We start from the raw sequence: 144,179 nt of genomic DNA, 5'->3' as shown, positions 1-144,179 counted from the left end.
CTATGAGGGCAGGGCAGTGCTCCTAAATTCTTGGGAAAATGTGTCTGGATTTCTTACCAGAAAATCCGGACATATTTCCAGACCCATAGGCTTACATTACATTAGTGAAGGGTGTCTGTTCCGGAAAATAGGTCAGGATTTTTTGGATCCTGTCCTATCTTTGTCCGGAATTCCGGCACGGATGCCCCCGTAGATATCTATTGGAGCTCCAGAAAACCGGACATCAGGAAAGAGTCCGGAACTCTGGATTGCCTGGAAGACCTGGTGGAGCGCACTCCCCGCAGCCTGTACCCCTCTCCCCCCCGGCAACACCCTCCCCCAAACAGTGCTGATCGGCCCCCTGGAACCCATATATCCCCCCTCCCCAGGGTGTAGTGCAGTGGTGATCAGACACCTGGCACCCCTATCTCCTCCCCCCCATCACCATACATATGGCCCCCAAAACACCTCTCCAGCAGCAATAATCGCGGGCAGCAAGACAGGATCAAAAGAGGTCAGAGAACCTAGACAGGTGAGATTACCCCCCTCCAGAACTACACCCCCCCCCCACCATGTTCTGCTAACAGTTAATGGTGGGACATAGTTTGGCAGCCTTTGGACATCCAGAGTGCAGAACTACAATTCCCATCATATCCCCTTTACAGTTCATAATGGGAGTTGTAGTTCTGCAACAGATTAGAGGATGACATAGTATAGGAGGTCGGAGGCAGTGGCACAGTAGAACTACATCTCCCAGCATGGTGTATGTGGTAATATGCCGGACTACATCACGTAATAGAAACAGATCACTGATCTGGCACACCACGGGCCATGCGCAATAGGGGGCTACCAGCAGGTTAGATTCATCTAACCATCTGATAATTCCGCTTTAAAAGGGGCCACTTTATAGTAAAATTATTCAGTGTACAGTATAATTGTGCTCACTGCACTGACAGCAGCTCCCTGTGTACCTCATAGAGCTAAAATCAGACTCCCCTCCTCCAGGCTGTGCCGCTTTGTACTGCAGTGATTCTGCCTATAAGATGGCTGACATGCAGGAGAATGTGACCATGCCCCCCCCCCAGTGTCCTCCACTGAGCCTGTATACTCCTATGGAGGACACTGGTGGTGGGGCATGGTCACATGCTCCTCCATGTCAGCCATCTTATGGACAGACTCACCACAGAGCAGGACAGCACACCCTGGAGGAGGTGAGTCTGGTTTTAGCTCTATGAAGTACACAGGGAGCTACTGTTAGTAAGTGCAGTGAGTACAGTTACTAATACTGTACACTGAACAATTCTATTGTAAAGTGGCCAACCCCTTTAAGGCTAGGTTTACACTGCGTTTTTGCAGTTTGTTTAACATATTCTTTTTTAAATGGTTACTTTTATCGTACACAAAAACACAGTCAGCAACGTTTGGTGTACGCTAAAAAAACACATCCATTTTTATCTGCTTTTTCTTTTCTTTCTTTTTTTTATAATGGAAGTCAAAGGAAAAATTAATCCAAACAGACTGCACACATTTGTAAGCGTTTTCTTTTCTTCCATACAATGTATATGTTAAACTAACTGCAAAAACGCAGTGTGAACCCAGCCTAAGTAACAATTTAGTGAACCACAGCAAAAATAATTTCTCCTTGGCCAGGACCAGTTACATTTTCCTTAATGTCCAATTTTGGAGTAATCTCTGTCAGGATTGTGTCCTAATGCCTTCTTAAGTGAAGGTTGTTTATAATCCTTTCACCTAAACTGACTTTAGCCAAGAATTTAAAGTTTGTCAAAAAGCACCTATTTTCCTTTATGCACCTGCAGTTACCGAAACATGTATGGGGTAACACTGTATATTGTATGAAGCTGCCAGAGGCCTTACAGGGGTTAGGTAGGTAACAAAAACAATATTCTAAACAATCCTCCTTTCCAACACCACCCTATGGCTAATGTACAACCTATCTTGCACCTTTTCCCTGTTTTTTTTCTGATTCTTATCCGTCCATTCTTTGAGCGGAGAGCAGACCCGCAAGAGAAATGCCATTAAAGCAATAGGACAGGCAGAATGACAACCAGAATCCGCTGCGCGGACTCCGCTCGTAAATTCTGCCTCTTTTGCTCAGTGGGCCCTATCTGAGTGTTTCTTTCAGACATGAACTGCCTACAGAGGACTGATCTGCAATCAGAGACACTGACTGACAGCTGAAAAAGCAGAAAGCTGGGCAGCCTTGATTATTCATGAAGAAGAGGGAGGAGGAAAGAGTGGCGAGGCGTGCCAGAGTGTGGCACAAACAACTCCTGTTTGACTCTTCATCACAGTAGGAGACTCCAGATTGTGCACAATCCACTACACAAATTACCAAAAGGTACCAGCTCACAACGGGACTGCCAGCTACAGCACACTGTCAGTCTATTCTGCACACGATGATCCAAAATGTTCTATTTTTATTTCTCCTCCCAGTTTTCCCAGGACTGTATCCATCTTTTCCAGGCACCCGGGAGGAGTGGCATAGAGTTCAAAGGCAGCCAGCTGATAAGGCGCTGGCTGAGCTAACAAAGTTTTTTTGCCAGTACTATAAATTCGCTCATCCCTAGCTATGAGCAGCGACCCCACTCTTAACCGCCGCGATCCCGGGTGACCAATCATCAGCTAGAGGAAGTGTTTGTTTGACACGAAACGTGCGTCGCTGAGACCTGCTTGCCATGCTCCCTCTCCCTGCGTTTTTATGACTTTTCTATAATCAATAAAGAAGAAAACTGACACATTGATGGGTGAGTGCCTGATCTTTTTTCTCATTTCATATACAATCAGATACATCGCTTTGGGTATTATATATTAACGGACTGGCGCTGGGATGCCGATGTCGCGGTTCTTTTTTTAAACACGGCCCCTGGTTCCCATGCACGGTCTTTTCGGGAGCAATGTCCCGCGCTGGAGCACTGGGGGCAGGCCTGCCAGCACTCAGTGTGACGATCTTCCCTTCCCTTCTGACCCATTTAAATCATAGATGGGATGGGGTTTAGTCACACCAGGGGCACCACTGGCATTCCTGCACCCATCCAATAAGGTATAATAACCCAAAGCGATGTGCCTCATGGCACATTCACTTTAAGCACCTAGCCCCTGCTTACACATATTACTGTGATGAAGAAGAGCTTAGCAAGTTGTAATATGCCAGACAGGGGAGAACAGTACACATAGGTTGGCACCATAAAAGCCTCAGTGGGCCCCTCAAGCCCTTTGTCTTTTCCTGTAGGTAGCACAAGAATGAAAATGGATCTTACAGCCACTCACTGAGAGGGGTAAGGCTCCGTTCACATGAAGCAAAACTGGCAGAATTCCACAGCGGAGAATCCCGCCAGCCTCCCATGTTCATTCTTCAGCGCAGAGAGAGGAGGGGCACAAGCCTCCCTGATGGTGCGTTTACACAGACAGATTTATCTGACAGATCTTTGAAGCCAAAACCAGGAACAGACTATAAACAGGGATCAGGTCATAAAGGAAAGACTGGGATCTATCCTCTTTTCAAATCCATTCCTGGCTTTGGCTTCCAAAATCTGTCAGATAAATCTGTGTAAATGCACCCTTAGACTCCCATTATGACACGGAGGCTGGAGAATTCCACCAGTTTTACTCTTGGTAAACGGAACCTAAAGCGGATCTTGGCCTTCTTTGACTTGGCTTAGTAGTTCAGGCACACACTATGAAACAGTGCAGTGTACAGGGGAAGACAACGGGTGAGAGGATAAAAGAGAGTGTTATGGAGCAGAATCAACAGCTAGGACCATGAGCCCTGAGTAGCACACTAAAAACTAACAACTACTCTGCTATATTGAAGAAACTCCTTTTGGTAAAAACAGATTGTTTAGAATTTCTGCAGATCGTACCTCTGCAATTGCCGTACCAGCAAGCTCATTATGTTGTGGATTTGTAGATGTTTTATGATCTAACAGACATTATAAAAAACGCTAAAAAAAATTGTATTAATTTCAATGTTTTAGACTTCACTGCTGACTTTCAGTTACCAACTCCACTAAGAAAAACTCGCAAAGTAAAAATTAAACTAAAAACAGCATTTTCCAAAGAAAGTGTTTCCAACCACCCTAAATTTTACTGGGTCTGGGAACAATGCAAAGTTATACATTTTCTGTACCACTACTGTGCATACCATGTCAAAGCTGTAGAAAGATCGTAAAAAAATAACCAGACGCACATCTGTATGTATTCTGCAGGCAGTAAAAACTCTGAGATTTTCAAAAGGTATGAGAACATAAAAAAATTGCTGGACTATAATATGAATGGAAATAGGCTTATGTTAACATATTTCTAACAGTAAACTTTTCATCATACCACCTGTTAACGTAAAATTATTATTTCGTATCAGTCATTTAGTCATAAGTCCTGTGTACATGACAGAGCTGTGAGCCACAATATCATGGTGAAATTCTCTCCTGAGATAATGTTTAGAGTGGAGAATATATAGTTCTTCTGTTGGATTCCCTTGGGGGGCCAGTAGGGCTACACATGTTCTCAGATGCCATATTACAGTTCTTAGGTTTTACAGAACTGCATTATCAACATTTGAGAGGAACAAACATATCTGCTTTTATTATTGGCTATGCAGCCTGGACCTTTAAAAGGAATCTTATAGATCCCGACAGATGTCTTGGGTCATACTTACATTATGCTCACCTGATTTATTTCTTTTTATCACTGTGTTCATCTTCCATATTTGTATGTCACATGGATTCTTCAGGGTGAGGTCTATGGGAGGCCAAACAATACTTAGTGGTTTGTGATGGACACTCGAGTGGCTGTCTAGGTGGAAGCCAGAAATTTCATCACACTTGACACCTATCTCCACCAACATCATTTATCATTTAAGTCTCAGGAGAGCCCCATACACTTTGGTTGCATTCACACATCCCATGTTCTGTCTGTGAAACATGGACATTAAAAACAAATCCTGGACTGTTTCCCCGGACGGCATGGTGCATCAACATCACGCCTGCAGCGGGGAAACTCTTTGAATCGCCGTGGCTCGGTCATTACAGTGCCGTGACAATTCAAAGAGTTTCCCCACTGCCGGCATATGTTGATACATCATGCCATCCGTGGAAACACACCAGGATTTGCATTCAACATTCTTGTTTCACGGACAGAACACTGGGTGTGTGAACTCACCATGAGTGGCAGATTTGGCCATCAGTATAAAGTGTATTGGGCTCTGTAGGTGGAGTTTGGGGTCAGGCATGATAGAATTTCACTACCCGACCTCTTTGTTCTCAGAAAGATAAGAGTCTGCCAGAGGAAAAATAAATTTTGTCCAACAATTATTGACGGTGTGTGGCCACCTTAATTTTCCTGTTAATCAGTTAATACATTAGAAAGAGAAAATTGAGTGATCTAACCAACCTTAAATGAGGCACAGTAACAGCCAACCCAGGGTACTGTATATTCTAATATTATACAGTACACCGGGCACGGGGTGCCTGCTCTGCATCTTGATCAAAAAAGGGGTCTGGGAACTACTGGCCTACGTCACCCCTTACTGCTTGTTAGATATGCATCGCTACTTAACTCTTGATAGCAAACAATCTGTATAAGCTTAACATAAATGCAATGTGGGAACACAGCTTAACACTCACCATTCCCTGCTCCTGACTGTATTGCTAATTCATCTGCACTGTAGCCTCTACTGATTATTTAAATATCATCACTAGAGCCTGCATTCTCTGCAGATATGCTCAAATTTGTGATCTTTGGTTCCAACCACCGTGTCTTTGTGACGCAGAAAAGGTGAACGGATGGACTCTACATGCCTGGTTGCCACTGTGAAGCATGGAGGAGGAGGTGTGATGGTGTGGGGGTGCATTGCTATTGACATTGTTGGGGATTTATTCAAAATTGACGGCATACTGAACCAGCAAGACTACCACAGCATCTTGCAGCAGCATGCTATTCCATCTGGTTTGCGTTTAGTTGGACCATCATTTATTTTTCAACAGGACAATGACCCCAAACACACCTCCAGGCTGTGTAAGGGCTATTTGACCTAGGAGGAGAGTGATGGGGCGCTACGAGATGGTTTGGGGTGAGCTGGACCGCAGAGTGAAGGCAAAAGAGCCAACAAGTGCTAAGCATCTCTGGGAACTCCTTCAGGACTGTTGGAAGACCATTTCAGGTGACTACTGCTTGAAACTCATCAAGAGAATGCCAAGAGTGCAAAGCAGTAATCAAAGCAAAAAGGTGGCTACTTTGAAGAACCTAAAATGGAAGACATATTTTCAGTTGTTTTACACTTTTTTGTTAAGTATATAATTCCTCGTGTTAATTCATAGTTTTGATGCCTTCAGTTTGAATCTACAATTTCCATAGTCATGGAAATACAGAAAACTCTTTGAATGAGAAGGTGTGTCCAAACTTTTGGTCAGTACTGTACCTCTAGCTATACAGCTCAGCATTCCATTAGCTTACCCTACTAATTAGCTGAATTGGTGACTTATTTTAAAGGGGTACACTGGCACTTAAGAATTTTTGATTTTGTGCTGCTGCTCTTATGCTTACCTTTCCACATTCACTGATGTCCTCCTGTGGCGTCTCTAGGTCCCCTGCTGACCACAGGTGATGCTACTTTCGAGACTCTTCACAGTGTAAGACCACTCAGCCAATCACTGATTGAGTTTGTCTCGGAAGTGCCAGCAGCAAGCAGGGGAGCCAGAGATGTAGCAGGAAGACACCAGGGGAGCGTGGAAAGCTAAGAATATGTTTATTATGTCTTAAAGGCAACACAATATCAAAGATAAGGGGCTAAAATATCCCTTTAAGACTGTCAAAAATTACTATCCCTAAATCCTTCTTCTGAAGTCTTTGCTAACACAGAACTGCTGATATGATACTTGAATAGTGCATTATTTTACATTTGAAAACATTGAACTGCAGTTTCCATTGTTTTGACCACCTATCTAGTAACGCTAGTGGTGTGTTTACACAGATTTATCTGACAGATTTTTTAAAGCCAAAGCCAGGAATGAATTTGAGGGGGAATCTCAGTCTTTCCTTTATGACATGTTCTTTGTTCATAGTCTGTTACTGGCTTTGGCTTCAAAAATCTGTCAGTTAAGTCTCTGTGTAAACGCACCAAAAATCATTTTCCATATTACTGACACCTCCAGGATTATCAGCCCTATTGCACACTTTTGTGTCATTAGCAGACAAACTAAACCAACAAAACCTTCTATTTCACTTACAAACATATTAATAAGAATAGGGTCTAGAACAGACCCTTGTAGTAAACCACTAACAAGTCTCTGCTCAGAATGCACACCTCAGCTAACAACAAATCTACTGAACTATCCAGGGATTAAATCCAATTTTCACTAACTTCCTGATCAGCTCTTTATGGAAAACTGTATAAAAAATATTGGTGAAGTCCACATAAGTGATATCCATGACAGCATCTTCATCCAGCCTTTTTGTGACAAAGAAACTTATGAGATTAGTCTGACAAGATCTGCCCGCAGTAAAGCAATGCTGGATTGGAAGCAATCACATTGTTGATTCTTAGGTCATCCGTTACATTTTTTTCCATTTTTACTACTACATATGTCAAGTTAACAGGCCTGTAGTTACTGGGCTCTTCTCTACTCCCCTTCTTGTGGATGGATATAACATTGGCTGTTCTCCAATCATCAGGGACATATCCTGTTAGGAGGGCTTGGTTATGCAGTTCTGCCAACAGTCACAGATCAGAGTTCCTTAAAAAATTGGTCCACCATCTGGACCCATTAGGAAAGTTCCTATGAAACATCAGCCTCTAAAAACTGAAAGAGTTCTTAAAGCAGTTCAGGCAAGGGGTGTAGGGGGCTTCATTACACCCCTTCCTGGCCATTTTGGCAGTGATTGGTTCCCTTTACCTAGGCCCCTGTGGGTAACGTGACTTGGCTATTGATACAGCAGGCTGTACAAACAAAGCCCCAATCTGAAAAACAAAACCTCAATATGGTACATACAGTATGTAATGAAGAATGACTGCTCAGTGCACACAATACACAATATCTCATATCTCAAAGAATTAAAATTAATTAGAAGTCTCACTAAGGCTGGGTTCATACTACATTTTTTCCATCCATTTTTTTTTCTTGCAAAAAACGGATGCGTTTGTGTGCATCAGTTTTGATCATTGGATGTTTTTCCATTGACTTCCATTACAAAAAAAACCAAAAACAAAACAGATCTTTTTTTTAACAGACAAAAATGAGGTTGACAAGTTTTGTGTACGTAAAAAAAAAATAATAAAAAAAATAAAGGATTGGTTTTGATATTTATAACGGAAGTCATAACGGAAAACACAATTGCATCCGTTTTTTTCATCCTTTTTTGCAAAAAAAAAAGGATTGCAAAAACGTAGTGTGCACCCAGCCTTAGCGGGCACAGCACAGTATAGCTCACTATGGGCGAACAGTACATTGTCTTATTAATGTGGCAAAGTGCATTCTAAAAATAAGATGAGGAGGGTATAGCATATAATTCATTTCTACAGTGGGTATTATAATGAATTACTGGCCCAGTGTATATTTAGGGGTACAGTATATATATATTTTTTATTCATATTCAGAGGAAGCATTGTGCTGCAATATAATTACTGTGTGACAGTAATACTTACTGGGCCCTCTGAATATATAACACTGATACACTTACTGTGCCCACTAAGTATACCAATGCCACATGCATGCATTGTGTGGCAGTATTATAATCAGTACAGATTATACAGAGTACAGAATGTGGCAGTGGTCTATTCAGAGGTTGCTATCAGGTCTTATTAAATAGCCCGTTCAATCATGTAAAAGAGTGCGATCTGCTAGATCGGCACTAGTTTACTGAGCTTATTACACAGCTCGATGATTTAGCAAGGGCTGCACGGACATCATCAGCAACATTGCCACAGCAGTCCCAGACAGTGATTGGCTGAGCGGCTGGTCATCTCTTAAGCTGCAGTCATGGCGCCGGGAGTGAAAGTAGAGGGCAGGAGAAGACCAGGAGCGTGGAGAGGTAATGTATAACAGTTTATTCAATTGTTACCCATTGACTGCGCATCGATATTACACGCGGCAATCCACGATCGGCACCCGATGATTTTAGGTCTGGACTAAAAGACACAATTAGCCAATGATCGTTATTGGCTGATCATTGTCTCCATTATACAGAGTGAGGGCCCCTTATCTTCTCCTGAAACCTGCTATGGGGGACAGTTAGGGGGCTGTATCAGTAAAGTCCGATGAAAACTTCCAGCTCTTCTGGGGGGGAGCTGTGAATCCAGTGTACAGCTTCACGCTCCATAACCTCGGTGGATTACGAAGCGTGAGAATAAACCCTTAACATCCAATATCAAACTCTCGCACTTGAAACTATAAACACACACACTTTATTTCATCTCTTCATCCATGATCATCTTTACACAACTTAACATAGCCCCCAGGGGAAGAGAAAAAATAGGAATAGTCCTTACCGGTATGCCGGTTTCTTCGAACCTTCACGATGGCACCATAGGAGGATGGGTTGTACCCTAGGGACAGGAAAAAGCACAAGAGGTTAAAAGCTCCTCCCCTTCCCTCCAGCACTAGTGCCTTTGTAACAGTACCTTAGCAACACGTGAGTATCATACATCATATATAATACTAGGGAGGGTTACTGGTGCCGTCGTGAAGGTTCGAAGAAACCGGCTTACCGGTAAGGACTAATCCTATTTTCTCTCCTCACCTTCACGACGGCACCATAGGAGTAATACCAACATTTACCTTAGGGAGAGACTACAGCCTGAAGAACTTTACGTCCAAAAGACAAGTCTTCATTGTTTTGAAGTTGCAGCCGGTAGTGTTGCATAAATGTGTGAGAAGATGACCATGTTGCTGTTCTGCAGATCTGTTCTATGGAAGCAGAAGCTCTTTCAGCCCAGGTGGTTGAGACTGATCTCGTGGAATGGGCTCGTACATTAATTGGAAATGGAAAATTTTGAGATTAATATGCCTGTGTGAAGGCGTTTCTAATCCATCTTGCAGTAGTACTCTTTGATGAATTTTTACCTTTATTTTTTCCTCGAATTTGTAGGAAAAGGTTTTCGTCTACCCACCATGGGGCGGTTGTCTCAATATATTTAAGAACTATCCTACGAACATCTAAGGTCTGAAACTTTCTAGTTGATTTTTGGGGTTTGGAAAAAAAGAGGGACGTATAACATCTTGAGTCTTGTGGAAGTTGGAAACCACTTTGGGTAAAAAAGAGGGATTCGTCTTCAAAACTATACGATCTTCTGAAATTGTACAGTAAGGTTTCCATATGGTTAGGGCCGGTATTTCTCCTATTCTTCCGGCGGAGCAAATAGCCACTAAAAAACAGTTTTATAGGAGAGAAACTTTAGGCTTGCCTCATCAATGGGTTCGAAGGGAGCTCCCGTCAATCCTTCCAATACAACATTTAAATCCCAGGATAGATGTATGTTTTGAACTGTAGGATTTATTCTTGAAGCAGCACGAATGAATCTTTTAATCCATTGGTGATTTGCTAAATCTGTATCATAAATGGCCGAGAGCGCAGAAACTTGAACTTTTAGTGTAGCTGGTTTGAGTCCCTTAGATAACCCTGCTTGAAGGAAATCTAGGATCAGGGCTATGTTTGGTTCTGCCGGAAACGGAGGAGGAGTCTTAAACCAGGAGGAAAAAAACTTTCCACACTTTAAGGTATATGGATGCAGTTACCTTTTTTCTGCTTTTCATGAATGTAGAGATCACCGATTCTGATAAGCATCGACTCCTCAGGATCCAGGCAGATAGATGGAAATTCTGAGGCTCCGGATGTACTATTGGGCCCTGAAATAGCAGATCTGATGTCTGTGGAAGGATAATCGGTTCTTCCAGAGCTAAGGATTTAAGAAGACCGAACCAACCTCTTCTGGGCCAATATGGGACAATAAGGATTAGTTTCAAACTCTCTTCCCGGATCTTTTGAAGCACTTTGGGGATTAAGGGGATCGGTGGAAAACCATATGCCATCTTGAAGTGCCATCTCTGTGTCAGAGCATCCACTTCGGTAGGGTGATCTGCGGGATTTAGAGAGAACATTTTTTTTACCTTCCGATTCTGTCTGGTGGCAAACAGATCTATCTGGGGTTGGCCCCATCGTTCCACTAGTTGAAGGAATAGATGGTTCTTCAAACACTATTCGCCCGGGTGTATCTTGTTTCTGCTGAGGAAGTCTGCCTGGATGTTTTCTGTTCCTCTTAGGTGTGTCGCTGAGACAACAAATGGGTTTCTGCCCAGGAGAATATTTGTTGAGATATTTTCCATAGCAGATTGTTTTTCACACTCCCTTGATGTCTTAGGTGTGCTACAGTTGTAATATTGTCTGATAAGACTGTTTCAGAGTTTCCTGATCCCAGGTACCCTGAAAAATTTGTGTTCCTACTTCGGCACCCCAACCCGTCTGACTTGCGTCTGTCTTCATCACGCATTTTGGTTGAGGGTTCCAAGCTGTTCCCTTTTCCAGATTCTGTCTTGTAAGCCACCAGCGAAGAGAAGACCTGACTTGAGGAGTGAGGAAATTTTTTTTTTCGAGGCTCGTTGGTCTCTTGTTCCATACCTTCAGTATCTCTGCTTGTAATGTCCTGGAGTGAGCCTGACTCCAAGGCACCACAGGGATGCAGGCTGTCATTGATCCTAAGGGTCCTATTCCACGGACCGATGGGGGCCCGATCAACGACGTAAACGAGCGCCGATCTGCTAGATTGGCACTCATTTACTGGGCCTATTCCACGGCCCCGATGATCGTGAAACAAGGGCTGCAGGGACATCATTAACGATGTCCTTGCAGCCCTTGCTTCATACATTACCTGTCCGGGTGCAGGTCTTCTTCTCCCGGTCTCGCGAGTCGCAGCAGCTTCAGAGCGGGGCGGTCTGAACTGACAGACCGCTCAGCCAATCACTGGCCGCAGCGGTCTGTCAGTTCAGACAGCCCCGCTCCGAAGCCGATGCTGCCACGCGGGACTGGGAGAAAAAGACCCGCTCCCGGACAGGTAATGTATGGTTCTGCTAAAATAGTCGGTCACCGCCGCGCACCTCTATTCAACTGTAGCGATGGGCTGGTGGCGAATGACAATTTTAGGTCTGAACCTAAATGAACGATCAGCCGATGACACGATCATCGGCTGATCGTTCTCTCTATTCCACGGAGCGATAATCGGCCGAATCGGGCTGAATGGGGCCGATTTGGCCGATTATCGCTTCTGTGGAATAGGCCCCTAAAACAGACATTGCTTCCCGGACTGAAGGAAGTAGTTTCCTTTTGAACTTCTGAATTTTTTCCATTAAGTTCCCTATTTTTTCTTCTGGGAGAAACGACATCTGGAGATCTGAATCCAGAAGAATCCCTAGAAAAATCTTTCTGGGAGACGGAACCAAGTCCGATTTTTTGTCATTTATAATCCACCCCCAGTGAATGGAGTAGACTGCGTGTGGTTTTTAAGTCCCGCTGTATCTTTTCCTGGGACTCTGCTACTATCAGTAGATCGACCAGGTATGCCACTATATTTATGCCCTGTATGTGGAGGAAGGATATTACCTCTGACATGATGTTGCTGAAAATTCTGGGCGCCAACGATATCCCGAAGGAAAGGGCCCTGAATTAAAAATGGCATAATTTTTTGTTTATCATTACTGCAAATATTAGGAATTTCTGTGATTGGGAATGAATTGGCACGTGATAGTACACATCCTGGAGATCCAATGAGATCATCCAGGCGTTCTTGGCTATCAATGGAGTGGTGGATTTTATCAACTCCATTTTGAACTTCAGGTATTTCAAATGTATTATTAATCGGTATGTTCCGTTTGGTTTCCTCACTAGGAAGAGACTTGAATAATGCCCTGACCCCCTCTCTTCCCAAGGGACAGGGGAAATGACATCCATGTGGTGGAGTTTTAGTACACTTGCCACATCTCTGATTGTAGGGGACCTGGAGACTGTCGGGAGATGACGAATCTTTTTGGGGGAGGGGGAGTAAATTCTATTTGGTAGCCTTCTCTGATGATATTTAGGACCCAGTTGTTCTCTGTGATAATGCTCCAGGCTTTTGAAAATTCCGACAGTCTCCCCCCTACTGGACAAGTGTCATTGCTTTTCCTGAGAGGGCTTGGGACTGTAAAAAATATTTTTCCCTTTGCCCCCCTTTGGATAGCTCCTGTGGCCTCCTTTCCCTTTACCCCGATAAGTTTCCTGGTATCTGGGCTTCTTAAATTGCTCTTTCTTCTGAGGAGTTTTATTTTCTGGAAGAGCATTCTTTTTGTCTGCACCCTTTTTTATGATTTTGTCAAGGACGGAGTCAAATACATATTTTCCCTTAAAGGTTTGCTTTTTGAAGTGGGATCCCCAGTCCAGTTTTTTAACCAGAGGGCCCTACGTTTTGCGTTCGTCTGAGACCCATCTTTTGCAGCAAATCTAACCGATTCTGCTGAGGCGTCTGATAGGAAAGCTGTTGTGTCCTTTAATAAAGGAAGGGAATTAATAATTCTCTCTCTGGAATAATGGCTTATTAGGTGTTCCTCTAGTTGTCCTATCCACAAATGTAAGGCTCTTGCAACACAGGTGGATGCAATATTGTTCTTTATTGAATATGACATTGTCTCCCATGATCTCCTGAGTAGGCTTTCTGCCTTACGATCCATAGGATCCTTTAATTGGGAAGAGTCCTCAAATGCCAAAAGGGTCTTTTTTGTTACTTTGGCAACCTGAGCAACAATTAAAGGGATTTCTCCCCAGTTAGCCGTATCTTCTTCACTAAAGGGGAGATGTCTCTTAATCTCGCCTGAGACCTGTAATTTCCTTTCAGGATCAGACCACTCATCTGAAATTAGAGACTGAAGTGTCTTGTGTACAGGAAAGACCATTTTTTTTCTTAGGTTTAAGGCCCTAAAACATCTGGAGGAAAACATACATTTTTTAGTTTCTTCCTTATATTCGGTTTCGTCCGGCATCAGATCTAAAGATTCAGAGATCTGGCCAGATTCATAAGATGAGTTTGACGAATGTCTTTTACGTTTGAAGAAGAAGCTATAGACAGAACCATGTCTGAATCAATAGAAGCTGGCGCCAAAGGGCCAGTATCTATGATCTGAGGGATAATTGGAGCAGCATCCCTAGTAGTAGGGGTAGCTGGAGGCGGTGATGTAGGAGGGACAGCTGGAGGAGGCATAGCCTGGGAAGGAGCAGCTGGCACTTTAGCCATAGAAGCTGAGATTTCATCCTTCATCATCTTCCTGATGTCTTTGAGAAAGGAAGATATATCTCTTTTAATAATGTCCCCTATGCATCCTGCACAGATATTCTTTTTATAATAAGATGGGATCTTGCTATTACAGGATACACATTTCTTTACAGGCGTTTTAGATTTCTCTTTTTTGCCTGCAGAAGCGGATGCAGCAGTAGATTCTTTAGTCTCCTAGAATAGATATGAGAGCCAAGAATCTATGAGTGTGAGTATATAGCAAAACTCACACCCCCATACGTACTTACATATACACATACATATATATATATGTGTGCACATCACTACTGGTGACCCCTGTAGTTGGACATAGAGTGAACCAGATATAGTGTATAAAAAAAAACGAGGAGACCCTGATGCAGAGTTGGCATAGGAAGCACACTGAGCATGCAGAGATCGGCACACGGAAGCGTAACTGAAGGGTGTTTACTCACGGATACCGCCAAGCTAGTATTTTCTGAAGCAGAGGGATCCATCTCCACCAAAGACTATTCGTCCCACTTGCGCCATCCTTTGAATGATGGTGCTGGGCCAGAAGTGCAGCGACACAACTTCTGGTGTGCGCACGGTGCGTGGTCCGACGCTCCAGCGTGACATACTTCCGTCAGCCAGGCCGAGACTGTGGCCTACCTCCAAAAGCCGCCGGACCATCGTAGCAGTAGGAGGGAACCCCGCCGGCCACCTCACACTGCCGCATCTTCTCCTGCCAGGAGGCCGTCCATCGCGAGAGTCCAGGATATGGAGCGAGGTCTCCAGAAGACAACGGACCACTCCTGGTAATGGACGGAAGAGGAAGGAGACATAGGCCCCGACCCCCGCTTCTTTAGTATGTTTTCTGGGGGATCTCTCCTCATCTTCATACGAATCCCCCCCTCTCATATCTGCCCTAGCAGGACAGGAAAAAGCAATGGTGCTGGAGGGAAAGGGGAGGGGCTTTTAACCTCTCGTGCTTTTTCCTGTCCCTAGGGTACAACTCATCCTCCTATGGTGCCATCGTGAAGGTGAGGAGAAAAAAATTAAATCACATTTATGAAAATATGAAGGTGAAGATAAGGAAAAAGTGTTGAAAAATGGATTCAATCTATCAGTGCTTTTGAATCAGATTATATTGTGTGTACCTGTGCCTTTAAAGGGGTTGTCCGGTAAAAATCTTTTTCTTTCAAATCAACTGGTGTCGGAAAGTTATATAGATTTGCAATTTACTTTAATTCCGCATTCCGCCAAAAGAAGTGACATGTCAATTCTTTCGGCAGAATCAGCCGGCCCATAGAATGGTGTCTATGAAGCTAGCGGAAAAGCGCATGTATTGCCGGCGGAATTCCGTGGAGTTTATCCGCGAGAATTCCTCAGTGTGAACCCACCCTAACACAGTGCTCTCTGCTGACATCTCTGGCTGAGACAGGAACTGTCCAGAGCAGGAGAGGTTTTCTATGGGGATGCATATAAAAGCGAGATGGAATTTCTGTCTCGGCCAGAGATGTCAGCAGAGAGCACTGTGTCAGACTGAAAATAAAACATTTCCTGCAGGACATACAGCAGCTGATAAGTATTGGAAGACTTAAGATTTTTTAATAGAAGTAAATTACAAATCTATATAACTTTCTGATATCAGTTAATTTGAAAGAAAAAGATTTTCGCTGGACAACCCCTTTAACCCCTTAAGGACCGGGCCTGAAATGGCCTTAAGGACCGGAGCAAATTTTATGAATTTGACCAGTGTCACTTTATTCATTAATAACTTCGGGATGCTTTTACCTATCCGGCTGATTCTGAGATTGTTTTCTCGTGACATATTGTACTTCACATTTCTTGTAAATTGGAGTCGATACTTATAACGAATCTTTATGAAAAAACCCAAAATAGCGTGAAAAATTGTGAAAAAATGCATTTTTCCAACTTTAAAACTTTTCTGCTTATACAGAAAGTGGTTATACCACATAAATTATATATTAAATAGCATTAGCAACATGTCTACTTTATGTTGGCGGCATTTATTAAACTATATTTCATTTTTTTTAGACAATAGGAAGCTTAAAACATTAGCAGCAAATTTCCAAATTTTCTGTAAAATTTCAAAATCAGATATTTTTAGGGAACTGTTCAGGTTTAAAGTGTATTTGAGGGGACTGTGTGTTAGAAAGCCCCACGAAGCACCCCATTTCAGAAACTGCACCCCCTAAACTCTGCAAAAGCACATCCAGAAAGTTTTTTAACCCTTTAGGGGAGTCACAGAAATAAAAGCTAAGTGTGTAAGAAATTTGAAAATTTTAATTTTCTGTGCAGAGATTTTATTGTAATCCAATATTTTTCATAATTATAAACCTATTAGCAGAGAAATGCACCCCAATATTGATTGCCCCGTTTCTGCAGTTTATAGAAATACCCCATATGTGGCCCTATTGCGCTATTTGACGCAACCACAAGCCTCAGATATAAGGGAGCGCCTAGTGAATTTCAATGGCTCCGTTATTTTTGGTCATTTTTGACTGTACCACTTCAGGTTGGCAGAGGCTCTGGGGTGCCAAAACCTAAAAAACACCCCTAAAGGGACACCATTTAGAAAACTACACCCCTCAAGGAATGTAACAAGGGGTGCGGTGAGCATCTGGACCCCACAGGTGCTTCACAGATTTTCCAAACAATATGGCTTGAAAAAAGACTAAAGTATTTTTTACACTAAAATGTTGTTCTAGCCTTCAATTTTTCATTTTCACAAAGGGATAAAAGGAAAAAAAAAACACAAAACATGTAGCGCAGTTTCTCCCGAGTACGGAAATACCCCACATGTGGACATAAAGTGCCAAGCGGGCGCAGGACGAGCCTCCAAAGGGAAGGAGCGCCAATTGGCTTTTGGAAGCTGGATTTCACTGGAATGGATTTCAAGGGCCATGTCGCATTTACAGAGCCCTTGTGCTGCCAAGACACTGGAAACCCCCCACAAGTGACCCCATTCTGGAAACTACATCCCTCAAGGAATCTAACAAGGGGTGCAGTGAGCATATGGACCCCACTGGTGACGGGCACAAATGTGGAAAAATGTGACGTGAAAGTGAAAATTTTCATTTTTTCACTTTCATGGCACAAATGTGCCCGTCACCCAGGGGTCCATATCCTCACTGCACCCCTTGTTAGATTCCTTGAGGGGTGTAGTTTCCAGAATGGGGTCACTTGTGGGGGGTTTACAGTGTTTGGCAGCACGAGGGCTCTGTAAATGCGACATGGCGTTCATCATCCATTCTAGCCAAATCCAACCTCTAAAATCCAAATGGCGCTCCTTCCCTTCAGAGGCTTTCCCTGCGCCCACATGGCGCTTTATGTCCACATGTGGGGTATTTACGGACTCGGGGGAAATTGCTCTACACATTTTGTGTTTTTTTTTCTCTTTTAACCCCTTGTGAAAATGATAAATTCAAGGCTAGACCAACATTATAGTGTAAAAAATTTAATATTTCATTTTCACGCCACATTGTTCCACATTTGTGCCCGTCACCAGTGGGGTCCATATGCTGACTACACCCCTTGTTACATTCCTTGAGGGGTGTAGTTTCCATAATAGGGTCACTTGTGGGGGGTTTAACTGTCTTGGCAACACAGGGGCCTTTTGAATGCAACATGGCCCCTCGAAATCCATTCCATCCAAATCCAGCCTTCAAAAACCAAATGGCGCTCCGTCCCTTTGGAGGCTTACCCTGCACTCGCATGGCGCTTTATGTCCACATGTGGGGTATTTCCGTACTCAGGGGAAATTGCTCTACACATTGTGTTTTTTTTTATCTTTTAACCCCTTGTGAAAATGAAAAAATCAAGACAAGATCAATGATTTAGAGTAAAAATAAAAAAAAAATTACACTAAATGTTGGTCTAGCCTTGATTTTTTTCCATTTCCACAAGGGGTTAAAAAAGAAAATGAACACAAAACGTGTAGGGTAGTTTCCCCTGAGTACGAAAATACCCCACATGTGGACATAATTTGCCATATGGGCACAGGGCAAGTCACCAAAAGGACAGAGCGCCATTTAGAGGCTGGAATGGGGGATAGAGGCCATGTCGCAATTACAAAGCTCCTGTGCTGCCAGAACAGTAGAAACCCCCCACAAGTGACCCAATTCTGGAAACTACACCCCATAAGGAATCTAACAAGGGGTGCAGTGAGCATATGGACCCCACTAGTGATGGGCACATGTGTAGAACATGTGCCGTGAAAATAAAAAATACCATTTTTTTCATTTTCACGTCCCAAATGTGGCCGTCACCAGGGGGCCATATTCCTGCTGCCCCCCTTGTTAGATTCCTTATCGGGTGTAGTTTCCAGAATGGGGTCACTTGTGGGAGGTTTCTACTGTCCTGGCCGCACAGAGGCTTTGTAATTGCATCATGGCATCCTCTAATGGGAATGGCGGCCATACCTACTTAGCTGGGGAAAAGGGACAATTCTAATTTATTTGGGGGTATTAGGCCAATTATTAGTTTATAAGGTTGAAAATGACAGGTGTCCATCAAACTCAACCTGTGTTGATCCAGAGGAAGGCAAAAAACCCTCGTGAGGCAGACGACAGTAGCCTCATCACAGGGGAAAAATTCCTTCCCGACTCCATAATGGCGATCAGAATAATCCCCGGATCAACGTGACCCCTGAAATAGGAATAAGGGACAGAATTTAGATAATGTAAAACTCCAATGACGTGTGGTGCGCCTTGGAGCGATCCAGTATGCAGAGGCCGGGGGGATCAGGACAGGTGTCACACTGGAAAATGGCGTCCTTCCTGATCCCCCTGTTACCCCACACTCTGCACTTCTTCTGGGGTCTCCCTTTCTCCAGTGTGGGGGACGTCACCTGGAAAATGTTGTCCTGGTGCGATACGGGGTCCTTCATATCCAGAAGCGCTGGGTCCGCTCCATGGCTGCTAAATATTAGGGCTCTATTACTACTTCTGATATGTTCGGATCGTGCCGCAAGCTACAGTAGCTCAGGCAGCGAGGGACCGGAAGAGGGGGTGCTGGTATAAAAGTTATCCCGTACAGGTGGTGACCTTTATCCAGCAGTGGGAAGATCAGTTCCCGGACGATGTCCCCACTAACTCCGAGGATGGGGGGGGGGGGGAGGGGGCATATGGGGGCTGGATTCGAGTGTCCCTTCCTTCATACACTCTAAGGGAACGTGCACACTGCGTAATCGCGAAGGATAACCCTTTGTGCATTCCGCAGTTGGCACCCGCCGGCGGACTGATGCAGGCGCGCGTCTCTGTCCGTGTCGTAGACTCCATTCTATGCACGGGCGGATTCCGCTCTGCGTCCAACGTGTTGATGGAATGACGGATGATGGAATCCGCCCATGCATAGGATAGAGTCTATGACACGGGCGGAGACGCGCCCCTGCATCAGTCCGCCGGCGGGTGCCAGCTGCAGAATGCACGAAGGGTTATCCTTCGCCATTCCGCAGTGTGCACGTACCCTAAATCTGTAAGTGTACCCTAAGGTACGCTCACACAGTTTGTAGAATTTCACACCATACCGTGATCTCTTATTGGGACGGTACTGGCAGAAAAGACGTGTCTGGGGGGCAGCGTACGCTACGCTACTCCCAGACACGTCACTGGATGATGAGGAGGATGAGGATGAATGGAGGAACAAAGGACCCCCCATTCATCCTCACTGGCTGTTTCGGTGTCGGAGGCAATAATAACGTATGCGTCCGATACCGAAAACACCCTGGGGGCCATCTTTATATGGGGATTGGTATATAGGGTATGTAGTGGTGTAGTGTAAAACTTTATTCAATGTAGTGTGGTGTAATGTAGTGTTTTTTTACGTGTTTTTTACAGTAAGTATACAAAAAAAACCTACGCCAAAAATGGTGTTGCTGATAAATGCCGCACTTATGTTCGGCACTTATCAGCAGACCGTGGCAGTAGAATATAGAAAAAAAACACCCTACGCCAAAAAGGAGGAGTTGCTGATTAGCAGTGCACTTTCGTGCGATGCTGATCAACACTCAGCGGCGATAGGGTGCGGAAAATAGAAAAAAAAAAAATTGGGAAAAAAATTTTTTTTTTTACTACATTCTGAACATCCCTGTAGTGGCTGATACGTGTATTACACTTATCAGCCGCTAGGGGGCAGCAGAGCGCAAGATCCGAAAATAGACGACGCTGGAGCCGGAAAAATACGAAAAAAGACGACGCTGGAGACGGAAAAAGCCGATCGGGACTCACGGAAGAAGCCGAAGTCCCGACAAGATGAAGAGGACGCCGGGAACCCGGAAGACGCCGATCAGGACCCCGGGACAGGTGAGTAATGTACAAATACCTGCTCTGGACCCCTCAGCTACCTAGCTGAGGGGTCCGGAGCAGGTATTTATTACTTGTGGGGACTTTGATCACGGCGATCGGGACGGTGGTACCGTGACCACCATTACTTTTTACAGTAATGGCGGTCGGTGCCGTCCTCGGACAGCACCGACCGCCATTTTTTTCCGGGTCATCGGGCCACCGATGACCCGGAAAGGTTCTGATCGCCGCTATGGGCTTATCAGCCAATAGCGGCGATCGTCGGCATGGGGGGGGTTAACAACCCTCCATGCCGACAGGGAGAGATGGCCTGCTATGTATTATAGCAGGCTATCTCCCCCGATCGGGACCCGGCCGGCCGCGGCGCCCGTTTAAAGGGCGGACGTACCGGTACGTCATGGGTCCTTAAGTGACAGTGATCCATGACGTGCCGGTACGTCATGGGTCCTTAAGAGGTTAAAGGGGTAGTGCGGCGGTAAAGAATTATTCACAGAATAACACACATTACAAAGTTATACAACTTTGTAATGTATGTTATGTCTGTGAATGGCCCCCTTCCCCGTGTCCCCCGTGTACCCGGAAGTGTGGTGCGCTATACATACCTGTCACGTGCCGTACTAATCTATACCACAATCCCTACAAAACCCCTACCTATGCTCCCATAGGTAGGGGTTTTGTAGGGATTGTGGTATAGACTAGTACGGGGCAGGGGCCGCCCTTTCTAGGGCGATAACTCCGACAGTCCCTGAGCGAGCAGGGGTAGTTGTGGTGCACCCAATAGGGACCTATAGGGTCAGGTGCTCCCAAGGATACCAGTGGAATTGTTTACCTGCTCGATGATAAGGTACACACTGTAGACCTACTGTTATTGTTTACAAGCGGTGTGTATTCTGATCTATTTGCATGCAATGATATTTGAGGCTATATATGCCTGATTTTAGATGGTGGAGGTGTTTTGGTACACAAGGTTTTTGTTTCAGTTTTAGTATATTGATTAAAAGTTAAGTTTTATGAATTAGTAGGGACCTATCTGTGCTTATTTTTGATTATTACTTGGTCTATTGATTTTGGTCTGGTTATCGAGACTATACTGTGCTTAGGGGTATAATGAGCATTTTGACCCTACAGGGGCTTGAGGAAAGTCTTCACAATTAGGCCGTAAAAAAAACGTAAATTTAATTTTTCCAAAAATATATATGTTTAGATTAAAGTTTCTCATTTTCAAAAGGAACATGAGAAAAAAAAGCATGCCAAAATTTGTAACGCAGGTTCTCCTGAGTACAACGGTACCCCATATGTGGGCGTAAACCACTGTATAGGCACACAACGGGGCTCAGAAGGGAAGGAGCGCCAACTAGCTTTTTTAATGCAGATTTTGCTGAAGAAGTTTCTGAGCACCAGGTGCATTTGCAGAGCCCCTGTAGTGTCAGCAGAATAGAATCCCCCCAAAAGTCACCCCATTTTCGAAAGTACACCTCTCAAAGAATTCATCTTTGGGTAGGATGAGCATTTTGACCCCACATGGATTAGAGGAAAGTATTCAAAATTAGACAGTAAAAATGAAAAACCCGAATTTTTCCAACAATATGTTCGTTTAGTTTGAAATTTCTCAATTTCTTGAGGAACAAGAAAAAAAAAGTACCCCTAATTTTTCCAATGATATATACGTTTAGATTAAAGTTTCTCATTTTCAAAAGGAACATGAGAATAAAAAGCATGCCAAAATCTTTAACGCAGGTTCTCCTGAGTACAACGGTACCCCATATGTGCCATATGTCCCATATGCAATGCCCCTGTAAAGTCCGCAGAAGAGAACCCCCCCATAAGTCACCCCATTTTGGAAAGTACACCCCTCAAAGAATTCATCTTGGGGTATGGTGACCATTTTGACCCCACAGGTATTAGAGGAAAGTATTTAAAATTAGACAGTAAAAATGAAAAATTAAAAATTTTCCAATAATATGTTTGTTTGGTTTGAAATTTCTCAATTTCACTAGGAAAAGGGGAGAAGTTGCATGCCAAAATATGTAATGCAGGTTCTCCTGAATAGAACGGTACCCCATATGTGGGCATAAACCACTGTATGGGCATAGAGCCGGGCTCAGAAGTGAAAGCGCCAATTAGCATTTTCAGTGCAAATTTTTCCAAAGAAGTTTCTAAGCGCCAGGTGCGTTTGCAGTGCCTCTGTAATATCTGCAGAATAGAACCCCCCTAAAAGTCACCCCATTTAGGAAAGTGCACCCCTCAAAGAATTCATCATGGGGTGCGGTGAGCGGTTCGACCCCACAGGTATTAGAGGAAAGTATTCAAAATAAGACAGTAAAAATGAAAAACTCTAATAAAAACAATAATATGTTCATTTAGTTTAAAATTTCTCAATTTCACAAGGAATGGGAGAGAAAAAGTACCCCAAAATCTGTAACGCAGCTTCTTCTGAGTAAAACGGTACCCCATATGTGGGCATAAACCACTGTATGGGCACACAGCAGGGCTCAGAAGGGAAGGAGTGCCAATTTGCTGGAGCAAAACCGCAGCTAGTAATAGTTATTAGAATAGCACAGTTACTAAAAAACAATAAAAAAATGAGATTACAGGTAATCTGGTGGTGGATACGGGCAACCTACGGTGGTTATGGGCAACCTGCGGTGGTTACGGGCAACCTGCAGTGGTTACGGACAATGTGGGGAGGTTACGGGCAACGTGGGGTAGTAAGGACGTGGGGTGGTTACGGATAAACTGAAGTGCTTATAGGTAATCTGGGATGGGTACATGTAATTTGGGGTGGTTACAGCAATCTGGCGTGGTTACGGCCAATCTGGAGAGGGTCACTGGCAATTTGGGGTGGTTACAGGCAATGAGCGGTCGTTAGAGGCAACGTGCGGTGGTCAGAGGCAATGTGCGGTAGTTACGTGCAATCTGGTGGGTTACGGACAATCTGGAGGGGGTCACGGTCATGTGTTGGTTATGGTAAACGTGCGGTGGTTACGTGCAATCTGGGGCGGATACGGGCAACCTGCGGTGGTTACGGGTAATCTGGGAGTAAACCGCAATTATTACTATAATAAAAAGTGTGTTTTATTTTATTTGTATGTTTTTCACATTTACACTTTTTCACTTGTGCTTTTACACATTCATTTTCACTATATTACTATGATTACTGTGATATTTTATATCACAGTATGCATAGTTTAGTGACAGAGACCAAATTGGTCTCTGTCACTTTAAATCTTCAGAGCTGACTGCTTCTGACGCGCATGCGCACTTCAGAACCAGCCAGGACGTTAAGAAGGAAGGACCTCCCTGGATCAGGTAACGTATATGGGGAGGGGGGGGGGGGGTGACTTGGGGGGAAACACAGACTTTTTATCCCCTGTCACCAATCATTTATGGTGGCAGGGGATAAAAAGTGCATCTCTGCACTGGGAACAGGCGATCAGAGGTATATAGTATATACCGCCGATCGCCTGTTCCGGGACCCCACAGGGGGGTCCCAGATCACTGCCCCATGCTCTCCGCTACCTCCGGTGGCGGAGAGAATCGGGCTTTGATCATTTTTTTTATTTCCATCGCTGTGAACAGACATAGTCTGTTCACAGCAATGGGGGCGGCCATCTTGGATGTGATGGCCGCCCGGGGAGGGGGGTTAGTAATCGGCCACTAGGGGGGGGGCTGATCTGGGGTCTGATTAACACTTATTTCATCTCCCCCCTCCGTGGATACACAGTGGGGGGGGGGAGATGAAATGCAGCGCCGGTAATGGCCGATACCAGCGGATCGCCGCTATAACGGTAACCGGAGGGGGGTACGGAACGGCCAGGGGGAGGATCTGCAGTGGCAGCAACATGCCATCGCCCGATCGCCACAAATATCCCCCTAGACGCTGCGATCGCATCGTCCGTCTATGGGGTTAACTGCCCTGTGGGAGCGCGGCTCCCCTCCGGGCAGAGGCAGCAGGAGTGTGACACAGCCTCCTCCTGCTGCCCGATATTCTATAGGAACAGAGGGGGGAGGCAGGGAAACCATGACATTTGGGAAACGTCATGTTGCAGGAACTACCTGCTTTACATGACGTTTCCCAAACGTCATTTTGCGGCAAGGGGTTAATATACATGAAGATGTTACTTAGTTGGCTAAATTGCAGTTAAAGTTATGGGAGACTTGCCTTATAGAGCAATTCAAGCTGTTTCCGGTGATGAAAAATAACTATTGCAGAGTAGGCACATTATAACTGTTCTAAGAATTTTAACATCCATGACACCCATCCATGTTTTACTGTGATGAAAGAAATGATGGAATTCAACTCTTTAGAGACTTCTTAGCATGAAAGAAACTAAAGTAGAGCTATCAAAGACTGAGATTTCTAGAAAACATTCAGGTTTCAAATAACCAAAAAATAAAACACAAGTGTCAAAGTCCGTGGGTACATGCAAAGTCACACGCACCTTGAGGCTGGGTTCACACTATGTATATTTCAGGCAGTATTTGGTCCTCATGTCAGGTCCTCATAGCAACCAAAACCAGGAGTGGATTGAAAACCCAGAAAGGATCTGTTCACACAATGTTGAAATTGAGTGGATGGCCACCATATAACAGTAAATAACGGCCATTATTTCAATATAACAGCCGTTGTTTTAAAAAAACAGCAAATATTTGCCATTAAATGGCGGCCATCCACTCAATTACAACATTATGTGAACAGATCCTTTCTGTGTTTTCAATCCACTCCTGGTTTTGGTTGCTATACAGCCTCAAATATACGTAGTGTGAACCCAGCCTAAAGGGAACCTGTCACCCCCTTGCCGGGGTCACAGTCTCCCGACCTCCGCTACAGCCCCCTATACTCACCTGATCCCGCCGGGTCCCGCTTCTGGATCCGGTCGGGTCACGGAGATATCAGCTGCTTCAGCCCGGCGCACACGCTGAGAGATAAGTCCAACGCTCACAGAGAATGACGGAAGCGGGACCAGGTGAGTATAGGGGGCTGTAGCGGGGGGTCGGGAGCCTGTCGCCCCGGCACGGGGGGTGACAGGTTCTCTTTAAGTGCAGATTGTAGGTGAAAGGGTTTTTAAACCCTTCCACAAATGAATGTACCTCAATCACAATTCAAGGTGTTCTCATTACAGTAGGACCTAACAGTAGGTCCCATGGATGGCACAGCTAACATCCTGGTGCAATGGTTAGGATCAGTTCTCTGATCCAGCCAGTTTAAAGTGTACCAGTCATGGAAACAAGACTTTTGACACGTCAAAAGATTTTTATTGGTCAGTGTCTGTGCTTTGTTTCTGGTCAGTCATTGCCTTTCCATCACTACTGTTAAGGTTAAATTTAGATGTTGACCCCTCTCTATGGAGAAAAAGTCAAATACCCAGGATAAAGGATGGTTATCAATTGATAGCTAGAGCTGTAACCTGCAGTATTACCAACTCGTTACTTATAAATCACGGACACAGATAAGACATTGTATCATGATTATAAGCCTGGATAAAATGGCCCAAGTTTTATTATGGTAATCACATTTTATAGACAGAATATGGGGCGGTACTACTCATTCATATGAAATATGTAACATCCAATACAGGTGGGGTTCCAAGTCACAAGACACATACATGTCAAACTCTGGTAGGCCAGTCCATAAATGGTCAGTAGCATCCTGTACTGCGGTCAAGGTAACACAATGTTTTATTATTAAAAAATTGTTTATAGATTACTGGCTCTCTTCTCTTTGGGTATTGTGACTATAAATAATAACTTTCCAGGAGCTGTTCTCATTGACGTGCTTCCAGCATTCCTTATTGTCTCCATGTATCAGAAGTCTCAAGGATAGAGGAATTTCCCAGACATTAGAAATTATAAAATTAACCCTATTAGGAACTCTATACTTTTATGTGCTGATGCTTCTAATTCAAAGGCCTGTATATATATATATATATATATATGTGTAGTCATATAGGTACGGTGCAGGTAGGTAAAATCGCATCACCTGGCCTTATCAACTACTAAACACTAAGCTGCTAGATAGGGAAATAAACCTGAGAGCCAGTATGGGACCAGGGAAACAAGTTGTAAATTTTCCTGTCTTGTGCAGACCTCCTTCAGGTACTCCCGATTATACACACACACACACACACTCTCTCTCATATATATATATATATATATATATATATATATATATATATATATATATATAAAAAAAAAAAAACCACAAAAAACAGAAATAGTGGATTTCAATTCTCCAACCTTTTTGTTCTCAGCAATAAGCTTCCCCGAGAGATATCTGGCAGCCATTTATCCCTCCTCTCCCCCGAGAACATAACTGCTCAGCTGTGCTAAGGTTGCGACCAAAGTAAACTATATTTCAGTAATTTCAACAAATATATGTATAATGCAAGGCCAGCTTTAATTGTGGTTTGGACCATTTTCTTACAAATCCCCTGCATAAAACATTCAAGGGGTATCATGCAAAACAAGTGTTCCTTGAACCAAGATTTAATGCACTGAACAGTGTAGACAAGAACACGGTCATTCTAGAAAATTGCATCACAACCTGGAAACAAAGGCTGGACCACAGGATGGGGCTTAGAATAGCCAGATATTTCTAAGCGGTTATTTGAAAGTGCACCCGTCAGCACGGCCACTGTTGAATCAGCAGCAAATTCCTCCCTTCATCCACAAGTTTGGTCACCCCTGGCTATATACCACGCTATATACCTGGCGACCACCATTCTGAAGTCTGGAGAGCAAGGGAGATTTTCCATGGGGACTTGCTGCTCTGGACAGTTCCTGAAATGGACAGAGGTGACAGCAGAGAGCATTGTGTCAGACTGGAGAGAATACACCACTTCCTGCAGGACATTCATCAGCTGATAAGTACTGGAAGACTGGAGATTTTTATAGAAGTAAATTAAAAATCCTTGACACCTTCTGACATCAGTTAATTTGAAAGATTTTTTTCCTATCAAGTACCTTTTTTAAAGCGACTCTGTACCCACAATCTGACCCCCCCCCCCCCCCCCCCCCCAACCACTTGGAACTTCAGATAGCCGCTTTTAATACAAGATCTGTCCTTGGGTCCGTTCAGCAGGTGATGGTTATTTTCCTAAAAAACAACTGTTAAACTGGCAGCCCCGTGCCCAACGGGCGTGGCTTAGAAATTCCGTGCCCTAACTTTGCACCACCCCTCTGTCCCTCCTTCCCACCCTCTTCATCATAAGGAATGCCACTGGAACATTTTCTCCATGCTGAACATTTGCACAGGTGCCTTAACGATCCAGCCAATGTGCCGTCCTTACACAGGTCATGAATAGGAGACAACCTGCCTGGAGCATTCCTAATGAAGAGGGTGGGGAGGAGGGACAGAGGTTGTGCCAGCCTAATGCATACACAATCCAAGTCCCGGCCATTGGACACAGGGCTGCCAGTTTAAAAGTTGTTTTTTAGGACAATAACTGCATCACCTGCCAAATGGACCCCAGGACAGATCTTGGATTAAAAGCAGCTACCCGAAGGTACAAGCGGCTTGGGGGGGGGGGGGGGGGATTAACCCCTTAGTGACTGCAGATTCAGCTTTTTACATTGGTCACTAATGGGCCTTATTCTGATTCCACCAAAAAAGACTAATGGGCCAAGATTATGGTGATGCTGTGCTTGCATGGCGGGGGTTAGCTGACAGTATAACAGCTGATATCCTGCTATAACTACCCGAAGCAGGTAGTTTAACCCATTACCTGCTGCTGTCAAATCATGACCACGACATAACGGGTTCCAGTACTCCGATGTGCCATTTGCGCCTAACCAGAAGTCAATGAGGTCTGGCTTCCGATCAGTATCCAAAGCAACCCTGGGGGCCTTTTGAAGGTCCCTGGGCCTGCTATGTATATGCGGTGTAGATTGCCTGCTGACATATGAAATACACTGCACCATAGTAGTATTGTAACAGTGATCAAAAGGTCACTGGTTAAAGGGGTTGTCCAGTGGTACAAAAACATGGCCACTGGCTTCCAGAGACAACACGACTCTTGGCTCCAGTTCAGGTGCAGTTTGCAATCAAGCTCCATTCACTTCAATGGAACTAATTGGCAAATCCCACCCAAACTGGAGGCAGGAGTTGGGCTGTCTCTGGAAGAAAGTGGCCATGTTTTTGTAGGGATGGATAAACCCTTTAATGTACACTAGGGATAAAGATAAAGGGGTATTCTCCCCCCCCCCAAAAAAAATGTTTTTGCATTAATACATTTCCCACCCATAGCTTTGCATCTTTCCAATATCAATTTACTACGGATTCCGCACAGTTTTGCTCTTAATTTAGATGCAATCACCCCCAATAGATGCATAGAATCAAATCTCAGTCCACTCCGAGACGCTCCCTGCTTCTGGCCCCTACCCTCCGTGTCAGGATCATGTGTCAAGCTGGCTTAGCGCTTCTAACCCAGCCCACTAAATTGAAGGAAGACAGTGACAGCTGCCACTGATGATCACCACTGTATGGCACCATCTCCCTCTGACTGTAACCCCCTCCCCCCCACCATCTTGGATTTATAAAAACGCGTAACTCAGGAATGGTAGCAGCTAGAAAGAAAGGAGGTGATTCAAAACACTTGGGGGGGGGGTGTTAGGAGCATTTTACTTTTTTGAGCTCTTGGGGGAATACCCCTTTAAAGCTCTCACTACTGTACTGACACAGCCACCTCAGTTCAGCAGCAAAGAACTTCAGCTGTTTAGGAGCTCACTGCATCATCAATTATGATGCAAGGAATCTCATAAGAGTTCAGTCCATGATATAGGGTCAGCTTAGGGACCGCATATCATAGACGTATAAATGCAGCCTGTCTAAGTCTGCTCATCTCTACTTATGGTGAGTTTTAGACACTATCACCAAGACACCACTCCCACTGGCCCCAGGCAGCCCACCCCTTTCTAATGATCATGAATGAAGCAGGCCAGATGGGTCTAACTGCGCTGAGGAAAAAGGTAAGAGACATATCTTCCCCCTCTGCAATAGGCACATATCAGCAGGTTAGATTCATCTGAGGGTGCATTCACACGTTCTCTGCTAACCGTCTGTTATACAGACAGTGTCCTGTGGAGTGAATCTCCGAGACCCCCACATCACGATTATGTAGGGAGCACCACACCAGCACAAACCTTCAAATAGTATTGCAGCTCTCATCATAATTAATCATTATGTGTGAAGCTTAGAGATCCACTCCGCAGGACAACGGCCATACTACGGACAGTTAGCGGATAATGTGAATACACCCCAACCTGCTGATAGCTCCCCTCTGAATAAGGTATTCCATCTTTTTCCCCCCAGAAATATAACAGGACCCCCCCACCCGGCTCAGCCATTACTCAGCACGTCAGACATACTAAATAACAGAAATAATGGAGCACCCGGTGCCTAACCACAGCTTCTTCTAATGGAAACAGCTGGGCCCCAACCTGCAGGATGGCAGACACGGAGCGGTCTCCGCCAGCGGGAACGCACACCGCACACCAGTCCTATAACCTCCGCGGCAGCGGGATATAGTAGACGTGTCGGAGCCCCGCACACCGGTCCTATAACCCCCGCGGCAGCGGGATATAGTAGACGTGTCGGAGCCCCGCGCCCCCGCACACCGGTCCTATAACCGCAGCGGGATATAGTAGACGTGTCGGAGCCCCGCGCCCCCGCACACCGGTCCTATAACCGCAGCGGGATATAGTAGACGTGTCGGAGCCCCGCGCCCCCGCACACCCCACAGCTCAGGAGCGGCGGACCGGAGAGGCGGCACGGCTCGCATTACTCTCCCAAGCTCCCCCGCGGGATCCCGCACTCCGTCCACAGCGACCGAGGCTGACAGAGACGAACTCTTCGCGACTACCAGTCAGGGCGGTAGACCGCGGCCTCATGAATGGAAGCTGCGAGGACATCGGGGTGGGATCCCGGGCGCAGTGAGGAGAGGCTGGGATAGTGGGAACAGGAGGGCCCGCGGCTGCCGTTTTTTGGTCCTGGCTTCTCTGAGCTCCCTCGCCCGCTGAAAGGCAACCGACAAAACAACGAGCGACACCCGGGAGCCGTGAATCTAGCAGGTTAGGGTTAGTCTACGTGAATCCCTCCTATCCCCACTGTACGCTACACCGACCGGCTCTGGATTTTATACGGACTGTGACGTCACCGCTCGCCTTTGAATTGGTCGCCGTACTATTCAGGGACAGGGTGGCGGGAAACTTACAACCTATAGGGGAGGCGCTGCCTGGTCACGTGACAGATGCAGACCTGCACAGGTGACAGCAGCGCGGCTTGTTTACACTGTGTGCAGCGCCAGGAGCAGGAACCACGTGCTGTCTCCATAGATGAGTCCATACAGTGTACAGTGTGTAGTAAGGGCTCCAGAGGTATGTGCCCAGAGCCAGACCACCTACCTGTTATCAGCTGTGACACTGACCCATGTGACTGTGCTTGCACTGTGACCTGCAGGTGACTATAAGTCAGTAGGAATCCAGACCTCCTGGGTTTATGTGCAACCACATAGATTAGTATTAAGTTACAACATTGCAGCTTAATGTCACATTGCCTCAAGCCATCAGGTAGATCTGGGATATAGAAACGTGCTCCGGGTCACTGAAACAGAGGGGGTTATTCACTGATCACCAGATTGCTCAGAGTCAGAGATATGGGAGTAGCCAGACTGATGTAACTGTGTTTTATTATACAGTGATGAAAGGAGGAGTCCAAAATGTCAAGTTCTCCCAGTCCACAGGAGCGGATTATTGGGGTCTGGTCCTGGAAACACCAGTGATCACAAGAACCAAGGACAGTTGTCCTGGAGTGAATGCATGGGCTGCATTTCACAGGCCGGACAAAGTCCCTGTAAATGGGACTCACAAAGGACTCTTAAAAGATACCTACCACTTTGCGTCATCCCTGTTTAAAACTCCCACGGCTCCCACAATGCAGCCAATGGAGCTTCCAGCAGGTCAGTACTTTGCACACTTTAGGACGGAGTGCAGAGCCATGGGAGTTTTTTTTTTACAGGGATCCTGTGACATGCATTAAAGGGGTTGTCCGGCGCTAAAAAACTATTCACAGAATAACACACATTACAAAGTTATACAACTTTGTAATGTATGTTATGTCTGTGAATGGCCCCCTTCCCCGTGTCCCACCACCCCCACCCGTGTACCCTGAAGTGTGGTGCGCTATACATACCTGTCACGTGCCGACCACGGTCTCCGATCCTCAGCAGTGACGTCTTCTTCGGGCGGCCGGCGGATCTTCCCGAGTGCCGGCCGCCCTCTGCAGCGTCATCCGAAGCTCAGCCGCGATTGGCTGAGCATAACTGTGCTCAGCCAATCGCGGCTGATGACGCGGTCACGTCATTTTCAACATGTTATCAAATCGTCGTTCGCAAAAAATTTGCCGATCGTTCCGTGTAAACAGTCGTCGCGCGATAGTCCGGCCGCCCGCCCGCCCCCCCCCCCCCCCCCCCCCCCCCCGCTCATCCGCAGCCCCCTTCGCCGGCTCGATCACCACCCCCGCCGCCGCTCTGATCGCCACCACCCCCGCCGCTCCGCGTTGGCTGAAGAGGAGCCGTTTAAAATTCCCGGCTCCCCTCTTTAACCAATCAGTGCTGCCTTGCATTGATTGGCTGAAGAGGGGAGCCGGGAATTTCAAACAGCTCCTCTTCAGCCAATCAGTGCTGAAGAGGAGCACTGATTGGCTGAAGAGAAGCCGTTTGAAATTCCCGGCTCACCTCTTCAGCCAATCAGTGCACTGAAGAGCGGAGTCGGGGATGTCGAAGACCTGCTACGCAGAGCAGGTAACGTATGCTCGCGGTCGCGATCAGAGCGGCGGGGGGGGGGGGGTTGCGATCAGAGCGGCGGCGGGGGGGGGGGGCGATCGGAGCGGCGGGGGGGGTGCTATCAGACCGGCGGGGGGTGGCGATCGGAGCGGCGTGGGTGGCGATCAGAGCGGCGGCAGAGGTGGCGATCGGGGCGGCGCAGGGGGTTGCGGATGAGCGGGGGGCCGGGCTGCGGGCGCGAGATCGCAAAACGATTTTTCCGTACGATATATCGTACCATCTAAACGCTTATCGTTATGAAAAAAAATCGTTACTCCGACATCGTTAATCGTACGATCATCGTACAATCGAATTATCGCTTTGTGTAAACGCAGCATAATAGGACCCTAATGGTCTTTACACAGACAGAAGACATTGATAGTAGAGGAAACTACCACCAGTAGGTGTCACTATAGAGCAAGTTCTTTCCTTCTGGAAATCAGCCACTGTAGGGCAAAAAAGAACTTAAATAACAGTGAAAAATTCACAGACAAGAAAAGGATTTAACAGGTGTGGAAAACATAAAGGATCCTGCTGCATCCACTTCTGGCTTTGACTTAATATTGCAGTGTAGCCTAAAGCCCCCATTAGGGCGCGTTCAGACTACGGAATCCACTGCTTGCATCTCCACCCGTGCAATAGACTCCATTCACGCGTGCTTCCACTTGCATTCACTCTGCCCCAAAAAATTGACATGACAGAATTGATTTTTCAGCAGGTTGAAAGACAACGATCAGCTAGTGATCGTTTCTCCGGCTGATCGTTCTTTTTATTACACTGATTGGGTGGGTTCACACTGAGGATTCTCGCGGATAAATTCCCCAGAATTCCGTCGGCTGCCCGCGTGCATGGCCGCGCACCTTTCCACCGGCTCCATAGACACCATTCTATGGGCCGGCATCAATTCTTTTGGTGGAATGCGGAATCAGCCAGAATGGTGTCTATGGAGCCGGCAGAAAGGGGCACGGCCGTGCGTGCGTACAGCCAACGGAATATTGCAGAATTTATCCTTCAAGAATTTCTCAGTGTGAACCCACCCATAGGCTGTATTCCCACGTTCCGTGTTCCTCAGGGAACACGGACGTGAAGTGCCTGTAACGGACTTCTCCCTTCCGCCCGGGCAGCATCTGTAATTAGATGCTGGGAGTGGGGGAACTGAACAGATATGTGCCGCGCTGTAATGGCAGAGCCATGTGGCTGCTTCACTACAGCGCGGCACATACTTGTACAGTTCCCCGCTCCCAGCATCTAATTACAGATGCTGCCCGGGCGGAAGGGAGAAGTCCGTTACAGGCATTTCACGTCCGTAACACGGAACATGGTAATGCAGCCATAGTCTGTCAAATGGGTCTGATTGGGCAAATCATTGCTCCGTGTTATAGAGCCTGAAATGAAAAAGGGGAAGAGCGAGCATATTTTGAGGAGGAAAGTGACCAGCAGCATTTTTTAGTTATGAGGTTTTTTAGTGTTCGCTGTGCGGGATAAATAAGATGATATTTCATTAGCTTAGAACACATGCAAGTTCTCTATATCCATTTTTTATATATGATTAATGGATACAGATTTTGTTTTACTTGTGATGTAAGACTTATATGAGAGCATTGTAGAGGCCAGTAATAGCAGAGCTGTAATAGCCGCTGTGCCTGCTAATCCCTAGTACTCTCTGACTGCAGACCTGCTCTTGTGTGAGTTTCCGTAGTGTAGTGGTTATCACGTTCGCCTAACACGCGAAAGGTCACCGGTTCGAAACCGGGCGGAAACACTTTTATTTATTATTTATTCTACTTAATTTGTTTCCCGTTTCCTTTTGCACCGTGTACAGCGGCGATATATTACCGTCTGCGTCACTGAGCACCGCTACTACTATGGCGGTCTGTGTACATGCATCTCCTCCTTTGTATCCCTGCCCCCAGGTCTCTCTCAGCCACATACTACAGATTACCACCAGGGACCGCGCTCCTAGCACCGCTAAGCCGGTATCCTCCCGCTCCCGGGGACTAAAGCGTTAACTATCTCCGGAGACGTCATCCGGTCGGTCGCTTACGACGTTCCGGCTACAACAATGGCTGCTTAGAGAAGAGAGCGGCGCCGCTGCCTCATCCCTGCTGGACGGGGGAGCTCTATGTACGGGGAGCAGCGTGCCGGTACCGGGCCGATCCTCATTCCCGTCTGCGCTCGGCTTACTATGACCGCTGCGGGGCTCAGCACCGGGAGGTAGGTGAGGCGGTCAGACGGGTAGTGGGAAGCCGTGTGCGCCGGTGACAAATACTCTCACGAACGTTGTTTCCTGTGGCGGTTATACCGTCCCCTATAGGCCGTGGCGGGTGTCCTGATACCACAGCGCTCTCTGCCTGCGTCCCCTAGAGCTCCATAACTATAACGCCCAGCATGCCCTGACAGCTCTGCAGCCGCTGGAGAAGTACCGATCCAGAGAAGCGGGAATATGACCGGTAACCGGAAGCTGACTGCTGCACATTCACATGGGGGACAGTTGCCCCCAATTCGAGTGGCAGCTATTAGCCCTCCACTTATTAGATAGTGACCCCATGTCCTGAGGATAGGGAATGGCTTTTTATATTAAGATAATCCCCTATGCATAGATTGGTAGTAGAATAGCCGCCATGTAATTTCCCTTGTAAATGACAACAGCTTGATGGGAAATAGAAAAACCTGTCAGAGAGTAGCAGACCCCCATCTCTGTGACCGAGGAAGCTGGATGCAGCCCAAGGGAGTCCTGGAAATGATGGCTACAGCTTACAGGCCAGCCAGAAGGTCCACCACATTACCCAGGGGTGACTGGAGCCTAAGTTGGTAAATCTGGGCCCAGGTGTGGAGCCACCAGTGTCTTGGCGCTCACACCCAGGTGGTGACTGCAAGGTCCAGCTTCTGGGACCATGTCTCCCATTAAATTCAGTGGCAGATTCTTCTGAAACTTGGGCAGCTCTGTTCTCCACCACTAAAGCTGTTGGAACTAGAGATGAGCGAACCAGGTTCGGGTTCGAGTTAATCCGAATCCGATCGTTCGGCATTTGATTAGCGGTGGCTGCAGAACTTGGATAAAGCTCTAAGGTTGTCTGGAAAACATGGATACAGCCAATGACCATATCCATGTTTTCCACATAGCCTTAGGGCTTTATCCAACTTCAGCAGCCACCGCTAATCAAATGCCGAAAGTTCGGGTTCGGATGGACTCAAGCACGCTCCAGGTTCGCTCATCTCTTAATTGTAATACATTTGCAAGGCAGGTCTTTGACTTCTGGCAACTCTGCAAACCACTGGATCTGGCGTTTGAGAAAAGAGTTGCCACAGTTTGAAGATGGAATCCTGCCACAGCGCTAAAAACAGTTCTCCTTTACATTATGTTGTTTTTGTTTTTTCAGAGTCCATGTTGTTTTTTGTTGTGAACTAGTCCACAATGGCTTTATCACACTCTATCTGGTATCTGTTGTCCCTGGAGGGAAGAATAGCATAAATTTTTATGTCTATTGTGATCATATGTGACATGGATCCTTGTAAAATTGATGTTTATGATAGTCGCTAATAGAGAGCTTTACCCAATTGCAGTCAATAAAATACATTGTAAGGTACTTGCTTCAGTAACCTGTGCATGTTCTCAGTGTGATCTCTGGAATTTTCTTTTAGGTAAGAAGTTCCCGGCCTGGCTATCATGGCCCATGCTGAACACTGTCAGCAACTGCTAGACAAGTTACAGAAACAGCGAGAAGCAGGCTTCCTGTGTGACTGCACTATTGTCGTTGGTGATTACCAGTACAAAGCTCATAGGAATGTATTGGCTTCTTTCAGTGAATACTTCCGAGCCCTTTTTAAGGAGACCTTGGACTGTACTATACTCCTGGACCAGAAGCAGGTGACCCCAGCTGCTTTCCAGACAATGCTGGATTTTATTTATAGTGGCGACTTACATTGTGACAGGTGAGCTGATTCTTTTATGTTACATATAATGCATACAATACAATGGAAATGATCAATACTATTGATTCATTTTTATGTCACAGGATTTCCACTAATATGACTTCTGTGAGACTTCTAATAACAGTGAAACACACGCATGCATATTATGTCCCTATATGTTGCAGATTGTTTTGCAGGCTCAGACTGGTTTCACACGTGGCTTTTTTTTCTACACAAACTGCTGTTCGTAATGCATTTTTTTGACCATTTAACCACTTAATTTTTTATTTTTTTTTTTATAGCCAAAGCTGGGTTCAACAGAAATAGGAAATATAAAGAAAGGACTTAAATTTCTCTTTCCCACTGGTTATGGCAAAAAAACTGCAGTGCTGATGGCTTTGGGTATGTTCACACTGAGTGGAATTCCGCGGCAGAACTTTCTGCTGGCTCAGGCTATGGCACAGTAAGACAGGCAGGATTCCGCAGCAGAAAGTTCTGCCTCTGAATTCCGCCTCAGTGTGAAAATACCCTTTCAGTGTAAAATTATACTGAATATAGACATAATGGGATGACTGGTCAGTTGTCTGACAGCACTTAAATAACTTTATGTACAGGCAAGTCTCTAGGTGTAAGTGTGCTTTGCCAAGCACAGTGACCCATTTTAGGGATGAGAGGTGGGTCCAAGAGGTCGATTATATAAATAGTGTGTCTCCAATGCAAAAGGTAGATACAGAAACCCCCCCTCACAAACAATGCAAGTAGCTACTATATACATGCCAAACATCCAGTATCAAAACCCATGCACTGCCTTATGACAGCTCCCTTTAAATCAGGGGCTGGGAACCTTTTTCCTGTTTAGGGCCATTTAGGCATTTGTAAATTCGTTTGAGAGCCACACACTACATGGCTGCTGCACTTGCCCCTAGTTTATACCAAATAAAAAAACATCCCTTTCTCCTACAATCTGTATCGGAGCAACACTGGCCTTCTCCTATGTTCGGTGCGTGAGTAAATGAGGTCAGCGAGCACTGCCCTCAGGAGAAAGCATAAGATGTGCGCCGCTCAGGCTCTCGGAAGCATAGCCTGCGCAGCTCCTTGCTGTGTATGGCAGGTCGCCGCCCTCAATGTTATAATGTGCGCAGCGCCTGCTGGACACAGGAGGGTGATGTGCGCAGCAAACACGTTCACAAGCCACATGAAATGATCTCAGGCCATAGGTTTCCCACCCCTGCCTGGGTCACCTCCAACTGTCAGATCTTCCATGCAGATCAGCTCACATGAGGAAGCACACATGGCACACTTACAACACTCCGCTTTTTATGTAAGGATAAAGCAGGAGCAGGTAAGTCTGTCAGCCTCTGAGGACACTGTGTTTTTTGTTGTAATAGTCTTTGCTTGCAATATAATGGAGAAAACTTAAGGGTACCTGTTCTATTTTTTTTTTTTTCTTTAAGTGATTGTACCCATTTGAACTATTACATCTACATTGGTGTAGCTGTGAAAGAAATTATGTTTTGCGAATGGGACAGCAAGTTTAGCAAGTAATAGAGGAAAATTTTACCTGAAGAATAGACTGTAGAGATAAGCGCAACTTCAGCATGCTCGAGTCAGATCGTTTGGGATTTAAATACCGGCGGCTGAAGAAGTTGTATGCAGCCCTTGGGAGTCTGGAAAAACATAGATTCAGTCAAATGCCAATGGTCGGACTTAAGCATGCTCAAGTTGCGCTTTGTCTCTAGTAGAGGGCAATGGTCTGAAACCACAGTATTATGAAATAACTTACAAAAAGCTAAAGCCACTCATCTTGTTGCATTTCTTATAGATGTCTAGAAGAAATCCTTGCTGGGGCAGAATACTTGAGGATTGAAGAAGTAATTTTAACATGTAGAACTAAATTGGACTGTGCTTTGATGGAGGAAGCCTGCAGTGCAGAGCTGCCTGCTGCAGAGGATTGTTCTGACCCAGAAAAGCATACAGAAAGAGCAGAGAAAAGAGACCATTTATGTCTATCTAAGAAGATTACAAACAGAAAAACTGCTAGGAGCAAAAAATGGAAGAAGAAGAAATTATCGACCCAAAAAACTCCCAAAAACGTGGCAGAGCAACAGAAATCTGCATCAGGGTCCTGCCTGCCTGTAGATAAAACACAAGAATCTTCAGGGGAGCAGCCCACTGCTGTGAATGAGAGCTGCTTACCGCCACTTACTACAGTACTGAACTGTGAAAGCTTTTTACCTGAAGCGATTGTTACACAGCCTGCACCAGTGAGGCAAAAACAGTCCAAATCTCCCCAAAATGGAGCTCTAAAGGAACACTGTATGGCTAATATTACAAGTGCATCTAATGTGTGCAGGATGGAGGGCTTGGTAAAAGACATCGATCAGAAATACTTCAAGAATAAACCTACGTGCAATACTTGTGGAAAGATTTTCTCAGAAGCAAGCAGTCTTCGGCGGCACATGCGGATCCACAAAGGTGTTAAACCTTATGTGTGCCATTTATGTGGAAAAGCTTTCACTCAGTGCAACCAGCTAAAAACGCACGTGAGGACCCATACAGGTAGGACTCACTTAACCTATCGATGGTGTTTTATGCGTTTTTTTTTGTTGTTTGTTTTGTTTAGAGTTTTTAGCTAAATTCAGTGGATTTTGTGCAAGAAAATGAAAAATAAAAACCTCTGAAAATCCTTTTTAGGGTGGGTTCACATATACCGTATCCACAGCGGTTTGCAGTGAAATCCACTGGAGATACCTTCCCTGTCATTTTCAATGACATTATAGGGCTGGGCGATTAATCGAATTAATTCGATTAATTCGCCCAGAAGGTTAGAATCGATTTGATTTTTTGTGAAAATCGTAAATTCGATTTTCACAAAAAATCATTGCGGGCAGAGAAGCGCGGAGAGTCAGTCGGGCGGGCGGACGGGAGGTGCAGGTGCCGGGCGGGAGATGGAGGGCGGGCAGCACTGCGTGGAGGTGCCGGCCGGGCATGAGGTGCAGGTTACGGCCGGCGGGAAGTGAGAGGGCGGCGCTGCGTGGAGGTGCCGGGCGGGCGGGAAGTGCGGCGAGGTGCAGGTCGGTCGGCAGTCCCCCAGAGCCGCGACCGACCTTCCCCAGCTGTACACATAGCGTTCCGTTCCCCTACCGGCCACACATGCAGGTCCCGGTCTCTGCAGGAGGCTGCAGGGACTGTAGTGGTGATAGCGTCGCTGCCATTACTGGAGCTGTACAGCGGGATCTTCACCCCTGATCCCGCTGTACAGCTCCAGTAATGGCAGCGACGCTATCACCACTACAGTCCCTGCAGCCTCCTGCAGAGACCGGGACCTGCATGTGTGGCCGGGGTGAGGGGAGGAGGGCTATGTGTACTCCTTTCCCAATCATTCCCAGCTTCCCCAGCCCCCCTCCATCTCCCCCAGTCCCCCTCCATCACCCCCAGTCCCCCTTCAGTCACCCCCAGTCCCCCTTCAGTCACCCCCAGTCCCCCTTCAGTCACCCCCAGTCCCCCTTCAGTCACCCCCAGTCGCCCTCCATCACCCCCAGTCGCCCTCCATCACCCCCAGTCGCCCTCCATCACCCCCAGTCGCCCTCCATCACCCCCAGTCGCCCTCCATCACCCCCAGTCCCCCTTCAGTCACCCCCAGTCGCCCTCCATCACCCCCACTCCTCCTTCAGTCGCCCTCCATCACCCCCACTCCTCCTTCAGTCGCCCTCCATCACCCCCACTCCTCCTTCAGTCGCCCTCCATCACCCCCACTCCTCCTTCAGTCGCCCCCAGTCACCCTCCATCACCCCCACTCCTCCTTCAGTCGCCCTCCGTCACCCCCAGTCGCCCTTCGTCACCCCCAGTCGCCCTCCATCCCCCCCTAGCTGCCCATCTATACCTGTACTACTACAGCCCTCATCTATACCTTTACTACCACACCCCTCATCTATACCTGTACTACTACTACACCCCTCATCTATACCTGTACTACTACTACACCCCTCATCTATACCTGTACTACTACTACACCCCTCATCTATACCTGTACTACTACTACACCCCTCATCTATACCTGTACTACTACTACTACACCCCTCATCTATACCTGTACTACTACTACTACACCCCTTATCCACTATACCTCCACTATTAAACACACAAAGAAGATCTCCTATACTATATGGGGGCCCAGAATGGCACACAGGGGGCTTGTCTACTACAGGGGAGCACTGTTACAGTGAGAAGCAATACAGTTGTCTCAAATGTCATTAAAATAGTATCTGATGCTGCAAGGACAAAACTATTCTGTTTATTTAGCAAAAAGGAAAAAAAATCGAGATTTAAATCGAGAATCGTCCAAAATTTTTTAAAAATCGAGATTTTATTTTTTGGCCATATCGCCCAGCTCTATGACATTACATACTCGCAGAGGGATTGTCATCCCGCTGCGAGTATGTAAATGCCGGCCCCCTTAACCTGCAGCTGCCCAGAGAATACTTTACCTGGTCCATGCTCCGGCTGCATCTGACGCTCCCGGAGGTCCCGCTCAGCCAGTTAGTGACTGCAGCGGGGCCCTGTACTGATTGGCTGAGGAAAACCTATGGGGACAGGGAGCTTCAGATGCAGCCAGATCGTGGACCAGGTAAAGTATTCTGCGAGTGGCAGCGGGTTGGGGGGGGGGCAGCATTTACATACTTGCAATCCTGCTGCAAGTATGTAATCTCATTGATGTGACAGGGACGGTATCCGCCGCGAAGTTGCAGCGTGAAATCCGCTGTGGGTACAGTACGTGTGATCTCACCCTAGTAAAAAGTATTTTGGGTCTTGATGATCAGATTTATTTACTGAGGCTGCTGGTTAAGCAACTAATAGTTCATATGTTACAGTACTGTGTTGCACAGTAAAATTGCCAACGCACCTGGAAAATTAGCATTTTAAATATAGACTTCCCACTCTCCCCATAAGAATTGATGGCAGTCTAAGACTTCACTCATCCGTTCAGTGATTTTTCAGGTCCGCAAAATGGTCTGTAATTGCATCCGTAGTGCATCCATTAAAATTGCACAGTTCTAATTAATAACGTTTAAAGGGAACCAATCACCGGAAAAACGCATATAGAGCTTTTGAAATGTGCTGTTAGAGCACACAGCACACTTGCCACACGTGTTTCCATAGCCTCCGTGCCTTCCCCGTGTAAGCCGCAAAGTAACTTTATAAAACTGGCGCCCTGTATGCTAATTACCTGAGGTAGTCACCTGGGCGGTGTTCGGCTAGCAGGTAGTCACGGTCCCCTGGGCGTTCTTTCGCTGTAATCACGCCCCTCTGGGCGTGATTCAAATGGCCGAGTAGCTGTGACATTCTGATGCCGGACACCGCCGCACATGCGCAGTGCAGCCGCTTCCATTCCGGCGGTACTGCGCCTGTGCAGAATAGCCTCGAATAGCCTGTTAGCCGGAGTTCGAGGCTATTCTGCACAGGCGCAGTCCAACCGGAATGGAAGCGGCTGCACTGCGCATGTGCGGCGGCGTCCAGCATCAGTACGTAAGCGCGCCGACGTTGGGCACGGCGTGCTCCCGAGTGACGCCACAGCCACTCTGACATTTGAATCACGCCCAGAGGGCCGTGTTTACAGCGAAAGAACGCCCAGGGGACCGTGACTACCTGCTAGCCGAACACCGCCCAGGTGACTACCTCAGGTAATTAGCATACAGGGCGCCAGTTTTATAAAGTTACTTTGCGGCTTACACGGGGAAGGCACGGAGGCTATGGAAACACGTGTGGCAAGTGTGATGTGTGCTCTAACAGCACATTTCAAAAGCTCTATATGCGTTTTTCCAGTGATTGGTTCCCTTTAACTAGTAAAAGAAAAAAATTTAACTAGCTTGCATATTTGATCCACGTTTTTCACGGACGTCACAGATGCTGGATTTTGGCCACCCAACCCCTTCTGTTCTAATGCCAGAGTCTGGCTGTTTTCGGCTGTGCTGAACTTCTATATCTGAAGTCAGTAGAGATAACGGTCGGCCAACAGTGATTGAAAGTATATGGCTAGCTTTAGGGGAACAGAAGGATTACAGTGTAACAGTCATTTCAAAAGATATTAACAGTGAATACAAGCGAATATAAGGAACTCTGTAATATCTCTTATTAGGCAAAAGAGCTTCCTTCTGTACAAGGCTGCTTTTCTCCAACATTTAACCCCCCCCCCCCCCAACCTCTTCTTAGCCATTATCACTAAGGGACAGCTGTCAACAGCAGAGGGACATTGTTCTCTCACTGCCCATATAATTTTCTGGAAATTTTCAAATCCACAGAAAATATTTTTTGCAGCATTACCAAATTTATTAACAGGGATTTATTAGCATTAACCCTGTCCCAGTCACTACTTTTCACCAGTCTCTCAATACAAATAAAGATAGAGGGACAGCATTGAGTGCCATTTCTGCTATTATCAGAGGTGTTTATTAGCTAGCAAGTTCCCTCTACAAACCCAGACAGCTGTATAGATAAGACATTAAAATATAGGCCCTGTCGCACACAGCCAGACCATCTGTCCAGTTGCATCATTGGGGCTTCCCCACTACTGATGCTCCAGGGAAGTCACGTGTGACTTATGTAACTATCTAATGGGGACTACAAGTCCCAGCATGACCTGCACTGATCCTGATGAAAACATCCTGTAAGGACAGTGCACCTCAGACCTCTATGTGAGCCCAGCACCTACCTTGGATATAATGACAGCAGCTGTCTGCTGAGAGTATGCAGGGACATTACAGTGAGCCATGGCACCCATAACCCCATTGTACAGTGGCATATGGGCCATCTAGTCACTTATTTCACAATTTCCTATTAATAAAGTATGGCAAAAACACAGTGTGAATGCAGCTGAATGATCGGCTTTAGAAAAGCACTGCTAGGAAATATTATTGGGGCATTTCTTTAGAAAACTACTTTGTGGTGCTGCAAATACAGTGTTTATGCACGCAGCTGTAAAAGTGGAAGGAATAAGACATGCCCTAAAAGCAGTATGGAGATTTGTGAGTTCTCTACATTGGATTTTGTGTACCTTTTTGTCTGCTTGAAAAACATTGCAATTTTTTTGTGTGAAAATACCCCTACATCATAACAAAACACAGGTAAATGAGCAGTTACAAGTTGCTGTAAGTACTACATATATGATGCATTCAACACCCTTTACTTGGAGAAAATGACCTATGGATATTGTAATTGCAGTCCAGGTAAAAATGTTTATGTTCTGATATTTCAGGAGAAAAGCCATATCAGTGCAAGCTCTGTGACAAGGGGTTTGCCCAGAAATGCCAATTGGTCTTTCATAGCCGGATGCATCATGGAGAGGAGAAACCCTATAAATGCGACATGTGCAATCTACAGTTTGCAACTTCCAGCAATTTGAAGATTCATGTCAGGTCAGTCACATTAGTAATGTGATTAGTCACAAAGCTGACAAGAATTAAAAAAAAGCGATCCACATGCGTCCATGAAATTCATCCTACAACCCTGTTTATCCTGAGGAAGGCAAAAATCATTTTTTAACCCTGAATATAACAACCTAAATAAATCCCTAGATCTGCATCCTATCCAGATAAATAAATAAATAAAGTAGGTAGAAAAGACACTTTTTTTTTTTTTTTTTCCTTAGTTTTTCCAAAGCCAGACACAGTGATTGTTAGTGAGGCGTCTGCATGGCATTCTGCAACAGTAGCATTGCCAGTATGGTGATGGCTTAGTTCACTTTTATGCTTGTATTCCCCATTAAACCTCTGGAAGACTTTAGCACACTGGAGGTCAAGTGTAGCAGAAAACCCGGGACATTAAGGCCCTGGACAGCTAAAGGGAAGTTGCTGCATCAAGGATAATGGGGAGAGTTGTTAACATAAAACAAACTCTATTGTGGATTCCGTGTTTCGAGGAAGCACTCTTCATCAGATCCACTTCATGTACAATAGCCCTCCAGCGTGCTAAATTCCTCCAGTTTTTACCCATCAGGGTCATCCCCGCATCCATGGATTGGCTGCCGATGGCTACTTTTGGCTCCTCTGTGATAGGGCCTGTTCACACTACGGAAAATAGGTAGTAGGTGGGATTCCAAGCGGAGTCCACGGGCATGGGTTGCACTTGGAATTTACGCCTGTTTTCTGTAGTGTGAACAGGCCCATAAACTGCTGGCGGTGTTGGGCTCGGAGCACGACCGTCTTAGGTGAGCAGGCATCATTGCCTTATATCTAATCTATGTTGCAGTTTCACACTGTGCTCCCTGGGCTTCATGTATCTCCACAGTACATTAACACTCTGATAATTAGAATATCTAACCTTTTGCTTTTATACTAAGATTTTACTTTTATCTTGTTAGAAAACACAGTGGAGAAAAGCCATATGTCTGTGATAGGTGTGGTCAGCGATTTGCACAGGCGAGCACCCTTACCTACCATGTCCGGCGACACACGGGAGAGAAACCGTATGTCTGTGACACCTGTGGAAAAGCATTTGCTGTCTCCAGTTCTCTAATCACTCATGCAAGGAAGCATACAGGTAACCAGAATAGGCTTAATCCGCACATACAAAATCCTACAGTAGTGCATAAAAGTGTACATGAGAGATGTAATTGTAAAAGCATTTACACGTTTTAGTATCCTTTTAAAATGATTAGTCTTTCTCGGTACGTTAACGGCTGTGTGGCTCCACAGGTAGACTACAACTGCTTTGCAGTATGTCTATCTTTTTGCTCATATCACATGTTTTTAGATTTACCCAGAATAGAATATATGTACTGGACAGTACGATTGTAAAGTAAGGTTGGGTTCATGGGTTGTATTCATAGCCAAAACCCAACACAGAAGGAAAACTATAGTGGAAATTTGCTTTTATGAACCCACTTCTGGTTTTGGCAAAAGTACTGACCAAATAATACATGTGAACCTAGCCTAGAAGGTAAAATCTGGTCTATTATATTAGGTACCTGTAGACTATTTTCACACTTTTGTGGTGAATATTAGAGACGAGTGAACCTTGAACACACTCCGGTTCGTCCAAACCCGAACTCTCTGCATTTGATTACCAATAGCTGGAAAAGTTGGATGTGGCTCTAAGACTGCCTGGAAAACATGGAGGCTGTTTCCATGTTTTCCAGGACTCCCTAAGGCATCCAACTTCTTCAGATGCCGAGAGTTTAGGTTTGGATGAACCCAAGTGTACTTGAGGTTTGCTAATCTCTAGTCAATATTTGTTATATGCTGTGGGATATTTCCCAGCATTTACAGTAGGCTAAAAGGGTAACATCTTAGGATATGTTCAGATGGTTTCTAGCTATTTTCTGGATGGAATAAGCAGACTTCTAGACCATGTTTAAGTTAAAACAGGTATACTATGTGCTCCATGTGTTCAGCATTTTTCTAATATAAATCAATATACAAATCATAATGTACATTTACTTTCATCTGTATGCAATTTCTAGGGGAGAAACCTTACATCTGTGGAGTTTGTGGAAAGAGTTTCATTTCTTCTGGAGAACTTAACAAACACTTTCGGTCACACACAGGTAGGTAACTGCTAAAAAAAAAAGCTTTTTTTATATTAACACTTTAGTACAAACCTCTATATACCATCCCCTTCCCCCTTTCCAGTGCGAAAGTAATATATGAATAAATATATTATTATTAATTTTTTTTCCGGGGGGGGGGGGAGGCAGGCAATTTTAGGGCCAGTTAACACTGAGGAAACACTGCACAATTTCGTGGCGGACCTCTCCACCACAGAATCCCGCCGCGCTCAGTGTCCTGCTTTGAGTGAATAGGAAAGCGTGTGCGCGCCTGTCCGCTGCTGCCGCTCTCTGCTCAAAGAACTAACATGTTTATTCTTTGAGAGGAGAGGGAGCGGACGAGCGCGCGCTCTTCCATTCACTCAAAGCAGGACACTGAGCGCGACTGGGCTCTCCGCCGTGTTTCCTCAGTGTGAACTGGCCCTAAATGTGGCTGCCATAAGTGTTAATCATTGCAGCAGCACCCATTAACCGTCTCCTTTAAAAAAATGATCCATATACTAGAAGTCAAATTGAACATACCCTAGCACCCCAAAATGTTTATTTTTGTAACTTTTTTTATATTAAATCAAATGGACTATGGGTTTTTATGTATGGAACATTACATTATACATAATATTCTGAATATAGGAGAAAGGCCCTTTGTCTGTGAAGTGTGTGGCAACTCATATACTGATGTGAAAAACTTGAAGAAGCACAGGCTGAAAATGCACAGTGGTGAGTTTAGATGTTACCTACTGTATATGTACATGTTGATAATACATGCTGATTGTGAGGTATATGTATTCAGAATTCTGATGCATTTTATTAATTCTCATCTATCAGTACAGCTTCACTTCAGGACTTCACTTTTTCTTCTTTTCCCTTGTTCTGACACATAATAGGCGCTCTCTTCTTTACACAGATACACAGCCAATGCGATTCACCCGCTTCCTCTGTGTGATCCGACCTGTAAACTTAGATACTTTTCTTCCTATGCACACTCTGAACAGCTTTGTACAACCTCTTGGCCCTCCCTGCTATCTTAAAGCGACTCTGTACCCACAATCTGCCCCCCACAAACCGCTTGTATCTTCGGATAGCTGCTTTTAATCCAAGATCTGTCTTGGGGGTCCGTTTGTCAGGTGATGCAGTTATTGTCCTAAAAAACAACTTTTAAACTTGCAACGCTGTGTCAAATTGGCGTGGCCTAGAGTGTCTGTGATGCCTCTCCTTTCTTCCTCCCTGCCTTCCTTAACTTTATCATTAGGAACACTTCCAGCCAGGATTTCTCTGATTCATCACTTGTCTAAACACTGCACACGTACGTGCCTTAACGATCCAACACGTGCAGTGTTCAGACAAGTGATGAATAGGAGAAATGGAGGAGTAGAGAAAATGGACACAGCCAAGAGCAGCAGCTGTCAGAAATAGCAGGACAGCAGCAGTCTTTAACACGCATGCACAGGATAACAGGCTGCCTCGGTACAGGAGCTCTTCCAGCCCATGCCCGTCAAAGACTGCCCTGATTTATGCATATATGAATATGCGCAGTAGGTTTTTGCCAAAAGAGGCAGCAGACTGGCCAAGTGGTGCTCTGTTGGGCTAAAGAATGCCCCCCTAACTCGCCGGTTTGCTCTAATTCAAACTTCTCAAAAACTGGGAAAAAAAGATCTGTTCCACAAACATGAGGTACGCAGTTGCAGGGGGATATCAGACTGTTTGTTTGCACAAATCTGCTGATAGTTCCCCTTAAAACTTAGTGTCACTGATGTTATAATTCTAAATAAACAGGGAATGTAAAGTAAAGCAAGTTTGCAATTTATATCAGTTATTTTCTTTTTTAGTTATCATGCTGTAAAACAAAGCTATACTTGCTTGTATCCAGGTCCAGTCTCCTGACGGCAGCTTTTCAGTCTTGTACTGGTTAAAAAAATTTGACTAAACGCAGGAAATCCCAGTCAGTACAGAGTCACAGCTCAATGTGTCCATTAATCAAATGAGTGCCATCTCTGTGAGCGCTCAGATGACCGGAAGTCTTGCATTTGGTCTTTTTTTTTTTTTTTTTTTTTTCAGCAAGCACAATACTAAAACTGCCTTTTGGAGACAGTTAAAGGGAACCTGTCACCCCCAGCTACAGCCCCCTATACTAACCTGATCCCGCCGAGTCCCGCTTCTGGATCCGGTCGGGTCACAGAGATCTCAGCCGCTGCAGCCCGGCGAGCGCGCTGAGAGATGAGTCCAACGCTCATAGAGAATGACGGAGAGTCCAGCGCTCCGTCATTCTCTATGAGCGCTGGACTAATCTCTCAGCGCGCGCGCCGGGCTGCAGCGGTTGAGATCTTCGTGACCCGACCGGATCCAGAAGCGGGATCAGGTGAGTATAGGGGGCTGTAGAGGGGGTCGGGAGCCTGTCACCCCGGCACGGGGGGTGACAGGTTCCCTTTAAGTATACCTTTTTTTTAAAGCGTGATAACTAAAAAAGAAAATAATTGATGTAAATTGCAAACAGTGACATTTTTACATAAAAGAAAAAAAAATCTGCCACCTTTTAGGCCTTCTTCACATCTACATTTGGGCCTCTGTTGCAGATGATAAAATGGAGCCAAATGGTCCATTGCACAAGGGACACCAAATATTGAATATAATATGTTCTATCAGGTTTCTGCCTGGAGTCTGTTCATTTTGTAGGATATTACTGAACAAAAAAACTACTGCTTGCAGTGTTTTTCTTTTTGCCTAGTCAGGACCCACTGTAATGGAGGAAGCCCACACTCCCAAATAGAGCTTCAACCCAGATATGCTGAGAGGAAAAAGTCATTGCATGTAAAGATTGGTCAAAGAGTAAATGCTTGTGACAGTCTGTAAAAATAACTTCATACTAACTTCATACTTTTTTACTAAGTGTAAAAAAGTTGTTTTGAAAAGTCCCTTACTGTTAAAGGAGAAGTCTGGCGAAAATTTTTATTAAAGTATTGTATTGCCCCCCAATGTTATACAAATCCCCAATATACACACTTATTACCGGAAATGCTTAGGAAGTGTTTTTTTATCCCGGCCCTTACTACTGCATCAAGGTTTCACTTCCTAGATAACATGGTGATGTCACAACCCGACTGCAAGAGCTGTGCGGGCTGTGGCTGCTGGAGAGGATGATGGCAGGGGACACTGAGGGACACAGGGCACTGGAGGGACACTGAGCATCCCTCTTCCATCATCCTCTCCAGCAGCCACAGCCCGCACAGCTCTGGGAGTCGGGTCGTGACATCACCATGTTATCCAGGAAGTGAAGCCTTAATGCAGTAGTAAGTGCAGGGAAAAAAGCACTTTATGTGCATTTCCCGTAATAAGTGTATATTGGGGATTTGTATAACTTTTGGGTGGACAATACAATACTTTAATAAAAATGTTCACTGGACTTCTCCTTTAATGATGCTTCATGAATCTGCTGTTCCCCATTAGGGAACCAATGACACTTGTTTAGTTTCACTATAGTGTTACCATTACATGGAGCCCATTGAAAATATTGGCCTTTCATGTTTAAAAGAACAACAGATGGACTTCATATCCTTTTTGGCAAATAAAAGGGGTATTGAATAGGGAAATCTGTTTGTTTTAAAATGACTTTATTTGTAAACCAGTCAGCCCCCTTTAATGCTTTGCAGGAGATAAAGAGACAGAGGAAGCAGAACCTACTGATGGAAGCCTCATTGAGGAAGACACTACAAAGAATAGTGCAGCTCCTGACTGCCTGGATCTGAAGCCATCTGAGCTATTCTTGCCTCTCACTCTCCACATTGGCCCAGAGGACCATCAGATGTTGCTTCCTGTAACAGATAACCAGTGTCTCTCTTCTGATGCTTTGCTGAGGACATCAGTCAGCAGCTATTCAGAGCCACAATTTATATTTTTACAGCAAATGTACTGACAAAGAACTGTCTACAATCACACTAAACACTTTCTAGCAATGTCATACAGAATTACTGTATATGCTGAAGTTTTAGTTCTGCACTTTTTGCTTTTAGAGGAACATTTTACTTGATGTGCTATAGAGGTGTAATAAATACCCCCTGCAGAGTTTTTACCATCACATTGTTGTTTGCCAATCTTATTTCTTGAAAATAGAGTACATGCTGTGATGGGGTAAAATGTTTAGAGTTGTATTTAGCTGGATAAGCACTTCTGCTCTGACCATCTGAGAGATTCAGGTATAGCAGCTTTAGAAATAATAGTACTGCTTATCTGCCCTCCATCCTTGGTGAAAAATGCTAGTAAAGAGACAACCTCCTCTACGGCTACATTCGCGACTACAGATTGCACTGCGAATGTGCATCAGTAGTGCTCCGTGCTTCACAGAGCATTACATTGAATATAGTGATCTGTGTCACAAATACGGGTCTGCACTAGAACCTGTACTTTTTTTTTTTTTTTTTTTTTTTTTCTTTGCAGCAGCAGCATGTATATACTGCAGATTATCTATAGTGTTTTACACAACCCAAAGCCAAAAATGTTACACCTTTATTCTTGAACCTCTCTGCTGGAGGGAGCATGCATTATTAGTAACACTAAATATGGGGAAAAAACTAAAGTTCCTCTCTCATATTTCCTCTACTTTAATGCTGTTTTCTTTAATAAGTTAAAACAATGCTGTATATTGAATTCATATACAGTGGTGCCTTGGATTACTAGCATAATTCGTTCCAGGACTGCCTGTAATCCTTATTTTCCTCTAAAGTGTACATGTCATTTCAACAAAATTCTGACATCTTATAGGACATCTTATAGCCACATGTCAAAAGTTTGTATTGGTGGGAGTCCAGGTGCTGAGAACCCAACCAATCACTAGAACGAAGGGGCAGAAGTGCTCAGCAGCGCATGCTCTGTCGATTGACCCCTGCTGTCACTGCTTAAGTAGTGATGGATGAAATTATAATGGGAGTCTATGGAACGTCCAGTAGTCCTGAATACTGGAATTTCCATAGGCTGCCATTAGGCAAGCCCCACGGGCCACATCAGGAGATCTCATTGGCGGGATGCTTCCCCCAACCCTGTTGCAGACAATAAACAACTTTATTTTTACAGAAAGTGGGCTTGTAATTGACCAGTGTATATTACATTACTCACAGAAGCTGTGAGGCCACACAGAGTGCTTATAGCCAAAGGGAAGCATGGGGAAGGAGATGAAGCTCAGCTTACTGAAGGCATGACCCACTGAAGGTGATGTCAGTTGGCAGGGTATAATTGGTAACCCAGGCCTTTGAAAAGAGGGAGGATCTTGTAAGGTGGGGGCCAGGAGGAAGAAGCGAGATGGGGTGGACTCCATTTAGCTCATTTTTTGCATCCAGAGGGGGTGAGTTGGAAGAAAAACGGTACACATAATTACTTTCTATAACCTATATGTGAAGCTAAATGTTACACAGTGTAAAAAAAGATTTGTGGTAGAATACATCCTTAGGCTGGGTTCACACTACGTATATTTGAGGCTGTATATTTGAGGCTGTATAGCAACCAAAACCAGGAGTGGATTAAAAACACAGAAAGGCTCTGTTCACATAATGTTGTAATTGAGTGGATGGCCGTCATTTAATGGCAAATATTTGCTGTTATTTTAAAACAACGGCTGTTATATTGAAATAATGGCAGTTATTTACCATTATATGACGGCCATCCACTCAGTTTCAACATTGTGTGAACAGAGCCTTTCTGTGTTTTCAATCCACTTCTGGTTTTGGTTGCTATGAGGACCTGACAAGAGGACCAAATACTGCCTGAAATATACGTAGTGTGAACCCAGCCTTAGGCTAGATTCACCCATGACGGATCCGCAGTGGATTTCATGCTGGGTGTTTGTAGTAAAATCCACTGTAGATCCCTTAACTGCCCATTGTGTTGTCCAGTACTGTGTATGAAGAAAAAGGGGAAGTAGATTTTTGTGTGAACTCACTTTGGGGCCTGTTTCTCACGAGTATATTGGTATATGTTTGTGTATGGACCTAAAATATTGGTGTATTATAGATTAAATACTATCCATATTAGTTCAATACTGCATCCACATTTGTGTTTAGTAAATGCTGCAATATGAATTAAACTTGAAACACATCTACAACACATCCGTTTTTAAATCCACCACCCATGGACTTCAATAAGCGTTTTCCAGAAAAAAACAAAAATGGAAATAGCACATACTCCATTTTACCATGTGAAAAGTTCCATAGATTATCATTAGCTCCATTTAACATTTTGCAAAAAACGGATGTAATATACATATTCACTTATTGTAATAAAATTCACTTATTGGAAAGCATCCTAAGGAGCATATGCCAGATCTTTGCTTGCATTTACATGCAATGCCTATGCCGTACTACTATATATATACTTTCCAATCTGACCAACAGGCTCCTAAAAGTCATGTGTCCTGAGTAGAGATGAGCGAACCTGGAGCATGCTCGAGTCCATCCGAACCCAAACTTTCTGCATTTGATTAGCGTTGGCTGCTGAAGTTGGCTATGTGGAAAACATGGATATAGTCATTGGCTGTATCCATGTTTTCCAGACAACCTTAGAGCTTTATCCAAGTTCTGCAGCCACCACCAATCAAATGCCGAACGTTCGGGTTCGGATGGACTCGAACACGAACCCAGTTCGCTCATCTCTAGTCCTGAGTACACAGAGCAATAACCAACCACCAGAGAAATTATAATAAATGCATTTTTTTCATAAAGTATATTAGAAATGCAATAGGCCTTTTATCTTCATTTAATTTTCACACTTTGTGTTTTTGCACAAATGTGCATTTTTATTGCATAGAATCCTCGAAAAGTGACATCAAATGTATTACTTGTGTATTTCCATATAAATGGTGATCATATAAATTTATTTCAGTTTTAGAAAATGTTCTATCTCTTTAAGACATCCATCTTTGTTGAGACCTTCAGGACGTATAATTATTTTTTATTGGGAGACTTGAGTTGCATACAGGGTCATCTGCAGTACCATAAGTAGGAGTCCAGTAATAATGCTTCTTGAGGCCATGAAAGAGTTCAGCAAGGTAGACACTACCATCAACCGTATATGGCCGTACATCTGTAGAGGAGGCGTTCAGGCCACCAATAGAGAGGAGCTCTGAAAATGCCTGAGATGGTGCAGACATGTTAGTCAGACAATATACCCACATAAGAGCAGTATCATAAGCAGCAAGTTATGGTCTATAGCAGGGGTGGGGAACCTTTTCCATGTCGAGGGCCGGTCGGGCACTAATAAAATCATTCGAGGGCCGCATACCATGCGCGGCAATTAGTAGCGTGGGTTTGCAGCACCCAGGGCAAAGTATTGTTCCCCTAGTGCCCCTGCTATTGTAGTTAATCCCCAGTGATGCCCCTGCTATTGTAGTTAACCCCCAGTGATGCCCCTTGTAGTCTAGTCTAGCCAAGTCATGTCCCTGGTAGCCTAAATAACCCCCATCAGTCATGTCCCTGGTGGACTAGTTAACCCCCATCAGTCATGTCCCTGGTGGACTAGTTAACCCCCATCAGTCATGTCCCTGGTGGACTAGTTAACCCCCATCAGTCATGTCCCTGGTGGACTAGTTAACCCGCATCAGTCATGTCCCTGGTGGACTAGTTAACCCCCATCAGTCATGTCCCTGGTGGACTAGTTAACCCCCATCAGTCATGTCCCTGGTGGACTAGTTAACCCCCATCAGTCATGTCCCTGGTGGACTAGTTAACCCCCATCAGTCATGTCCCTGGTGGACTAGTTAACCCCCATCAGTCATGTCCCTGGTGGACTAGTTAACCCCCATCAGTCATGTCCCTGGTGGACTAGTTAACCCCCATCAGTCATGTCCCTGGTGGACTAGTTAACCCCCATCAGTCATGTCCCTGGTGGACTAGTTAACCCCCATCAGTCATGTCCCTGGTGGACTAGTTAACCCCCATCAGTCATGTCCCTGGTGGACTAGTTAACCCCCATCAGTCATGTCCCTGGTGGACTAGTTAACCCCCATCAGTCATGTCCCTGGTGGACTAGTTAACCCCCATCAGTCATGTCCCTGGTGGACTAGTTAACCCCCATCAGTCATGTCCCTGGTGGACTAGTTAACCCCCATCAGTCATGTCCCTGGTGGACTAGTTAACCCCCATCAGGCATGTCCCTGGTGGACTAGTTAACCCCCATCTGTCATGTCCCTGGTAGCCTATTTAACCCCCAAATAAAAAAAATAAACATCCCACTCACCTTACCTCTGTTCCCACGCTGTCCAGGTCCTCTTCTCTCCCACATCCTCTTATGTCCCAGGTCCTCTGTGCCGGTCTTCTCCTGCAGGCGGCGCGCGATGAAATGACGTCATCGCGCATGGCCCGCAGGAGACAGAAGACGCGCTGCTCTGCTGGGGAAGAAGCCGGCACAGACAGCATCCTCCTGTGTCCGGCAGCTGTCACAGACACCGAAGGATGCTGTGTATGCCGGCTCCTACCTCCTCCAGAGCAGCGCGCATTACAGGGGAGCTGCGGGCTGCGGGCCGCATCGGGAGGTCTCAGGGGCCGGATGCGGCCCGCGGGCCGGAGGTTCCCCACCCCTGGTCTATAGTGTAAGAGGTTTGTGGCTTAGAAGTTGGGTACTTTAAGACTAGAGATGAGCACATTTACAGTACCCCCCCTTAAGACTAGAAATGAGCGAATTTATAGTACCCCCCTTAGGATTAGAGATGAGTGAATTTACAGTAATAGCAAAGCACTTCACTATCTCTCATCCGCTCATTGACTGTTGCTCTGTGCCGCTCATCACTGGATGCTGGAAAATTGGATCTCAGAGGTAACAAAGCTCTTTGTTCTGTTATTACTGTAAATTTTGCTCACTATCCATGGGATCACCAATGGATTTTAAACAAACATTAGTTATACCATATCCTGTGAATAACTGTCAGATTGCAGGGGATCAAACCACTGGGCTCTGAGTCTTTGTCGTTCTCTTTAGAAGCTGCCAAAGGTAGCCAAGCATTGTACTTGGCTATCTTCAGAGGCTCTATAGACCATGGGTCTCCAAACTGCGGCCCTCCAGCTGTTGCAAAACTACCACTCCCATCATGCCTGGACAGCTAAAGCTTTGGATTTGGCTGTCCAGGCATGATGGGAAATGTAGTTTTGCAACAGCTGGAGGGCCGCAGTTTGGAGACCCATGCTATAGACAATGAATGAAGAGGTGGTACTCATGCGCAACTTGCAGCTCCATTCAAAACAAAGGCTTGGCTCTGTTCTCAAGATCATCAGGGATCCCAGCGGTTGGATCCACCATGAGTTGACACTCATCCCCTACCCACAGGATAGATATGTGTTCTCATCTCAATAATGGTTATGGATCGACACCATTCCAATTATTGAGGAATGACTCATGATGCTTTCCTCCCATTAGGTACAGTTAAGGCTGGGTTCACGCTACGTTTTTGCAATCTGTTTTTTGCCAAAAAAAAATGGATGCATGTGTGTGCATCCGCTTTGGTCCGTTTTTCCACTGAATTCCATTATGAAAAAACGGATTAAAACTGATCGTTTTTTTTTTACGGAAACAAAAATGAGGTTGACTACGTTTTTGTGTATGTTAGAAAAAACAGATCTGTTTTGATCTTTTTTTTTTTTATAATGGAATTCAATGGAAAAACGGATCAAAACGGATGCACACACAGGCATCCGTTTTTTGCAAAAAAATGGATGACAAAAACGGATAACAAAAATGTAGTGTGAACCCAGCCTAATATGTAGTGGAGCCACACCTGATACTTAAGACAGACTTCACTACAGCCTCTTGAGATCCAGCAAAGGTCTTGTTTACAAAGTTATTCTCTCAAGGTTCTCAGTTTACAAATATAGGAAATGTTGAAATAATAGTCAGTAATATACATACCAAACAAGCCTCCTCATCAAGTACATTGCCCCAGATGTAGATGTATTCCAGTCCTTTGTTTACTTTAACTGCGTCTGCCAGAGCCTTGAGTCCTTGTCCGGTGATATTGTTACTTCCAATTGCTAACCTGGTGGTTAAAACAAAGAATAGTCTCAGACGAGACTATAACAATAGGTTTCCAGACTACCCCACACACATTTACATACAGACATTGTATCAGAAAAGGAACCTCCACTGATCAGCAACCATCATTATAGATCTGATTGACCACTGTGGCTCTGATGTAACTAGCCAGTCAAGACTCCAGACCATAATTTTGCTCATTTTTGTCATGCACCATGAAATTGTAGCTAGCTATGTCTGTCTGCGACTATCAGCCATAGCATTAAACTAATGTTCTAAAAGTCTTCTTCATACCACCAAAACAGTACTAAACACTTAAAGCATCTCTTCAATGTGTCACTAAATATGGGCATCTTTCCCTCTCCATATAAACACGCAACTATCACACCTATCCTTAAAAATCCATCCCTTGACCCACCCTCCTTGTCCACCTACCGGCCCATCTCACTTCTCCTATTTGCCTCTAAATAACATGTCTAACTTGACCTATCCTCCCACTTCTCATCCAATTTGCTATTTGACTCCCTGCGATCTGGCCCCTTCCCCCCCCACAACTGCCCTCACCAAAGTGACCAATGACCTGCTAACTGCCAAAGCATCACACCAATACTCTGTGCTCCTTCCCCTGCCTTTTACACAATTGACACGTGTCAAGATAATATCTATGAGAATGCCATAACCCAACAATTCCCAGTCAGATGTTGTGCAGAGCATAACACCATCATGGGCGACTTAAAGGGGTAGTGCAGCGTTTCAAAATTATTCACTAAATAACACATTACAACGTTATACAACTTTGTAATGTATGTTATGTTAGTGAATGGCCCTCTTCCGCGTGTCCCCCCCCCCCCCCCACGCTAGACCCGGAAGCGTGATGCACTATACTCACCTGATTCGTGTCGACCCTCGTCCGCCATCTTGGGACAATGATGTAATCTTCGGGAACCGCTCCATCCGTCCCTCATGCCGGCCGCCCTCTGCCGCGTCATAAGCTGCTCAGCCGCGATTGGCTGAGCATAACTGTGCTCAGCCAATCGCGGCTAAGCAGCTGATGACGCGGCAGAGGGTGGCCGGCATGAGGGACGAATGGAGCGGTTTGGCCAGCCTTCCGAAGATTACATTGTCCCAAGATGGCGGACGGAAGTCGACACGAATCAGGTGGGTATAGTGCATATAAATTATTAAATATTATTATTTAATACTAACGCTCTGAGGCTGTGATTGTGTGAATGAATAGCTTCGGCAAGGTAGATTGCACCTTCATCTTCCATTCTGTTTGATGTCAGGTCTAAGATCTCCAGTGCTGTATTTTTCTTCAGCAGGTTTGCTAAGCACTTGACCCCATCACGGGTTATTTTATTGCTAAGAAAAGGTAAAACATAAGTATATTTGTTCAGTTTACTTCAGGCGTACTATAACATGTACTACTCAAACACCAGTGTTCCCATAGTGCACTACTGCTCGCGGACCCCCCGCCAGCCTCCTTTAGTTACCGCTTCATCAATGTCACAACCCCGCTCTGTCAGTAAGTGACTAAGGGCCCTATTCCACCGGACAATTATCGTTCGCATAATCGTTAACGATTAACAATCTCAAACGACCGCTATTGTGAAAAACCTGAAAACGTTCACTCATTTCCATGGAAAGATTATCGTTACTTATGAATGTATTTGCGATCGTTTTTTCTTTGCTATTGCGTTCGTATCTACTGCGCACGACCGGACGACGTCTTATTCAATGCGAACGTTTTGCGAACGGGTAATGATAAAAATAGGTCCAGGTCTTATAAAGCGATCAACGATTTCTCGTTCGGTCATTAACCATTAACTGCATTTCAACCGCACGATTATCGTTTAGATTCAAACGATTTAACGATAATCTGAACGATAATCGTCCAGTGGAATAGGGCCCTAAGGCAGGACAACTGTGCAGTTTCTGCCTGGCTAAATGGGTACGTGACGACAAAGGAAGTCGGGAGAAATTGGAGACCAGAGGCTGAGATCCAGCTGGTGACGTTGCGCTGCAGGGTTTGGGGATGGGCAAATATGACTTCTTTATTATGTTCCAATGCCCCCCCAGCCCTGGATTTTTTACTTTTCACCGGGGTTCTCCTTTACTCATGAAATATAGAACATGTGGGACACAAAGTTAATGCAATTGACCAATGCTGTATTATACTTTACCAGCTTAGATCAAGATATTTTAGTGTTCTGTTCTCAAGTAAGGCTCCACAAAGACGCTCAACCCCAGAATCTGTCATCTCATGTTTACATAGATGAATCTCCTTAAGAGTATTGTTCACCTTTAACATCTGAGCTATGTGAATGGTAGTATCCTCCTAAATAAAGAACAATAAATATGGTTGAATAAATATAGTTTGTGCAGCAGAAGAAAAATCCACTCTCACTAAGGAGGCTACCTACCTGTAAAACATAGAATAAAGGGCGGTTTAGATTTATTGATTTTATCGATTCATTTTGTTTAAGGACTGTAGAAAATGCTATCAAGCTTTCTATGCCCTGTACAGATAAATAAAGAATCAATTATATATGTTAGCATATTATTGTAAAACATAATGAAGAAAAAATTGCCCTATCGTACATGATTAATCGTTTCTAAATGTCTAAATGTTTTATTACAAAGCCAGGCCCTATGGTTGCATTTTATATGAAGACACTCCATGACCTGCTGTATGTTTCTAAGAACCAATACATATTTGAAAGGCATGTGATCCATGAGAAAGAACCACTGTATGAATCAGAAGCATAATGTGGCAGACTTTGTCCACTATACCTATACAGTGGTACCTCTATTCAAACTGCTCAGTTCTCAAACACTTATTTGGCAGTCTTGAAGTACAGTAATACCTCTGTGTTTGAACGCTTTTGAATTCAAACAGTTTTTTTTATTCAAACAAAATGTTTCTTGTGTATAATGTCCTGTACAGTATAGTGCTGTCTTGCCCTGTACCGTAGTGATTAAACTGGGCACTTTTCAATGTAATAAATGATACTATAGTTAATTATTAATAGTTGCTGGAATCAATTAAACACATTTACATTATTTCCTATGGTAAGACACTGCTCGGTTCTCTAACTGCCTTCCTGAACCAATTAAGTTCAAGAACAGAGGTGCCACTGTATTTTATTTGAGAAAAAAGCTGCAACATAATTATTTGGGAATGTGGCACTATTCTCATACTAAACAATTACAGGATTCAGTAAAGAAATATTTCTACAGAAGGCATGAGCATTTTACCATCGCCATATCACTGAAAAGTGAGATTTTTATCCGATGCAGACAAAGGATGAGCAAATTTACTGTAAGAACGAAGCAAATGGCTTTCTTTCTATCTGTATTCTGTTAATCAGGCTATGGGCTTCGAAGTCTGCTCCGCTCCCTGTCGCTCCTCCCCAGGTGCTGGGAAAATATGGATCTTCAACTGGGAAACGTCTCCCAGTTTCCCAGGACTGGATCCATCTTTTTTTCCAGCACCCGGGGAGGAGCAGCACCTAGCGGAGCTGACTTCAAAGCCCATAGCCTGATTAACAGAATACAGATATAAAGAAAGCCATTTGCTTCGTTCCTACTGTAAATTCGCTCATCCCTAATGCAGACCTAGAGTGTTTGTATCCAGGGCAAACAGACTGGGTATAATGACCAAGCCATCATATCCCTGTTAAGGGAAGCTGTACATGGTTAAACAATTCAACATCTGGTATCTGCCAGGGTAGGGGTAGCACTAAAAGTTAGGGGGGCAGTCTTTTTGATAACACAGGTTATCAAGCTGTGGCCAACCTATTAATTGCTAGAAATTGCTATTAATTGCATAGAAAATTATGACTATAGAAGGAGACTACACAGAATAGTCTGTTTCCGTTACCACAAATGTTTGCTGGGGCTGCAGACACTCAACTCAATAGACAATTATAATTAAATATAATATTAGTAATGAACAGGAGCAACAAAAATGTGTACATATAAGGAAATGTCATAGTATTATTATTATTATTATTATTATTATTATTATTATTATTATTTATTAATTATTTTAAGGATGAAACCAACCTATATTTTTATGTATAAGGATCTGCATATTTGTTTTGTAAAAGCAAACATCTTTAAACTCCATCCAACTCTACAGAGGCTATGCTTTTAGGTGCATATTACTCTGTAAGCCATCAATTACCTATAAGACATTTCATTTCCTATCAGACTTACCAAGTCGCAGTCCCCAAGGTCCAGTTCTTCAAGAGTTGAATTTATTTGCAGCATTGCAGCAAAGAACATTCCTCCCATGTTGCCAATTTTGTTACCTGTCATCCTTAGGCTTTTAAGAGTGTCATTCCTCTGAGCAGAAAAAAAAAAAAAAGTCATATCAGTATTAGAGATTTGGGAGGATTCAAAGAAAGAGAGTTCAAAGTATACTTACATGCAAGTCAGGGAAGAAACAGAGTGCTGCACCTCACACCTATGGCTGATACTAGTGCCGCTTGGCTAAATAAAAAACACATCAGAATTTTGTGTATGAATTGATCAAGCCATACTGCCCCATGTACCATCGTGCAGGTATCTGATACACATGGGTCCCTACACTAAGTCCACACCGTGCCAGTCAGTGGCCACCAACCCCGCAGGCGTGCACAGCCAGGGAACGGGGGCCATGGGACGGCCCTGCGACCCCCATGCCACAGGACCAGACCCAAAAACACCACACCAGAACCCGGCCAGCACCGCCGGCGGAGAAGGTCGCCCCCAAGCAGCACAAGTCTGGATAAGGTATTGCGCTCACCATAGCTGCAGCAAACAGAATGGGAAAAAACAGGAGGGATTAAAACCATGTGCACTCAGGTGTCTCCTGCTAATTGCGGTCATGTGGGTCTCACCAGGAGGAGTGCAATACACGGAGAAAAGAGAGAAACAAAATGCGGTTCAGGGAAGAAACAAGAGTGCTGCACCTCACACCTATGGCTGATACTAGTGCCGCTTGGCTAAATAAAAAACACATCAGAATTTTGTGTATGAATTGATCAAGCCATACTGCCCCATGTACCTCGTGCCGGTATCTGATACACATGGGTCCCTACACTAAGTCCACACCGTGCCAGTCAGTGGCCACCAACCCCGCAGGCGTGCACAGCCAGGGAACGGGGGCCATGGGACGGCCCTGCGACCCCCATGCCACAGGACCAGACCCAAAAACACCACACCAGAACCCGGCCAGCACCGCCGGCGGAGAAGGTCGCCCCCAAGCAGCACAAGTCTGGATAAGGTATTGCGCTCACCATAGCTGCAGCAAACAGAATGGGAAAAAACAGGAGGGATTAAAACCATGTGCACTCAGGTGTCTCCTGCTAATTGCGGTCATGTGGGTCTCACATGGTGCACATGGTTTTAATGCACATGGTGCACATGGTTTTAATCCCTCCTGTTTTTTTCCCATTCTGTTTGCTGCAGCTATGGTGAGCGCAATACCTTATCCAGACTTGTGCTGCTTGGGGGCGACCTTCTCCGCCGGCGGTGCTGGCCGGGTTCTGGTGTGGTGTTTTTGGGTCTGGTCCTGTGGCATGGGGGTCGCAGGGCCGTCCCATGGCCCCCGTTCCCTGGCTGTGCACGCCTGCGGGGTTGGTGGCCACTGACTGGCACGGTGTGGACTTAGTGTAGGGACCCATGTGTATCAGATACCGGCACGAGGTACATGGGGCAGTATGGCTTGATCAATTCATACACAAAATTCTAAAATGTTTTTTATTTAGCCAAGCGGCACTAGTATCAGCCATAGGTGTGAGGTGCAGCACTCTGTTTCTTCCCTGAACCGCATTTTGTTTCTCTCTTTTCTCCGTGTATTGCACTCCTCCTGGTGAGACCCACATGACCGCAATTAGCAGGAGACACCTGAGTGCACATGGTTTTAATCCCTCCTGTTTTTTCCCATTCTGTTTGCTGCAGCTATGGTGAGCGCAATACCTTATCCAGACTTGTGCTGCTTGGGGGCGACCTTCTCCGCCGGCGGTGCTGGCCGGGTTCTGGTGTGGTGTTTTTGGGTCTGGTCCTGTGGCATGGGGGTCGCAGGGCCGTCCCATGGCCCCGTTCCCTGGCTGTGCACGCCTGCGGGGTTGGTGGCCACTGACTGGCACGGTGTGGACTTAGTGTAGGGACCCATGTGTATCAGATACCGGCACGAGGTACATGGGGCAGTATGGCTTGATCAATTCATACACAAAATTCTGATGTGTTTTTTATTTAGCCAAGCGGCACTAGTATCAGCCATAGGTGTGAGGTGCAGCACTCTGTTTCTTCCCTGAACCATACTTACATGCAAACCTTTAGCAATTTGTTCCGCACCATCCGTTTCAATGTCGTTCCCCATAAGATTTAAATGAAACAAGGAGGAACCATCCTGAGATAAATGGAAATGTTGTTTACTGCTTCAGGTATAAAAATAGAACATACTGACAGACAGTGACAACAACTAGAAAATACAAGGAGAAGATTTTTGCAACATACCTTAAGACAATTGGCGATATACACTGCACCGTTATTGGTCAAGTTGTTGAACCTAAGATCAAGACCTAAATAAAAAAAAAATAATATATATATATATATATATATGAAGAGGACGTCTTTATCTAGATGGAGGACATGGAAACTGTGGAAGCTGCATGTTCCTGTCAGCAGATGAATCCTGTCTGCTGGGCCCTCCGGAGCCAGTTTGCCATGTTTGTGCATGTCCTCATGTAACCACAGCTCCCAGCACCTCCTAACAGTTTGGTCAGATGGCAGGTAATTTGTTGAAATTGATGTGATGATGTGCCTCTTATAAGTCTGTCAGTCACTGTGTGTCTGGGGTGGGGGTGGGGGCAGCGTATACCGGCAGCGTATACCAGCTCCCCAAAGTATTCCACAAATGTATTCAATCAATAAATTTGGAGGGCACCGAGCAGGGAAGGAGAGAGATGCCTGTGCATCTAACTACCTCCCCCTTCCCTCCCTGCTCAGTGCTGTGGGACACTACTACACTAATACACTGTGGGACACTAATACACTATACTACGCCTCCCATCATCTGCTCATAGTATGAACAGATTATGGGGGAGTAGTACCAGGGCCATTCCCATCACCAACCCCCCGCCACATATGCACTGTACTACTCCTCCCATCATCTGCTCATAGGGGGGGAAGCAGATGATGGGGGATTAGAACCAGGGCTATCCCCATCCACAGCACCCCCTGCCGCCGTTGCTGCACTGCAGTTCACATCCCCTGCCAGGGAATGCAGAGCTCACCACCGCCCCCGCGTCTTGCCAACTCGTTCCTTGATGTCATCCCTGGCAGCTCGGGTGACATCAGGGAACAAGTCGGCAAGACATGGGGGCAGCGGTGAGCTCTGCAGTCCCCGGCAGAGGATGTGAACTGCAGTGCAGCGGCAGCATCAGTGGCGGCAGTGTGTATATGTGTCCAGCACCGAGCAGGGAGGGAGTCAGTTAGATGCACAGGCACTTCTCTCCCTCCCTGCTCGGTGCCCTCCAAATGTATTGATTGTCGACCTCATTTTTGTGTCCAATGAAAAAAACGGATGCATCCATTTTGATCCGTTTTTTTTTTAATATAATGGATGTCAATGGAAAAACTGATCAAAACGGATGACACACAAATGCATTAGTTTTTTCATCCATTTTTGCAAAAAACTGATGAAAAAAAACGGATTGCAAAAACATAGTGTGAACCCAGCCTAATTTAGAAGATTACCTACTTGTTATAAAATTATTTTGTTTCAATACACGAGAAATAGCAAGAAAATCTTCATCTGTAACACGTTTGACAGCCACTAGTCGATTATTTCCACATATCTTCAATGCAGACACATAATGCCTAGAATAATACATTGGACAATAAATACACATGTAAGAGAAAAGAAGTATATTAAAAATAAAAGAAAATACCACTGAAAATGAGGTTATTGAGAAAACAGATAAAACATGCTATAATTTTATCTGCCCCAGCCCATATAAGGATGTTATATTCAGGGTACCTTCACACATACAGCATTGCAGATTTCATGCTACGAGTTTCTTACAGTGAAATCCGCCCAAATCTGATCAGCATCTTATTCCAATCCGAGAAATGAGTCCAAGTAAAAGTAAATATATAGTGTGAGGCCATGTTTACCTGCCTGCACATCTTCGGTGCCCTCCTGCTTGCATCTCTGGGTCCCCCCGCTCAGTGACAGCCCGCTTAGCCTATCACTGGCTGAGATGGGACAGCTCCAGCTGATAGGCTGAGCAGGCTGTCACTGAGCGGAGGAATAAAAATCTGCTGCAAGAATGGAGTCATGGACTTTTAAGGGGTGCTCCAGCGTGGGGGCACTTTTTTGGGGGGACCGGGGAGGAGGTGGCTGAAATAAAAGACGTCCACTTACCTCCCCGGTTCCAAAAAAAAGTGCCCCCACGCTGGAGCACCCCTTTAATGCTGTTAGGGCAAAATTTGATGTTGACCAAACTCTATGGAGACAAGTCACTACCCAGGTATAGGATGGTTTCAGATTTAGAGTTAGCAGCTGCAGTTCTGCTTACACCTTATAATCACAGACACAGACATCTGATGTACGTATCAGTAACGTATGTTTGGGGAGCGCCCCCTTTATTAATTTATATTACCTTTTATAGACAGAATATGAAGCGGTAGTACTCATGCGCAGTGTATTCACATGAAATTTATAAACATTCAATACAGGCAGGGTTTCAAGTCACAATACACATACATGTCACACTCTGATAGGTCAATCCATAGGTGGTCAGCAGTTTCCTGTCCTGCGCAGTCAGACTGGTACAATGTGTTGTTTACCAGATATATAGGTCAAAAGCTTAGAAAAATACATTATGTGCAAAGAGACTTTCTCATAACATGCTCTGTGTACCAGACAGTCAACCATGATAAGGTGTCTCTGAGAAAAAGTTCATGATGTAAAAAAACACTTGTATCCTTGTAACAAGAATAATTTCAATATGCAAGATATTAGAATCATCAGCGTTAACCCTATCAATGCTAATCATACCTGCAGCTGATTCCACTGCCAAACTCTTAGCGTGAAGTCTTCTGCGATGTGGTATGTGTTGATGTACCCTTACAGCTATTGGAAGAATACTTACTCTGGATGCTCGATTTGTCTGAGCATTTCTTCAATGAAATGGTTGCTGGGTTGGTTCAGTTCTGTACACGCCATATTATACTGCTGGCTCAGAGCTGTAGTCATGGCTATAGGGAAGATTATTGGTAGGATTATTTGTACATTGCGCTTTCTTAGTACTAAGCTAACATTCTGCACATCAATATGAAGTTTAGAACAAGAACAAAAATATGTAATTTACTTTATAAACCATTTTACCTACACAAAATAGCTTAGTTTTCGAGGTCACCAAAAGAGACCTAAGTATGAACATCCTGACCTTAAAGGGATTCCATCAGCTGCAATGCAGATGACACTTAGATAGCCGTTCAGACAAAGAGACACCTGCTACCTTTAACATATGCAGCTGTGCTTCCAGAATGTAGAAGAATGCTTTTATTCTCCAATGCAAAGTCTCAAAAAGGCTTTTCCAAGCTCCTGAAATGGTGAGGACCATAAGGGCTCCTTGCTCCCCCTACCATCCCTCACCTCCCTTCACAGTCAGCTGGAAATCAACCTCCGAACATGGATAGGGATGGGAGGGGGAGCAAGGCATTACAGTTCTCAGCACTTCAGGGGCTTGGGAAAGTTAAAAGCACTTAAAAGTATTTTAATATGTTACAGAAGCACAAAAAGCTATAGGAAAGGTCTCCACCATGTTTCCTGACCGAACCCAGGAGACTTGGCCTCTATCACCCATCTGCTAAATCTGTCAGCATCTGCGGACCCATCCAGACAATGGAGGAGGAGGGGGCACTGCTGCACATGGGGAGGGGGCTGGGAAAAAAGCGGCAGGTAAGGCTCAGTGCTGATAAGTGACTATTATGCTGCACAGGTTGTATATGCCGCATGTACTAACGGCTAAATGTGAACAACGGCTAAATGTGCCCGGTCTGTGCAGGTCTGTGGATACACAGCGCTTCATATGGCCTGACCCTATATGCCACATGCCCTGACCCTATACGCCACATGCCCTGACCCTATATGCCACATGCCCTGACCCTATACGCCACATGCCCTGACCCTATACGCCACATGCCCTGACCCTATACGCCATATGCCCTGACCCTATCTGCCATATGCCCTGACCCTATACGCCATATACCCTGACCCTATACGCCATATGCCCTGACCCTATCTGCCATATGCCCTGACCCTATCTGCCATATGCCCTGACCCTATACGCTATATGCCCTGATCCTATCTGCCATATGCCCTGACCCTATACACCATATGCCCTGACCCTATACGCCATATGACCTGACCCTATACACCATATGCCCTGACCCTATACACCATATGCCCTGACCCTATACACCATATACCCTGACCCTATACGCCATATGCCCTGACCCTATCTGCCATATGCCCTGACCCTATCTGCCATGTACACTGACCCTATACACCATATGCCCTGACCCTATCTGCCATATGCCCTGACCCTATACGCTATATACCCTGATCCTATCTGCCATATGCCCTGACCCTATACACCATATGCCCTGACCCTATACGCCATATGCCCTGACCCTATACACCATATGCCCTGACCCTATACACCATATGCCCTGACGCTATACGCCATATGCCCTGACCCTATCTGCCATATGCCCTGACCCTATACGCTATATACCCTGATCCTATCTGCCATATGCCCTGACCCTATACACCATATGCCCTGACCCTATACGCCATATGCCCTGACCCTATACACCATATGCCCTGACCCTATACACCATATGCCCTGACCCTATCTGCCATATACCCTGACCCTACACACCATATACCCTGACCCTAGGGCTGGGCGATTAATCGAATTAATTCGATTAATTCGCCCAGAAGGTTAGAATCGATTAGATTTTTTGTGAAAATCGTAAATTCGATTTTCACAAAAAATCATTGCGGGCAGAGAAGCGCGGAGAGTCAGTCGGGCGGGCGGACGGGAGGTGCAGGTGCCGGGCGGGAGATGGAGGGCGGGCAGCACTGCGTGGAGGTGCCGGCCGGGCATGAGGTGCAGGTTACGTCCGGCGGGAAGTGAGGGGGCGGCGCTGCGTGGAGGTGCCGGGCGGGCGGGAAGTGCGGCGAGGTGCAGGTCGGTCGGCAGTCCCCCAGAGCCGCGACCGACCTTCCCCAGCTGTACACATAGCGTTCCGTTCCCCTACCGGCCACACATGCAGGTCCCGGTCTCTGCAGGAGGCTGCAGGGACTGTAGTGGTGATAGCGTCGCTGCCATTACTGGAGCTGTACAGCAGGATCTTCACCCCTGATCCCGCTGTACAGCTCCAGTAATGGCAGCGACGCTATCACCACTACAGTCCCTGCAGCCTCCTGCAGAGACCGGGACCTGCATGTGTGGCCGGGGTGAGGGGAGGAGGGCTATGTGTACTCCTTTTTCCAATCATTCCCAGCTGCCCCAGCCCCCCTCCATCTCCCCCAGTCGCCCTCCATCACCCCCAGTCCCCCTTCAGTCACCCCCAGTCGCCCTCCATCACCCCCAGTCCCCCTTCAGTCACCCCCAGTCGCCCTCCATCACCCCCAGTCCCCCTTCAGTCACCCCCAGTCGCCCTCCATCACCCCCAGTCCCCCTTCAGTCACCCCCAGTCCCCCTCCATCACCCCCAGTCGCCCTCCATCACCCCCAGTCCCCCTCCATCACCCCCAGTCCCCCTCCATCACCCCCAGTCGCCCTCCATCACCCCCAGTCCCCCTTCAGTCACCCCCAGTCCCCCTCCATCACCCCCAGTCGCCCTCCATCACCCCCAGTCCCCCTTCAGTCACCCCCAGTCGCCCTCCATCACCCCCACTCCTCCTTCAGTCACCCCCAGTCGCCCTCCATCACCCCCACTCCTCCTTCAGTCACCCCCAGTCGCCCTCCATCACCCCCACTCCTCCTTCAGTCGCCCTCCATCACTCCCACTCCTCCTTCAGTCGCCCTCCATCACCCCCACTCCTCCTTCAGTCACCCCCAGTCGCCCTCCATCACCCCCACTCCTCCTTCAGTCGCCCTCCGTCACCCCCAGTCGCCCTCCGTCACCCCCAGTCGCCCTCCGTCACCCCCAGTCGCCCTCCATCCCCCCCTAGCTGCCCATCTATACCTGTACTACTACAGCCCTCATCTGTACCTGTACTACCACACCCCTCATCTATACCTGTACTACCACACCCCTCATCTATACCTGTACTACCACACCCCTCATCTATACCTGTACTACTACTACACCCCTCATCTATACCTGTACTACTACTACACCGCTCATCTATACCTGTACTACTACTACACCCCTCATCTATACCTGTACTACTACTACACCCCTCATCTATACCTGTACTACTACTACACCCCTCATCTATACCTGTACTACTACTACACCCCTCATCTATACCTGTACTACTACTACACCCCTCATCTATACCTGTACTACTACTACACCCCTCATCTATACCTGTACTACTACTACACCCCTCATCTATACCTGTACTACTACTACACCCCTCATCTATACCTGTACTACTACTACACCCCTCATCTATACCTGTACTACTACTACACCCCTCATCTTTACCTGTACTACTACTACACCCCTCATCTATACCTGTACTACTACTACACCCCTCATCTTTACCTGTACTACCACACCCCTCATCTATACCTGTACTACCACACCCCTCATCTATACCTGTACTATTACAGCCCTCATCTGTACCTGTACTACTACACCCCTCATCTTTACCTGTACTACTACTACTACACCCCTTATCCACTATACCTCCACTACTAAACACACAAAGAAGATCTCCTATACTATATGGGGGCCCAGAATGGCACACAGGGGGCTTGTCTACTACAGGGGAGCACTGTTACAGTGAGAAGCAATACAGTTGTCTCAAATGTCATTAAAATAGTATCTGATGCTGCAAGGACAAAACTATTCTGTTTATTTAGCAAAAAGGAAAAAAAATCGAGATTTAAATCGAGAATCGTCCAAAATTTTAAAAAAAATCGAGATTTTATTTTTTGGCCATATCGCCCAGCTCTACCTGACCCTATACACCATATGCCCTGACCCTATACACAGGGCCGTTTTAATACATTGGTGGGCCCAGTGCACAGCCCTCAAGAGTGGGCCCCCCCTTTCCCTTTTGGCACATTGTATAATGTACTGAATTTGCCCCCACACTGTATCAAGAGCCCCAATACATACAGTAGTTACCTTATAACACTATTTCCACCATACAGTGATTACATATTACATAAAAACTGCACTAAACAAAACAGAAAGATATTACCAATGATACCATTACATAATACCGCCACATCATGACCCCTAACACTACAATCCTATAACAGAGTGCAGTTACATCCAGTGACTCACCGGGGGCGTCTTCTCCGATCAGAGTCTGTCACCTTTTCTTTTTCTCTCCATCCAGCCTGGGCCACCTTGAAGTCTTCTCCTGGCTGTGAATCTTCTCTCCAGAATCTGCCAAATATTTAAGGCTCCAACACATACAGTAGTTAGGTCCCTTGTACCCCTATACAGTAGTTACACCCCTCTGTACCCCTACATAGTTACACCCCTCTGTGCCTCCATAGTTTTAAGGTGTCCCTGTAGTATATAGACCCTCATGTGCTCCTCCAGTTATATACAGCCCTCCTGTGCGCTTCCCCATTAGTATATAGCCCCCCTGTGCACTCTCCCCAGTAGTATATAGCCCCCCTGTGCTCTCCCACAATAGTATATAGCCCCCCTGTGCTCTCCCACAATAGTATATAGCCCCCTGTGCTCTCCCACAATAGTATATAGCCCCCCTGTGCTCTCCCCCCAATAGTATATAGCCCCCCTGTGCTCTCCCCAATAGTATATAGCCCCCCTGTGCTCTCCCCAATATATAGCCCCCCTGTGCTCTCCCCCATAGTATATAGACCCCTGTGCTCCCAAATAGTATATAGCCCCCCTGTGCGCTCTCCCATTAGTATATAGCTCCCCGTGCTCTCCCACAATAGTATATAGCCCCCCTGTGCTCTCCCACAATAGTATATAGCCCCCCCTGTGCTCTCCCCCCAATATTATATAGCCCCCCTGTGCTCTCCCCCCAATAGTATATAGCCCCCTGTGCTCCCCCATAGTATATAGCCCCCTCTGCTCCCCCATAGTATATAGCCCCCTGTGCTCCCCCATAGTATATAGCCCCCTGTGCTCCCCCATAGTATATAGCCCCCTGTACTCCCCCATAGTGTATAGCCCCCTGTGCTCCTACATAGTATATAGCCCCCTGTGCTCCCCCATAGTATATAGCCCCCTGTGCTCCCCCATAGTATATAGCCCCCTGTGCTCCCCCATAGTATATAGCCCCCTGTGCTCCCCCATAGTATATAGCTCCCCCATAGTATATAGCCCCCTGTGCTCCCCAGTAGAATATAGCCCCCTGTGCTCCCCCATAGTATATAGCTCCCCTGTGCTCCCCCATAGTATATAGCTCCCCTGTGCTCCCCCATAGTATATAGCCCCCTGTGCTCCCCATAGTATATAGCTCCCCCATAGTATATAGCCCCCTGTGCTCCCCAGTAGAATATAGCCCCCTGTGCTCCCCCATAGTATATAGCTCCCCTGTGCTCCCCCATAGTATATAGCTCCCCTGTGCTCCCCCATAGTATATAGCCCCCTGTGCTCCCCCATAGTATATAGCTCCCCTGTGCTCCCCCATAGTATATAGCTCCCCTGTGCTCCCCAGTAGTATAAGGCTCCCCTGTGCTCCCCCATAGTATATAGCTCCCCTGTGCTCCCCCATAGTATATAGCCCCCTGTGCTCCCCCATAGTATATAGCTCCCCTGTGCTCCCCCATAGTATATAGCCCCCTGTGCTCCCCCATAGTATATAGCCCCCTGTGCTCCCCCATAGTATATAGCCCCCTGTGCTCCCCCATAGTATATAGCCCCCTGTGCTCCCCAGTAGAATATAGCCCCCTGTGCTCCCCCATAGTATATAGCTCCCCTGTGCTCCCCAGTAGTATAAGGCTCCCCTGTGCTCCCCCATAGTATATAGCTCCCCTGTGCTCCCCCATAGTATATAGCCCCCTGTGCTCCCCCATAGTATATAGCCCCCTGTGCTCCCCCATAGTATATAGCCCCCTGTGCTCCCCCATAGTATATAGCTCCCCTGTGCTCCCCCATAGTATATAGCCCCCTGTGCTGCCCCATAGTATATAGCCCCCTGTGCTCCCCCATAGTATATAGCTCCCCTGTGCTCCCCCATAGTATATAGCTCCCCTGTGCTCCCCCATAGTATATAGCTCCCCTGTGCTCCCCCATAGTATATAGCCCCCTGTGCTCCCCCATAGTATATAGCCCCCTGTGCTCCCCCATAGTATATAGCCCCCTGTGCTCCCCAGTAATATATAGCCCCCTGTGCTCCCCCATAGTATATAGCTCCCCTGTGCTCCCCCATAGTATATAGCCCCCTGTGCTCCCCCATAGTATATGTGCTCCCCCTCCCATATAACATTGAAAAAAACAAACACTGTTACTCACCTAGGTCCACGCGTTCCTCTTCTCTTCCCTCTTGTGGCCGCACTTCCTGTGGTCACAAGAGGCTGCACTCCCCTTACCCTCGCGCCGACGCTCCAGTGACGTCGGGCGCTAGAGGGAGAGTGCGGCCTCTTGTGACCGCAGGAAGTGCGGCCACAAGAGTGACTGACAGGGAGGGAGCCAATGGCTCTCTCTCTGTCAGTAACGCTGCCGCTGAAGCGCTGAAGCGCCGCAGCAGCGGCAGCAGCGGCGGACGGGGGGGCCTGCAGGGGGCGCCATGGAGGGGTAAGTAGATTACCCATCCATGGCGCTCCCCCCTGACAGGCTGGTGGCCGGAGCCCTGTGTGACCGCACTGGTCGCACATAGCAACGGCCGGCCTGCTCGGGGGGGCCCCTTTAACCAGTGGGCCCGGTGCACGTGCACCATGTGCCCTCTGGTTAAAGCGGCCCTGCCTATACACCATATGCCCTGACCCTATCTGCCTCTCACCAGTCATGCGCGGTAACTATAGGGGGGTTACCAGTAAGGATCACTTCTAAGCTGCTATCAGACGGTCCCCAGCACCGGACCATACACAGCCGGGCAGCCCGCATCCCCCGGAGACCGGAACCCCCCATAACAGAGAAGTAACCGCAGGGCCCCTAGTCACCTGCAGTGTGCGGCTCCGGCGCGTCTCCTCCGCTGTGTGTTGTGCTCCGGTTGTCATGGCAGCCTCGTGTACACTGCTCTGTAGCCGCTCCGGCTCCACATAGGACGGCGGAGGAGAGCGGGCACCGGGCTCACTGGTAGGCTGCTATCCCACTGTATGCCCCCCGCCTGGGGTTACCGAGTCCCCTTCCTATCTGATCGGGGCAGCGCTGTATAGGGGCTCACTGCTTAGTATTGGGGTGCTGGGGGGTGACTCCTCTGTACTATAGGGGTGCTGGGGAGGGGTGACTCCTCTGTAGTATTGGGGTGCTGGGGATGACTGCTCTGTAGTATAGGGGTGCTGGGGATGACTGCTCTGTACTATAGGGGTGCTGGGGGGGGTGACTCCTCTGTAGTATTGGGGTGCTGGGGATGACTGCTCTGTACTATAGGGGTGCTGGGGGGGGGGTGACTCCTCTGTAGTATTGGGGTACTGGGGATAACTGCTCTGTAGTATAGGGGTGCTGGGGATGACTGCTCTGTAGTATAGGGGTGCTGGGGATGACTGCTCTGTAGTATAGGGGTGCTGGGGATGACTGCTCTATAGTATTGGGGTGCTGGGGATGACTGCTGTGTAGTATTGGGGTGCTGGGGATGAATGCTCTGTAGTATAGGGGTGCTGGGGATGACTGCTGTGTAGTATTGGGGTGCTGGGGATGACTGCTGTGTAGTATTGGGGTGCTGGGGATGAATGCTCTGTAGTATTGGGGTGCTGGGATGACTCCTCTGTACTATAGGGGTGCTGGGGGGGGTGACTCCTCTGTAGTATTGGGGTGCTGGGGATGACTGCTCTGTACTATAGGGGTGCTAGGGGGGGTGACTCCTCTGTAGTATTGGGGTGCTGGGGATGACTGCTCTGTAGTATAGGGGTGCTGGAGATAACTGCTCTGTAGTATTGGGGTACTGGGGATAACTGCTCTGTAGTATTGGGGTGCGGGGATGACTGCTCTATAGTATTGGGGTGCGGGGGATGACTGCTCTGTAGTATTGGGGTGCTGGGGATGACTGCTCTGTAGTATTGGGGTGCTGGGGATGATTGCTCTGTAGTATTGGGGTGCGGGGGATGACTGCTCTGTAGTATTGGGGTGCTGGGGATGACTGCTCTGTAGTATTGGGGTGCTGGGGATGACTGCTCTGTAGTATAGGGGTGCTGGGAATGACTGCTCTGTACTATAGGGGTGCTGGGGATGACTGCTCTGTAGTATTGGGGTGCTGGAGATGACTGCTCTATAGTATTGGGGTGCAGGGGATGACTGCTCTGTAGTATTGGGGTGCTGGGGATGACTGCTCTATAGTATTGGGGTGCTGGGGATGACTGCTCTGTAGTATTGGGGGGTGACTCCTCTGTACTATAGGGGTGCTGGGGATGACTGCTCTGTAGTATTGGGGTGCTGGGGATGACTGCTCTATAGTATTGGGGTGCTGGGGATGATTGCTCTGTAGTATTGGGGTGCGGGGGATGACTGCTCTGTAGTATTGGGGTGCTGGGGATGAATGCTCTGTAGTATTGGGGTGCTGGGGATGACTGCTCTATAGTATTGGGGTGCGGGGGATGACTGTTCTGTAGTATGGGGGTGCTGGGGATGACTGCTCTATAGTATTGGGGTGCGGGGGATGACTGCTCTGTAGTATTGGGGTGCTGGGGGGATGACTGCTCTGTAGTATTGGGGTGCTGGGGATGACTATATAGTATTGGGGTGCTGGGGATAACTGCTCTATAGTATTGGGGTGCGGGGGATGACTGACTGCTCTGTAGTATAGGGGTGCTGGGGATGATTGCTCCTTAGTATTGGGGTTCTGGGGATGACTGCTCTGTAGTATTGTGGTGCTGGGGATGACTGCTCTGTAGTATTGGGGTGCTGGGGATAACTGCTCTGTAGTATTGGGGTACTGGGGATGACTGCTCTGTAGTATAGGGGTGCTGGGGATGATTGCTCCTTAGTATTGGGGTTCTGGGGATGACTGCTCTGTAGTATTGGGGTGCTGGGGATGACTGCTCTGTACTATAGGGGTGCTGGGGATGACTGCTCTGTAGTATTGGGGTGCAGGGGATGACTGCTCTGTAGTATTGGGGTGCTAGGGATGACTGCTCTGTAGTATAGGGGTGCTGGGGATGATTGCTCCTTAGTATTGGGGTTCTGGGGATGACTGCTCTGTAGTATAGGGGTGCTGGGGATGACTGCTCTGTAGTATTTGGGTGCTGGGGATGACTGCTCTGTAGTATTGGGGTGCGGGGATGACTGCTCTGTAGTATAGGGGTGCTGGGGATGACTGCTGTGTGGTATTGGGATGCTGGGGATGACTGCTCTATAGTATTAGGGTGCTGGGGATGACTGCTCTATAGTATTGGGGTGCAGGGGATGACTGCTGTGTAGTATTGGGGTTCTGGGGGATGACTGCTGTGTAGTATTGGGGTGCTGGGGATGACTGCTGTGTAGTATTGGGGTTCTGAGGATGACTGCTGTGTAGTATTGGGGTGCTGGGGATGACTGCTCCATAGTTTTGGGGTGCAGGGGATGACTGCTGTGTAGTATTGGCGTTCTGGGGAAGACTGCTCTGTAGTATTGGGGTGCTGGGGATGACTGCTCTGTAGTATAGGGGTTCTGGGAATGACTGCTCTGTACTATAGGGGTGCTGGGGATGACTGCTCTGTAGTATTGGGGTGCTGGGGATGACTGCTCTATAGTATTGGGGTGCAGGGGATGACTGCTCTGTAGTATTGGGGTGCTGGGGATGACTGCTCTATAGTATTGGCGTGCTGGGGTTGACTGCTGTGTAGTATTGGGGTGCTGGGGATGACTGCTCTGTAGTATTGGGGTGCTGGGGATGACTGCTCTATAGTATTGGGGTGCGGGGGATGACTGTTCTGTAGTATGGGGGTGCTGGGGATGACTGCTCTATAGTATTGGGGTGCGGGGGGATGACTGCTCTGTAGTATTGGGGTACTGGGGGATGACTGCTCTGTAGTATTGGGGTGCTGGGGATGACTATATAGTATTGGGGTGCTGGGGATAACTGCTCTATAGTATTGGGGTGCGGGGGATGACTGACTGCTCTGTAGTATAGGGGTGCTGGGGATGATTGCTCCTTAGTATTGGGGTTCTGGGGATGACTGCTCTGTAGTATTGTGGTGCTGGGGATGACTGCTCTGTAGTATTGGGGTGCTGGGGATGACTTCTCTATAGTATTGGGGTGCTGGGGGATGACTGCTCTATAGTATTGGGGTGCGGGGGATGACTGTTCTGTAGTATTGGGGTGCTGGGGATAACTGCTCTATAGTATTGGGGTGCGGGGGATGACTGCCAGTAGTGGATTATAACAGGGGCGTTTCGGGCGGCAGCCCGGGGCCCTGAGCTCCTGAGGGGCCCATGACCACCCAAAAAGACTTATACTTTCAGTGGTGTACTGTCTCCTGGCTACACTTCCGCCATGATTTGCAAAAATCACTGTTTTTTATGGCAATTTTGCACAAATCAGGTCATCATGACATTATCTGTCCTGTACTATGAACGCCAGGCTAGTGCGGCCATAGTTACAGTGGGGTGGAGGGCCCAGGCTTGGTGAACAGCCCGGGGCCTATGGTAAAGTTAATCCGCCCCTGATGACTGCTCTGTAGTATTGGGGTGCGGGGATGACTGCTCTGTAGTATTGGGGTGCTGGGGATGACTGCTTTGTAGTATTGGGGTGCTTCGGATGACTGCTCTGTAGTTTTGGGGTACTGGGGATTACTGCTCTGTAGTATTGGGGTGCGGGGGATGACTGCTCTGTAGTATTGGGGTGCTGGGGGATGACTGCTCTGTAGTATTGGGGTGCTGGGATGACTGCTCTGTAGTATTGGGGTACTGGGGATGACTGCTCTGTAGTATTGGGGTGCTAGGGATGACTGCTCTGTAGTATTGGGGTTCTGGGGATGACTGCTCTGTAGTATAGGGGTGCTGGGGATGACTGCTCTGTAGTATTTGGGTGCTGGGGATGACTGCTCTGTAGTATTGGGGTGCGGGGATGACTGCTCTGTAGTATAGGGGTGCTGGGGATGACTGCTGTGTAGTATTGGGATGCTGGGGATGACTGCTCTATAGTATTGGGGTGCTGGGGATGACTGCTCTATAGTATTGGGGTGCAGGGGATGACTGCTGTGTAGTATTGGGGTTCTGGGGATGACTGCTGTGTAGTATTGGGGTGCTGGGGATGACTGCTGTGTAGTATTGGGGTGCTTCGGATGACTGCTCTGTAGTTTTGGGGTACTGGGGATTACTGCTCTGTAGTATTGGGGTGCGGGGGATGACTCCTCTGTAGTATTGGGGTGCTGGGGGATGACTGCTCTGTAGTATTGGGGTGCTGGGATGACTGCTCTGTAGTATTGGGGTACTGGGGATGACTGCTCTGTAGTATTGGGGTGCTAGGGATGACTGCTCTGTAGTATTGGGGTTCTGGGGATGACTGCTCTGTAGTATAGGGGTGCTGGGGATGACTGCTCTGTAGTGTTTGGGTGCTGGGGATGACTGCTCTGTAGTATTGGGGTGCGGGGATGACTGCTCTGTAGTATAGGGGTGCTGGGGATGACTGCTGTGTAGTATTGGGATGCTGGGGATGACTGCTCTATAGTATTGGGGTGCTGGGGATGACTGCTCTATAGTATTGGGGTGCAGGGGATGACTGCTGTGTAGTATTGGGGTTCTGGGGATGACTGCTGTGTAGTATTGGGGTGCTGGGGATGACTGCTGTGTAGTATTGGGGTGCTTCGGATGACTGCTCTGTAGTTTTGGGGTACTGGGGATTACTGCTCTGTAGTATTGGGGTGCGGGGGATGACTGCTCTGTAGTATTGGGGTGCTGGGGGATGACTGCTCTGTAGTATTGGGGTGCTGGGATGACTGCTCTGTAGTATTGGGGTACTGGGGATGACTGCTCTGTAGTATTGGGGTGCTAGGGATGACTGCTCTGTAGTATTGGGGTTCTGGGGATGACTGCTCTGTAGTATAGGGGTGCTGGGGATGACTGCTCTGTAGTATTTGGGTGCTGTGGATGACTGCTCTGTAGTATTGGGGTGCGGGGATGACTGCTCTGTAGTATAGGGGTGCTGGGGATGACTGCTGTGTAGTATTGGGGTGCTGGGGATGACTGCTGTGTAGTATTGGGATGCTGGGGATGACTGCTCTATAGTATTGGGGTGCTGGGGATGACTGCTCTATAGTATTGGGGTGCAGGGGATGACTGCTGTGTAGTATTGGGGTTCTGGGGATGACTGCTGTGTAGTATTGGGGTGCTGGGGATGACTGCTGTGTAGTATTGGGGTTCTGAGGATGACTGCTGTGTAGTATTGCGGTGCTGGGGATGACTGCTCCATAGTTTTCGGGTGCAGGGGATGACTGCTGTGTAGTATTGGCGTTCTGGGGAAGACTGCTCTGTAGTATTGGGGTGCGGGGGATGACTGCTCTGTAGTATTGGGGTGTGGGGGATGACTGCTCTGTAGTATAGGGGTGCTGGGGATGACTGCTCTGTAGTATTGGGGTGCTGGGGATGATTGCTCTGTAGTATTGGGTGCTGGGGATGACTGCTCTGTAGTATAGGGGTGCTGGGGATGACTGCTCTGTAGTATTGGGGTGCAGGGGATGACTGCTCTGTAGTATTGGGGTGCAGGGGATGACTGCTCTGTAGTATTGGGGTGCAGGGGATGATTTCTGTGTAGTATAGGGGTGCTGGGGATGACTGCTGTGTAGTATTGGGGTGCAGGGGATGACTGCTCTGTAGTATTGGGGTGCGGGGGATGACTGCTCTGTAGTATTGGGGTGCGGGGGATGACTGCTCTGTAGTATAGGGGTGCTGGGGATGACTGCTCTATAGTATTGGGGTGCAGGGGATGACTGCTGTGTAGTATTGGGGTTCTGGGGATGACTGCTGTGTAGTATTGGGGTGCTGGGGATGACTGCTCTATAGTATTGGGGTGCTGGGGATGACTGCTCTGTAGTATAGGGGTGCTGGGGATGACTGCTCTGTAGTATAGGGGTGCTGGGGATGACTGCTCTATAGTATTGGGGTTCTGGGGATGACTGCTGTGTAGTATTGGGGTGCTGGGGATGACTGCTGTGTAGTATTGGGGTTCTGAGGATGACTGCTGTGTAGTATTGCGGTGCTGGGGATGACTGCTCCATAGTTTTCGGGTGCAGGGGATGACTGCTGTGTAGTATTGGCGTTCTGGGGAAGACTGCTCTGTAGTATTGGGGTGCGGGGGATGACTGCTCTGTAGTATTGGGGTGTGGGGGATGACTGCTCTGTAGTATAGGGGTGCTGGGGATGACTGCTCTGTAGTATTGGGGTGCTGGGGATGATTGCTCTGTAGTATTGGGTGCTGGGGATGACTGCTCTGTAGTATAGGGGTGCTGGGGATGACTGCTCTGTAGTATTGGGGTGCAGGGGATGACTGCTCTGTAGTATTGGGGTGCAGGGGATGACTGCTCTGTAGTATTGGGGTGCAGGGGATGATTTCTGTGTAGTATAGGGGTGCTGGGGATGACTGCTGTGTAGTATTGGGGTGCAGGGGATGACTGCTCTGTAGTATTGGGGTGCGGGGGATGACTGCTCTGTAGTATTGGGGTGCGGGGGATAACTGCTCTGTAGTATATGGGTGCTGGGGATTACTGCTCTGTAGTATTTGGGTGCTGGGTATGACCTAAGTTGGACTTATGAACATGGTTCCACAAAGCTAGACCCTTAGTAACGTAGTTGCTGGGCCTCGCTCCTTAATATGACTGCAGAGTTTAGTCCTGTCTCTGTATTTCTTACCACTTCACCTTGACAGTATAGTCATATGCGAGGAAGTAGCTGTCGTTGAGACATCGCTGTAGTAATTATTTCTTATTATTCTGTTGTTGTTTTTTTCTAACAGTATATGTAAGCCAGAATGGCCACCATGCCTGACCTCCCACCTGGTAAGACGTTCAGTGTTCGCTTCTCAAATGCAGTCACATCTGTTTTCTTAGACGCCAATGAGCAGCTTTGGGAGACTGTTCAAGTGAACCAAGAATGTGACACGTCTAACCCTGAGAAATACCGCATCCTCTTCATGGATTCTGCTCAACAGCAGCTCATGGAGGTCCCTATGTCCGTTCTAGATCTTAAAGACCTTGAAGAACTGCACTTAGAGAAGAACCATATTGAAGTCATCCCAAAAGAGATTAGGCATTTTATGAATATCAAAGTCCTCTACCTGAATAACAACAATATTATTAACATTTGTGAGGAACTCGGAGAGCTAAAGAATCTTCAGAGTTTAGACCTTAGCAGCAACCCCCTCAATACCAGCTCATTGGATGTCATAAGCAAGATCCATCAACTTCGAGAGCTGAGACTGTACAACATTAACCTGGAGGAGTTCCCAGTTGAGCTTTGTAAACACCTCCATCATTTACAACTGCTTGGCCTATCCAACAACAATCTAAAGTCTCTCCCACCAGAGATTACTAATCTCATACACCTCAGAGAGATCTATTTGCAGAATAATGCCTTTAAGTTATTTCCCTTGCAGATATGTGCTCTGAGTGCTCTGGAGGTTGTGGATCTAGAAAAAAATAAGTTGACTTCTCTCCCTGTTGAAATTGGATCATTATACAATATTATTAAACTGTTCATTAGTTCCAATAGGCTTTCCTGCATCCCAAAGACACTTTGTCAGTGCAAGAAGTTGTCTGTTCTTGACCTTTCTGGAAATCGCCTGCACAAACTTCCTCATGGGATCTGTGAACTGAACGAGCTGAATGAACTTGGACTGTCAGATAATCAGATGAAAAAGCTGTCATCCAGGATATGTCAGCTGCAATCCCTTAGTGTTCTCTATCTGAAAAACACTGGCTTGTCTACATTACCTGCTGCATTTACAAAGCTAGAATCTCTAAAAATACTAGATCTCAGCCAAAACAGTTTTACTGATCTCCCCCCAGAAATTTGTGGTCTCAGGCAGCTTGAAGTCTTATCGATGGATGATAATTTAATAAGCATGGTAAGACTGTATGAAATATTCTTTAGAGGACATTGATTCTGGCGGAGGTTCCAGAAGTCAGAACTGAGGAGATAGTGGCGATATGCCAGCACTTTATACAATATTACAAGCCTCACTCATGTGATAATTTTAGCCTTTAAAGGAGAAGTCCGGCGAAAATTTTTATTACACTATTGTATTGCCCCTCAAAAGTTATACAAATCACCAATATACACTTATTACGGGAAATGCTTATAAAGTGTTTTTTTCCCTGCACTTACTACTGCATCAAGGCTTCACTTCCTGGATAAAATGGTGATGTCACAACCAGGGCTGTATTTACCACCAGGCACTATGGTCCGGTGTGCCTAGGGCAGGAACAGGGGGACCGAAACAACTTTTTCTTTCCTACCTCCTGTTTAGACTTGCCAGTAAATCTGGTGTCTTTTCGGGGGGGATGGGGGGGAGTAGGGTGTTATTGGTCAGGTCTGGTATGGCAGTGGCCAGACACCTATTGTTTACCACATGAGGGTCTGGTTTCGGCTGCATGTGGTGACATACAGTAAATGTGGGAACACGGCCTAAGACTAATCAGATATCAATATGATGTTCACAAACTGAAAAATCATGACGCTAATTGGTGAGTGAAGATGGGGCATCTTCAGGTTTAGTGCCCAGGGCAGCAGCAGCTTTCACGACCTGTGGGTGGCTGTGGCTGTTGGAGAGGATGATGGCAGGGGGATGCTCAGTGTCCCTCCAGTGCCCTGTATCCCTCAGTGTCTCCCTGCCATCATCCTCTCCAGCAGCCACAGCCCGCACAGCTCTGGGAGGCGGGTCGTGACATCACCATTTTATCCAGGAAGTAAAGCCTTGATGCAGTAGTAAGTGCAGGGAAAAAAGCACTTTATATGCATTTCCCGTATTAAGTGTATATTACGAATTTGTATACCTATTGGGGGGCAATACAATACTTTAATAAAAAATTTCACTGGACTTCTCCATTAAGTAGAAAGAATTATAATACATCATCCCAACCATACTTAGGACTACAAGTATTTTTATTATATAATATTTTTCACCAGATTTCACCATGTTGCCATATGTGCAGATGAACAGCTTCCTTACTTCATAGCCAGACCTCAAAGGGGTACTTTAAGCAGTCAGCTGTTTTTTATATATATTGCTGGTGCTGCACAGAAAATTACAACCAACCTATATTCACTAGAGATGAGTGAATACTGTATACTGTATAATTACTGTATATTCCCTCATCTCTAATATTCACCCAACACACTCCCACAGGGGTCCTCCTGTGACATCTTCAGGTCCGCCAATGAACACTCTGGCTGCTACTTCTGTAACGGGCTCATCCTGGCAGTTGTCCCACTGCGTTGTCCCTGCTGTCACAGCTGAGACAAGTCCATCTCAGAAGTAGTGTCCAGACCATTCAGCGGGGGAACCAAAGATCTCACAATATGATCCCCGAGAGACTTGGTAGGTGAGTATGGATTGGTGGTTATTTTCTGTGCAGCCCTAGCAATATATAAAATAACAAGCTGAATGTCTGGAGTACCCCTTTTAATTAGAAATAACTATATGTTATATATTTGTTTTACGTTTCTTTCATAGAGTTCTATAACTTTGTAATATAAAATCATTGAAGGAAATGTATGCAGTAGAAATGAGCAAACCTCAAGCATGCTTGCGTTCATCCGAACGTGAATGTGTGGCACTTGATTACCAGCAGCAGCCCTAGAGAGTTCTGGAAAACATAGATGGTGCCTATGGCTGTATCCATATTTTCTAAGCAGCCTTGGAATCCAACTTCTTCAGCTGTTGGTAGTCAAATGCTGCACGCTTGGATTCGGAGGGACCCAAGAATGCTCAAGTTGCTCTCATCTCTAGTATGTATGCAATTGCATTTGCAATATGTGGACCAAGGCTAACAATAGTCTTTATTTTCTGAAATTTTTAGATTTATTAAAGCCTGTGCAGAAGAGCAAGGCAGCAGTTACCCCATAGCAACCAATCAGATTGCTTCTTTCATTTTTTGAATATGAGGCCTCTGAAAAATGAAAGATAGAATCTGATTGGTTCCTATGGGGAACTGCCTCACTGTTCCCCTACACAAGTTTTGATAAATCTCTCCCTCTTTGTGTCGTCTTTATAACATGACAACCACAGTACCTTCCAGTTGTTCTAATCTTCCATATCCTTACTACATAATCCATTTATACAGAGTATTACAAAGTCACAACTCTATAATGATGCCAAGTCATGTCATGTAATGGCAGGAGGCAGACAGTCTTGCAAAGTTTTGCAACTTGGCCACTTTCCCCCTACTGTTGTCTCCACATTGGGTGGGGTTTTGAAACTCAGTTCCATTGAAGTAAATGGAGCTTAATTGCAAACCACACCTGAACTGGAGACAACAATAGGGGGAAAAGTGGCCATGTTTTTGTAGCGCTTGATAACCCCTTTAACCCACTGGTAAAATCTTTCATATTCCCAATGTACCCTGCCTTACAATGCCTCACACTTATCAAGAGACCCAAGACTCTCAATAATCGTGGCACATCCATTATTCTCCATGTGCTAAATTTTGATACCTATACCAGCTAACAACTGCTGTAGATTTCAGACATAATTTATAATAGTTTCTGGTGTAAATTATAGTAAATTTATCATGGCGCTTGTCGCCTTGTCTCCATAAGAAAAAGGAAAAAGTCACAAATTTTCATTGAAATCGAAGCATGCTAAAACTTTTGTGTCTTTTGTACACCAGAATACTGGCAAACATGCCGAGATAAATCCTTCTTATTCTAGATTACACCAGAAGTGCGATCCCTAGAAAAATTGTCATATTTTGGAATCACTGGGAACAGATTTACTGCTTTTCCTCAAGAAGTCTTGCAGCTCGAGTCTTTGGAAAAGCTTTATATTGGACAAGATCGTGGTGTGCGACTTACAAGTTTACCTGACAACATTTACATGCTGAAGGTAAAACCAAAATAATATTTTATATATAGATTTTTTAATATAATGTTATAATGTAAGAATTGTAATGTTATGATGTAAGAACCACACAAGTGTTGGTGCCCATATCAAAGACATGGACATAGATAAGCTGCTACATACTTTCAGTACACTGGATGTCATGTTTTGTTATGTTTCTATGAATGAGAGCAGGGATATTGTTGGTCCCATCCAGGGTTTAAAAGAATTGTACATTGAAAACAATAATCTGGAATTCCTTCCATCCACATTGAACTTGCTGCACAACCTTGAAGTTTTGGATTGCCGCAATAATAACCTGAAGAAGCTACCAGACACCATATGTCAACTTCATGGTAAAGTAGTTTTTCTTATAAGTACAATACTTGATGTTATAATTTTACAATTTACTAAGTAACAAAAAACAAGTATTTCGTTCACAGCTTTGCAAAAATTGCTTCTACAAAATAACCAGCTGACCAGTCTACCAGACAATTTGGACATGTTACACAACCTAGATCTGCTCCTACTAGAAGGAAACCCATTGGTAGATCCACCTATAGAGGTGTGCAGTCCCGGGAAAACTGCGGTATGGGAATACTTAAAAGAAAAAAGGCGAAGGCATGCATTAGCTACAAAGGTATCTATAATGTTGTAATCTCATATGGTGTGATTTCTTCACTTGATATTGAACCCTTAAAGCAATTCTCTACTCAATCATCTTTGGCACCTGCCTGCTAAGCTTATACAAGACATTATTTTGCTACATTGTCTGTTTTATGGTCAGTAGCTTGTGATGCACAAAGCAACACCTAGTGGCCTTAGCTAGTATATTAACAAGGCTTTGTTCATGAAGGAGCCTATAAATATTAGATGGCTGTCAGCCAAACCTACCTGTTCAAGCAAACCTAACCATCTAATGTATATGAGGGTGCCCTGACTATCCTTGTGGAAGATGTTAGAAGAATAAAAGGAGTGGGCATTCTGGGTTTCAACATGCTAGATGCTTTGTTCTCTCTGGACATATGCCGCCAACAAAACTGTCTGGTGGCAGCCTATCTCACACTCTCCATTGAGAACATATCAACACTTATCTGAGTATGCATGTATACAAGGTGGGATGGGAAGGAATAGCTGTCAGCTAAGCAAATATTTGCTGACATGTATCTAAATATATGGTTGCCTTATGGTCACCTCTGCATATTCTTGGTCACCTCTAGTTTCTATCCTGTCAGGGTTCTGTTCCTTTCTAGTATACTACATAATGAGTTCCTGAATAGAATTGGATACCTGACAGATCCACCGTAAAGGTCCTATTAGACAAAGCAATTTTTAACGATCGCAAGCGAAATTGTTTATCGTTAGCCTGATATTGTTCACCATATTACACAGAATGATAGCCATTAGGGTCCATTTACACAGAAACATTATCTGACAGATTACACTGGCCAACAAATTTTCAAAAGTTGTTTGGTTCCGAAATAAAATTATCCATTTCTTAATGATTTTTATGTGCTGAAAGGAAAAATGTTAATTGGCTCTAGTTTCTATGATATGGAAGAGTTCTCATGTTACTGTTTTGTGAATTGTATAGAATACAGTAAAATAGCCGACATATATATTACTTCTTCAATCATAAAGAAGCAAGTTTACTGTTCATAAACTTTTTAAATATATTCATCGGAAACTTAGTTCTATCTGAAATCAACTACAATTTACCGGCAGATTTAAGAATTTTTACAAATTAATTATGTTTATTGAACTCTGGAATGTAGCTCCTTATTCAATGGCTTCTCAGTGCATTTACACATGTCTTTTGTATTCATACATGGGATTGTCTCTGATAACTGTCTGATAACAGTAATCTGCAAGCATTGATGGGTTTAATTGAGGCTAGGTTCACACTGCGTTTTTGCAATTTTGCAAAAAAACGGATGAAAAAAATGGATGCATTTGTGTGCATCTGTTTTGATTCATTTTTCCATTGACTTCCATTGTAAAACAAAACGGATCTTTTTTTTTTAACGGACACAAAAACGTAGCTGATACTACTTTTGTGTCCGTCAAAAAAAGGATCCGTTTTGATCCGTTTTTTGTTTTTTTTTTGTAATGGAAGTCAATGGGAGAACGGAAGCACACAAATACATACGTTTTTGTTCATCCATTTTTTGCACAAAAAAAAAAACGGATTTCAAAAATACAGAGTGAACCTAGCCTTACCCTGATACCTTTTTTCCATATTGGTCATTCTAAGATGATACAATATACCAGTTGATGATGCAATACTGATGATGCAAACTTTTCCCAGTATTGTATCACAAGCTGTGAGAAATATAAAAAACTAGAAAATGTACCCGGCGCTGCCAGGGTATAAAGTGTCAGTGTGTTAATTAGATTTGTTCTAAGGTGCCCAGGAGGCCAAGCTAAAGGTATTGTTTCATCTGAGTTAATCAGTGAAATTAGTGTATACCTGTAGTGCATAGTTGGAGGGGTTCTGTATACCCACAATGTATAGTTTTTAGGGGTCTCGCATATCTGTAGTGCATAGTTGGGGGGGGCTGTATACCTATAGTGTATAGTTGGGGGGTCCTGTATACATGTAATGTGTAGTTGGGGGGGCTGTATACCTGTAGTGTATAGTTGAGGGAGGTCCTGTATACCTGCAGTGTACAGTTGGTGAAGGTCCTGTATACCTGTACTGTATAGTTCGGGGGTCCTGTATACCTGTAGTATATAGTTGGTGCTGTATACCTGTAATGTATAGTTGGTGGAGGTCTTGTATACCTGTAGTATATAGTTTGGGGGTCCTGTATACATGTAGTGCATAGTTTGAAGGTCCTGTATAACTGTAGTATAGAGTTGGTGGAGGTCCTGTATACCTGTAGTGTATAGTTTGGGGTCCTATATACCTGTAGTATATAGTTGGTGGAGTTCCTGTATACCTGTAGTATATAGCTTTGGGGTCCTGTATACCTGTAGTGTATAGTTTGGGGTCCTGTATACCTGTAGTATAGAGTTGGTGAAGGTGCTCTATACCTGTAGTATATAGTTGGTGGAGTTCCTGTATACCTGTAGGGTATAGGTTTGGGGTCCTGTATACCTGTAGTGTATAGTTTGGGGTCCTGTATACCTGTAGTATATAGTTGGTGGAGGTCCTGTATACCTGAAGTATACCTGAATTTGATATAACAATAATTCGCACAATAATCATCCTGTGCAATAGGGCTCTAAGTCAGAGAAGCCATCAAGATGAACAGATTAGTCGTATTAGTTATGGCTCTTGTAAAAACAGAAGTCATGGCACCAGCATGAACAGAGCTTTCCATGCTTATACACTGGGGAGGAGATATTTCATAGGCCAGTCTAAAACTGAAATGTTCAATTTGGAACATCTTTGCCTGCCATTATCATGTTCTAGCCTAAAACGTATTAAGTAAATACATGCATATATACATAAATAATTTGTCAGATTATCCTTGGCCACACCACACCCACTAAACAACACACATTTTTATACATTTTAAGTCAAGAAAAGCAGTAAAATCATAAATTATAGCGTAAATATGTTGACCTCTGATTCACGACTTTTGTACACTATAAGGCCAGGTTCACACTACGTATAACACTGGCCATTCTGTTACCTGGCTGGGTCACAGAACGGCCGGTGTTAGTGAAGCTTCTGGTGAATTCAGATGCCTGCATCCCAATTCACTGCTGCACACAATGTACACTCCATTGTGTGAACTGACATGTTCTCTGTGGCTGTTATTCAATGGATGTCATGTCAGTTTTTTTGTGCGGCCGGATGGAAACTCTGGCGGGGACTTATGAATACCGGCATACAAGTACACCAGTCTTATATCAGGCCCCGACCCCTTTTCCCCAGCAGGATTCACTAAGAGGCGCACGCCTCTTAGTGAATCTGGCCGCTGGGCGCCTGCAGCGGCGCCTGGCATACTAAATCTACACCTGCTTCCAGCAGTCGTAGATTTGCACCATGATTTACGCCTGTGAGCAATGAGACGTGGGAAGAGGCCACGACTCCTCCCCGCCTTGTCACCCCCCAGGCTCCCCCATTGGGCAAGCGGAGCATACGGCAGGCATACGCCAGGGAGAAGGGGCAAATCTGCTCCTTGTCCCTGGCGTACGCCTCGGGTGGACCTTTCGTAAATGTCACCCTATGTGTATACGCTCTGGCCGGGATTCCATTCATTCACATACAAATTGCAACAACGGCTGTGATTTATACAAAACATATGTTGTGTGAACATAGCCCAATAGTGGTGCAGATATAGTAACAGATTACCCCTCATGTGGTCACTGATACTGGAAACCACTAAGAAGGAATAGGTCATCGCAATATGCAAAAGAGGAGATTTGCAAGACTGCAGCGTATTACAAGACATATCACTGATAGTAACTATGTGTCAGGAACCGGTGACACCAGACACACAGAGACAGTGAGCCCTAAGCTCAGCCCCGCCCACTGACTCTACCTACTTGCCCCCCCTAGGCTAAACCCTAGGGCAGCAACTGGGCGGCGGTCCCTGTACTGACTTGGTGGGACAAAAAGACAAGACAGACAGACAAAACACAATAAAGAATGGTCGACAGTCCGGGTCACAACAGTCTGGCAGCAAAGGTACAAAATCAGGATCCAAAAGAGTAGTCGAATAACAGGCAATATGGTCGGGGGCAGGCAGCAAGCAAGGGAGGTCAGAGATACAAGGCAGAAATCAGGAGACGCAAAGACACAGAACCACAAGCAGGCAGAGACTAAGTCAATAACCGGCAAGGCACAATCTTAAATAGGACACCAGGAACCAAGTCCAGAAGATGATTGGAGGGACCAGCTGTCAATCACTGAGGCAAGGCAGGTTAACTGTTCCATGACCAGAGGAAACTTTGCAGCACAGACACGGGTGGGGCAGGGAAAACAGTTAGCAGACCAGAAGAAATAAGACACAGTTCAGACAGGGAACAAACAAGGCAAACTAAACACAGAATAAATGGAAGATTATGGCCAAAATCGCAGTCTTTGGCGCAGAGGTCTAATCTTCACAGCAGAGGGTGGCACTGATGCCTTTTCAGGCGCGATCATGACACTATGTCACTTTTCATCCTGGTTAAGTCAAAGAGAAGAAACATAATTTTAAATATTACATAAATGTTCTCAATGTTTTTCTTTAAGATCCAAGCATTATGGCGTGGGATAATGGTGCGGAAAGGACTCGGACCCTTTGCTTACCTTCTTCAGACTGGGAAAAAAGGAAAGAAATCAAAAAAGGACAAAAAAGGGAAGGGTAAAGGCAAGAAGGGTGATTCAAAAGGAAAGAAAAAGTAGAAGGATATTAAAATGGCAAAGAAGATATATGTTGAGATTTTAGTATTTATTTGTTAACAATCAATAAATCAAATGTCTATTTTAAATATAGTAATACATTCCAATGTTGTTGTAAAGAAAAGAGGTTGTTCATAAAAAGAATGTAATGTTTGAACATACTAATGCCCCTATTCCACGAGTCGTTTGTAGGAGCAAACGAGCGCTATTAGCGCTCGTTTGCTCCTCGTTCCCCGCTCGCTGCCGCCGCTATTCAACGAGGCGTCAGCGAGCGGGTGAGTGTGGGAGGGGCGGCGGGGAGCTGCTGGGGGGGCTGCCCGGGGGATCGCTGATCGTCCGGGCAGCCCATAGGATATAGCAGCATCTGCTGCCGACGGTCCTATTCAACGGAGCGACGGCAGCAGATCGCTGCTATATCAGTCGCTTGTTTTTCAACATGTTGAAAAACAAGCGACTGCAGCGATCAGCCAACATGAACGATGTCGGCTGATCGTTGCACTCTATTCCACGGGATGAATATCGTTCGTAGCGGCCGTTATCGGCCGAATACGAACGATATTGCTCCTCTAAACGACCCGTGGAATAGGGCCTTAAGGGTAGCAAGATAAATAAACACACACTTCCCCAGTGCCTAACCCCTGATGGTGCCACTCCGTCAGTGCTGGTCCAGCTACTCTACGCTTCCTGTTTTTCGCTGCCACACATGGGAAATGCCCAATCAGCCAGTCATATAGGGTATGCCATAAATATGTAATAGATATAGCCGGTTGATTTACAGGGTTTATATAATTCCTATAGGTTTGAATTGGAGTTAAGGAAAAACTGAAACTCCTGAATCACAGAAATGGGTTAGCTTGCAGTGTTATATAATGTTCTGTAATTCCCTTGTACTTCTGAGGGAATTACAAAGACAACTTAGGGGCCTATTCCACGGAGCGATAATCGGCCGATTATCGCTCGGTGGAATAGAGAAAACGATCAGCCGATAATCGTGTCATCGGCTGATCGTTTATTTAGGCCCAAACCTAAAATCATCGGTCACCCACCGCGCATCGCTTCGTGGAATAGCGGTGCGTGGCGGGAGACCGACTTTTTGAGAAGCAGCATACATTACCTAGCAGAGCTTCTCCTCCGCTCCGTCTTCCTCCCCGGGTCCCACGGCGCAGCATCAGCTTTGGTGCGGCCTGACTGAGCTGTCCGACCGCTCAGCCAATCCCTGGCCAGGACCGCCGCGGCCAGTGATTGGCTGAGCGGTCTGACAGCTCGGTCAGGCCGCTCCGAAGTTGATGCTGCGCCGCGGGACCCAGGGAGGAAAACGTAGCGGAGGAGAAGCCCTGCTAGGTAATGTATTGCTGCAAGGGCTGCAAGGACATCGGTAACTATGTCCCTGCAGCCCTTGCTAAACGATCATTGGGCCATGGAATAGGCCCAGTAAATCGTTTACACTGTTGATCGGGCCCGTGGAATAGGGCCCCTTAGAGCAGCTGTAGCTGTATTTATGAAATATCCTTTGGATATGCCCTGTATGTCAGTGATGCCAAAATCCCTTCATGGGTTGACAAGTGGAAAACAAAAATAACTCGGTGTGTGCTTATGATCTTAGCCTATTACTGTTGTCTGGTACTGTACACAGCTTGATCTCATTCATTTTGTACCATAATTGGATAATGTTCATGCCAAGCAGAAGGATCTCCAATGTCGGATCTGGTAAAGCTTTAGTGGTTATTAGGGTCCTCTAGGACAACACATTGATAGTCAATGCTTAAAGTGAATCTGTCTGTTGCAAATTACAAACTGCTGACACAGCTAGAGGAGCTCTTAAAGCAAGGATATGGTACCTTTCATACATCTGTCTGTGCTTCCAGAATATGAAAAATGTTTTTATTTTCCTGTGCAAAGTGTCGAAGAGGTTTTCCAAAGCCTGAACTGCTGCAAACTGAAATGCCCCCTTGCTCCCCCTCCGATACCTGACCCTGGTTGGCGTTCAGCTTCCAGCTGACAGACAAACAAGCAGGGATAGGGCTACAAATGAATAGTGACCTTTATCAAAAGATGACTTTTATCCGCATTGATGTCAATCATAACAACAGCACATAGCGGCGAATTCATCAAGACAAACGTACCTGTGCACACCAACCTCTTGCACCCTGCTGATCTTACTAAGAGGCACACCCTCTTAGTAAATCCAGCAAACCTGGGTCTGTCAGGAGGCAAGCACAGAAATCTACACCTGCTTTAGAACAGTTGTAGATTAATAGATTTTTTCATAGATTTATGCCTGTTAGTTGTAAAACAGGATAAATCAGGTGCTGGAGGAGGCCACACCTTCCCTCTTTACCTCGCTGCCTTGTCCTCCCATCAGGCTGGTTCTTTTTTCTGACCAGATCTAACAAAACACTGTGAATGGACCTTATAACATAATTTAACAATTAATAAAGAAAACTGCTAAAATTACATGTATAGGCTATGCACATTACGTGAACATCCGGCTTGGCCGGTCTTAGCCCGGTGATCTTTCCGGCCGCAGAGCTCTGATGCGGGCGCATCAGCGTGCGCCCGCATCAGAGCTTGCCAAATAACTGACAGACGTGTCAGTTATTTGCGGCGCCGCATAGATCCCGGCCGGAGCGTATACGATGTGTGTACGCTCCAGCCGGGATCCCATTGAAAGTAAGGTGATGTTCCACCCCACAAAACTACGGCCGTAGTTCTGCGACGAGAACTACGGCCGTAGTTTTACGTAGTGTGAACATAGCCTCAGCCTGGGTTCACACACAGTATATTTCAGTCAGTATTGTGGTCCTCATACTAAAACCAAAACCAGGAGTGGATTGAAAACACAGAAAGGATCTGTTCACACAATGTTGAAATTGAGTGGATGGTCGCCATTTAATGGCAAATATTTGCTGTTATTTTAAAACAACGGCTGTTATATTGAAATAATGGCAGTTATTTACTGTTATATGGCGGCCATCCACTCAATTTCAACATTGTGTGAACATAGCCTTTCTGTGTTTTCAATCCACTCCTGGTTGAGGTTACAATATGAGGAGCACAATACTGACTGAAATATACGTAGTGTGAACCCAGTCATAACTTGTATCTTGTATATCTTGTTTCATTTTCTTACCTGTTGTAGAAGCACAGAAGTAATCCAAGGGTTAGGCCTCATTCACACGTTCAGTAGTTTTTAAGGAGCGTGTATTGTGTCTACAAAAAAATTGTCTGTAGTGCATCTATAATCTATATTTTGTACGGATCCAGAAAAAATGGGAAGGTAATAGCTAAATTAGGTGATCTGTATTTATTACGGACATTTGTACTGACTTCTATGTGGGAATTTGTTCTGTAATTAAGGCCAATACTAGGACATGTCCTTTTTTGGGGGGGCACGGATTGCAGATCCGTAAAACTACATAGTGTGAATAGCCAAGTAGTACATATGAATGCTATAAATACCAAAACCCTACGCAGGAACCACCGATAAAATATTCACTGAGTGCTAGCCACTAAACTCAAAAAGCATAACACATGAAACAAGAAGGATGAGCTCATCCTTCTTGTTTCATGTACATATGAATGCTAGCATAGACTCAGGACACTAGGTGGTGTCCTGTACAAGGCAAAATATGAATGTCACCTGAATATCACCTGAAACTTGAAAATTGATTACCTGTGCTTAGGCTAGGCTTTCAGATGGATGATATCTGCCTCTGCACCTCTATTATCAACAGTTTGGAGGGGCCATGGTTGGTCCAGCAGTTTATTAAGCACAGCTCCATACTTGTAGCAATACTTGTGCCTTGTATTACAAATACTTCATATTCATCCAAATTCAAAACAGTAAAGCTAAGCACAGCCCCTCCAAACAGCTGACCGGCAGGGGGTGCAGAGAGTCAGGAACCCACCAATGTTGTTTGATGGCCGGCCTGTTTTTCAACTTTGTGCTGGATAGCACTTTTAGGTAAAAACACAGGCCCCCAGCTTATGTTCTAGGATTAGAAACTTCTAATCTAGCATTGTCACCATACAGATGCTAAAATATACAGTCTTGGTCATAGTGGCACATTTATTCTGTTCCTTTAAAGTTCTTATCATACATGTTTAATTCATGTGATTACATTTTCTATAACAAGTAGACTATTTCAAAGCAGATACAATCTCTGGATTTATTCATACCTTTTTCTCAGAATACCACAGTACAATGTAATGTCCGCAGAAAGATGGTTTCTTGTTTCACATACCTGCAAAACCAGTTCTGTATTAAGTAAACAGAGTAATCTTATAACATCTGAAAGCTCTGTAAATCCCAGTAACATAAAGCTAGGGAGGTTAAAGGAGGTTCCCACTGTAACGAATTGATGGCTGATCATATAAAACTTGTTAGATTGAACATGTTCCTACTGTATATATATATATGTAAATATTACTCATAATGTATATTGATGTTGTTTTCCATTTGAATGCGGTTCAGCTGCTGACGTTCTGCTTCAGACAGTGCCCAGCGTTGCATTCCCAGTTCCTTGAGCTTTGGTAGCTTTACCAGATTGGATAGCAAATGAATGAACCATGGTCCACATTCATGAGATGACGCCGGTCTCAAGCTAATATCTAATTCAACAATGTTCTTCAGAGCAGGCACACTTTCAAAGAATAGAGACCACCCTTCATCAGACACTGTGTCGTTGTAGGCTATGTCAAGCTGCTCTAAGCTTTCCAGATGACCATTTTGTGCTGCCGAGGCTGAAATTAAAGGACAATGAAATAGAAGATTATGATACTTTATTACATTACATGTAGTTTGCCCTCTAGATGGGCAGAGGAGCTACTTCCATAGAGAATGCTTTAAAGAGGCACTGCCATGACAGAGAGACATGTCAAAAGTTTTGACAGGTCCATGTCTGAGTGTTCAAACCCTGACCAGTCGTGAGAAACGAGCCAGGAGAAGTCCGCGGCTCACTGTCGCATGATAAGACGTTTCATAATGAAAGTCTTTAAGGCTTTTTTCTCACTGACACAAAGCAGGGAGCGGACCGTGTGCAGCCTTAGGTCTAGGCTCTCTCTGACTAATCTAGGGCCAATATAACGTTCTGTATGAAAATCCTCTACTAGCCCATTTTTTCCTCTGTCTTTTTAAACTGCAAGATAAAAAAAAGTGTTGGAAAAGTTATTCTAAAAGGCGACCAATCAGCAGGATTATGCTGATACAGCTGCCAGTGGCACACAATAGATCGCTATAGCAGCTCTCCTACCATACAAGTGGTGTCTACCTGGTTATTTTATATAGGGGAAAAATGTTTTTCATTCAGGAGCACAAGACCGGGAAAGGGGCAGCATCTAGTCATCTGGGCGAAGAGCTGTCTGTGACTAGTCACAGCTCTCTGTCTGTCAGAGCACTCTGCAAGAATGACTGACAGGCAGAGAGATGGCACTTTAAGTCCAGATGACTAGTTGCCTTCTTCATGCCTTGTGCGCAGGAATAAAACACTTTTTCCCTGTTACAGGTCTTCCATGTCCTTGTTCCGTGTAAACCGTGTTCCGTGTAGAATGCCATCAGCAAATGTTCATTCAGCTATTTCTCCTGACCGTTCCCCCATTCCTTTCACAGACATGAATGTATGCATGCATTCAGTGGGAAGAGGGGAATCAGTTGCCAACAAACACCTCTGGCAGTGGCTTATTTATCATGAGAACAATGAATTTGGTATGTTGAAATCCAATATACCTGAAACTGTTTCCCCCTACATCTACCATCAGGTAAAGGTCAGGACACACTAACATGGAATAGATGTTCTTCGATTCCCGACAGTATGAATAATGTTTATGGTCACCTAAAACAACAAGCTTGTTTGTTATATAGCACAAACATTATTACCTATGACTGCCAGGTCCTGTGTAACCAGATTGCAGCTGCTCAGCAGGAGGCTTTGTAGGCCTGTAGCAGATTTCAGAGTTTCAGATAGCAGCTTCAGGTTTCCACCAACACATTTATTCCAGGAAAGATCCAGCATTTCAAGGTCCATTAGGTAATGTGAGGCTTCAGCTACGGATAATTGGTATAGTTACTTGCACTGTACAAAGCACCTGTCCTCTACTTTAACATATACTACATGGTGCATTTATGGTCAGATACAGACAATGATATGAACTCATCATTTAGGAAAACCATTTAGGAAAATGGCAGTGAAGAATTCTCTAGACTACTCTTATTATTTTAGTAATTAAGGTTGGGTTGACACTTAATATTTTGAACCCATTTTGGACACTGCGTATACTAAAACCAGAAGTGGAGGTGACACCGAAAACCTTTCTCGTATTGTTTTTCTCTGTGCTGGCTCCACTCCTGGTTCTGGTAAAATATACTGACTAAAATAAGTTCCAAATACTGACAATTAACCTATTTAGGCATTTCTAATTCAACATTGTGCTCAGAGAGTGATCATTTGCCAATATGTTGCAGTAATATTGAGATATAAATCCATACCTAGGCCTGCAAAGGATTCTTTCTTTAATGTGCAGTTGCTGATATTCACAGATTTCAACTTGGGCAAAAAACGTAGTCGGCTGAAAAGATGTTCAGAAGAAAGGCCAATACTTTTGTTAGATGATAAATCCAGAGACTGAAGGTTGGATAGAAGTGGTATGACCTGGGCTGTAAAAATACTAATCATTAGACACAATCTCACAGTTCCTCTGTTTCTACTACTAGTTGACCCGTCAGACTGCCCAGTACACCTCAGGTTGTCGAACCGACAGGACAGAGGTAAGAGGCTTACCCCTACCCGTCGGTACATGTGATTGGGACCCCTGCAGCCTCCTGCTTGTTCTGTCACTGAGTTCCTTAACCCCTTCAAGACCAAGCCTATTTGGCCCTTAAAGGGGTAGTGCGGCGGTAAAGAATTATTGACAGAATAACACACATTACAAAGTTATACAACTTTGTAATGTATGTTATGTCTGTGAATGGCCCCCTTCCCCGTGTCCCACCACCCCCACCCGTGTACCCAGAAGTGTGGTGCGCTATACATACCTGTCACGTGCTGACTCGGCCGACGCGGCCGTGTCATCGGCCAAACTGTGCTCAGCCAATCGCGGCTGAGCATCTGATGACGCTGAAGAGGGCGGCCAGCACTCAGGACGCTCGGAGGGATTCGGCCCGGCCATCCGAAGACATCGCAGACTGAAGATCGGAGACGAGTCGGCACGTGACAGGTATGTATAGCGCACCACACTTCCGGGTACACGGGTGGGGGTGGTGGGACACGGGGAAGGGGGCCATTTACAGACATAACATACATTACAAAGTTGTATAACTTTGTAATGTGTGTTATTCTGTCAATAATTCTTTACCGCCGCACAACCCTTTAATGACCAGGCTCATTTTTCAAAATCTGACCTGTCTCACTTTATACGCTTATAGCTCAGTGATGCTTTAACGTATGCTAGCGATTCTGAGATTGTTTTTTCATCACATATGGCGCTTTATATTAGTGGCAAAATTTGGTCACTACTATGTGTGTTTTTTGTGAAAAACATCAAAATATCATAAAAAATTAAAAAAATTTGCATTTTATGAACTTTGAAATTCTCTGCTTCTAAAAAAGAACGTCGTATCACATAAATTAGTTACTAAGTCACATTACCGATATGCCCTCTTTATTCTGGCTTCATTTCATAAACATATTTAACTTTTTTAGGGTGTTACGGGGCTTAGAAATTTATCAGCAAATTACCACATTTTCGTGAAAGTTTTCAAAACTGATTTTTTTAGGGACCAGTTCTTTATTCACACGAACGGTCTAGCAGCGAGATTCTCGCTGCGAGTCCGGCAGGTCCTGGCAGTTCCCACAAACTATATACTCGCTGCGGTCTGTGAATATACCGTTCGTGTGAATATACCCTTTAAGTTGATTTAGGAGGCTTGTATACTGGAAACCCCCATAAGTGACCCCATTTTGGAAACTACACACCTTAAAGAATTAATCTAGGGGTATAATGAGCATTTTAACCCTACAGGGGCTGGAGGAACGTATTCACCATGAAGCCGTAAAAAAAATGAAAAATTAAAATTTTCCAATAATATATACGTTTAGATTAAAGTTTCTTATTTTCAAAAGGAACATGAGAGAAAAAGCACCCCAAAATATGTAACGCAGGTTCTCCTGAGTAGAGCGGTACCCCATATGTGGGCATAAACCACTGTATGGGCACACAGCAGGGCTCAGAAGGAAGGGAGCGCCAATTAGCTTTTCCATTGCAGATTTTGCTGAAGAATTTTCCAAGCGCCAGGTGCGTTTGCAGTGTCAGCAGAGAGAACCCATAAGTCACCCCATTTTGGAAAGTTCACCCCTCAAAGAATTCATCTTGGGGTAGGATGAGCATTTTGACCCCACAGGTATTAGAGGAAAGTATTCAAAATTGGCCAGTAAAAATGAAAAACTTGAATTTTTCCAATAATATGTTGGTTTAGTTTGAAGTTTCTTCATTTCACGAGGAACAGGAGAGAAAACGTACCCTAAAATCTGTAACGCAGGTTCTCCTGAGTAGAACGGTACCCCATATGTGGGCATAAACCACTGTGTGGGCTCACAGTGGGGCTCAGAAGGGAAGGAGTGCCAATTTGCTGGAGCAAAACCGCAGCTAGTAATAGTTATTACAATAGCGCAGTTACTAAAATAAAAAAATAAAAAATGAGATTACAGGTAATGTCGGGTGGTTACGGACAGTCTGGGGTGGTTCTGGGTAATCTGGAGGTGGTTACGGGCAACCTGGGGTGGTTGTGGGTAATCTGGGGTGGATACGGTCAACATGGGGTGGTCAGGGGCAACCTGCTGTGGTTACAGCAACCTGGGGTGGTTACAGGCAACCTGCTGTGGTTACAGGAAACATGGGGTGGTTACGGGCAACGTCGGGTGGTTACGGACAATCTGGAGTGGTTACGGACAATCTGGGGTAGTTACGGACAATCTGGGGTGGTTAAGGATAAACTGAAGTGCTTATAGGTAATCTGAGGTGGGTACCTGTAATCTGGTGGGGTTACGGGCAATCTGGAGGGGGTCATTGGCAATTTGGGGTGGTTAGAGGACACGTGCGGTGGTCAGAGGCAAGGTGCGGTGGTCAGAGGCAAGGTGGGGTGGTCAGAGGCAAGGTGCGGTGGTCAGAGTCGATGTGCGGTGGTCAGAAGCAAGGTGCGGCGGTCAGAGGCAAGGTGCGGTGGTCAGAGGCGACGTGCGGCGGTCAGAGGCAACGTACGGTGGTCAGAGGTAACGTGTGGTGGTTGCATGCAATCTGGGGGGTTACATGTAATCTGGCATGATTACGGGCAACCTGGGGTGGTTATGCGCAACATGCAGTGGTTACAGGCAACCTGGGGGGGTTACAGACAATCTAGGATTGTTACAGATAGACTGAAGTGCTTATAGGTAATCTGGGGTGGGTACATGTAATTTGGGGTGGTTACAGGCAATCTGGGGTGATTACAGACAATTTGGAGGGGGTCACTGGCAACGTGCGGTGGTTACGGGCAACGTGCGGTGGTTACGTGTAATCTGGGGGGTTACGTGCAATCTGTCGTGATTACAGACAACCTGTGGTGGTTACGGGCAACCTGGGGCGGTTACGGTAATCTTTGAGGGTTAGGGGTAATTTGGGAGTAAACTGCAATTATTACTATAATAAAAAGTTTGTGTTTTACTTTTTTATATGTTTGTCACTTTTTGTACTTTATACAATCATTTTCACTGTATTACTATGATTACTGTGATATTTTCTATCACAGTAATCATAGTTCAGTGACAGAGACCAAAATGGTCTCTGTCACTTAAAATTTTCAGAGCTTGGCTGGTTGTGGAGCGCATGCGCACTTCATAACCAGCCAGGACGCTGACCAGCCAGCCTGGACGCTGAAGAGGAAGGACCTCCCTGGATCCGGTGAGTATATGGGGAAGGGGGGGGGGGGGGGACTGGGGGGGTGGCGGGCGCGGCATCACATTTTATCCCCTGTCACCAATCATTTATGGTGACAGGGGATAAAAAGTGCTGGCAGCACATGGTACAAGCGATCAGCGGTATATAGTATATACCGCTGATCGCCTGTACAGGGACCCCGCAGGGGGGTCCCCGATCACTGCCCCATGGTCCCCGATCACTGCCCCATGGGGGGAGATGAAATGCAGCGCCAGCACCGGCCCGTTAGGGACTGCCGTATCGGGGGTCACTAAGGGGTTAATGAGGGTCGGCTGCGGGATCGCAGCTGATTCTCATTACCTCCGGTGCTGGACTCAGATGAGAGTGGGATCGCTATCTCTGCAGTGATCCTGCTCTCATCACAAAGCCCCCTGAAGTCAAGAACGTATATATACATTCCTACTGCACGGGGTATGTGCAATAGGAACGTATATATACATGTTACTGAAGCGAAGGAGTTAAACGCTGCAATTGCTATAGATCGCGGCAATTAAGGGGTTAATGAAACGCAGATGCAGCAGCGGTCCCTCACACATCAAACTCCTTCAGTGTCAGGAACGTGTATATAAGTTCCTGGTGCACTTGGTATGCGCAGCAGGAACGTACATCTACGTATTGCTAACGGGAAGGGGTTAACTAATTCTTAATCTATGCAATAGTAAAGATTGTTTGTATTTTTCCCTATAACACTGTTGGTTGTTGGTGTTGTATCTTTGTACTATAAAATAAAAGAATTTTCTATATCCTGGAAACACAGCTGGATATATGAGAGATACTGTGTATCTCCTTGATGCAACAGCTATCTAACAGTGTCAACAGTTTGGAACATGATTTGGAGCAGATAGATTCTATTTATAGAGAATGTATCACCGCTAAAGATGAGCGAACCTTGAGCATGCTCAAGTCCATCCGAACCCGATCGTTCGGCATTTGCTTAGCGGTGGCTGCTGAACTTAGATAAAGCCCTAAGGCTATGTGGAAAACATGGATACAGCCAATGACTATATCAATGTTTTCCAGACAACCGTAGAGCTTTATCCAACTTCAGCAGCCACCGCTAATCAAATGCCGAACGATCGGGTTCGGATGGACTCGAGCATGCTCCAGGTTCGCTCATCTCTAATCGCTACTTTAATTGACCGAAACCAGATACTAATACAAATATATATGGTCTTATTTGTCTTTTAATTCAATTTTCAATACCATTGGGCCATCTTGCTTGAGCTTTTAGAAATATGACAACACAAATCCTGTGTTAACCATATGCCAGAGTCATCTTTCACTGTCTGTGATGTAAATGAGGAAACCGCTAAAAGTTTTCCATAAAGCACAGATGTCAGCTTATTATTACGCCCAGTAGCCAGAATGAAAACTGCAAGGTTTCAAGATAAAGCTGTGACAATGAAAATAAAGTAAATCACCATAAATCCTTATAATGTATGTTGAGCATAAACAAAACTTGATTTAAGTGGCATTTTCTAATGACACATTCCCTTTGAATGTGATTTGAAATGGTTGTCATGTTTAAAGAGTACCTGGTAATATTAATACTGATGTTACAAATAAAAAAAAAGCCTTACTTAGTGCTGTAACATCTTCACTGGAAAGGGAGCATTGATGAATATCTAGTAGTTCCAGTTGTTTAAACGCTGTTAGTTGTGCTGCAGCCTCACAGAATCCACCTCCTGTTGCCTTATTGCATGATAAATCCAGTTTCCGTAAATAAGGCCAATACTGGAAAGCAGAACCTTAAATAAAGAAAAAAAAAATTGACAACCAATTGTCTCTTGGGAAGATGGGAAAAAGAGATTCCATAAAGGCATATACTGTATATTTCACTGTATTATCTTATGCAAATACCTAATGGAGGATAACAGCTGGTTACTAAAGATGAGCGGATTTTCCGAAGTTCGGGTTCGTAGGCTGTATCCACCCCCTGCACGGAGCCGGCAGACAGCGGGAGTCAGATGCCGATAGTTCAGGTTCATACGAACCCCAACTTCGGGAAATCTGCTCATCTCTACTGGTTACATGCATACACATATATATTATAACACATGACAGGTAAAACCTCATACACATATCATATACAACTTGGTCAAAGTGGTGAGTGGTTACAAAGAACATCTCTGTTTGGAGGACCTGTTCTGTCCTGCGTTACATAGACAACCCACTGATGTGACTGGACATCATTTCCTGGACTCAGAAGAGTGGTTGACCACAATATGACTACATCCTGTCTATTTGCTGGATGTAGAATGTGTTTGGGCAGGTAGGCCACTCTTGCAGTCCTGCACAAAAGAAAGGATACATTTGGAAAATGGACGGAATGTAGACACAATATTATGACTACATTGTACTCATTTTCACATTTTGTGGACATATAGACTGGCTTGGGTGAAAAAACAGGATGTGAACTTAGCCTCAAGAAATAAAAAAATAAAAATAAAATAAAAACACTTATTATGTGCCCTTCAGCCAGTCACTGACCTAAGTGGTCACATCAGTAGCATAATTTGGTGGTTGGCGTGGTGGGGAGCGGCTGCTCCTGGGCCCACACAGGTAGGGGGCCCACTTAAGATTTCCCCAGTTAATGCTGTCCACAAAAGCTATTGCTATTGACTTAACAAATGTCTATTGGCTGTAGGTGCCCCCTGGCCAGAAACCAGTGCTCCTGGGGGGCCCACACAGCTACCGAATGTTGTGTCTGACCATTTAGCTGTATGCGCTTGTATGCAAGGAAAAAATACAGTTGAATGCAGCAGGGTGATTGACAAGGCGAGCAGAGCATTGGCTCTCCACCCTGCCAATCACTGTTGTGGCCACAAGAGGCCGTTCCCTTCCTTAGAGCTAGTGATGTCACTCATGCGCTTACAGAGCGGGGAGAGAGTTGACATCAGAAGACTGCAGTACTGCAACCGCACAGCAGTTAAGTATGGCTTTTTCCCCCTTAGTTATAGAGGAGGAGACCTATGTGGGTGAGTGGGCTAATGCCTGGCGGTTGGGCTATGGGATGTGCTGGCTAACTGAAAAGGGGGTACCTAATTTGGAGGTACAGTCTACTCACAGTGGTGGTGGTGGTTGGGGTGTCTAACCACCAGGAGATTACCAGGAAGACTACTGCTAAAGACGGGGGTGGCTGCATGGGGAATACATACCAGGGGGATTATCTACATGAGATGGTGCTGGAGGGGATGCCTACATGGAGGATACTACCTTTTTTTTTGAGGGGGGGGGGATTGCCTGCACAGAGAGGTCTAAAGACTAGATAGAAGCACAGAGGGGAGTCTAACATCTATATGAGGGCACAGAGGGCCCTAACTACTACTACATAGAAACAGAGGGAAATAATAACTATATTGGGGCACAGAAGGCCTAACTACTATATGAATTCACAGAGAAGACGAATTTCATTATGAAGGTACAGGGGGGCATGACTACTTTATGGGGGTACACAGGGAAGGTCTATCTTCTATATGGTGGAACAAGGGGTTAATAAAATCTACTATGTTAGGGTATAGATGGTGGCTTTTTTACAATATGAGAGCATAGAGGGACCCTGCGAACTATATGAGGGCTAAAATTGGGTCTAAATACTACATGGAGGCATAAATTGGCTGCTCTCATATACCCTGTACACCATGATTATCAGGGCTGATTTCTCCTACATTTTTAATGCATTGTCATGCATTGTTTCTATAGATTAGTAAAGTAATTATTCCATTTAGTTGTGTTGCAGTAGTCTGGCTTCTTTGTTATTCGGAAAGCATTGTCATTTACTGAGGTTGGTTGGGGGCCCACTGAGACTCACTCCCCCCCCCCCCCCCCCAGGCTGAACCTCTGTGCATGAACGTATAACCATTGAGTCCAGCTAAGTTGTAGTGGTCACATGGATGTACCGCACATCACCCCACAAGGATCACAGCTGAGAGACACTTTGTTCAGTTTATTGAATAACCCATTTGAATAAGTTCAGAAAAGTACTATTTGTCTAATAACCTCAACACAGCACTACCTCTAACCTCCAGCCATTCTTCATGCTGCACCATGGCAGCATGTTACTATGTATAACTAGGTGGCTACTACATAGTAAGGAGGGCAGGGAAGGCAAGGGTAGTGGTTTATTGGAGACTGCCAGTTATGTTTTGAGATGGAGGCTTGGAGAAGATAAGCAGATGTACTAAGGCTGTAAATATTGTAGGACATATACAGTAGTTACTAACTTACTCAGAAAAGTGATGCTGTCCTGCCGTAGACCAGTGGAACGCAGTTTTAAAACACACAAACTTGAGCAGTGTTTCAGTTCTTCAGTGATAGTCTTCATTGCAGTTCCAAGCTCTTTGTTTGCTGAAAGTTCCAAAAATTCTATTTTGGACATCTTGCTTAAAACCTGTGCTAAAATATGGAGAACAAAGATTATTCACTTAAAGTGATGTTCATATCTACACAAAAAAACATCAGCAAACCAATGTTTCCTTTGCCCACTGCCTCTCTTTATTTCCTCCCCCCAAAAAAAGATTTATGCACCTTGTACCTCCTGCTTTGGTAGAGGGGTTGCAGTGTCACAATGTCATGCAAAATGCAGTGGTCATCTAAGATGGATAGATAGAGGAATAGAGGTTTTCTATGGGAATTTACTGTGGCTCTGGACAGTTCCTGTCTCGGACAGAGGTGGCAGCAGAGAGCACCATGTCAGACTGAAAAGAAAATACCACTTCCTGCAGGACATACAGCAGTCGATCAGATGCCATAACTAAAGCACAATTTCAGTCTTTGCTATGGCACCCCACTTCTTCCATGTACATCACTTGACCACTGGATGAGAGAGAGCGAGAGAAAGAAAATGAGAGAGACAATTGATGTGTTTACCTAGTGACTCCCCATCCTCTGCTTTAAGGCTACACTCTGTTAAACTTAATGACTTCAATTCACAACTGCTTGAGAAGTGCTGTGTGAGTCTGGATAAGGCTCCTCCAAGATCACTGTTCCATGATAAATCCAGTACTTGCAGGTTAGGAATATGCTGAAGTGCTTCTCCTGTATGGATAATTTTACTGTTACTAAACATTATTTATAATATTCTTTTCATTATTATAACAATTATTACATGAGTATATTTAGTCTCGATTATATATCTGTTAGGCCCCATTCACACGTCCGTGTCAGTTTTTGCTGTCAGGAAATCCTGATCAGGAGGCCACAAATGTCATCAGGAAAGTATCAGGATTTCCTGACAGTAATCCGTTTTCACCTTCAGGAAACCATCAGGAAAAACTTTCAGGATTTCCTGATCAGAAGAAAAATAGGACACGATCAGAGATGTATTTCTGCAAACTGGATGGTCACAGCTTGCAGAAGTACAACTCCCATCATGCCCGGCTGACAGGTCATGATGGGGGTTGTACTTCTGCAGTCTGTGGTTACCCAGGTTGCAGGACATGATGGGAGTAGTACTTCTGCAACCTGGATGGCCACAGGCTGCAGAAGTACAACTCCCATCATGACCTCTCAGCAGGACATGGTGGGACAACCCCTACCTCATAAAGTTGGTTAATACAGAGTCTGTCTTGTGCAGCAACAAGCAGGACATGGAGAGAAGTGCTTAGCCTTATGCTTCTTCCGCCTGGTTTATAGCCATTGGAGAGGGTCTGAATGCTCTCACCCCAACCTAAACTTGTTGTCAAAACCTTTTTTTTTAATTAAATGACAAGGACAATTTAAATAGGCATCGACATTTATAAAAACAAATTTGATATATCTATCATTAAAACTTTCCAGGGAATGTCAGGGCAAAGTGCATTCTTTCCCAGCATTCTGTCCTATGAGGAGAATCATCGTGTAAGTGTATGGGACCAGTTTGCTTACATAGACACAGAACAGGAGAGAAGCACATGGCCTGCTCGTTCTAGTAATCTCTGGTCTCTGGACACTCAGACGCCAGCCAATAAAAACTTCTGACATGTCCCTAGGACATGAATTTATCAGATTCTTACAGTGCTTTCTAAAGGTGTTATAGCTTGTAGAAAAATCTTTGAACAAACTTTTTTACTCACACTTTTTAGACTCAAATTTGCAGTGATCTGTGTTACATTCTATACAATACATCTCTAGCCAAAGTAAAGTGACAAGTAGAATGCAGCTTCAAGTAATCCATTCATATATTTATTTTTAGGGAGGCGATTAGAACATGTGAATATTCTGAGTAATAAAGATGATACTTCTCCCACACCTTAAATGTAAACATATGCATGTGGAGCGCACAACAGTATGGATTCTCCCTCTAGACTCGGCTTTCATCAGGATTCATATTAGCAGATTTATTTTACTATAAAAGTTTTAAATAGGCTATGTGTAATTGTATGGAACTAGAAAGGTTTTACAGAGCTGCACAATACTTAATAGACAAGCAAGCGCTCATTTGTAGGCTGATCAGCGTGTAAGGAGGTTTATATTACTGTTACTTGTTTGCTGTGACCAATACGGACTGAACACAAGAAATTTAAGCTAGTGTCCCAGATCCTAGAAAGATATATTTGGTATAGTAAACCCTTAGAGTTGTAAAACCTGTTCTGGTACTGAGAGAGATAACCAGTATTGCATTGTTGTTGATATCTTTGGCTATTCTCTGCTTCATGTACTTCATTGATTTCTGATCTTTTATTTCATCTGGCAAGTGGGTCCTAATATATTCACAAGGTGGGTTGGCAGCATATCTTTTCAGTGGTACCAGTGGCGGATTATAATGTGGGCGGTTTGGGCGGCCGCCTGGGGCCCAAGGCTCCGGGGGGGCCCATGCCACGCCGCCCACATTATAATGCCGCCCGGGAGGCCCCCTTCCCCTCGCCACTGCACTCTTGTGACCGCAAGCGTTGTTTCGCTTGTGGTCACAAGAGTCTCCGGCTGCCTCCGGCTGATGCGCGGCTGCCGGGGGTGTCCCGTCCTCTCCCCGGCAGCGCGCATCACACAGCTCCCTGTACGCCTGGGGCCCTGACTTCCCGTACTGGGAGCGCACGTTAGAGACGCTCTGTGTACCGGAAGTCAGGGCCCAGGCGGCACTAGGAGCTGTGTGATGCGCACGCTGCCGGGGAGAGGACGGGACATCCCCGGCAGCCGCGCATCAGCCGGAGACTGCAGAAGGAGAGAGGATCGACGGGGGAACGCAGGGTAGGTGAGTTGTATTTTGTTATTTTTGTGTTATTTACTGACTGCTGTGCAAGGGGGAAAGAGGGGGACCATCTATAAAGGGGGAAAGAGTGGGGCCATCTATAAGGGGGGAAAGAGGGGGGCCATCTATAAGGGGGGAAAGAGGGGGGCCATCTATAGAGGGGGAAAGAGGGGGACCATCTATAAGGGGGGAAAGAGGGGGACCATCTATAGAGGGGAAAGAGGGGAACCATCTATAGAGGGGAAAGAGGGGGGCCATCTATAAGGGGGAAAGAGGGGGACCATCTATAAAGCGGGACCATCTCCTATAGGATTAGCAGCCTCCTCTCCTGACATCCTCTGTGCTGCTGGGACCTCCCCTATAGATCAGCACCCTCCTCTCCTGACATCCTCTGTGTTGCTGGGCGCTGCGACCTCCACTATAAGACGAGCACCCTCCTCTCCTGACATCCTCTGTGCTGCTGTGACCTCCCCTATAGATCAGCACCCTCTTCTCCTGACATCCTCTGTGCTGCTAGGACCTCCCCTATAGATCAGCACCCTCCTCTCCTGACATCCTCTGTGCTGCTGGGACCTCCCCTATAAGATCAGCACCCACCTCTCCTGACATCCTCTGTGCTGCTCGGACCTCTCCTATAGATCAGCACCCTCTTCTCCTGACATCCTCTGTGCTGCTCAGACCTCCCCTATAGATCAGCACCCTCCTCTCCTGACATCCTCTGTGCTGCTCGGACCTCTCCTATAGATCAGCACCCTCCTCTCCTGACATCCTCTGTGCTGCTGTGACCTCCCCTATAGATCAGCACCCTCTTCTCCTGACATCCTCTGTGCTGCTCGGACCTCTCCTATAGATCAGCACCCTCTTCTCCTGACATCCTCTGTGCTGCTCAGACCTCCCCTATAGATCAGCACCCTCCTCTCCTGACATCCTCTGTGCTGCTCGGACATCTCCTATAGATCAGCACCCTCCTCTCCTGACATCCTCTGTGCTGCTGTGACCTCCCCTATAGATCAGCACCCTCCTCTCCTGACATCCTCTGTGCTGCTCGGACCTCTCCTATAGATCAGCACCCTCTTCTCCTGACATCCTCTGTGCTGCTCGGACCTCCCCTATAGATCAGCACCCTCCTCTCCTGACATCCTCTGTGCTGCTCGGACATCTCCTATAGATCAGCACCCTCCTCTCCTGACATCCTCTGTGCTGCTGTGACCTCCCCTATAGATCAGCACCCTCCTCTCCTGACATCCTCTGTGCTGTGGGAAACTGCGACCTCCCCTATAAGATCAGCACCCTCCTCTCTTTCCATCCTCTGTGCTGCTGTGACCTTGGGGGGGGGGACATCAGGGGACCAGTTGAGGTGGCAATATGTTTATTGGGGGCAGTGGAGGTGGGGTGGGCAATGCTTACTGGGGGTAGCAGCAAGGGACCGAACATTATGTTTATTGGGGCCAGCAGGGAGGGGAGGCAGGCAGTGTTTATTGGGGACAGCGGGGGGGGGGGGGGGGCAGTAGCGGATTATAATGTGGGCAAATTGACTGGGGGGGGGCAGGTTGGGTGGACAGCCTGGGGCCCAGGGTACATTTAATCTGCCACTGAGTGGTACCCACCTACCTTACAGTACTAAAAAGATTCACTTATGGGATCTGCGCAATGTGTAACAATGGGACCCCAAAACTGAAATGGCAAACTGTTTGGTTATGCCTATCCCCAGAAAATCATACCTAAAGCACCAGCATCGTCAGCAGTCAAACCACAGTTGCTTAGGCTCAGTATTCTTAGTCTAGTGACATGACAGAGATGTGGGGCCAGTAACACCATAGATCCACCAACCAACTCATTCCAAGAAAGATTCATTTCTTCAACATCTGGGAGAAATGGCATCAGTGAAGCTGAGGGAAGATATAAGTGTTGTTGAAAATATTCATTAAAGGGGTAGTGCGGCGCTGAGAAATTATTCACAAAATAACACACATTTAAAAAGTTATACAACTTTGTAATGTATGTTATGTATGTGAATGGCCCCCTTCCACCTGCTCCTGCCCCCCTGTCGGCCCCCCTCTGCCGCGTCATAACTGTGCTCAGCCACCATTGGCTGAGCACAGTTATGCTCAGCCAATCGCAGCTGAGCACAGTTATGACGCGGCAGAGGGGGGGCTGGCATGAGGGACGGCAGGAGCAGGTTGGCCGGCCTCCCGAAGATTACATCATTGTCAGAAGACGGCGGACAGGGGTTGACACGAATCAAGTATGTATAATGCACTACAATTCCAGGTCCACGGGCGGGGGGCGGGGAACACGGGGAAGGGGGACATTCACATACATAACATACAATACAAAGTTGTATTACTTTGTAATGTGTGTTATTTTGTGAATAATTTCTTAGCGCCGCACTACCCCTTTAACAGTACTTGGTTATAAGGAAAGATACTGACTAAATAATAATAATTGCTGCATTTTTAAACATTTACTGTGGAGAGAAGAAGGAGACAAGTTTTTCAATTCAATGTATGCAAAAAATGTTTAAAGTGTCACTGTCGTTTAAATTTTTTTTTGCAGAAATCAATAGTACAGGCGATTTTAAGAAACTTTGTAATTGGGTTTATTAGCCGAAAAATGCATTTTTATCTGTCTTCATGGTTATCTATGGAAAGGGGAGGGGTGGAGGAAAATGAGGCACCAAAACAGGACAACAAAGAGTTACTTTACAGCTACATCACCAGGCTATCTCCTCTGAATCTCCTCTGTAATCCTTTGTTCTCTGCTCTCTGCCAGTGACTAATCTCCCTACTCCCTCCTCCCCCCTCCCCTCTCCATAGAACAGACAGGGCTCGACTGATGTAAACTAGTGAAGATTTCCTGATAATGAGCAGTGGATGAGAGGAAGGGAGGGGGGGAACTGGGGAAAGCCTTTTTGAATGCAGATAATGGCATATTTGCCTAATAAACTTAATTACAAAGTTTCTTAAAATAGCCTGACTGATTTTTGTAAAAAAAAAACCAAAAACAACGACAGTGACTCTTTAACCTAACTTATCATCTCGTCATCCTAAAGCTGAAAACTTTGAAGTATTGAAAAAAGTATTGAAAAAAAGCGCCACCCCTGCCCATGACCTGTCTGGTATTACAGCTCAGCTCCATTCACTTGAATGGGGCAGTGACTGTTTCTACAATATAGTAGCCATATTTTTCTAATTTCATACACATACACATAAATAGTTCTTTATAAGGTAAAATGTGCATACAGTGTTACCTAATAAGAGGAAATATAATAAAATGCTATCAACAGTGATCAACTAAAATAGCATTACTGCTGTAAACTTTCACTTACCAAGCTCCTTTACGCCAGTAGCTGTCAGACCACAGTTATTTAGGTTTATAAAGTGAATTTCTGCTTTTTTACCATACTTCTCCATAAACTGGTTCACCTTCCACCAGCCGCTATCTGGATCAAGCTGATCCTCCTCTGTGCAATACAAAATATAGTCAGCAAACTGATATACTGTATAGTTATTGTAGTGTAGTACAGAAACTATCCCAGCGGGGATCCAAGTATGACCTTTATGACAATAAAGTGTCACTATCATAGTGTTACTGTCATTTAAAGCGACTCTGTACCCACAATCCCCCCCCCCCCCCCAAACCGCTTGTACCTTCGGATAGCTGCTTTTAATCCAAGATCTGTCCTGGGGTCCGTTCGGCAGGGGATGCAGTTATTGTCATAAAAACAACTTTTAATCCTGCAGCGCTATGTCTAACGGTCAGGGCTTACATTTGTATATGCATTAGGCTGGCACACCCTCTCTGTCCTTCCTCCCCACCCTCCTCCTCATTAAGAATGCTCCATGCAGATTGCTTCCTATTCCCCACCTGTGTATATTGAACATGGGCTGGATCGTTAATACACCTGTGCAAAGCTCAAACAGCAGTAAATGTTCCTGGATCATTCCTAATGATGAGGAGGGTGGGGAGGAAGGACAGAGAGGGTGTGCCAGCCTAATGCATATACAAATGTAAGCCCCAGCCGTTAGACACAGCGCTGCAGGATTAAAATTTGTTTTTATGACAATAACTGCATCCCCTGCTGAACGGACCCCAGGACAGATCTTGGATTAAAAGCAGCTATCCGAAGGTACAAGTGGTTTGGGGGGACAGATTGTGAGTACAGAGTCACTTTAAGAAGACCTTTGTCTCAAAAACATGTCAAAGGTTTTGATCATTTGTTGTCTGGGTGCTCAGAACCTGACAGGTGAATAGAGTGAGCAAAGAGAAGGGCATGGCTGAGTGCTTCCCTCCCTAACTTGCTGCAGCAGAGGGATTCTATAGTATCCCCATGGAACCCATCTCCTGCAGTAAGATGGGGAAATCCGTAAGCCAGCGACGTGGTCAGTAAAGGTCAGAATCAAATCATTCCAACACTCTGTATGGATGTGTAAACTGCACCTGTGAAGCTCTGTATGGTGTAATATTTTTCCATAGTGTTTCGAGATGGTGTTCTGCACAAGCACCATATGAATTTTGAATGATTTCCTGCTTCAAAACTGGTCATTCTATGTAACAGCTTGAAGGAGACAAATGGTGCTGATGTGGCAGTGTGGATCCATATACATCTCAATACACACATATGGCATTACACAGAGGTACAAAACCATTATAGGCTAATATTACCATTATATTATAGCTTAGGTCTGTGTGCATGAGCCTTTATTCTCCAATAACCAAAAGTGACTTCACATTTTGCAGACTACTAGATGTTCTTAAAGGGTCACAGCCAGTATGCATTGCCACATACTCTCTACACTTCGATGTGGAGAGACGCAGCTGAGGCAAGGCAACTGTCCTATGCCCGGAAGATTCTGTACACAAGCCATATTAATAATAATAGGGTTGTGCGCACAACTCGCTGGGCTTGGTAGCCCAATCTTTTGGAATGATATTCATCCCTCAACAGTAAAGTGTGAAAGCATGTGGTATGGCATCATGGCAATGACCCTTTACAATGCTCACCAAGGTTTTATTAATGGTCTCCAGGAAAACTGTAAATTTGCTAATTTATAGGCCCCAAGTGCTAATTTAATTAGCATTATTTGATTATTTTCAAACTGTAACACAATGGACTAAACATGTAAAATCTTCTCTTAAGGTGGCCATACGCATTAAATATGACCCCTATGACAATGTACCTTGTCAGCATTGCAACAACTGCAATAGAGGAAGAAAAACATCCGAATGCACACACCCAATCGCAGAAAATGTCTCTTTATTCATCTTTCTTGCACAAACGTGACATAGTCCATGCGGGTAATAGGAACACCAACACCCTCCACTGATGATCAAGATCGTAAACTCGTTTGCTGTGCCTTTACATGCCACGAGAAATCGAGCAGATGGGCTGCAGGAACGAACCTTGTATTGTTCATACAGCTCTAGAAACTGACAGCACAGATATGGATATAACAGTATCTGTGTTGTCAGTTTTCAGACCACAAACAGTCTATACTTACCATCTGCGCAGCTTGTGATCCAGTATCTGGCTCTCCAGTCCTTAAAGGGAACCTGTCACGCGGTGTACCGAGGCAGAGCCTGCCCAAACCCCCGGTGGAGCCCTGGATACTTACTCTTTCCTGGACCCCGTACCGGGACAGAGATATCGCCTTCGGAAGCTGAGCACGCGCTGTATGCTAATTACCAGAGGTGAGTCCGATGTCCATAGAGAATGACTGGAGCAGTCATTTTCTATGGGCGTCGGACACATCTCTGGTGAGCGCGCGCACGGCTTCCGATGGCGATATCTCCGTCCCGAGACCGGGTCCAGGAGCAGGACTTCCAGTAAAGAGTAAGTATCCAGGACTCCACGGGGGGGTCAGGCAGGCTCTGTCACACCGTGTGACAGGTTCCCTTCAAACCGTCTGAATCTTCAGGCCCTGCCCCTCTGTCTGTCAGTCATTCTGGAGGCGGCGGCCTGAAGTTACAATTATAACGGCCGGATGACCAGAGAACCAGATGCCAGATCACAAGCAGCGTGGCTGGTAAATGTAGAAACTAACAGCATGGATACATATATATTTGTGCTGTCAGTTTCCATTTATCTTTCTTGGCGGCACAAGATTTTAAAGCAGTTTCCAAGCAGACAATCAATCGGGCCCAGTCTTCTGCTGATTGCTGTCACTTTTACACAAGTCAATTATTGGCTGTAGGAGCGTTTCTAGTGACGCTCCTGGTTGATAATCGGCCTGTGTAAAAGGCCCTTGAGGGTTATTGTACAGTATTTTATGTAGTTTTTATAGCTACATATATATACACCTTATTTGCTGACCTTTTGTAGTGCTGCTCTCTTCTTTTCCTTTTCCCTGATCCCCATAATTCCCAGGTCCTGGCTTGGTATCAGAGACTTGTTCCCTCTCACCATTTGTTGTCTTTGTAGCCTCTTTATCAAATGCCTTGAAGAATCTCTTCACTTGGAATATGTCACTCTTTCCTTTATCTGACTTTTTCCTTTGTATCTGGCTAAACAACATATCAAATGGAGACCTTTTCGGTACTTGTTCCTCCTTCTTCTCTGATCCTTGTTAAATGGAAAAAGGAACATGGCTGCTTAGTATATAGTAGTAAAGAAGAATATACCAGTACTACATAAGGTGCATTTTTGTGTATATATTATATTTTATTTTTAGTTTGATATATCATGAATACATTTTTATAATTTTGCTATATTATATTATTTAAAAGATAGGGCTGTGGTGGTCTTGAGGACTAAAGAATCTCCTATACTACTTTATTCATTATTTGCCCGTTTCTAGGTAAGGGCATTTTTAGTTGAACCTCGACCTACTCAGGAATACAATTGTGAGCTGCACCTATACACCCTTCAGTACTACATAATTATAAGAATAAAGGAACAGGAACTTATCCCCTATCCATAGACCAGAATTATTATTATGCTCCCAAAGTCCCTGAATGGGGCAGCAGCATGCATATGCGACTCAATGCTCCATTCATAAGCATGGAGGACCCCATTCTGGAGGGATTCTTGTGGATAGGGTATACGTTTTTTTTAACCTAGAACAGTTCATACATCCTAACTCTATGAAGAACCAGATTTATGAGCCATATTTCATCTTCCATGGAGTTCACACCAAATTACCACTAATCTGCTGTGGATTCTGCAGATAATCTGCAGCTGTGACTGACTTCTGTTGTGGATTAACATGTGACTCGGCACGCTGAATCGCTGTATGGAGCTAATCTGCATCCATTGTAAGCATACTGTGATTGTTACAGATTTTCCGTGGTGAATGGGGTTGAGGGGATATTCTGCACTCAAAGCAAGTATAGGTAGATACTGTAGTTTCTAATTTATTGATTATGTTATTGGTGATTGATTTTATAGACAGGTATAAATGCAACATGGGCACTTGGAGATAACCAATATGCTTGAACAATTTAATTACAAACTGTTTTGCAGAGAAATGTGCATAATAGATCAGGATCCTCCTGTGATGCTGCAAACTTGGCCTAGTGGGAATGGCCATGTGCAGATCTCCTGGATTTAATGCAGATCTTCAGTGCAGATTTTATTGCTGAAATCCGCAACTAAACAAAGAACAATGTTAGTGAATGGGGTTTAAAAAAACCTCCATCCACACACAATACAGCAGATTTGGGGCATATATGCAACACATATCAAAATCCACAATATCTAGTGTTGTGCGGATTTCATCTGTTGCATCACATGACTATATGGCTATGCACACACCAAGTAAAAAAAAAAAGGGAGAGAAAAGATGCCCGCTTTCCTTTTTAAATGACGCCAGTTATTACAGAATTTTAATTGACCTCAATGGAATGCATTGAATTCGATGGAATGATGGAAGTCGATGGAATAATGGAAGTTGCGTGCGCAGACATCAAAATAATGATCATGCACATTACTCATGGATGTCTTTTGTAATCAATGCACATTATTCTATTGTTGTTAACACACACTTTTTCTTTTTTCACTGTCCTTTCACCTACTTTACTATTAATTAAAGAAACACCAAAAGGGCATTTGGACTGGTGTCCAAAATGCGAATTGGTTGACGTCATTTTCAAGATAAAAACAGAAAGAAAAAACGTCTTGTGAACATAGCCTCTCAATGATTTCATATATCTTTTTTTTTCCATTGATTTATTATGTTACTAAACACTAACAATTAAATGGAGAGGACATTTTCAGATTGGCCACACTAATGATAATTCACCATAGCGCACTGTGCATTCAGACCCTTATTATTCACAAATCAATAATAACACTTTACAAAATAATAATTACGTATAAAAAAAGACTAATTAAAACATTGCTCCAGGTACTCTTTCCTATTGTTACTACCTCATTTGCTTAGATGGTAAATACAGGTCTGCAGTCATACAACTTGTTGCACGAGTCTTTCATTCAATTCACTGGAAATGTTGATACCACTCCCTGTTCTTAAGATCGCATTCACAGTACATCTAAATTATCACTGTCTTTGCTAGCATACCTTTATTGTCCATGCTTTCTACCGTCTTACAGAGGTTGTGTGCACCAAGATGTTGAGAATGTTGGGGGTACGTCCTTTGATTTTACCACTTCAGGTAGCTAGTAGCATTCATCGTTTCAGCTTGAGACCCAAGGCTTTGTCTGTGCACATACGCCATCCTGCATTCCTGTCCACTGTACTAGACTGAAGTAGAAAGGTGTGATCATGTAACCAGACAAGCTCCTCTGCACAGAACAGTCCTATCTACACTAGAACAGGTAATGCAGCAGCGCAAGACATGACAACCCAGGAAATAAGCAGGTGGACTTTGGCTTAAAACTTTAAGTATGAGTTGCCAAGAGGAATGCTGGTAAGAGGCTGAGTCAGTCGCTAGCTCAGGTTACAGAATAAGAAACGTAAAATATGTTGATTGTGGACTATAGAGTACAATGTACAATTCGAACACCTAAATTCCACCATACTGTGTTCCAATAATACTGATACACAGTGATCAAATACCAGCTACATACATACAACTAATATTTGGGATATACCATGTTTAAATAATACTTACAATTACATTGTGTGGTAGTCACAAGCTACAGGTGTCCCCTTCTTTATAACCCCAAAGGTAAACAGCATTAAATGATACCTCTTCTTCTTCTTCTTCTCCCCTACATTATCCACCACCATCTTGCTTTAAAATACCTAAAAAAAATGTATGTAAGCATAGTGTGGACATGTCACTGGTAAAGTGCTCGAGGGGATGTACATCTCACCCAGGTTGATACACAGTGTGAGATGGTGAGTCCAGGAGGCATCTGTGCTCAGCAGTGTTATGCTGCTGAGCTATTATTTATTATTGCCGGGCCTGGACTTACATGGAATGGCAGGTAGGTTTTGGTAGTGGGACTTGCCATTCCCTCCCCCTCGATCCAGTGTGGGTTTTGGGATCAGGTGAGCTCTGATCCCAATCAGCCTGAGAAGGCAAAAGCTGTGCTCAGTGTACAGGTCTCTCTCTCAGCCAGGAGTGAACAGCCTGCATGCTGTTTGGTGAGAGCTGGGAAGACAGCCGCTGCTGGGGCCTGTTCACACCCCGCAATACTGATCACTGAAGTGCCAGAGAGGTAACCTGCTGTATTAGTAAGCGCCCAGACGGGCAGGACTTTTTGTTTTGTTTATTCTCACTGCACGGTGTTGCTGTATTTATGTTACTGGACTGTTTATGCTACAAATAAACACCCAAAGCTGTTTTATGAGCCCAAGTTTGCTGCCTGAACTGTGTCCAAACACACCATCCCCCGGGAAGATCCCTACAATTGGTGCTGCGGAGCGGGCAAAACGGTTGCTAGGGGCAACGGTGTGCATCAACTTGGCTACAGCTGCTTATGTCCTGGGTGAAGGCTGCGGCTTCACTCCAAAAACAGTCAAGCAACATGGAGGAGATGATGAAGCAGTTAATGCAAGTGAATATGCAGCAACAACAGGCTCTGACAGACGCTAACCTACGCCATGAGCAAGCATTGGCCGCACAACAACAGGCACTGGCCGCACAACAACAGGCTCAGGCAGCCGCTAAACAGGATCAGGCAGCCGCTAATCTGCGCCATGAACAGACAATGGCTGCACATCAGCAAGCAATGGCTCAACAACAGAGACTTATTGAGCACCTGATAGCAAAGCAAGAGGCGTCTGCAGGTGCTAATCCCCAGCTGGTGGCAGCAGCCGCGCCAGAGACTTTGTCTGTGAGAAGAGCTGTGCAGCGTGCGCTGCAAAAGATGACTGCTGATGACGATGTTGAGGCCTACTTAACTGTCTTTGAGCGTGTGGCTGAGCGAGAAAAGTTACCCTCCACTGAGTGGGCAGAGGTCATTGCTCCCTATTTAACAGGCGAACCTCAAAAGGCCTATTATGACCTCAGTGAGCAAGAGGTCAAGGACTATCCTCGGCTAAGAGCAGAGATACTCGCCCGACTAGGAGTTACTGCTGCTGTCCGTGCCCGGAGGGTCCGCAACTGGAGCTACAGTCTGGACAAGTCAGCGAGGTCCCAGATGTACGACCTGATTCATCTGGCAAGAAAATGGTTGGAGCCAGACACCTCTACTCCTGCCCAGATCCTAGAGAGGGTCGTGATGGATCGCTACCTCCGTGCCCTTCCTGCTGATCTACAACGCTGGGTGGGACAAGGCGACCCTAGGAGTGCCGACGAACTCGTCAGCCTTGTGGAGAGGTTCCAGGCGACCGAGGACTACCTCCGTGATGTTCCTGCAGCACCGTCACCTCCCCGGAGTGCCAGATCTGTGCCATCATCTGGTAAGAGACTTCCATCTATTGGGGGAGTGTGGAGGGGTGCTGATAGAGGGAAGAGCGCTCAGGAGGTGTCTCAGGGGCAAAAGACTGGTGGGGGACCCCGGTGGCTAAGTGGCCCTAAAAAGGACTCCCTGCCAAGGAGACCAGGCCCTATCCAGTGCTGGAGATGCCACGAGACGGGACATATGTCTGCCCATTGCCCTCTTACCTCTGAGCCCATGGAGTGTGACGCTAGCCGGCGTCAGTCGCTATTTGCGGAGCCGTCTTTTGTTGCAGTCACTGGACTAGAGACTGAACCACAAGTCTGCAACATTACTGTAAATGACTTTCCTGTTAAGGCGTTGCTGGACTCAGGAAGCCTTGTCACCCTGGTGCATGCCAGCCTGGTGACTGGGGACTTTGTGCCAGCAAGACATATGAGTGTGGTATGCATACATGGCGATACAAAGGTTTACCCTATAGTACGGGCTAATGTCGGGACTGAACTAGGTGCTGTACAATATGAAGTGGGTGTGGTTAAAAACCTTATGCATAATGTTATATTGGGGCGTGATTTTCCTTTGTTCTGGGCTCTATGGGGAAAACAACAATCCCCTGAAAGGAGTGAGGAGACCCCTAAGCCTATTGCATTACCCACGGTAAATGATAAAAATGTACAGGAGGAATATGATGCTTTTCCTTTGCAGGTCCTGGCTGGTGAGGAAGAGGCTCCTCCCACTGCGCAAAATGTTCCAGACTTAGAGGTGTCTAGGGATAATTTTGGTACTGCACAATTACAGGACCCCACTCTCAAAAATGCGAGAGAGCAGGTCACTGTTATGAATGGGGTACCTCAGGAACCAGAAGCTGAGAAAAAATTTCCACATTTTTCTATGACAAATGATCTCTACTACAGAGTCACTAAAATTAATGATGAGGTGGTGGAACAGCTTCTGGTGCCTAAGTCGTACCGGCGTCAGGTACTCGACATGGCCCATAATCATGTCCTTGGGGGACACTTGGGGACAGATAAAACACAGGAGAGAGTCCTCCAGAGGTTTTATTGGCCTGCGATTTATGCTGACATAAAAAAATACTGTGAGTCGTGCCCCACATGTCAGCTTAGCGCTCCAGTGTCGCATTTTCGCAGTCCTTTGGTCCCACTCCCCATCATAGAGGTACCTTTTGACCGGATCGCAATGGACTTGGTGGGTCCCATTGTAAAGTCGGCTAGGGGACACCAGTACATTCTAGTGGTGTTGGACTACGCGACCCGCTATCCTGAGGCTGTACCCCTAAGAAACACTACCTCTAAAACAATTGCACGGGAATTGTTTTATATGTTTTCCAGGGTGGGGATCCCCAAGGAAATCTTGACTGACCAAGGTACACCATTTGTGTCAAAGGTGATGAAAGAGCTATGCAAACTGTTTAAAATCTCACACCTACGTACCTCTGTATATCACCCACAGACAGACGGGTTAGTGGAGAGGTTTAATAAAACCCTGAAACATATGTTAAAAAAAGTGGTGGAAAAGGATGGTCGTGATTGGGATCACTTACTACCTTATCTGATGTTTTCTATTAGGGAAGTACCCCAAGCGTCCACAGGGTTCTCTCCCTTCGAATTAGTCTATGGTCGTCACCCTAGGGGTTTATTGGATATAGCGAAAGAGACATGGGAAAGTGAGTCCACCCCATACAAGAGTGTTATAGAGCATGTAGCACAAATGCAGGACCGTATAGCCACTGTAATGCCCCTAGTAAGGGAACACCTCCAGAGGGCGCAAGAGGGCCAAAGCAGAATTTACAATCGTTCTGCAAGAATCAGGACATTTAGCCCAGGTGACCGGGTACTCATACTTGTTCCCACTGTAGAAAGCAAATTCTTAGCAAAGTGGCAGGGTCCCTATGAAATTGTAGAGAAGATCAGTGAGGTCAACTACAAGGTACACCAACCAGGTAGAAGGAAGCCTTTCCAAGTTTATCACATAAACTTGATCAAGCCCTGGAAAGACAGGGAATCCTTGGTGGCGACAAAGCCTGTTGGTCATCTGTCACCACCAATCCCTCCGGTCAGGATTGGTGACACTCTATCAGTGTCCCAGAAGCAGGAAGCTAAGGAGTTCCTGCAGAGAAATAAAGACAAGTTTTCTGACCTACCAGGGCGTACGCATCTCATTAGTCATCATATTGAAACTGAGCCTAGAAGCAGAGTAAACCTTAAGCCCTATAGGATACCAGAAGCCCGGAGGGAGGCGGTATCATCCGAGGTAAAACGTATGCTTGACCTAGGAGTCATTGAGGTGTCCCAGAGCGAGTGGTCCAGCCCGATTGTGTTAATCCCAAAGCCCAATGGAACTTGGAGGTTCTGTAATGATTTTAGAAAGTTAAATGAGATCTCCAAGTTCGATGCCTACCCCATGCCCAGGGTAGATGAGTTGATAGAAAGGATGGGTAATGCCAGGTACATAACTACCCTCGATCTCACTAAGGGCTACTGGCAGATCCCACTCACTCCTAAGGCTAGAGAGAAGACTGCATTCTCCACCCCTGATGGGCTCTTCCAATATGTAGTGATGCCATTCGGGTTACATGGAGCCCCTGCCACTTTTCAGAGGTTGATGGACTTGATTCTGCGACCACATCGTGATTACTCCGCTGCCTACCTCGATGATGTGGTCATTTTTAGCACGGATTGGGAAAGTCACCTCTGTAAGGTCCAGGCGGTGTTAGATGCCATAAGTGATGCGGGTTTAACCATCAATGCAGAGAAGTGTGCACTAGCCTTAGAGGAGGCCAAATACTTGGGCTACATTATTGGGAGGGGGTTAGTGAAACCACAACTAAATAAAATCGAGGCAATACAGAATTGGCCTCAACCCCTCACAAAGAAACAGGTCAGAGCTTTCCTGGGTATTACGGGCTATTACCGTAGGTTTGTGCAAAATTTTGCCTCAGTTGCAGCCCCACTAACTGACCTGACAAAGGGTGCGAAGTCCGCAATGGTGACATGGACTCCAGAGGCCGAGAAGGCTTTTCAAAGCCTCAAGTCTGCCCTGTGCCAACAGCCTGTGCTAGTTACCCCTGACTTTAGGCGAGAGTTTTTGGTACAGACAGACGCCTCTAACACAGGGTTAGGTGCCGTCCTCTCACAGGTCGTGAATGGCGAGGAGCACCCGGTGATGTACTTAAGTAGGAAGCTATCCCCGGCCGAGAAAAACTACGCCATAGTTGAGCGAGAATGTCTGGCAGTGAAGTGGGCCCTAGAATCCCTGAGGTACTACCTACTAGGCAGGAGGTTTAAGTTAGTGACAGACCATGCCCCCCTAACATGGATGAAAATAAACAAGGAGAAGAATGCAAGGGTGACTAGGTGGTTTCTGTCCCTACAAAACTTTAATTTCACTGTGGAACACCGGCCAGGGAAATTACAGGCAAATGCTGACGCCCTATCAAGGGTACACTGCCTGTGGGGACAATACGCTCAGCCCTCCGGTCTGAAGAAGAGGGGGGGGATATGTGGACATGTCACTGGTAAAGTGCTCGAGGGGATGTACATCTCACCCAGGTTGATACACAGTGTGAGATGGTGAGTCCAGGAGGCATCTGTGCTCAGCAGTGTTATGCTGCTGAGCTATTATTTATTATTGCCGGGCCTGGACTTACATGGAATGGCAGGTAGGTTTTGGTAGTGGGACTTGCCATTCCCTCCCCCTCGATCCAGTGTGGGTTTTGGGATCAGGTGAGCTCTGATCCCAATCAGCCTGAGAAGGCAAAAGCTGTGCTCAGTGTACAGGTCTCTCTCTCAGCCAGGAGTGAACAGCCTGCATGCTGTTTGGTGAGAGCTGGGAAGACAGCCGCTGCTGGGGCCTGTTCACACCCCGCAATACTGATCACTGAAGTGCCAGAGAGGTAACCTGCTGTATTAGTAAGCGCCCAGACGGGCAGGACTTTTTGTTTTGTTTATTCTCACTGCACGGTGTTGCTGTATTTATGTTACTGGACTGTTTATGCTACAAATAAACACCCAAAGCTGTTTTATGAGCCCAAGTTTGCTGCCTGAACTGTGTCCAAACACACCATCCCCCGGGAAGATCCCTACAATAGTAAATAGTTTATTCAACATTTCCAAAAGGTATATGCAATATTAGGCTATGTTCACACTACGTAAAATAACGGCCTTTCTCTGCGCCGCAAAACTACGGCCGTTGTTTTGAGGTTCCCTATAATGACTGCAATGCAATGTAACTACGGCCGTTGAATTCACACTATCTATCAGATAACGGCCGTTGTCTATACGGCCCCATGAAAAATGAACATGTCAATTATTTCCGGCCGGTAATACTGCAACAACAACCGTGGATTTAAATGCGGCCGCAAACGTAAAACTTATATCTGCCGAATTAAACTTGATTTTGATGTAAAAAAAATTCTGAGTGGTTTCTCGGGCTGGGCGCAGTATTTAAAGTAAATGACCTGTTTCATCCCGTTTATAATCATGCTAGGAATCAAAATTAAACAGTGTGAACATAGCCTTAGGGTATGTGTACACTGAGAATATGTGACGGAAAATCCGTTGCAGAATTCGCCACTCACGTCCGCGTTATTCTTTGGACGGATGACGGAATCTGCCCGTGCATAGAATGGAGTTTATGACACGGGCAGAGACGTGCGCGCTTGCCGCAGTCCGCGAGCGGTCGCAAGCGCCGAATTTAGCGAATTCACATTTCCTCAGTGTGCACATACCCTTAGAAGGAAAAGGAATTAGTGCTCTCCTAGACAGTGGGTCATTTACATGTATAGCGCCAGCTCACCTATTCAGCTCCAGTGCACAGGTTCACACTCAGTCCAATGTGTCCACTCTGAAACAAGTCTAGGATACCTGGGGTCAACACGAGTGTGTTTTCTGAATTTTAATAGACGTCTAATTAAAGCATATAACTTATTATCTGTGCTGGATAATTAACTTATTATCTGTGCTGGATCATTCCTGTTTTATTGGACTGAGTAGGTTATTTACATGTCATGCTCACTTTGTTGTATTATGCGCATTACTATGAGCATTACTCTATTGCATAGCACATAGCCCATTTAAGTCAGTTAACATGATACAACATGAATCCTGTTACTATAGGAAGGGCTCATCTAGACCTTTTTATTTGTTAATATTATTAGTCAATGTCCTATCCGGCAGTCCCAATGACACACGTTGCCTCTACACAATAAGTACAGGATTTTTAGTGTTGCTTCTGTAACATTAACAGCTCGGAATTTGTATCAACAATCCTATTAAGTCCAAAGTTAAATAATTAGTCTGTCTTGTATTTAATGTTAAAAGATTAACTTGGATTTTGCTACTTTGCCTCACTGTGACTCTTTAATATGACATGCTTTGTGAGGCATTAAAACCATTAGAACGATTAGTTCAGAAAAAATGGTTTAACAAGAAGGAATTGGCAGGGAAATCCTAAACATGAAGCACAATCTACTCAGCAGTTCAGGATGTACCCTGATGGCACAGTATGCAGCCTGGGTCAAAGAAACTTCTAGTCAATTGCACAGTGTTGTGAGATAGTAGGGTGCCTGTACACCATGCGGCCAAGCCACTGTAACCACATGCAGTTTGCAGATAATTGAGGTGGGGGAGCATGGTAACAAGAGGTAACTGTGTATGGTTACTGTGACCTGGCTGCATTGTGTATGGGCACACTTAAAGAGGCACCCTACAGATCTCATTAAGAAAACACCTATCCATATGCCCTTTTGGGCATTTGAATGTAATGGTTGGTCATGACTTTCCTTGGCAAAACTGGCTATTTCCTGGGGAAATCAACTGATTCAACTCAACTGATTGCTGTGGCAGACAAATTCAGATAGAGGATGTCTCTGAGACAGGACCCAGGAAAGCATTTAGGCCTTATTCACAAGCCGTGCCGCGACCCCCACCTCGATCCACGCCGCGATGACCAGAGGAGGATCGTGGCACGGATCCCCGAACAGAAGTGCAGATCCCCCACCGCCTGGCAGCAGAGATGACAGGACCGCAGAAGACATCTCCTTGCCTACTCCCCCCATGCTGGCCAGCTCACATGTTCACCGCCATGGCGAAGTAGGCAAGTAGTTGTCTTCTGCGCTCCTGTCATCTCTGCTGCCGGGCGGCACTAGGACATTTTTTTGTGGTGTGGATCGCGGTAGGGGTCGCAGCACGGATCATGTGAATGGCTGCATTAATTTGAATAGTTCCTAAAATTCTATGGGACGTGTGAATGTAGCCTTAGTCCTTTGTGAACACACACTAAATGCAAACTAGTCAACTGCACTTATAAGTTCCTAACATAGTGGGGCAGATTTATGATTGTAAAGTTTTGGAGGAGATGGAAGCCTCTGAGAACAAATGGGTTGGGCCGTGAAAATCCATCACACCCGATCCCTACCTCCAAAGCCATCATCTATCAGGAGGTCCCCATACACCTTATATTGTCAGCCAAACCTACCACCGACAGTGGGTTCTGCCAACTTTAGTATAAAGAATATGGTTTTTTTTATAACTTAGTCCCATTGTATATCTATCTTTAGAATTGTTATCTTTGTGATTTTGATTACTTTTGAAAGTAGACCAATGCAACAGGAAGAAAAACAAATTACATTTTTTTTGTCAGAAAACTACAGATGATAGTTTCGGAAGGTTTCTGTCTTTATGTTTTAGTGAATTCTTGCAGCTTTCCTCTATGCTAAAGTAGGGGTGGAGTGACCATCCAGGCACAGGGACAATATTTAGGGCTCAAAGCCAGAAGGGACCCAAATACCTTACCCTCAGTTAGATACCATAGGCTATGTTCACACACAGTACAATAATACCAAAATACGGCCATAATGTTGAAAAAAAACAACAACAATATGTGAACGGGTGAAAAAACAACTGTTTTTGCAAACACAGATTGTTTTTACGCCATACTCAATTAACTTAGCAGCACATGGAGCAGATAGAGCCCCATAACAAAACACTAAAAGGGTCCTACTGCTAATATGGCTCCATGGCTGGACATCCTGATTGTGATGTAAAGAAAGATCCAAAGCTTCACACTCTTATCCCCCTTACCATGACTGGGACTAGAGGAGAGCAGTATTATTCTGCTTTCTTCCTAACTTGTTAGTCTGATCTGAGCCCCTTCTTCCCATGAGCCCCACTGTCGCTGCATACTCTGCCTGTATGGTAAGTACTCCATTGACCACTTAAAATAGTCTTGTCTTGTGGTTATCACTAGCTATCATTGCATAGTGTCACACTACTTTATCTAACTATCATTTGCTTTGATGCTGTGACATAAGTTATCATCTTTTTGTCTATGAACATTAAATTTCCTAAGTAACGCTTGCAACGGTGATAGAAATGGCACATGACTAAGGTGACCGTCTGTAGTGGCAATCTCATATAATACGCCCATACCCCCATCCTAAAGCTGCTCCCTGTCTTATAATCCCAGTCAAGAGGCCATTTAATCTGCATCTTCATGTCATGGGACTAAGAGACATGACAGACTCCTGAAAGGGAGATGCTAGAGGAGCTGCTGCACCTTGTCTACTGCTCAATAGGAGAGACACTCCTGCAAATGTAAGTGTAACCCCTAAACTTATTATTTCAATTATTGTATGAGTGGAACCACTAACATATTGCCTTACTATAGCTAATGTTCTCTTTACTGAATATCCAGATGGGACATTAAAAAATGTTAAAATAAATGATTAATCATAGGGAAACAAGTGAAGATACTGCACAACTCTGATAGCTAGAGCTCATGGTTATATTTTAGAGGGAAATGACCTTGTTCCTAGTAAATGAGTAATAATACTTTTCTCATACTGGCAAAATAAAACACCAATTATTATATTGTGTTTTACAAAGTTACCTATTTATGTATACTGTTATATATGGGGCCATATATAAAGACTGTTTCTGATATAAATTAGAATGGTGTTTACAGTCGCCACTTTCATGACTTTATATGAGAACATGTACAGTATGCAGTGCCCACTATGTACATATCATAGATTGAAATGTGTTTATTTTATGGGACTATCGAAAATCTTACGTCTTCCTTTAAAGTTTTCGTTTCGTTTTTGTGACTTTAAATAAAATGCAATGTTATGTATTCCAAGTAAACACTATTCCATAAACATGCTGCATTTTGAACAGACCAAAACAAGAAATAACACCATAACAAAATGCACTGTAGTACCTGTACTGCCTGTTTACCTATAGTAAACATCTAGCTGTGGCATTTTTGCATCAAAAAATAAATAAAGCAAACAATGCCAGGAAAAACTCAGTACAAAAGCTATGCGTGAAAACACCTTTTGGCTGATTTCACACTGGCTAGGCCTTTTGCAAAAAGCTGTGGCTTTAAGTCAATGGAGTTTTATGAAATGCCATATTTACTTGGCATTTTTCTCTGTGGCATTTCTCTCCTCTGCGGAAAAATAACATTCACTAAATTCACCAAAGAAAAAAAAAACATTTACTAAATCCCAGACACCAACTGTAAAGGGGACCATCAAGATTGCAGCACTGCATCCAGCATTTTACCATACAAATAGTGCTGCATGCTGTGAAATTTTGTGTAGGATTTTTCCTAGAATCAGTGATGGAGGCTCCTGACCGAAGCTTTGAAGCAGATGTGAATGAGGTCTATGTCTATCAGTCACTGAATCTGCTACTTCTCATATATTTATTTAATAGTTATGAGCGAACTTCGGGTATAAGTATGTAGCATTTGATTGGCTGAAGAAGTTCGAAGCAACCCTAAGGCTGCCTGAAAGACATGGATACAGCCATAGGCTGGGTTCACACACAGTATATTTCAGTCAGTATTTTGGTCCTCATATTGCAACCTCAACCAGAAGTGGATTGAAAACAGAAAGGCTCTGTTTACACAATGTTGTAATTGAGTGGATGGCCGCAATTTAACGGCCAATATTTGCTGTTATTTAAAAACAACGGCTGTTATATTGAAATAATGGCAGTTATTTACCATGATATGGCGGCTATCCACTCAATTTCACCATTGTGTGAACAGAGCCTTTCTGTGTTTTCAATCCACTTCTGGTTGAGGTTGCAAAATACTGACTAAATACTGACGGAAATATACTGTGTGTGAACCCAGCCATAGGCTGTATCCATGTTTTCCAGGACTCCTTAGGGCTGCATCAAAGTTCTTCATCCACCGGTAATCAAACTCGACATGCTTGGGTTCACTCATTTCTACTATACCTAATAACAAAAAGGCTGTGTTCACACTGTGTTTTCTCTGTGATTTTTCTGAACCAGCAAAAATCTTTATTATTTTACTGAAGCTATGCAAACTGCAGTAAAATTGTAGTATTGTGTCTGGTAACATACCAGCTATCCTAACAGAAATCAGGTGGGCTGATGGTTGGTTTGCACTATTGCTTTAGTTGTTCTGCTCGTGGTGTACAGCACCCTGCCCTACATTGCCAGCAATTATGGGATTTAGATATGTGCCATGTTACCCTAAAAATTCTGTTTGTAAAAAGTTCACTGCATGGAAATTAACTGTCATGTAACTATGTACGTAGAGAGACGGCAGAAGGTGCTTGTCATACCTAAAGAAACAAAAAGTGGTCCCAAAAACTGCTCACCTGCTTTGCTAAGCTCTTATAATGTCCTCATTTTTGGACAACCACGTCAGCTGTTAAAACTTCAGATAAATATTACACTGGATACTTACATTGGGATAAGTCCTGTTATCAAAATAAAGAAAACCAACACTACTCATACTTCAAGCACTGCAGAATCTGTTGACGCTATACAAATAAATATTATTATTATTATTATTATTATTATTATTATATTATTATTATTATTATTACTTCAAATTTCCCATAGAGTAGCTCTTTCTAATGGTGCATTTACACAGACAGATTTATCTGACAGATTTTTTAAGCCAAAGCCAGGAACGGACTATGAACAGGTCACAAAGGAAAGACTGAGATTTCTCCACTTGTCAAATACATTTTTGGCTTTGGCTTCAAAAATCTGTCAGATAACCTGTCAGATATCTGTGTGTGTGTGTGTGTGTGTGTGTGTGTGTGTGTGTAAAAGGACCCTTAGGAGCAGGCAATCTGGGTCACTACTGGGGTGCTCAAACTCTAATACCTATATATTTCTTTATATTTCTATATAAGTCCAAAGAATAAAGAGAGAGCACTCCCCGTTTAACATGACCACTTTATTTCCATAAAAATAAGCCACAGCAGGTGGGGACGCCGAAACACTAGCAGATCACTACATTGGAATAAAATCTATGAATTATGTGACCTGTCATAGGGCTTTGATCACTGCAGATTTTCATGCCAGTGCAAACTCTATGCCAGCTGTGACCTCTGATCATGTTACACCATAAGATCTGCCCCTGCGAAGACAGAGTGATAGAGAATGGAAACAGACCCAGTCATTTTGTTGGATACAAGGTTCCACTGGGTAAACTGATTAGAAACCATTGACTAAAGGAAAAAGACTGAAGGATGTCAGGCAGTCCTTGTCAAAAGAGGAACCCTATTCCCTCCCCTCCCAACGCTGGAGAAACCGGTCTCCTCTTCCTTCAGGACTAGCATATGGAGTCTTACACAAGCCATGCAGTGCTCCATAGCAAAATATAGTATCTAATTTTTCAGAAGAAAAGAACTTGCTCTAGTGTGCCACTTACCAGAGGTGGCTACCCATACAATGTCTGACCCTTAAACAGACCTAAAACTTAATTGAGGATTACATACCAAGCCAGAATCTCCTCCAAAACGAGAAGCAACCCATATGTAAACAGAAGTTTCAGAGGGTCTTTCCACTTATCAGTACAGGGCAGGGTGTTGTTTGGCTAGTGAGTCTTTTAATGTGTCACTAAGGGCCCTATTCCACCGGACGATTATCATTTGCATAATCGTTACCAATTAACGATCTCAAACGACCGCTATTGCGAAAGACCTGAAAACGTTCACTCATTTCCATGGAACGATAATCGTTACTTATGATCGTAATTGCGATCGTTTTTCTTCGCTATTTATTCGCTATTGCGTTCATATCTATTGCTAACGAACGAACGATGTCTTATTCAATGCGAACGATTTGCGAACGTTTTGCGAACGAGCAACAATAAAAATAGGTCCAGGTCTTATAAAGCGATCAACGATTCCTCGTTCGGTTGTTAATCGTTAACTGCATTTCAACCGAACGATAATCGTCCGGTGGAATAGGGCCCTAAGGGAGTATTGTGTCTCCTTGAAGAAACCTATAAAGATTTCACCTATGTACCCTTTCCTGTTACAACATGGTTTTTAGTTGCCCTGAGGGGGGTTGGCAGTGAGCTGTCCTGGGTTCCATTAATTATAAACTGTTGTTTTGTTTTACTTTGGATTTCTATGCTATGTTTGTGCTTTATTTGTTTTGCACTATACTTGTCATTTCCCTGCAGTTAATGGGGGTTTGCAGCTCTCTGGCTGCTCTAAGAACAAGAGCTTTAAGTTACATCTTTCTAAGTATGGCCAGGATCAGACTAACTTCCGATCCGAACTTCCGAACTTCCGAACTGTGACCTGGCTGCATTGTGTATGGGCACACTTAAAGAGGCACCCTACAGATCTCATTAAGAAAACACCTATCCATATGCCCTTTTGGGCATTTGAATGTAATGGTTGGTCATGACTTTCCTTGGCAAAACTGGCTATTTCCTGGGGAAATCAACTGATTCAACTCAACTGATTGCTGTGGCAGACAAATTCAGATAGAGGATGTCTCTGAGACAGGACCCAGGAAAGCATTTAGGCCTTATTCACAAGCCGTGCCGCGACCCCCACCTCGATCCACGCCGCGATGACCAGAGGAGGATCGTGGCACGGATCCCCGAACAGAAGTGCAGATCCCCCACCGCCTGGCAGCAGAGATGACAGGACCGCAGAAGACATCTCCTTGCCTACTCCCCCCATGCTGGCCAGCTCACATGTTCACCGCCATGGCGAAGTAGGCAAGTAGTTGTCTTCTGCGCTCCTGTCATCTCTGCTGCCGGGCGGCACTAGGACATTTTTTTGTGGTGTGGATCGCGGTAGGGGTCGCAGCACGGATCATGTGAATGGCTGCATTAATTTGAATAGTTCCTAAAATTCTATGGGACGTGTGAATGTAGCCTTAGTCCTTTGTGAACACACACTAAATGCAAACTAGTCAACTGCACTTATAAGTTCCTAACATAGTGGGGCAGATTTATGATTGTAAAGTTTTGGAGGAGATGGAAGCCTCTGAGAACAAATGGGTTGGGCCGTGAAAATCCATCACACCCGATCCCTACCTCCAAAGCCATCATCTATCAGGAGGTCCCCATACACCTTATATTGTCAGCCAAACCTACCACCGACAGTGGGTTCTGCCAACTTTAGTATAAAGAATATGGTTTTTTTTATAACTTAGTCCCATTGTATATCTATCTTTAGAATTGTTATCTTTGTGATTTTGATTACTTTTGAAAGTAGACCAATGCAACAGGAAGAAAAACAAATTACATTTTTTTTGTCAGAAAACTACAGATGATAGTTTCGGAAGGTTTCTGTCTTTATGTTTTAGTGAATTCTTGCAGCTTTCCTCTATGCTAAAGTAGGGGTGGAGTGACCATCCAGGCACAGGGACAATATTTAGGGCTCAAAGCCAGAAGGGACCCAAATACCTTACCCTCAGTTAGATACCATAGGCTATGTTCACACACAGTACAATAATACCAAAATACGGCCATAATGTTGAAAAAAAACAACAACAATATGTGAACGGGTGAAAAAACAACTGTTTTTGCAAACACAGATTGTTTTTACGCCATACTCAATTAACTTAGCAGCACATGGAGCAGATAGAGCCCCATAACAAAACACTAAAAGGGTCCTACTGCTAATATGGCTCCATGGCTGGACATCCTGATTGTGATGTAAAGAAAGATCCAAAGCTTCACACTCTTATCCCCCTTACCATGACTGGGACTAGAGGAGAGCAGTATTATTCTGCTTTCTTCCTAACTTGTTAGTCTGATCTGAGCCCCTTCTTCCCATGAGCCCCACTGTCGCTGCATACTCTGCCTGTATGGTAAGTACTCCATTGACCACTTAAAATAGTCTTGTCTTGTGGTTATCACTAGCTATCATTGCATAGTGTCACACTACTTTATCTAACTATCATTTGCTTTGATGCTGTGACATAAGTTATCATCTTTTTGTCTATGAACATTAAATTTCCTAAGTAACGCTTGCAACGGTGATAGAAATGGCACATGACTAAGGTGACCGTCTGTAGTGGCAATCTCATATAATACGCCCATACCCCCATCCTAAAGCTGCTCCCTGTCTTATAATCCCAGTCAAGAGGCCATTTAATCTGCATCTTCATGTCATGGGACTAAGAGACATGACAGACTCCTGAAAGGGAGATGCTAGAGGAGCTGCTGCACCTTGTCTACTGCTCAATAGGAGAGACACTCCTGCAAATGTAAGTGTAACCCCTAAACTTATTATTTCAATTATTGTATGAGTGGAACCACTAACATATTGCCTTACTATAGCTAATGTTCTCTTTACTGAATATCCAGATGGGACATTAAAAAATGTTAAAATAAATGATTAATCATAGGGAAACAAGTGAAGATACTGCACAACTCTGATAGCTAGAGCTCATGGTTATATTTTAGAGGGAAATGACCTTGTTCCTAGTAAATGAGTAATAATACTTTTCTCATACTGGCAAAATAAAACACCAATTATTATATTGTGTTTTACAAAGTTACCTATTTATGTATACTGTTATATATGGGGCCATATATAAAGACTGTTTCTGATATAAATTAGAATGGTGTTTACAGTCGCCACTTTCATGACTTTATATGAGAACATGTACAGTATGCAGTGCCCACTATGTACATATCATAGATTGAAATGTGTTTATTTTATGGGACTATCGAAAATCTTACGTCTTCCTTTAAAGTTTTCGTTTCGTTTTTGTGACTTTAAATAAAATGCAATGTTATGTATTCCAAGTAAACACTATTCCATAAACATGCTGCATTTTGAACAGACCAAAACAAGAAATAACACCATAACAAAATGCACTGTAGTACCTGTACTGCCTGTTTACCTATAGTAAACATCTAGCTGTGGCATTTTTGCATCAAAAAATAAATAAAGCAAACAATGCCAGGAAAAACTCAGTACAAAAGCTATGCGTGAAAACACCTTTTGGCTGATTTCACACTGGCTAGGCCTTTTGCAAAAAGCTGTGGCTTTAAGTCAATGGAGTTTTATGAAATGCCATATTTACTTGGCATTTTTCTCTGTGGCATTTCTCTCCTCTGCGGAAAAATAACATTCACTAAATTCACCAAAGAAAAAAAAAACATTTACTAAATCCCAGACACCAACTGTAAAGGGGACCATCAAGATTGCAGCACTGCATCCAGCATTTTACCATACAAATAGTGCTGCATGCTGTGAAATTTTGTGTAGGATTTTTCCTAGAATCAGTGATGGAGGCTCCTGACCGAAGCTTTGAAGCAGATGTGAATGAGGTCTATGTCTATCAGTCACTGAATCTGCTACTTCTCATATATTTATTTAATAGTTATGAGCGAACTTCGGGTATAAGTATGTAGCATTTGATTGGCTGAAGAAGTTCGAAGCAACCCTAAGGCTGCCTGAAAGACATGGATACAGCCATAGGCTGGGTTCACACACAGTATATTTCAGTCAGTATTTTGGTCCTCATATTGCAACCTCAACCAGAAGTGGATTGAAAACAGAAAGGCTCTGTTTACACAATGTTGTAATTGAGTGGATGGCCGCAATTTAACGGCCAATATTTGCTGTTATTTAAAAACAACGGCTGTTATATTGAAATAATGGCAGTTATTTACCATGATATGGCGGCTATCCACTCAATTTCACCATTGTGTGAACAGAGCCTTTCTGTGTTTTCAATCCACTTCTGGTTGAGGTTGCAAAATACTGACTAAATACTGACGGAAATATACTGTGTGTGAACCCAGCCATAGGCTGTATCCATGTTTTCCAGGACTCCTTAGGGCTGCATCAAAGTTCTTCATCCACCGGTAATCAAACTCGACATGCTTGGGTTCACTCATTTCTACTATACCTAATAACAAAAAGGCTGTGTTCACACTGTGTTTTCTCTGTGATTTTTCTGAACCAGCAAAAATCTTTATTATTTTACTGAAGCTATGCAAACTGCAGTAAAATTGTAGTATTGTGTCTGGTAACATACCAGCTATCCTAACAGAAATCAGGTGGGCTGATGGTTGGTTTGCACTATTGCTTTAGTTGTTCTGCTCGTGGTGTACAGCACCCTGCCCTACATTGCCAGCAATTATGGGATTTAGATATGTGCCATGTTACCCTAAAAATTCTGTTTGTAAAAAGTTCACTGCATGGAAATTAACTGTCATGTAACTATGTACGTAGAGAGACGGCAGAAGGTGCTTGTCATACCTAAAGAAACAAAAAGTGGTCCCAAAAACTGCTCACCTGCTTTGCTAAGCTCTTATAATGTCCTCATTTTTGGACAACCACGTCAGCTGTTAAAACTTCAGATAAATATTACACTGGATACTTACATTGGGATAAGTCCTGTTATCAAAATAAAGAAAACCAACACTACTCATACTTCAAGCACTGCAGAATCTGTTGACGCTATACAAATAAATATTATTATTATTATTATTATTATTATTATTATATTATTATTATTATTATTACTTCAAATTTCCCATAGAGTAGCTCTTTCTAATGGTGCATTTACACAGACAGATTTATCTGACAGATTTTTTAAGCCAAAGCCAGGAACGGACTATGAACAGGTCACAAAGGAAAGACTGAGATTTCTCCACTTGTCAAATACATTTTTGGCTTTGGCTTCAAAAATCTGTCAGATAACCTGTCAGATATCTGTGTGTGTGTGTGTGTGTGTGTGTGTGTGTGTGTAAAAGGACCCTTAGGAGCAGGCAATCTGGGTCACTACTGGGGTGCTCAAACTCTAATACCTATATATTTCTTTATATTTCTATATAAGTCCAAAGAATAAAGAGAGAGCACTCCCCGTTTAACATGACCACTTTATTTCCATAAAAATAAGCCACAGCAGGTGGGGACGCCGAAACACTAGCAGATCACTACATTGGAATAAAATCTATGAATTATGTGACCTGTCATAGGGCTTTGATCACTGCAGATTTTCATGCCAGTGCAAACTCTATGCCAGCTGTGACCTCTGATCATGTTACACCATAAGATCTGCCCCTGCGAAGACAGAGTGATAGAGAATGGAAACAGACCCAGTCATTTTGTTGGATACAAGGTTCCACTGGGTAAACTGATTAGAAACCATTGACTAAAGGAAAAAGACTGAAGGATGTCAGGCAGTCCTTGTCAAAAGAGGAACCCTATTCCCTCCCCTCCCAACGCTGGAGAAACCGGTCTCCTCTTCCTTCAGGACTAGCATATGGAGTCTTACACAAGCCATGCAGTGCTCCATAGCAAAATATAGTATCTAATTTTTCAGAAGAAAAGAACTTGCTCTAGTGTGCCACTTACCAGAGGTGGCTACCCATACAATGTCTGACCCTTAAACAGACCTAAAACTTAATTGAGGATTACATACCAAGCCAGAATCTCCTCCAAAACGAGAAGCAACCCATATGTAAACAGAAGTTTCAGAGGGTCTTTCCACTTATCAGTACAGGGCAGGGTGTTGTTTGGCTAGTGAGTCTTTTAATGTGTCACTAAGGGCCCTATTCCACCGGACGATTATCATTTGCATAATCGTTACCAATTAACGATCTCAAACGACCGCTATTGCGAAAGACCTGAAAACGTTCACTCATTTCCATGGAACGATAATCGTTACTTATGATCGTAATTGCGATCGTTTTTCTTCGCTATTTATTCGCTATTGCGTTCATATCTATTGCTAACGAACGAACGATGTCTTATTCAATGCGAACGATTTGCGAACGTTTTGCGAACGAGCAACAATAAAAATAGGTCCAGGTCTTATAAAGCGATCAACGATTCCTCGTTCGGTTGTTAATCGTTAACTGCATTTCAACCGAACGATAATCGTCCGGTGGAATAGGGCCCTAAGGGAGTATTGTGTCTCCTTGAAGAAACCTATAAAGATTTCACCTATGTACCCTTTCCTGTTACAACATGGTTTTTAGTTGCCCTGAGGGGGGTTGGCAGTGAGCTGTCCTGGGTTCCATTAATTATAAACTGTTGTTTTGTTTTACTTTGGATTTCTATGCTATGTTTGTGCTTTATTTGTTTTGCACTATACTTGTCATTTCCCTGCAGTTAATGGGGGTTTGCAGCTCTCTGGCTGCTCTAAGAACAAGAGCTTTAAGTTACATCTTTCTAAGTATGGCCAGGATCAGACTAACTTCCGATCCGAACTTCCGAACTTCCGAACTGTGACCTGGCTGCATTGTGTATGGGCACACTTAAAGAGGCACCCTACAGATCTCATTAAGAAAACACCTATCCATATGCCCTTTTGGGCATTTGAATGTAATGGTTGGTCATGACTTTCCTTGGCAAAACTGGCTATTTCCTGGGGAAATCAACTGATTCAACTCAACTGATTGCTGTGGCAGACAAATTCAGATAGAGGATGTCTCTGAGACAGGACCCAGGAAAGCATTTAGGCCTTATTCACAAGCCGTGCCGCGACCCCCACCTCGATCCACGCCGCGATGACCAGAGGAGGATCGTGGCACGGATCCCCGAACAGAAGTGCAGATCCCCCACCGCCTGGCAGCAGAGATGACAGGACCGCAGAAGACATCTCCTTGCCTACTCCCCCCATGCTGGCCAGCTCACATGTTCACCGCCATGGCGAAGTAGGCAAGTAGTTGTCTTCTGCGCTCCTGTCATCTCTGCTGCCGGGCGGCACTAGGACATTTTTTTGTGGTGTGGATCGCGGTAGGGGTCGCAGCACGGATCATGTGAATGGCTGCATTAATTTGAATAGTTCCTAAAATTCTATGGGACGTGTGAATGTAGCCTTAGTCCTTTGTGAACACACACTAAATGCAAACTAGTCAACTGCACTTATAAGTTCCTAACATAGTGGGGCAGATTTATGATTGTAAAGTTTTGGAGGAGATGGAAGCCTCTGAGAACAAATGGGTTGGGCCGTGAAAATCCATCACACCCGATCCCTACCTCCAAAGCCATCATCTATCAGGAGGTCCCCATACACCTTATATTGTCAGCCAAACCTACCACCGACAGTGGGTTCTGCCAACTTTAGTATAAAGAATATGGTTTTTTTTATAACTTAGTCCCATTGTATATCTATCTTTAGAATTGTTATCTTTGTGATTTTGATTACTTTTGAAAGTAGACCAATGCAACAGGAAGAAAAACAAATTACATTTTTTTTGTCAGAAAACTACAGATGATAGTTTCGGAAGGTTTCTGTCTTTATGTTTTAGTGAATTCTTGCAGCTTTCCTCTATGCTAAAGTAGGGGTGGAGTGACCATCCAGGCACAGGGACAATATTTAGGGCTCAAAGCCAGAAGGGACCCAAATACCTTACCCTCAGTTAGATACCATAGGCTATGTTCACACACAGTACAATAATACCAAAATACGGCCATAATGTTGAAAAAAAACAACAACAATATGTGAACGGGTGAAAAAACAACTGTTTTTGCAAACACAGATTGTTTTTACGCCATACTCAATTAACTTAGCAGCACATGGAGCAGATAGAGCCCCATAACAAAACACTAAAAGGGTCCTACTGCTAATATGGCTCCATGGCTGGACATCCTGATTGTGATGTAAAGAAAGATCCAAAGCTTCACACTCTTATCCCCCTTACCATGACTGGGACTAGAGGAGAGCAGTATTATTCTGCTTTCTTCCTAACTTGTTAGTCTGATCTGAGCCCCTTCTTCCCATGAGCCCCACTGTCGCTGCATACTCTGCCTGTATGGTAAGTACTCCATTGACCACTTAAAATAGTCTTGTCTTGTGGTTATCACTAGCTATCATTGCATAGTGTCACACTACTTTATCTAACTATCATTTGCTTTGATGCTGTGACATAAGTTATCATCTTTTTGTCTATGAACATTAAATTTCCTAAGTAACGCTTGCAACGGTGATAGAAATGGCACATGACTAAGGTGACCGTCTGTAGTGGCAATCTCATATAATACGCCCATACCCCCATCCTAAAGCTGCTCCCTGTCTTATAATCCCAGTCAAGAGGCCATTTAATCTGCATCTTCATGTCATGGGACTAAGAGACATGACAGACTCCTGAAAGGGAGATGCTAGAGGAGCTGCTGCACCTTGTCTACTGCTCAATAGGAGAGACACTCCTGCAAATGTAAGTGTAACCCCTAAACTTATTATTTCAATTATTGTATGAGTGGAACCACTAACATATTGCCTTACTATAGCTAATGTTCTCTTTACTGAATATCCAGATGGGACATTAAAAAATGTTAAAATAAATGATTAATCATAGGGAAACAAGTGAAGATACTGCACAACTCTGATAGCTAGAGCTCATGGTTATATTTTAGAGGGAAATGACCTTGTTCCTAGTAAATGAGTAATAATACTTTTCTCATACTGGCAAAATAAAACACCAATTATTATATTGTGTTTTACAAAGTTACCTATTTATGTATACTGTTATATATGGGGCCATATATAAAGACTGTTTCTGATATAAATTAGAATGGTGTTTACAGTCGCCACTTTCATGACTTTATATGAGAACATGTACAGTATGCAGTGCCCACTATGTACATATCATAGATTGAAATGTGTTTATTTTATGGGACTATCGAAAATCTTACGTCTTCCTTTAAAGTTTTCGTTTCGTTTTTGTGACTTTAAATAAAATGCAATGTTATGTATTCCAAGTAAACACTATTCCATAAACATGCTGCATTTTGAACAGACCAAAACAAGAAATAACACCATAACAAAATGCACTGTAGTACCTGTACTGCCTGTTTACCTATAGTAAACATCTAGCTGTGGCATTTTTGCATCAAAAAATAAATAAAGCAAACAATGCCAGGAAAAACTCAGTACAAAAGCTATGCGTGAAAACACCTTTTGGCTGATTTCACACTGGCTAGGCCTTTTGCAAAAAGCTGTGGCTTTAAGTCAATGGAGTTTTATGAAATGCCATATTTACTTGGCATTTTTCTCTGTGGCATTTCTCTCCTCTGCGGAAAAATAACATTCACTAAATTCACCAAAGAAAAAAAAAACATTTACTAAATCCCAGACACCAACTGTAAAGGGGACCATCAAGATTGCAGCACTGCATCCAGCATTTTACCATACAAATAGTGCTGCATGCTGTGAAATTTTGTGTAGGATTTTTCCTAGAATCAGTGATGGAGGCTCCTGACCGAAGCTTTGAAGCAGATGTGAATGAGGTCTATGTCTATCAGTCACTGAATCTGCTACTTCTCATATATTTATTTAATAGTTATGAGCGAACTTCGGGTATAAGTATGTAGCATTTGATTGGCTGAAGAAGTTCGAAGCAACCCTAAGGCTGCCTGAAAGACATGGATACAGCCATAGGCTGGGTTCACACACAGTATATTTCAGTCAGTATTTTGGTCCTCATATTGCAACCTCAACCAGAAGTGGATTGAAAACAGAAAGGCTCTGTTTACACAATGTTGTAATTGAGTGGATGGCCGCAATTTAACGGCCAATATTTGCTGTTATTTAAAAACAACGGCTGTTATATTGAAATAATGGCAGTTATTTACCATGATATGGCGGCTATCCACTCAATTTCACCATTGTGTGAACAGAGCCTTTCTGTGTTTTCAATCCACTTCTGGTTGAGGTTGCAAAATACTGACTAAATACTGACGGAAATATACTGTGTGTGAACCCAGCCATAGGCTGTATCCATGTTTTCCAGGACTCCTTAGGGCTGCATCAAAGTTCTTCATCCACCGGTAATCAAACTCGACATGCTTGGGTTCACTCATTTCTACTATACCTAATAACAAAAAGGCTGTGTTCACACTGTGTTTTCTCTGTGATTTTTCTGAACCAGCAAAAATCTTTATTATTTTACTGAAGCTATGCAAACTGCAGTAAAATTGTAGTATTGTGTCTGGTAACATACCAGCTATCCTAACAGAAATCAGGTGGGCTGATGGTTGGTTTGCACTATTGCTTTAGTTGTTCTGCTCGTGGTGTACAGCACCCTGCCCTACATTGCCAGCAATTATGGGATTTAGATATGTGCCATGTTACCCTAAAAATTCTGTTTGTAAAAAGTTCACTGCATGGAAATTAACTGTCATGTAACTATGTACGTAGAGAGACGGCAGAAGGTGCTTGTCATACCTAAAGAAACAAAAAGTGGTCCCAAAAACTGCTCACCTGCTTTGCTAAGCTCTTATAATGTCCTCATTTTTGGACAACCACGTCAGCTGTTAAAACTTCAGATAAATATTACACTGGATACTTACATTGGGATAAGTCCTGTTATCAAAATAAAGAAAACCAACACTACTCATACTTCAAGCACTGCAGAATCTGTTGACGCTATACAAATAAATATTATTATTATTATTATTATTATATTATTATTATTATTATTACTTCAAATTTCCCATAGAGTAGCTCTTTCTAATGGTGCATTTACACAGACAGATTTATCTGACAGATTTTTTAAGCCAAAGCCAGGAACGGACTATGAACAGGTCACAAAGGAAAGACTGAGATTTCTCCACTTGTCAAATACATTTTTGGCTTTGGCTTCAAAAATCTGTCAGATAACCTGTCAGATATCTGTGTGTGTGTGTGTGTGTGTGTGTGTGTGTGTGTGTGTAAAAGGACCCTTAGGAGCAGGCAATCTGGGTCACTACTGGGGTGCTCAAACTCTAATACCTATATATTTCTTTATATTTCTATATAAGTCCAAAGAATAAAGAGAGAGCACTCCCCGTTTAACATGACCACTTTATTTCCATAAAAATAAGCCACAGCAGGTGGGGACGCCGAAACACTAGCAGATCAGTACATTGGAATAAAATCTATGAATTATGTGACCTGTCATAGGGCTTTGATCAGTGCAGATTTTCATGCCAGTGCAAACTCTATGCCAGCTGTGACCTCTGATCATGTTACACCATAAGATCTGCCCCTGCGAAGACAGAGTGATAGAGAATGGAAACAGACCCAGTCATTTTGTTGGATACAAGGTTCCACTGGGTAAACTGATTAGAAACCATTGACTAAAGGAAAAAGACTGAAGGATGTCAGGCAGTCCTTGTCAAAAGAGGAACCCTATTCCCTCCCCTCCCAACGCTGGAGAAACCGGTCTCCTCTTCCTTCAGGACTAGCATATGGAGTCTTACACAAGCCATGCAGTGCTCCATAGCAAAATATAGTATCTAATTTTTCAGAAGAAAAGAACTTGCTCTAGTGTGCCACTTACCAGAGGTGGCTACCCATACAATGTCTGACCCTTAAACAGACCTAAAACTTAATTGAGGATTACATACCAAGCCAGAATCTCCTCCAAAACGAGAAGCAACCCATATGTAAACAGAAGTTTCAGAGGGTCTTTCCACTTATCAGTACAGGGCAGGGTGTTGTTTGGCTAGTGAGTCTTTTAATGTGTCACTAAGGGCCCTATTCCACCGGACGATTATCATTTGCATAATCGTTACCAATTAACGATCTCAAACGACCGCTATTGCGAAAGACCTGAAAACGTTCACTCATTTCCATGGAACGATAATCGTTACTTATGATCGTAATTGCGATCGTTTTTCTTCGCTATTTATTCGCTATTGCGTTCATATCTATTGCTAACGAACGAACGATGTCTTATTCAATGCGAACGATTTGCGAACGTTTTGCGAACGAGCAACAATAAAAATAGGTCCAGGTCTTATAAAGCGATCAACGATTTCTCGTTCGGTTGTTAATCGTTAACTGCATTTCAACCGAACGATAATCGTCCGGTGGAATAGGGCCCTAAGGGAGTATTGTGTCTCCTTGAAGAAACCTATAAAGATTTCACCTATGTACCCTTTCCTGTTACAACATGGTTTTTAGTTGCCCTGAGGGGGGTTGGCAGTGAGCTGTCCTGGGTTCCATTAATTATAAACTGTTGTTTTGTTTTACTTTGGATTTCTATGCTATGTTTGTGCTTTATTTGTTTTGCACTATACTTGCCATTTCCCTGCAGTTAATGGGGGTTTGCAGCTCTCTGGCTGCTCTAAGAACAAGAGCTTTAAGTTACATCTTTCTAAGTATGGCCAGGATCAGACTAACTTCCGATCCTGTCTGTTTAATCCTTTGATCCCCCCAGCCTGTTACTGTGACTTGATCAAAGGGGACTCCTATGGGGGCACCACTTGGGTCAATATGCCTTAGCCCTAAGGACCTAGGAAGGATTCCATGGCTGTCTGTTCAGTGAGACAGATGTAAGGGCAGAGTAGGTGTAGCCCTTACTACAGCATGTGTTAAACAGTAAATAATATAAAGTAAATAGTATAGAAGAGTAGGGTAAGAATAAAAAAAAGTTGTAAAGTAGAAATCTATTCACTCAAGAAGTATACATTATACAGATTACGACATGGAGAGAAAGGAGCGGCTGCACATCCCACCTATGGCTGATACTAATGCCGCTAGGCCTATTTTAAAAACCAACGCCAGGATGTTGGTATATAATTTGATCAAACCATATTGCCCCGTGTACCACGTGCAGGTCCCCTGGTTCACAATGGTCCCTACGCTAACTCCACACTGTGTCGGTCAGCGACTGCCAACCCCGCAAAGCGTGCACATGCAGTCACAGGACCAAACCCAAAATGCCCCACCAAAACCCAGCCGGCACCACCGGCGGAGAAGGCTGCCCCCAAACAACATAAGTATGAATATGGTATTGCACTCACCACTGCTGCTGCAGACAGAATGGGAAAGACATAAGGTACTGACATGTGAGCACAGGTATATCCTGCCAATTTGGGTCATGTGGGTCTTATGAAGGGGAGTGCCAGCTGCTCAGAAAAGGGAGAACTATAAAACACGACATGGAGAGAAAGGAGCGGCTGCACATCCCACCTATGGCTGATACTAATGTCGCTAGGCCTATTTTAAAAACCAACGCCAGGATGTTGGTATATAATTTGATAAAACCAGGGGACCTGCACGTGGTACATGGGGCAATATGGTTTGAGCAAATTATATCCCAACATCCTGGCGTTGGTTTTTTAAATAGGCCTAGCGGCATTAGTATCAGCCATAGGTGGGATGTGCAGCCGCTCCTTTCTCTCCATGTCATACATTATATAGATGTTTGACAGGTAAAGAGAAGGACATAGTGAAAGTTACGGTGGTTTGTTGACTAAGTTACCATAATTTAGGGATAGTGAACCTGCGCCCTTCCAGCTTTTGCAGCAGCTGGAGGGACGCAAGTTCCCCGTCTCTGACAAATGTGTGATTTTCAGATTGTCAGCAAACATGGCAGTTTTTTAAGGACAGATAATAATAATAATGATTATTGTTGTAGCTTTTTGAATCCAGTATACAATATTCACAAACAGTTGGCTTGCAAGCAAAATATATAGAAAATATAAAGTTCATGCTACAATGATATGTCTTGAAAGTAGGGCATTTAAGTTAAAGCATGCAATGGTGATTTCCTCATCTCAAACAATTTACTGACACAAAAGCCATCAACAGTGGTGGGTATACCCCAACCAAAAATGTCAGTGTCTCAATAACTTGTCACTTGCTCTTGAGCATCAATTACCGCTTGACAATAACGTCTCAACAGCTTAAGTCAAATTATTGTCTGCTGAGGCATGGCATCCCACTCTTCTTGAAAGGCAGCCCTTAAGGTCATTGCGGTTCTGGGGTACAGAGTTACAAGCCTATATATGACAACTCAGTTGATCCCATAGGTTTTGTATGGGATTCAGGTCTGATCACTCAATTTGAGGTCCCCCAGTCTCCAGCAGCCAATCCCTAATGATGCTGTGACCTCGATGAGCTGGAGCAGTATTGTCCATATAGATGAAATTAGGTCTGTGTTGTTCATGCAGAGGAGCAATGATTGGATTAATGATATTATTTAAGTAGTATGGGTTTGTCACTGTACCATCCACAAAGTATAGAGTAGTTCTGTATTGACTACACGTAACACCACAACCAAAGGCAACAGTGGCTGATGCATAGATGAATAGCACGCTCCTTCTACTCTGGACGAAAGGACCAGAGGGCCTCAGTGCTGTTCACTGATAAAGGTTGACCCACACTGAGCAGAAATTATGGGCAACGAGAGTGCTATCCATCGGCCACTGTTGCCTTTGGTGGTGGGGGTGATGTTACTCTGTGGGCAGGTGTGTCTAGTCCATGCAGAACTGCCCTACACTTTGTGAATGGTACCGTAACAAACCCATAGTACTTAAATAACATCATTAATCCAGTCATTGCGCCTCTGTATGAACAACATAGGCCTAATTTCATCTTCATGGATGACAATGCTCCAGCTCATCGGCCAGGTGAACATTACAGACAGCGGCCCTTGTTTTTCCATGTGTGAATATGGCTCCAAGCTGTAATTGATGCTCAGTAGCACGACAAGTTACTTTGACATTAACATTTTTGGTTGGAGTATGCCCACCTCTGTTGATGGCTTTTGTGTCAATAAACTATTTGAGATGAGGAAATCCCCATTGCGTGCTTCTATTTAAATCCCCATGATGTAATATAACTATTGTGAACTTTTTACAGTGTGTATACCACTTACCTTCACTTCTCTTATAACCATACTGGCTCTTTTCTTTCTGGAGCCACATTACATATCACTATGTATACACTGCATATTATTATATCTAAAAATTTTGTTGGATATCAGTGCTTCTGAGTGACCACCACAACAATAGAGAGAAAAGTATAGTGATTGAACTGATGTCTAATGTAATTTTGAAATACAAGTGACATGTGACAGGGAATATATGATGTGTGCTCTCGGTGTCCGCAACTTGTCACTTTCCGTTAAGGAATAAGAGCAGATTTTAACTCAGTGTGAGATCTCCAGCTTCTGGCAACAAGGGTTCGCTGAGGCTAAGACTCTGAAAGCGGAGCTTAGCGCTCTCATCCCTGCCAAATACTAAAAAACACTGGATTTGTAAGCTGGATAGGAAAAGACTCAGGTGTTCCCAGACTAATTCTGAGCAGATGGTTCAAAATGGCATAGAATGCAAACATGCCCATCACTGAATGTATACAAATTGAGGACAGGAATTGCATTTTAGATGCAGACATAGATGTGTTCAACAATATATCGTACAGCGGGCACCACTCTTATATCAGCATGTAAAAACCATGTATTTCACTTAATTTACTTAATTTTAACACACAGAAAAATGTGGTCAACCATATTTTTGGGTATCTGAAAAATAACATACCTGTTTAGATCTTTTTTTTTTTTTTTTATAATGTTGGTCAATTTGAAACTACAGTATCCAGATCCACAACTCTTTTATTTTACCATCTACAAAGTCATATGAGGGCTTGCTGTTTGCAGGACAACATCCTTAAAGCGAATGTACGATTAAGTACATAATTTTTTTTTCCCTTTGCTTAGGCGGCGCGGGGATCCCAGTGGTGCGGTCCTTTTTTCAAAATGACACCCGATTCCTGTGCTGCTCTCTTCGCATGGACTGGTACGACTGGTACTGTGCACTGATGGTGGAGTCAGTTCCCCTCAGTGTGATGATATCCCCTCCACTCTGTGACGCACCTATATTAGAGCCAATGTGGTTCGTCACAGAGGGAAGGGTATCTTGTCAGACTGGGGGGCAGGGCCGGATTAAGGTTGGTGGAGGCCCCGGGCGACAATTTTGTTGGAGGCTGCCCCCCCCCCAAAAAAAATAACAATATCACGATCTATATAGATGTCAGCTTACTGTAGGCGACTTAACACAGATCCCTCCTCGCTCCTGGCTCAGCATCCTCCTCTGTTGTGCACGTGATGGTCACTAGAGGCTGCAGTGCAGAGGAAGATGCACAGCCCTAGAGACAGGTGCAGGAAGGGGTGAGTATCAGGGTGTGTTCTCACATTGTGTTTGTGTTAATAACGCAATGTGAGAACCCAGCACTTTCTGTGTGCTCTTAGCCACTGTGTTAGTGCCATTATACACAGCCTGATATCCTGGGTAAGCAGCGCCATTCTGCTAGATTGGCGCTCACTTACAGAGCATATGATAAGGCTGGATCAGCCATCAGTCGCACATCACTTTTTGACGTAGCGATGCATGGCCGGTGACCAATGATTTTTGCTAGCGAGAAGCAGTGATGGTATTATGGCTTAGAGCAATATAGCCTAACTTTTTTTTTTTTTATAAACTCTAGGCACCCCTACCAAATAATGTTCTAGAAAATACAAAAGAAATGTCATCCAGTGACTTACAGGTGATGTCTTCTTTGATCTGAGGCGTCACTTTCCGTTTCCGTTTGACCTGCCAGACAAACATCTTAGGCTCCGCACTTTTACAACAACTTCCTTCCCTTTTTCCAACCCATAAGGTCCCAAACAGTATTAATTCCACTTTTTGGTGTGATTTCCAGTAAAGTGAGTAGGTATGTGGGTTG

General features: G+C 44.9%; 4 protein-coding genes and 1 non-coding gene across 14 annotated transcripts; 3 read left to right on the top strand and 2 right to left on the bottom strand.

Annotated features, from left to right (window-relative positions):
- The first annotated feature begins 30,208 nt into the window (after positions 1–30,208).
- On the top strand, positions 30,209–62,326 carry MYNN (myoneurin). Of its 6 annotated transcripts, none has more exons than XM_069975225.1 (8): positions 30,209–30,642; positions 36,036–36,326; positions 38,128–38,864; positions 43,558–43,717; positions 44,662–44,840; positions 45,763–45,846; positions 46,477–46,563; positions 49,491–51,340. In XM_069975225.1, the coding sequence occupies exons 2-8, from the start codon at positions 36,061–36,063 to the stop codon at positions 49,751–49,753; spliced, it is 1,776 nt and encodes a 591-aa protein (XP_069831326.1). In that variant the 5' UTR covers positions 30,209–30,642; positions 36,036–36,060; the 3' UTR covers positions 49,754–51,340. The 6 variants fall into 6 exon arrangements, with proteins under 6 accessions (XP_069831326.1, XP_069831331.1, XP_069831329.1 ...); XM_069975230.1 differs by lacking the exons at positions 30,209–30,642; positions 49,491–51,340 and adding exons at positions 34,254–34,607; positions 62,280–62,326; XM_069975228.1 differs by lacking the exon at positions 30,209–30,642 and adding an exon at positions 34,257–34,611.
- On the top strand, positions 34,083–34,155 carry TRNAV-AAC (transfer RNA valine (anticodon AAC)). The gene has a single exon. It is a non-coding gene; the product is annotated as a tRNA-Val (tRNA).
- Positions 52,470–72,347, bottom strand: LRRC34 (leucine rich repeat containing 34). 3 transcript variants are annotated; one of them, XM_069975235.1, is made up of 11 exons: positions 72,025–72,152; positions 64,995–65,100; positions 63,599–63,717; positions 62,353–62,417; positions 62,162–62,245; positions 60,067–60,195; positions 58,269–58,364; positions 58,029–58,183; positions 57,052–57,207; positions 55,723–55,849; positions 52,470–52,957 (listed from the first exon to the last, which is right to left on the bottom strand). In XM_069975235.1, exons 1-11 carry the CDS (start codon positions 72,029–72,031, stop codon positions 52,757–52,759), a joined length of 1,245 nt encoding a protein of 414 aa, XP_069831336.1. In that variant the 5' UTR covers positions 72,032–72,152; the 3' UTR covers positions 52,470–52,756. The 3 variants fall into 3 exon arrangements, with proteins under 3 accessions (XP_069831336.1, XP_069831338.1, XP_069831337.1); XM_069975237.1 differs by lacking the exon at positions 72,025–72,152 and adding an exon at positions 69,384–69,484; XM_069975236.1 differs by lacking the exon at positions 72,025–72,152 and adding an exon at positions 72,185–72,347 and having other exon boundaries at positions 52,471–52,957.
- LRRIQ4 (leucine rich repeats and IQ motif containing 4) lies at positions 71,796–88,647 on the top strand. Of its 3 annotated transcripts, none has more exons than XM_069975233.1 (6): positions 71,796–72,036; positions 79,108–80,217; positions 83,023–83,196; positions 83,408–83,546; positions 83,634–83,830; positions 88,382–88,647. In XM_069975233.1, the coding sequence occupies exons 2-6, from the start codon at positions 79,123–79,125 to the stop codon at positions 88,532–88,534; spliced, it is 1,758 nt and encodes a 585-aa protein (XP_069831334.1). In that variant the 5' UTR covers positions 71,796–72,036; positions 79,108–79,122; the 3' UTR covers positions 88,535–88,647. The 3 variants fall into 3 exon arrangements, with proteins under 3 accessions (XP_069831334.1, XP_069831333.1, XP_069831335.1); XM_069975232.1 differs by having other exon boundaries at positions 71,796–72,320; positions 88,382–88,646; XM_069975234.1 differs by having other exon boundaries at positions 71,796–72,320; positions 79,202–80,217; positions 88,382–88,645.
- Positions 88,648–92,148: 3,501 nt separating this feature from the next.
- On the bottom strand, positions 92,149–114,453 carry LRRC31 (leucine rich repeat containing 31). The gene is made up of 10 exons (XM_069973822.1): positions 114,182–114,453; positions 111,976–112,224; positions 108,991–109,125; positions 107,384–107,551; positions 103,367–103,534; positions 102,725–102,892; positions 100,078–100,245; positions 95,016–95,183; positions 94,407–94,574; positions 92,149–93,274 (listed from the first exon to the last, which is right to left on the bottom strand). Exons 1-10 carry the CDS (start codon positions 114,192–114,194, stop codon positions 92,958–92,960), a joined length of 1,722 nt encoding a protein of 573 aa, XP_069829923.1. The 5' UTR covers positions 114,195–114,453; the 3' UTR covers positions 92,149–92,957.
- Between the last annotated feature and the right edge of the window lie 29,726 nt (positions 114,454–144,179).

The sequence above is a fragment of the Dendropsophus ebraccatus genome, chromosome 6 (assembly GCF_027789765.1).
Source record: "Dendropsophus ebraccatus isolate aDenEbr1 chromosome 6, aDenEbr1.pat, whole genome shotgun sequence".
NCBI lineage: Eukaryota > Metazoa > Chordata > Amphibia > Anura > Hylidae > Dendropsophus > Dendropsophus ebraccatus.
Note: the sequence above shows the minus strand (reverse complement) of the source record. Positions and strands in the feature narration are given on the sequence as shown.

What these genes read in the sequence shown, in the direction of transcription:
- MYNN (XM_069975225.1), top strand. Translation starts at nt 36,061, where the DNA reads ATGGCCCATGCTGAACACTGTCAGCAACTGCTAGACAAGTTACAGAAA. An exon ending in AATTTGAAGATTCATGTCAG is followed by an intron (nt 43,718 to 44,661) that starts GTCAGTCACATT and finishes TTATCTTGTTAG; the next exon opens with AAAACACAGTGGAGAAAAGC. An exon ending in TCATGCAAGGAAGCATACAG is followed by an intron (nt 44,841 to 45,762) that starts GTAACCAGAATA and finishes TGCAATTTCTAG; the next exon opens with GGGAGAAACCTTACATCTGT.
- LRRC34 (XM_069975235.1), bottom strand. An exon ending in AGACAAATCGAGCATCCAGA is followed by an intron (nt 63,718 to 64,994) that starts GTAAGTATTCTT and finishes GTATTATTCTAG; the next exon opens with GCATTATGTGTCTGCATTGA. An exon ending in ACCTTGGGGACTGCGACTTG is followed by an intron (nt 58,365 to 60,066) that starts GTAAGTCTGATA and finishes TTATCTGTACAG; the next exon opens with GGCATAGAAAGCTTGATAGC.
- LRRIQ4 (XM_069975233.1), top strand. Translation starts at nt 79,123, where the DNA reads ATGGCCACCATGCCTGACCTCCCACCTGGTAAGACGTTCAGTGTTCGC. An exon ending in ACAACATTTACATGCTGAAG is followed by an intron (nt 83,197 to 83,407) that starts GTAAAACCAAAA and finishes GGTCCCATCCAG; the next exon opens with GGTTTAAAAGAATTGTACAT. An exon ending in GGCATGCATTAGCTACAAAG is followed by an intron (nt 83,831 to 88,381) that starts GTATCTATAATG and finishes TTTTTCTTTAAG; the next exon opens with ATCCAAGCATTATGGCGTGG.
- LRRC31 (XM_069973822.1), bottom strand. An exon ending in AGAGGATGGGGAGTCACTAG is followed by an intron (nt 102,893 to 103,366) that starts GTAAACACATCA and finishes TCCATATTTTAG; the next exon opens with CACAGGTTTTAAGCAAGATG. An exon ending in ACAGGACCTGGCAGTCATAG is followed by an intron (nt 93,275 to 94,406) that starts GTAATAATGTTT and finishes CTTTAATTTCAG; the next exon opens with CCTCGGCAGCACAAAATGGT.